We start from the raw sequence: 144,179 nt of genomic DNA, 5'->3' as shown, positions 1-144,179 counted from the left end.
AGGCTGTTATTTGGACTATATAAACAGAGTTTAAAATTATAATGTACATACAGGGAAAAGGAATTGTACATTATGTCTTATTTCTCATATAAAATATGTTTCAGGTCGAGTAGTGAGCGGTGAGTGTCAGGGAGAAATGATGGACTACAGAAGGATGCTGATGGAAGATTTCTCCCTGAGTCCTGAGATCGTGCTTCACTGTCGCAGTGAGATTGAGAATCATTGCTCTGGTTTGCATCGGAAAGGTCGGACGCTTCATTGCCTAATGAGGGTTGGCCGAGAAGACATGGGAACTATTGAGCCCACCTGCCAGAGAGCTGTAAGTTGCATTAGTTTTAGCTTCAGTAGAATTATGAGCACCTGGACATTAGTTAGTTTATTAGTTCTTAGATTTTTGCTCCACAGTTTAAAGAATTTTTAAAGACATAAATTTATTAACATTTTCAGCTTAAATGTAGTTATTACTTTCAAACATTCCCACTGCAGGAGAACTTTTATACCTCAGCTGAAAGGATTTCCTCTGGCTGCCATGCAGGACAAACATGCAGTTTTATCTAACATGACAGTAAAAACAACAAGGTTCAGCCTTGAGCACACTGGATCCAGTTTTGCGTGCGATCTGACAGAAAAGGTTGTGGCCTTTAGTGCTCACTGAGAGTCAATAGGGATGATCACACCCAACATGATTTTCTGCATGGGGGGGCTTGCGTAGCTCCGACTGAGTTAAACTCCAGGTCTGTTTTAGTTGGACTACACAGCAATTTCATGGGTCTGACAGGCAGAAAGATGCAGTTACAAAGTAAAACACATCCGTGTTTGGAAAAATACAAAGTAAAACCTGTCAGACTAACAGGAAAACAGGTTCAGAGTTGCACAGTGCATATAAAGCAGGCGGGGCCGGCTGCCAAACGATCAATGAAACATAAATAAAAAAGAATACTTTACCCATGATAGTTCAGGAGGATACAAAACGTATAATTTAGTGATCCTTTTTGAGCCTCACAAAAACAGAAATGGACCGAAGCTCAGTTTATCAATCTCATCAAAAAAGGGGAAAAAAACCTAATTAGAACAGGAAATGGATATAGTAAAATAGTGATCCTTCTTGAGCCTCACACACGAACAAAATAAGGAGGGGCAGACAGAACAGGTAAGGGCAGCTTATCTCTCCCCTTTTTATAAAAAAAGAAAAACAAAAACTTTGACAGACTTCTTAGATCTTTGGTTAAATGCTCTCACAGCATAGAAACCGTTGCACAGCCTTTATTGCAGCGTTTTCCCTTCCTTTAGATGTGGTTCCCATTATGTTTTTAATGTAATTCTCTTGTTAGAGATGCTGCACAGACTTGTTAAGCGGGGTTTTGTATTGCTGCCCTGGTTGTTTTTATTTATTTATAAATTCTGAAGACCTCATCTGCCCAAGTCAAATATAGGAAATTGTTTCAATTTGTGTCGCACAGAAGTGAAAAATATAAAACCGATCTTATATAATAGAGCCTCCCTATACGCAGTCAGTGTGACCCGGCCTTTAGGCAGCTCTGATGGATAGCCTTATACCTACGTTCGGTTTTAAATGCAATCTGAACCTACATGTTCAACGTGCAGGGAAAAGTAAGCTAAATTACCAAAACCTAAAACTCCATGGGTTAAGGATGGTACAGTAAAAATCTGATTAGTTGATGCAGATATCAGATAAGTTAAAAACACAGTATTTCTGTTAGTTCAGTGTCGGCTCCTCTTAAAATGCAGAAATTATTAAGAACCGTGGTATAAATAACTACTCATCTGTCACAGATACCCAAGCTTACCCAATAGATGAGTTGGCATATATAATGTGTATTTTTACCACATGGGTCCCAGAAAAAAACATGGCAATGAAGCAATAATTATTGATAATAAATATGATTTGTTTCATTTGTCTTTATCAACACACTAATCCCAACCACCACCCCTAGGGGGAAAAAAAAAAAACACATCAGAAATTACACACTTTTCTGCAAAAGAGCTATTTATGCTCTATTCCACAGAGTTCCCTTCACATATCAAACTCTCTTGCAAGGGGGGAGAGGAAAGGGAAGTGGGTGTTAATGGTCATTTGCGCATGGAGAGGGACAGACTGGTAATTTCTCCAGAATGGCTACTCCGTCCAGAAATAACTTTTACTTTTTACAGGGATACAGTAGGGAATTACAAAGCAGCAGTGAATGTGTACGTTCATAAAGCCAAGCAGAGAACATGAGACCGGTTCCAGGTGGAAGCAGACGGACATAACCCAGGCTAAAGGCGTATGTTCCAGTGAATGCAAATGTGCCTCCGGCCCTTCCTCAGACACTCTGCTGCGCCTCTTCAAAATTGTAGGTGACGGCAGACAGGAGGCCTCTGATTGGTCAAATCTACATCCGCTCTACACTATGCGTATTTCCTGTTTGGTACCTTACCGGCTTGTTTTGTTTGTATGACCGCCATTGTGGTAAACTACTCGTAAAGATGGACCAGCTAGAAGAGTGAGGTGCGCAAGAATGCTGGGACCCTTTTTCCACCTGGATCCCCGCTCTTTTTCACCTTCATGCCCCTCTGTTGTCGCACAAACTTGCCCCCACTTCCTCACCGCCTCGGCCATATTTAGACCCTCAGCTTGTTGGTGATTGTCCGTCTTGCATTGTGGCTTGGAATAACATAGTGCAGACCATGTTCAATATTGGGCATAAATCAAAAATATCTGCAACAAGATCACTGCGACACACTGCTGCAGGGAGTGTAACCAGCCCTTAAAGGGGGAGTGGGGGCCTAGGGGTTAGAGCATTGCGCTTGTGTGCCAGAGGTACGAAGTTCAAGCCCCACTCCCACAGACTGTCACTCTGGCTCTCTGAGCAAGACCCTTAACCCCACGCTGCTCCAAGGGTGCTGCACAGTGGCAGCCTTCTGCTCTCCAAGGGGATGGGTTAAATGGAGAGAGTGAATTTCCATGTTGTGGGATACTAGAGGATTTACATTTGGTCTTTTTTAAGCCCATACAGAATCCTAGGCTGAACTGCTCCCTGCAAATGTGTTAGGTGGTTAAGGTGAACAAGAGAAATCATACAAAACTTCCCCATGAGAAACACTTACTACAGCAGAATCTACATTGAGCAAACACCAATACTGTTTGTCCATGCATGTGATGGGAGAGGCAGCTTTGCTGGCTTACATGTGCAAACATTAAGTTTGTTTATTTTCTGTTTTTTTTCTAACACATGGTTCCTTTATAAGTATGTTTCACACCTTGATTTGAATTCCTCTTTAAATAAATACAAACAGTATTTAAAAATTCTAGATTCTTTTTTTAAACCATCCACTTTGGGAATTGCCCAGAGGCTGTCATTTTTTGCAAACAAAGCGGCGTGTGTATGACGTCATCCGCGCATGCGCACTGGAGTCGTAACAGGAAGCCCGGGCCACAGGCGGCTGCGCTCTACCCCTTCTATTCATTCGGCTAGCTAATCTGAATCGTTCAATTCCATTTTGAGAGCGAGATCATCTGTTGTAGTAGCACTAGACATCTTCCAGGCAAGTCGGTAAAACTAGCAGCAGTTCAGCGGACAGGATGAATGAATGGTAGCCGGCGCGGATGACGTCATACACACGCCGCTTGTTTTTAAAAGATATAAATATAAAACATATATCCGCGGATGTCTGGGGGACAGTCATTCGCCTACGTTATGAATGCTAGCATACTATAAAGAATAAATTATGGACAGTTTAGTTTATGCTTCAAGTATTTTGCCCATAGGAAAATCAAGGAGCCAATGTAAAAAAAACGAAATTCCCCTTTAAGTTAAAAACATTTGTTTTTATAGTTATTTTATATACTTCTAACCAAACATTTGCAAAACACTGATCGTCTTAGTCACACACATACCTCATTCCTTTCATACTTGGGTAAGCACTTTAATTCAAGGGCTGTAGCCACCTTCAGCCATCTGTTGTTGATGGTGGCCTTGCGTGCATCTAATTCCTTTTAGAAAGCGGCCTTGAACTTATTTATATCATATAGCCTGGATCCTTATCAGTGGGAGTCATGACGCAGTTGAGATGGCAGTGTGTGTGGAGCAGGAGACTATAAGTGTCCCCTCCTAGCAGCTCTTTCACACATCTGAAGTGGAACAAAAATAAGATAATAAGACTCACTTCATTGTTGACATGTGTGAGTGTGACATAGCTGCAGGCTTTCCAAAACATCCTGCATTCTGTAGTCTAACGCTCTTGGTTAGTTAGTGTAACCAGGTTGTTCTTCTGTTTGGCAAAGGTGGCATAAACCGCCTCATGGTTCCACAGAAACCTAAAGATCAACAAGAATGTCAAATTCCATCTGTCAAGCAAATAAAATAAAAATTACATTAGTCCTGCAGAGAGATAAAGTAGTTGTAGAGAAACATACACAGACCTTCTCATGAAGAGCAATAAAACTTCAGAATCACTCTCACCTTGTGGATCCGTCTTGAACCAGGCTCTATCTGAATGTCCGAGGGGAAGTCAACCCATTGGACACATATGGCTAGGGCTGGGTTTCTTCGCCACCCTCCTGAATCCATTCGATTTTGATTCATACAGTTCTAAATCAATTAATTTCGATCCAATCTGTTTTTACTATAATGAAAGTGGTTCAACTGTGTTTCAAAATACTTATGTATTTTGTTTTTTCCTGTCACATTAAACACAAAGTGCAAACTTTTAAATGGGACAGTTTAAACTCGAGATGTGAACAAAACTGTCTCATAAGTGCAAACTTGTTTGTGAAAAGTGAAAAAGTGAAGCCTCACTTCCGCAAGCAGACGTGACACAGCAGACATTCATGAGCTGCATTATCTTCACTACACAAACCATATTTGCAGCGTTGTCTTTAACTACTACAGGGTGTTTGCTGGTCAGCCCCCATTTGTTAATGTCTTCACTCCACCTATTGGCTATATTTGCAGCTGTCTGGCTTGAAGTCATCTTGAGAGCATCTTTCCTGCTTATTTGAATGTGAACATCACGCGGGTCACTATAAAATGAATTGATTTTGTTCTCATTCCCTAGACATCGATTTTGCAAAAATGTAAAGGAATCTATTAAAAATTGATTAAATCAATTTTTTACCCAGCCCTACATATGGCAAACACTCATCACCATGCTGCATAGATTTGAAACAGTTCAGAATGCCGCCATCTGTTGGATAACTATGAGAACTACAACTGAGTGACTATCCTAATGTTTGCATTTTCCCACGGTTTAACTTTTAAAGTGTTATAATAGTATTCATAATGATAATAAAAATAACTAATAAAAAACCAGATGTCTGACCTGTGAATTGTAATATGATAAACAGCCCTTCTGATACATAACAGCTATGTTACAGTGGGGGCCCGTCACTATATGACTCCGAATTATAATACATCCTGGTTTTTTAGTCATAATTATATCCGATGGCTGATAGGTTAACTTGTTTGCAGCCGAGAGACTGTGGGTTTGAATTCCACCCTGGCTCTATATTTTGTATCTAGTCATGTATATTATTGTTTTTGCTCCTTTATATAAATTGGAACACATCTGCTCCCATGTAGCCTAATATTAGAGGGGGCTGAACCTACAACTAAATAATCTATGTTATTGGAAGCATCCAGGTTATTCAAATTTACAGTGAAGCTCAACACAAAGTGTGATGTAACGAGGCCTCGCTCACAGCGGTCACGACTTGAAACTCTTCTCAGCAACACTTCCGCTGTGTCAGACTGACTGCCTCGAGCTTAACATGACTAGAGGACAGTCCGTCGCTGGTATAGTTCTTCTGTACAGGCAGAGCTCTGCTTGAAGTGTCTTACTACTTTGCCAGGGCAGCACGAAAGGCAGCTGACCTGCTCCTGCGACCATTTTTCTTGCACGATTTGTTCGGATTGTTGTCACTTTACTTTTATTTCGCTTTTTTTTTTGTCACAGCATCGAACTGCTCGGCCAAGCATCGCCGTAATGGGGGCTAACATTTTTCTTATGGTTAAAGCAAAAGTTTCCACTCTCTGTCTAGTGGTCTTAAAGTACAATGATTTCCCCACTATGATTGAGCATTATTTTGTTTTTACTAAATAATAAGGTGTTTAGAGAGAAAAGATTTTGGCTCTGTGATCACCAACCTCTCAATCCCTTTTAAATACTGTGGTCTATATTTAAAAAAGGGCAAATAAAAAAAACATAAAAAGTTAACATCAACACATTGCTCCCTAATTCAGAATTTGGCCAAGAATCTGGTATCCAGACTTAATGGCCACGTTGCAGAAAAACTTTAAAATGTTGTAATTAGGGCGGCTTTGCTTGAACTCAGACATTTCTTTAAAATAACCTTAGCAAATGTTTCTGATCTGACAAGAAGTGACACGTTCTTTGACTTCTTCATACTTCTTGGGCTACTTCAGTAATATAGTTACGGGTTGGGATAACTTAACATGGTTCTAGTGTATTCACCATATACCGAAAGCAAATATAGCAAAGCCGCTCCCTGCCATCGAACACAGGAGCAGCAGAAGCATCAGATGCAGCTGGAAAAACTTAACTGGACCTTAATGTGGACAAGCAGCAAAGATAAAGTACCTTTCCTGCTGCAGTCACGTTCAATATCAATGAACCATAAGCCAAACAGAACCTGCAATGATGGGTATTTATCTATGAACCACGCAGCCCCTTTTAACCAAAGCTTTACTAGAGGTATGATTACCTAAAGTGGAACACTGCTGTGTGTGTTTGCTATAGTTTAAAGTGGTGATTCTACCTTTCCTAGCCCAGTTTCTGCTGTGTCTTATTCTCCTTCTGATCTTTGATCGCGAAATGAACTGGTGATCTCCAATGGAGGATTACCATTGCCATAAACTTGTTTTTATTGGTTATTAATCGGGGTGTTTGAAACGAGTGTCCTTTCTGCGGTCTGTCTGAAAATGTGTTCCACGTTTTTATGGAATGCACATGACTTAAGGTAATTTTTTATTCTTTTTGGGATCATTTTACAAACGCTCTTTTTATAGGAGGATTTTGCCAAAATAGAAGAAAGAAGCTTTTATATTTTTTAATCAGTGAAGCAAAGATGGCCATTTACCTGTCCCGTAAAGACAGACTGCAGGAGGGACCTCACCTTGATGCAGTTGCTTTGTTGGAAGTGCAACGTTAAAGCCAGAATAAGGCTGGAGTTTCTCTTCCACACAGCCACACAGAACATGGGGGATTTTATTCAGCTGTGGGGTTTTAACATCATTTTATGTACTGTGTCAGATGAAGGACAACTACAATTTAACAAGCTCCTCATTTAACGGTTTTTAGCTGACACTTGTTTTACATCAATCATTGTTTATATGTTTTGAATTGTGTAAATAAAGTGTTGTTAAAAGTCTCTGATCTCTGTCTTTCTCGTATTTAGCTTCAGGCACTGATCCAGGAAGCAGACCCAGGAGCTGATTATCGTATCGACAGGGCGCTTAATGAGGCCTGTGAATCCGTCATCCAGACAGCCTGCAAACATATCCGCAGTGGAGACCCCATGCAAGTCCTTTTACATTGTACCTTAGCATTGATTTTACAATGTTAAAAGTATCCACTTTTCTGATGTTCTTTGCTTAGAATCTGTACAACCAATACATCTCTTTTTATTTCGGTATTGAAACCAAAGGTTTTCTTAACTGTTAACTAAAATAAAGTATAGACAAAGAACATTTTACCTCTTGAAAAGGTGGATCAGCAGTAACTATCAAATTTGTTCTGATGCTGCAGGATATTATCTTGTCTGATGGAACATCTGTACACCGAGAAGATGGTGCAGGACTGTGAGCACAAGCTGCTGGAGCTGCAGTACTTCATTGCCAGAGATTGGAAGTAAGCTGCTGAAAGTGATTCAGTTAAAAACAAAAAGTTTCAAGTTAAACTAGTGTGACAGAAAAAACAAAATGTTAACATTCACAGCTAAAAACAATAATTCTCAAAATAATCTAGTTGTAATTTTCTCCTTGTATGTTAAGGACTTTACCTAGATTGAATAAGTCTAGGTTTGATAACTTTTTAGAGTAAAAGTACTTGATAAATAACTAATTAGACTAAAAATAATTGTGGATATAGCTTGTTTTTAATGTGCTGTTGGTAAAGTGCATTTAGAGGAAGAAATAAAGGCACAAAAAAATAGAATTTCACAGTGATGTGCTCAATCAGAATACAATTGTATTCATGATGCAATGCTGTGTTTTTTTTAGGCTTGATCCAATTTTGTATAAGAAATGTCAAGGCGATGCAGCTCGACTCTGCCACACTCACGGCTGGAATGAGACCACTGAGACGATGCCAGCTGGTGCCATCTTCTCCTGCCTGTATCGCCATGCTTATCGCTCGGTGGAGCAGGGACGGAGGGTGCGTATACCATGCCATCATAGACTCTCCATTTGAATATGCCTTTGTAGGAATCTTTCATCCACACTTAACAGATTACATTTTAGCAAAGTGAGAATATATCTTTAGCAGCTTCTGCATCTAAAGGCTGATTTATACTCAGAAACCAGGTCGTCTGCGTGTGTCGCAGTGAATGCAAATGTGCCTCCGTCCCTTCCTCAGACACTCTGCTGCACCTCTACAAAATTGTAGGTGACTGCAGACAAGGAGGCTTCTGATTGGTCAAATCTACATCTGCTCTACACTATCTACATGTATTTCCTGTTTGGTACCTTACTGGCTTATTTTGTTTATATGACCACCATTGTGGAAAACAACTCGTGAAGATGGACCAGTTAGAAGAGTGAGGTGCGCGAGAACGCTGGGACCCTTTTTCCACCTGGATCCCCGCTCTTTTGTCGCCCTCATGTCCCCCACTTCCTCACTGCCTCGGCCGTATCTAAACCCACGGCTAGTTCATGATATTCCCTCTTGGGTTGTGGCGTGGAATAACATAGCACAGACCACTCTTCAATATTGGGCATAAATCAAAAATATTTGCGACAAGCTCACAGCGACACACTGCTGCGGGAGGATAACCAGCCCTTAGAGCTGTAACCCGGTATGTATCAAAATGGGGAGCTCGTAAATGCAAACCATGTTTTAATAACTGTTGAGTCAGTTTCTAATATAGGTGCCTATCGATCATAATTGGCCTTATATTATAAAAAAGAAAGTTATCAAAATTCGCAGATCAGTCGATGGCCAAAACCGATCCACAAACTTTGCAGAGGCCCACCCGCATTGCATCTCTCTTTTCCTTCGCACTGTGGAATCCTGGCAGCAAATCCTAAGCACTGTCATTTTATACTTTGAGAGTAATATGAAGTTTGCATCTAGCAAGGGAAAAATTCCTGGAAGGTCAAGCATGTCAAAAAGCATCAATACAACGTGACATTTAAAAACAAGCACTTGGCAGGGTATGAGTTATCGAGGCACAGTGCTGAAAAAAAAAGAGACTGAGTAGATGAATGGACAAATGCCGACACTCTCCTCCATGAGCAGGATAACCTGAAAAATGATTTAATTAATCAGATAAAGCACCAGTATTGGGTTCTACCAACAACTCATGCTACTGGGGCATAAATATTACAAAGACGTAACGTCGTTCATGCTTAACCAGAATGTAGAGACACACAGAGAAAGTCTCCTTAAAGCTGCAGGATGGATCTTAAAAAAAAAAGAGAAGTTTTGTTATGTCCGAACATGATGCATATAATTTGTGGGAATAAAAAATAAACTCCTCTTTTTCTCCTTCCCTGTGTCCAAAGAAATCCAATTATTTTTTTTTCCTCACTCACTCTTCGACAGTGCATGACAGTTTTTGGCAAGCAAACAAACCAAACCGCCAGACTGTCAGGCAGTTTTGATGTAGCAACTTCTGATTGTTTATTTGCATTTGACCTTTATGTTTTATTTTTACTTGACATTATTTTATATCAGCAGTTTTGTGATATTTGTATATGATAATAGTTCTATATGCATACAGTGAGGAAAATAAGTCTTTGATCGCCCCGATACTGCAGCATCAGAACAAATTTGATAGTTACTTTCCAAGTTCTTAGAAATCATGGAGGGGTCTGAAATTTTCATTGCAGCTGCATGTCCACTGTGAGAGACATTATCTAAAAAAAGAAATATATATAATTTTTGTTAACTATTTATTTGTACGATACAGCTGCAAATAAGTATTTGAACACCTGTCTATTGGCTAGAATTCTTAGTGTTAGTCTGCTTTCATAATGTCCACTTCCACTCTATTTATTATCCTAAATTAGAAGATTTCTAAGTGGAAGAACTTTCAAAACAGCACGGTGTTCAAATACTTATTTCCTTACTGTAACTGGTTTGAATCTGAATTAAATTTCATTTGTCTTTTTGACGGAATACTTGCTGTATTAAGCCTGCAAGATTTTTTATGTTTGTTTAAATTGGGTAATTTATAAACCAGTTTTGCCCGATCACATAGCCAATTGTAGCTTTTAAACCCAAATCAAAAGGTTAGCAGCTAATCCATGCGATCGGCAGTGATCAGCCCTCATGGGTGCTGAGGATAGGTGGCAAAAATCACGATTGGAGCATCCCTTGTTTCTAAAAGATTGGTACCTCCATTTTCTTTATTATTTTTAAATACAGGTATGATTATGAGGCTGTAGTGAAAAAAAACAAATAGCGTCTAAACTTCTAACAAATATTTTTGGAGTTCTACATCAAAGCAGGAAATCTTTGCAAAAAAAAAAAAAAATGAATATGCTTTGGTGATACATTAAGTAACATTGATAATAGTATGAAGACCAGACTATGATTATTGAGTTAAGATATTAGAAGACATCTCTTTGTAAAGCAGACAGAGCCAAACAATGCAGACACAACAGTAGTGTGTTATCTGACTGCTGTGTCTGTAAAGTGCTTTGAGATCATATGTGTAGTGAATTTGTTCTATATAGATAAACTAAATTGAATTTAAAACCTATACACATATTTTGTTTTCAAACTCCACTGAAGTTTATTTCACACTTCAGGTTGCAACAAAACAAACTACACCATCTTTACAGTGGAACACTTTTGTGTAACTGTATTTTTTTCATAGAAGATTCTTGCCTCTGTGCAAAATGGAGTGAAAACATTGAACAGCTCCCTGAGAATTTTTTCTTTGTACTTTAATCCTCCCATCTTTTCAGTGGCTGTAGTGAGCCTGTTTGTTGCTGCAGATCTTCTCAATTCTGGGTTGCAGTGTCACAACTGTCCATTATGCTCAGTCAAGCAAGCACTGTTTTTTTTTTTTTTTTTTCTTCATTCATCCATACTGCTTCCCGCGCCCCCCCTGCAATGGCATTGCACCCCCCCTAGGGGGCGCGCCCCACACTTTTGCAACCACCGACTTATGCATTTAAGAGTAAAAATCATACAATAAATATGTTACTTTTTTTTTTTTTTTAAATAAGCTGTCCTCGGTGGGTTTCTGTGCTGGGCATTTCCAAAAACCTGCACTGGAATGTCATTGTTTGGCTTTTTAAAAAAATAAAGGTTGTTATCTCAATGCTGCTGCTCTTTCTTAAACTGATTTCATCCCCAGCTCTCCAGAGACTGTAAGGTGGAGGTGCAGCGGATTCTCCACCAGAGGGCGCTAGATGTAAAGCTTGATCCCGAGCTGCAGAGGCGCTGCATGTCCGACCTGGGGAAGTGGTGTAGTGAGAAGACGGAGTTGGCCGGCCAGGAATTGGAGTGTCTGCAGGATCATTTGGAGGACTTGGTGTCTGATTGCAGGGAAGTGGTGGCAAACCTGACGGAGCTAGAATCAGAGGTACGCGTGTCTCCCTTAACAACAGCAAACTGATGCTTTAATCAAGTTTAAACTTATTAGAGCCATCAAGCTGGAAATTTCAGCAATTTAGTTTGCAAGACCTGCTGCAGTGGCCATGTTGATCAGTAAGATAATATCTGGTTAAACACCCTACTTTCCATCCTCAGGATATTCAGATTGAAGCCCTATTAATACGAGCCTGTGAACCTGTAATTCAAGCGTACTGCCATGTGAGTATACATTTATAAATAGATCTTTGTACTTTCAGAAGGTTTCAGGATTTCCATGTTAAAATATATAATTTTAGAATTTTTGAAATAATTTAAGAACTCATTTCAGGATTTATTTAGTAATTTATTCTTCTTTAGACTAGAATCATTTTCTGTGATTTATTTACACGAACTTCCTTAGTCTTTAACATGGCTTTCAGTAATGCTAATAGAATAAAACTACTTAGAAAATTGTTTATCTCATGAATAAAGATTAGTGCTGAATGTTATTTAAAATGCGAAATCCTTTCATTTTTTCCTATTTCCATTTGTCAGGAGGTGGCTGACAATCAGATCGACTCTGGTGACCTAATGGAGTGTTTGGTTCAGAACAAACATCAGAAAGAGATGAATGATAAGTGTGCAGTGGGAGTCACACACTTTCAGCTGGTAAGAGTTTTGGTAAACCTGCGTCATAAAGCTGCTGTTTATGCGGTTCTCACTTTATTTTGCCTTATTCTTTCATTTAAATCATAGGAATTTATGAAATCCTTGCGTAGGTTCTTAATTCCACCTGATTGAACCGATCACCTGTATAATATCAACTCATCATTTTCATCAGTCTTATTTAGTTTAATCCTTTCTTAAGTTACATGTAGACCTTTTTTTCTACTAAAATCTCTGATTTGTGGGTTCTCTGTGAATTTGATGTGTCCGCTTGGCTGTAGAACTGAAGTTGAAGCTGATTTATCTGCTGAATCTCCAGCTAACAGACCTTTCTTTCTGTAATTTTCTCCAGATTCAGATCAAAGATTTTCGTTTCTCATACAAGTTTAAGACTGCCTGCAAAGAGGATGTCCTCAAGCTTTGCCCCAACATTAAGAAGAAGTGAGTCAAACTTATTCCTCTTCTCTTCATGTCAGCAGCACATGGTTATTGTAGAAAAAAGCTAAGGAGAAAGGTTAGACATTGATACTGGGAAAGGTCTTTTCCTATGCTGAAGATGTTTATTTTTTTATTTACTTTGGAGCTTTTAAGAATCAAATCCATTTCTTTCCTGAAAGTCCCTCCATGTTAGAGAGGTTGGTGAGTTGTGTTTTCAACAATAATTTCCCATTCCTCAGCTGAACATCTAATCTCCAGCTCTTTCTCCTATGGTCCATGAAATTCTTCACATTGTATTCAAATTGCCCAAGCTAGATATCATATTTATTATAATAATCATAAAATTGGTTATATTTACTAATAATCCCAATATTTATTGTTTTTCAGAATTAATAGAAAAATTGCTTCAGTGATGTAACTTTAACAAAGTTAACAAAAAAATGGTTTGAGGAAAAATTTCTTCAGCTTTTTTTTAGATTTTAGATGCAGCCCGATATGTTTGGATATTCACTTTTTGGCTGGTATCTGACTAATTTCTAAGATTAATATCAGCTTAGGACATCCCTAACAACAAAAACGGGAGTAAAAGGTCTAACAAAATAGAAACCGTAAACATAAACATCAAGTCTACATGCACCTCAAACACGGTTTCCCCGTCATGAGGCGTGTATTTACATAGTATCCTCGAGCAAACCACTTGGGCATTGAAGTGAAGCAGCCAGCAGGGAATTTCTCACAGAGAAAGCAGAGCGATGGTAGCAGAAGTTGGAAAATCTGAACATCTCTGTGAAATCATGTCGCAGCAACTAATCAGGGACTGTTTGTGACCTAGGTTGAAAGAGTGCAGCTTTTTAGTCAGAGTACAATACAGAAAAAAATATGTTAACAAAGAATGAAATAAGGAATGCTCTTGAGAGGTTTGAAGGTGGCTTTTAATAAAGCTGTTTTAAATGAGCCCTAGAGGGAGTGGTCGTTTTCCTCCAGCATAGAGCCTAGCCAGCTGCTGCCTCTCCCCGGCACTGGTGCTCTCTGCCCAGCTGGATACAAAGAACTACAGCTGAATCCAACCGTCATTCAGATGCAGTATGGAAACGTTGTTTTTCATCTCCAAACGGGTCCCATCTCTTGAGAATCGGGCGGACCCATAGAGTGGATATAGAAACTCAAGCTCCGCCTATTGTATGATGACTGCTGTAAGGGTGATGTGCATCTGAAATGCACAGTCGTGAACTCCGGGCGCGGCTGGCATAAATAACCAACAACACCATGTTTGGTGTGAATGTACCCCGATTCGCCTGTATTGTAAATCTTCAAAGTGTTTGTAAATTTTAAATCCAATAATAACCTAATAACAATAAAAATATATAGATCAATTTAAAACCTCTTAACATAAAAAAAAAAAACTTTTCTGTTTCATTTTTAAATTGTGGAGCTATATCTGATATTAAACAGATAAGTCTGTTATTATGGATCATTATACAATGTAATTTAGTCATATTATTATTTCTAGGGTTATTGCATCACTTCATATGAATATGAATGTTGTAAAAGTCTGGAAAGTTCCAGTGCAAATGAATGATGGGGAATTTTGTAGGTGTTTGACATGACAGAATCCTTTTACATGTTTTTAGAGTCAGGAAAGTATTAAATGATTTTAGTCATGGTTAAAGCCATACTGACTCCTTTTTAATGGTGTGTATTTTTCTTAGATTTATCTGAAGATGCAGTTACCAAGCAGTGCTACGATTTTCCTGAAAAGTTTTTTTACTAAACAGATCAAATTGTTTGTCGTTTAGGGTGGATGTTGTTATCTGCCTCAGCACCACAGTGAGAAACGACACCCTACAGGATGGCAAGGAGCAGCGAGTTTCTGTCAAATGTCGTAAACAGCTTCGAGTGGAGGAAGTGGAGATGGTATTTTCACTGATGCACTATTGATTAGAACCAATATATCATGTAACCTGACTTACTGAGCATTTTTGAAGTTATAACCAGTTGATTTAGCGAATTTTTGTATGGACTTGTTTATGTTATATTATGTTACCTATTTTTGACCAGAGATGCACCAATCCATTGTGTTCCGATCTGATACTGATACCTGGGCTGAGCGCATTAGCCAATCCAGATCCACTACTGTTGAAGCATACGTTGCCATGAGAGTAAAAGCATTAGGCTCGACATAAATGCTGCTTAAAAAAGATATCAAATAAACACTGCTGTAAATGTTTTATAGCTGCTGTGCCTGCCCTGCATAATGGCATAATTGACGTCGCAAACGTAGCATTGTTTGATAATAATATCAAAAAGCAATGATTGACAAGAATGCTGTATCAGTGTAATTCATCTATCTGATCCAGCAACTTTTCAATATCAGAGTTGATATGATATTAGGGATGCAACTAATGATTATTTTGCAAATTGATTCATTTGTTGATTATTTTTCTCAATTAATCGATTAATAATCAGATAGATTGATTCCTTAAAAAAGATTTTCTATGAAATTAAACCAGGTGAAACTCAAACTTTCGCCCTGTGGAGCTCTGGATAGAGCATATTGACAGACAATTTTTTTTTTTTAATCTTAAATGCAAATGTTACATTTTCTTATTACAATTTTGTTGTAATTAATGCTTTAACTGGGTCTGTCTGTCAGCTAAAAGCATGTTTTAGAGTCTCTATATTCCAGTTAACGATTAATTGATGACTGAATAAGTTGACGATTATTTCAACAGTCGATTAATCACGATTGATCTGATTAATTGTTTAAGCTCTTTATGGCATTGTATTGGATCAGATCGGTGCATCTCTATTTGACATGTTTAGGGTTTGGCTTAGATCTATAATGTGAATTACTTTTTGGAAAATTAATAATGTGAGTCAATGTAAAGTCAGCAAATACACAGAAACGAACAAACGGGTGTGTGTGGGGGGGGGGTGGCGGTCTAGTGGTTAGTTCATTACTCTTGGTATCCAGAGGTTCTGAGTTCAAGCTCCACTCCCACAGACTGTCACTCCGGCACCCTGAGAAAAGACCCTTAACCACCCGAGCACCGCACAATGGCAGCCCACTGCTCCCCAAGGAGATGGGTTAAATGTACAGAGTTAATTTAGTTGCTCTGTACTTTTGACAGTGTGATGACAATAATGCTCTGGAAAATGGAAAGCCAGTGGTTCACCCTCTTAAATCAGTTTTAATTTTGCGTATGTTCTTGTAAATTAGATCTGCTTGTTGACAAATAGGTTTCATTCTGTTGAGTTTGTCTGTGAATCTGTCTTGAATGTTTGCAGTCAGAAGACATTCGCCTGGAGCCTGAGCTGTATGATTCCTGCAAGCAAGATATCAACCGGTTTTGTCAGAATGTGGCCTTTGGTAACGCACAGGTCAGCAGCAAGATGCATACTAATTACTCACTATGAACACAAACAGGACATTTTTTCCACTTTAATTCAGCGTGGATGTAAAACTGTAATGCTGACTAGTCTGCTGATTATTAGAGGTGTGATAATAGATGCAGTTGTCAAATGTGTAAAATGTGTTTAGGAGATTTTAACATTGTTCAGCAAAATGAAGTGAGAAAACAATATTTTTTTATAGGGATGCACGATATAATCGGCCCCCTATCGGTATCGGCCTGTATCGGCCTTAAAACTAAATATCGGACATCGGCCACCCCACCGATATTTAACCCGATATTTGATCAGCTTCTGAGTTTCTAAAGTCTAAAAAAAACTAAAAATAAATACTACTTCTTCTTCTTCCTCAAAAACTTCTTTTTTACAGACTTAAAAACTTCTAAAGACGAGAGAAAAAATATTGATACATTAAAATATCACAATATCTTCATATGCTGATATATTGCCATTTAAAAACACCATATCAATCTCTTTTACTAATGAAATATTGCTATATGTCATCGTTATGCTACGAAATCCCCTGAAAATTTACGAAATTTTGCCATATTTTTATATGTTGATAAATTGACGCGGTTTCTATCTATTTTACTAACAAAATCTCACAAGAATTTGCAAAATATCACGAGAGTTTGTAACAGAACAATGAAATTTCACGAGATTTTGAAAGTAAAATAGATCGATACCGCGTTTTTAAAAATCAATTTGATATCAGCATATGAAAACATATTTGAGTATATTATTTTTCAAAGTGTCAGAAATGGATAACAAAACTGTTATTTTCAATGACTACTTATTTTTGTCCAGCTTTAACATCAGTATCGATATCGGTTATCGGCTGCATCAGTTTTAAAATATCGGCATATCGGATATCGGCCAAAATCCCAATATCGTGCATCCCTATTTTTTTATAATGGGTTTTCTTTTTTTCCTCTTTTTTTTTTTTTTTTTTCTTTTGCTTTGCAATTCTTGCAGTTGTACTATCTTTGTTGTTTAGTTTGGGTCTGAAACGGTTTCTTTTAATATCCAACACTTTGGTTACATTCTGCTGCCATTTTTATCCACCATTTCCTTTTCCTCTATTAAGCAGTCAGTATCTAAACTTTGGCTTAAATCCATCCCTCTGTAGGTGGTTGAGTGTCTGAAAGAGAACAAACGGCAGCTGTATCCACGCTGTCACCAAAGGATCTTCAAGCTTCAGGAGGTGGAGATGGTTGATCCTGAACTGGACTACCAGCTGATGAAAGTCTGCAAGCATATGATCCGGGTAGGCCAACCAGCAACATTAAAAATGGGTCACCACTTTATATGACTTATTTGATGCATTAGAATAAAACAATACTGTTTACCCAGCTATATTTATTAATTTGATAAATGTATGTAGTTATTGCCATTTTTCAAAACTGAATCAACGGACAAGCAAGAGTCTTTTTCCCACAGCTCAGAGTGCAGAGATGGGATTCTAGGGACAGGTCTTAGAAGTTTGAAAATATGAGGGCCCATGTGACAATTTATACTCATTTTATGCTCCTTAGTGTGTTTAGGTACAGCTACACCTGATAAAAAAGAAAACTTTTTAGAAGTTACACTTGAATAAGCCTGTTTTCATAGATAACTTAAAGGAATTCGTATTTTTGGCTTTAAACTTAGATATTTAGATATTTTGCGCTTAAACAGTATAGACTTGGTTTGTTTTTCATTTTAAATGTAAGTAATCTTATTCCTTTGTCACATTGTCTTACTTACCTAAGAATCAGATATGTTGTGCTATAGCTTGAGACTAATTGTGGTTTTAGTTTAAAAGCTCAGGTTTGAACCACAAAAGCTTAAACTTGAAAAAACAAGAAAAAACAAAAAACATTCTGTTAAATGTACCACAAATGAAAAACTATGAAGGACCAACTCTGCCATATTTAAAAATAAATACAGAAATAAATAAATGTTCAATAAATGTATAAGCATACAATTAATTGCCAACAAAAAAGTGAGACATAAATGTATATAACTCTTAATTAGCTTCTTTATTTATTTGCCTTTGTAATATTTACCTTATTTATTTTTCTGTCCTTTATAATCTTCAACTTTATTTTTTAATTACTTATATTTTTAAGTATTTATTTATGTGCATGTTATAATATTTTTGTCTGTTTTATTCTTCCTTTGTATTTTTTTACCTTAGTTATTTCCTCGCCGCTGTTTATTTCTCTCTGCCCTTTTTACATTTCTCTCTGCCCTTTTTACATTTCTCTATGCATTTCTGCCTCATTATGCAAATGAGGAGGGGGTGTGTCCTAGAGAGTCAACTTCTGCTCATTGGTTGGCTTGGCAGTCCATCTTCTTAACTCACAGAGCTCAGAGTACTAAGTTAAATGTTCTCTTTTCTGTTGCTGTTGTTCAATTAAAGTATGTTTTAAGATTATTTGAGATGAGAACCTTATACTTTTAAGCATCACCATATGGCCCATTCACAGATTTAATGCGTAATTTAAAAGAAAATGTGACGAACTTAAGAGGACCGTGGCAACCAGCGGAGCTCCGAAGCTGACGGCAGCCAGACACAGCTATGCCGAGAGAGGGCCGCTGCAACAAAAAATCGCCATCATCACCAGCGATTCTTCACACACGGCTATTCCGAGAGAGGGCCGCTGCAGATGGGCTGTGGTTAGACCTGGCTGCCGTCAGCTTCGGAGCTTTGCTGGTTGCCGCGGTCCTCTCAAGTTCGTCACATTTTCTTTTAAATTACGCATTAAATCTGTGAATGGGCCATATGGTGATGCTTAAAAGTATAAGGTTCTCGCCTCAAATGATCTTAAAACGTACTTTTATTGAACAACAGCAACAGAAAAGAGAACATTTAACTTAGTACTCTGAGCTCTGTGAGTTAAGAAGATGGACCGCCAAGCCAACCAATGAGCAGAAGTTGACTCTCTAGGACACACCCCCTTCTCATTTGCATAATGAGATAGAAATGCATAGAGAAATGTAAAAAGGGCAGAGAAATGTAAAAAGGGCAGAGAGAAATAAACAGCGGCGAAGAAATAACTAAGATAAAAAAATACAAAGGAAGAATAAAACAGACAAAAATATTATAACATGCACATAAATAAATACTTAAAAATATAAGTAATTAAAAAATAAAGTTGAAGATTATAAAGGACAGAAAAATAAATAAGGTAAATATTACAAAGGCAAATAAATAAAGAAGCTAATTAAGAGTTATATACATTTATGTCTCACTTTTTTGTTGGCAATTAATTGTATGCTTATACATTTATTGAGCATTTATTTATTTCTGTATTTATTTTTAAATATGGCAGAGTTGGTCCTTCATAAAAAACCCTGAATAGTTAGAAATTTAATCTGCCTAGGATTTTTTTGCAACAATTTGGCAGAAAATAACAAGCACACAGCAGATCAAATGTTTGTGTGGATTAACAAATATTTTACACAAATAGTTTTTATAAATTCAAACTTATTGATTAAACATTACGTTTTTTGTGTGCATACCCAGTGTGCTTTAGTACTAGTATTTGCATTCAGCATACTATCCAAGCTGGTAACACAGTGATACGTTTTAATGAGGGTTTTTTTGTGTGTGCAATGGCTACTTTGTGCACAAGCAAGGTTTTTTATATGATGCCCAGACAGAGTGAGACTGTCAGGAAAAGATACTGGTATTTCTTTCCCAACTAGGCCCCAAAGCATGTTTTAACTGTTCAGTTGTTTCAGCAGAGTTCCTCTCAGAATATGCAGACAGAATGTACCAAAAACCACCTCAAAGATGACAACCAGTAAGTTTGTAAAGATGTCGGCTAGGGCCGCCAAATTCTACACAAGATAAAGGCCCAACCATAACTGATGGTAGCTGGGAAATGACAACAATACAGAATGGGAGCAGGTTGACCAGATTACTGCTAACTGCCATTAATTTATTCTGTAATAATAAAAAACAATAATATCCATTTTTTTATTCTTGCAGAAATACAGATAAATCAGACTCTACTATCTCAATACAGAGCATGGAACATTTCTTCAAAATTAAATTTTTAAAAATTTGCGCTCCACTTGAAATGCTCAGTACACAGATGAACAACCTTCTGAAGTTTTGCAGGTAGATTTCTTTCAAAGATAAAAGTCTGAAGACTCAGCGGATGGATTTTATCAGATTTTTTATTTTTTTTTTTTGGTTTATACAGATATTAACAGAGCACCTGGTGCTCTAATATTAGCTTTATCTGTCTGTAAGCTCCAGGTCTGTGAAAAGAAAGATGGCGCCTGCTAGTCCGCGGTCTCTGATAGCCATGGTAGTGGCTACTTCCCCTTATAATGTCATAAGGGGATTTGTTTTCAAACATAGCACTTTGAGCACATATTAGCTAAGAGCTGGAGAAAGGCAATGATAGAGGTGAAAGTGTTTTTTTGTTTAACCTCAAACAGAGGCTTCAGGACACATATGACTGTTACAAAATGTTTATAATCTGAATTTAGCATAATATGGGACCTTTACCTCTTAGTCAAGTGAAGCTAGCTTGCTAACAGGAGATGGTAAACCATTACCTTCTTAGCAAGATGAATTGTCGCAAGATTTGTTAATTTACAAACTACTAAAAATGCATCTTGCCAGAACCCAATAGATATATTAGCCTCAATGCGGAAATGTTTCAGACCAATGAAATGCAGTAACGTGTGTGACATCAACACGTCAACCAGAAACAGAAGACTAAATTAGAACAAACATGGCTGTGTTGGTTTTAGCCTGAATAGCTGCCATTTCCTGACCAGATTCTGTAAGAGTTTGATTTACAAATCAAGAATGTGATACATCACAGGAGCTACTGCTGCTGTGATTGGCTAAAAGCTCCACATGGGAGGCAGGTGCGACTTGGTGACTTATGTCCCTCCCTTTTTCAAACACTATCCAGGTTAGGTAAACCATGGCATATGATATAATTCACCAGCTCTTCACGTTGGTAATTTATTTCTGGCATTTTCTAACCAAATTTGTATTTTTGCAATATAAATGAAACTGTGACCACCCAACCTCACTCACTTTGATATATTTTGTTTTTGTTTGTTTTTGTTTAGCGTTTCTGTACAGAATCAGAGGGGAGGAATGTTCTTCAGTGCCTGAAGCAGAACAAGAACAGTGAACTGATGGATCCGAAGTGCAAACAGTTGATCACCAAGAGACAGATTACCCAGAACACAGGTTCTCACACAGCAGCTGTTCTGCCTTTCACCTCTCAATCTGAACCCAGGATGTATCTGCTCAGAAACATGGAAATGTAACAGTTTTTTTATGTGTGTGTATTCAGACTTCAGATTGAACCCGGTGCTAAAGAAGGCGTGCAAGGCTGATATCCCAAAATTCTGCCAGTCCATCATCAACAAGGCCACAGCCGACACGGAGCTAGAGGGTCAGGTCATCTCCTGCCTGAAACTCAAATATGCAGACCAGGTTAGAGTCATGACATGGATGTTTGATTCCCTTTCTCTTGCAGTTATTAGTCTATTTATTTGGCTGGCCCAGAACCAACTTTCAGACAATATATTCGTTTATTTCAAAAGCTGCAAGATTTCTGTTTGTGAATCTTGAAAATTCTTTAACATGACATGCCTGCATCAAATTATAAAAAAATTGTTCTTAGTTATTCATAGCATGCTGTCAATGGCAATATCTCAATGTCTGTTAAATAGTTATATAGGGATTGCTGCTATGCATTTGGCTCTGATTATATACTCTCGTACGGTTAAAAACCACTTGACAGAGTTTGTGACCAAGTTTAATCACAGTTGATCTGATCATAAGAGCGAGTTTTGAAACTGAGTTTAAATTCATTGTATGTTTTCTTTTTCTGTCTCAGAGTTTGCCTTTAGTGGGTGATGCATATGGTACTTGTAGGTGAAAAAATCCTTTAACACAAGTTTGCAGACATTTTCACAGTCATGCATTTTTAATAATCTACTATTTTGATATGTGTGACAGTAAAATAGTACATGTTAAACAAATGTGGTTGATATTTCACCATGGAACAGCTAGGATGGTCGGGAAAAAAAATTTATTACCGTTGTTTGGAAAGATGGCCCAAAACTGTAGAGCCACACACTATTTGTAGTTATTAATGTATCTTTAAAGAAAAAGCAAAGTAGTTCTTTGAAAAATGAAAACTTTAATCTGCAAAGACTGACAAATCTCAAAGGTTTTCCTGTTTCTTGACTTCCTGTTTTGCAGCGTTTGTCTCCTGACTGTGAAGATCAAATTCGAGTAATCTTGCAAGAGTCTGCTCTGGACTACAGACTGGATCCTCAGCTCCAGATCCACTGCACACAGGAGGTCAACAGCTTTCTATTAAAAAAGCCTTATTGCACTACCATGTTTAAACTTGATTACTTCACCTCCTCTAGTGATTTGTTTTCTGTATCAAAAATAATTACATATTGTGAAAAGTAAGGGATTTGCTTTGAGTCATGTAGTTTGCATTGTAGCCATATAACCCTCAGTGGGAGAAAACAGCTTTAATTATAAACTGTTACTAGTTTGATAGTAGGGCTCGGCATGGTTCAGTTCTTGCACAGTTCTGAGATACCAAAAAGCGCATGAGCAGACCGCGTCCTCTCCTTACAGTCAGCCTACATACTCTTGAAATTCAAGACATTCATAAAAATACTAGTTTCCCTACCGTGTGCCACACAATTTCCAATGACGATTCTGCTTAGCAGTGTGATGAACCTCGAAGTCCTTGTTTCCTGCGTCTGTAAGCCCTGATTAGACTATTGTCTGTCGTATCCACTTCCCAAAAGCCGACTCTGTCAAATAAGTTCACCAAAGGCTGCCTTCTTCACCTGGCTCTCTGCAAACAACGAAATATCACAATTATAACCAAACTTCCTGAATGTTACTGGCACCGCTATGTTGATTTGCATATTTACCTCTAGAAAGCGGTAGTACCGTAGATCGTCACTAGGAGGCGAGGAACCGCACTAGCGTGATGTGTAAACGGTCGTAAGGAACCAAGCCCGGCACGGTTAACTCATCCAACGTCAGCACGAATCGGTTTACAGTGTGGAGTGTAAATGGGGCTATAGACGCTGAAAATTAAACCTCATGCACCCCCTCAAATAGCTAGCTGTAAAGCATTAACAGTTGAAGTTAAGGATCAATCATTATCGTCAACTTGTTTAGCGTTTCTGTTGGAAGATAATGATGCCGGTCGTGTGAGATTTGCTGAACAGACAAGAGGTCATGTTTTGTTAATCAGTGTTTTATTGTGTGACTAGATTTCAAGTCTGTGTCCAGAGGAGGCTGCAGCTCAGGAGCAAACTGGGCAGGTGGAGGAGTGCCTTAAACTCAATCTTTTGAGGATCAAGCAGGAAGCATGTAAGAAGGTAAAAACTGCCACACTGACAACGTATAGTGTCTGTCTATATAAGTGTTATGCACGACGTTACACTTCACCGTATCATTTTGTAGTATTGTTTTTGAACTGCTTTTTTTAAATAACGTCCCTCTTGTTTGCAGGAGGTACTGAACATGCTGAAGGAAAGCAAGGCGGACATCTTTGTTGATCCCGTGCTTCACACAGCCTGCGCTCTGGATATCAAGCACCACTGTGCTGCCATCCCACCTGGCAGGGGACGACGTAAGGCTTTGACATCTCTCTTACTAGAAATTCTGAAGATATTAGGGGAGCATTTGCATCATCATAAATTCAATTACTAAAAAGTAATTGCATGAGATTTTAAGACGGGTCTCTTCCTCAGAGATGTCATGTCTGATTGAGACGCTGCAAGACAAACGTGTTCGTCTGCAGCCAGAGTGCAAGAAGAGACTCCAGGATCGCATTGAGATGTGGAGCTTTGCTGCCAAGGTACAGTATATATCATTCTAAAAATGATAATCTTCACTGTCCACAAATTTGGTAATCCTCCTTTGGTTTGACAGCGTAGTTAAAAAGAAAAAAATTATAAAACCCTTTATGGTGGGTTCAGACAGAAGGTGGTGATTTCCATGAGCCCCGCAGGGAGTTCACCGCCCTGCACTTCAGATGCAGTATTTAAACCCTTGACCACCTCATCAAATAGGAGGAGCTTCAGCTGCGTCAAGCTGACACCCCACTGATGTGAAAAACCTCAGCAAATAGACTGAAGGGTTATTGCATCATTAGTGCACGTTTGTGCATTCAAAATCTTAAAAATGAAAAAATAAATAGCAAAAAGATCACATGTGCTGCTGTTTCGGAGATATTAAAGATTCTATTTTAATTATCCCCCCCATTAAGCTCAGAGTTGGATCAAAATGATCTAGCCTACTTTTTCGGTGCTACCTTATTTCTGCAGGTAAAACTATTGTTTGTCTTTATTTGGTTTTTAAGATAGAATAATTATTTTTAATTATGACCCATGACGCCACAATCCCAGCAGACATCAGTGCTGCACTCGTTCCTGATATAAAGTTATTGCATGACATCACATCATTCCTGTGCTGGTAATGAATATAACAGTGGGCATGGTTACCTTATTTAAAGGCTGGAATGATTGTTTGATATTTAGTACATTTCCTGCCTCTCAGACCCTTCATTGGACCTGTCGTTACCCCTGGCAACCCAATGTTATTTCCTGTCTCGTCTGCATTTCACATAAGCACAGGTAAAACTTATCACGGACCGCTGCTAAATTGTTCTCTATGAACAACTTTTGAATCACCTTGGAGAGACCATCATTTTTTGGATAAGCTGAAAAAGCTCTGAAAAAGAGTCTACTTTGGTTCATCCAGACACAGCATCTGGATGACAGTCGGATTCAGCTGGGCTTCCTTGTAAATCTACCCGTATAGAAAAAGCACTGATGCCGTGCAGTGGGCAGTGACACTGTGGGCAGTCTGTGCTGGAGGTGAGGATGAAGAACAGTCGTTCTAGGAATAAATAAAATGGCTTTTTTTTTTAACCAACCTTAAAACCTCTTAAGAGCATTCCTTATTTTTACATTTGTTTACATTATCTGTCTATTTATTCTAGTCCCTTAATGGTTGCTGTGCTGCGATTTCAACTTCAGAGATCACCACTCCACTCTCTCCTTGCGGTGCTGCTGTTATACAACACCTCAGCTCTATCTAGTTAAACATGAGGTGAAGGAGGAGCGGTGAACACCCTCACCGCTTGGGATTCACCACAGTTTGCATAGGGATAATATGTGAATCCACCACCCTCACCACAGAAACCGCTCTCTGTCTGTTTGCACCTTTTCATTGAACGATAAGAAATAACAAAAAAAAAAAGACACAACCAGTAAGGCGTCAGAGAGATCCTGGTACAAGTGTGGAAGCTTTGTACTTTTTTTCACCAGGCAGTGACATCAAACAAAGTTCTTTGCTCAGACCTCAGGGCTCCACTGGATAGATGCTCCCAAACATCCACTGCAGCTCTGCATGCTATGGAACCAGTGGAGAAATGACGCTAAACTCCTCACACTAGAAAGTGAAGACAAACAAGCTCTCAGCTGTTTGCACAGACCTCAGGGTTTTACTGTTACATATTTTAAGTTTGTTCCGGAGGTGTGGCTTTTATGCATAAAGTGGATAGTTCTAGATCAGGCACGTCCAAAGTCGGTCCTCGAGGGCCGCTGTCCTGCAGGTTTTTTTGAGTTTTTTTCTGCTTCAGCACAGCTGATTTTCATTGATAGCTGATTAAGAAAATTTGCTGAACTGCTATAATCAGAATCAGTTGTGTTCAAGCAAAGAAACCTCTAAAAACCTGCAGGACACCAGTGGTCCTTGAGGAGCCACTCTGGACATGCATGTCTAGATGAAACAATGTCGTTCCTTCTACTGAATATTATATATATATGATTAAAGATATTGAGAGAATTAGACTCATTTTTCAGTGTATATGCAACACTAGATTTGTAGATACAATGATGTAAACCTGTTTTTTTGTACAATTAGGTATGTTTATGCTTAAATGCATACAAAAATAAAAACAAATATCGAGTCCAAATAAAATCGCAAACTCACGATTACTTCTGTGCATACAATTTGACCAAAAAAGTCCACAGGTTGCAGGATACACACAAAGATTACTCACTGATACAGTTAATCAGTGAGTAAAAAAATAATGGATTGATAAATTTCTAGATGGAGAGAGATTCTGTTCACATTTAAACATATTTGGACCGTCAGAAATAACTATAGATAAAAATATGAATAAAAGACATGTCTATGGTCAGCACGAAATTAGAATGCAGGCAATCATTATGCATTTAAAGCAAATGTTTTCATGCTTATGATATATAAATAATTTTTTGTCATAACTTTTATCATTAGTACCTCCAATTACATGGCTGTTAGGGTTGGGAATTGATACGATTTTCACGATTCCGATTCCCTTATCGATTCTGTGAGTGGATTCGATTCCTTATCAATTCTCTTATCGATTCTGTTAACAAGGAACTTGGTAAGTGCACAGTGACATTCATCTACCTTTGCCTGAGACATTCTGTTTCTGCCTGCCTCGGCGAAAACATAAGGCAGTGAACGGGAGCTGCCAGCCTCTGAGCCAGCCAAGCTACCCGTCTCGTCTCAGTCATCTAAATCTAATGGAGAAGGCATCCGTTTAATGAAGAAGCATTACTGTACAATTTCAGGAAATAAACTCATCTCCCCTGATTTAAATAAATGAGCGTCACCTTTCTCTTGTTCCCTAAACTGCGGAGCAACTTCGTAGCATGTTTAACAACCCCAAAGAGAGGCAGGACATTCATTTATTTCCAGAAATGGCATATCATTTACTAGGAACCACATTAAGCACAGCCAATGATAGAAAACTAGCTACTTACCACCAGAGCTGGCTTCCATGCTGGTCGTAACTTTAGCTTCTGTCCGGAAGGCATCAAAAACACGGCATTCGTAAAAATGTATGGCATGTTGTGTGGGCAGCTGTTTCTGCATGTTGGATGTATTTCCTCCCATGGATGTAATTACCACTTTACATCCAAACTTTCGATCAGTTTATCTGATGGGACGCCTTTTTTTTGTTTTGCTTTTCTAGACTTATGCCTGGTCACGTCGTACTTGCTTACTGAATGCCGTCTGCGTAACTTGCGTAAAAAAAAAAAAAACAGACTTAACTTGCGTAGAAAACGTGGCGTGAGTCGTGCTGTCCAGCGCTGGGCTGCCTGGAACCGTTAAGAGAGTCATTAAGCGAGCTGCCAATTGATGCCATGGAATTGGAACACACTGAACCGGTTCTGAACAGGAACCGGTTTTCGATTCCCATCCCTGATGGCTGTGAACATTTTTTGTTCTTGTCAGCAGAACACGCAGTCTGCTCATTTTAATAGGCAAAACTGAATCAATTGCACCATAATCTTTGTACAGCACCAAAAACCTGCCCTCTTATTGCATTTACTAAAAAGTTATTGCATGTTAGTAATATGCTGGTATTGAAACGTATTCTGTTGTTAAGACAAGTGCTTTATCTTATTGAAAGGTAATTTAAACTCTTTGTCCAGTCATGCTCACATGGATTAGTTCCATCAGTCTTACTAAACCTTTGGAACAAAGTCTAGCTTTTCTTTAGCACAGCTTATCAATCTCACGTTTTTCAATCAACTTGACTTTCTTTCTCTCACTGCACTATGTTTTGCTTTTCTAGACTTACGCCTGGTCACGTCGTACTTGCTTACTGAATGCCGTCTGCGTAACTTGCGTTTAAAAAAAAAAACAGACTTAACTTGCGTAGAAAACGTGGCATGAGTCGTGCTGTCCAGCGCTAGGGGCGACAGTGGCGTTGGATGTGGGAGTTTGCCCTGTAATCGAAGGGTTGACGGTTCAAGCCCCGACTCCGACTTTCATTGTCGTTGTGTCCTTGGGCAAGACACTTCACCTGCATTGTCTACTGATGGTGGTCAGAGGGCCCGGTGGCGCCAGTGTACGGCAGCCTCGCTTCTGTCAGTGAGCCCCAGGGCAGCTGTGGCTACAATGTAGCTTGCCACCATCAGTGTGTGAGTGTGTGTGTGAATGGGTGAATGAATGTAGTGTAAAGCGCTTTGGTCAAGTCTCCTAACTTGAATAAAGGCGCTATATAAGTACATGCCATTTACCATTTACCTATGAATGTAAACCACAGCTAAGGCCTGTAAAAAAACCAAACAAAAAAACAGCGAGTTTTACCCACAGTGCCATTTTGACATCAAAAGCCCTTTAATAAAACTGTCCTTTCTCTAATTCTCCTCCAGATGCCTCCTGCTGAGGGCCTGTCAGACCTGGCCAAGCAAGTGTTGTCCTCACCATCCAAGAACTATATCCTGACTGTGATGGCTGCAGGTGTGACCCTGCTTTTCCTAATCGGGATGGTTTCTGGCCGATTCACTAAACGAGTCACTCAGGAGCTGAAGAAGAGGTAGACCCCGCCTGGTGATCAGGAAGTGTCCACAGGAGAACTGGCCGCCTCTGAGGAGTTCCTGATGCTCTCACTGAACTCCCATTTTCCCCATAGAAGAGACACTGAACGCCTGCAACATCCAACCTGATTTGTCTTCATCGTTTTTTTGTTTCTGCTTTTTGCTCTTAACTGCTGCTGGGAAATGACATTACGCTCTAACCCTCACAGAAACGTGGCTATGACTTTCCAAGCCTCAAGAGACGGCGCTTTCCTTTCAGTTTATTCTTCAGATTTTTGGTTGGATGAGTGTTGCCTCCTTATGAATTCTATCCGCCCGCCTGGTGTACATGCAGTATTTGTCTCATCTCCTGCTGATTTTTGGGGAGGAGGTGGACATGTCTGAAGATTTGAGGGATAACCTCTCACAACCAGCAGAGAGGTGGAGAATAAAACTTTCCAAAGTGTAAATGTGTAGAAAGTGGGATGGGATAAGACCGACCTATAAAGTGGGTTAATGACTTTAATATTTTGATAATGAAGCTGTGTTCTTTGGCATGAGTGTGTGCTGTCTTTCTGCCCCAATATTCTTTTCAGTTGTATCTTTAACTAGTTTTGGGGGGGCCGGGGGTTATTGTACTTTTTTTTTAAGCCATGGGACTGCAGGGCAGGTGAGGTCAACCAACCAGCCACCTCTTAACTGAGCAACATTTGATTAGAAGAGGAGTGAAGACTTTTCGGTCCACCCTGGTCACCCGTGTCCTCCTCTGTGGCTGCCAGCTGTACTTGCTGGTCCCAGGTACCTATCGCATTCCTTCACATAGCAGCGCAACTTCCCATGTGAGAGCAAAAGAGGCTGTATTTCTCATTTTTACTGTAACTGGTTTGGTGCCAGTTGGTAGAATGGGGGATCCGTCCAGACAGGTTGAGAGCATTTTAGACAAAAAAAAAAAAAAAAGTCAAAGAACTAAAGACAGATCAGATTATTTTAAAGATGTAAACAGTTTGTGTAAAGATGTTACTGGAATCATTGCACAGTTTTTCTTCTTGTTTTTCTAATATCAGTGACTATAAATGTTTTTATACCTTTATTTATTGTTTACTCTGTTTTTTTTTCCTTTGATTTGAATGTTCTCTCTGCGTGCCTTTTTTTTTCTAGCATGACCTTTAGCAGGAAAGAAGAGACAGAGGTCTGAATTCCTGCAGGCATCATCATCATCATCCAGTAGCTTGGCATATTTTGGTAGATTTTGAACAGTCACTGAATTTTGGCATTAAAATTCAGTTTGTGTGCAGGAAGTGGTGGGTTTGGCTCTGTGGCAGCAAAAGTATCTGTATCAAACGTATTTTTGATTTAAAGCATTAACTTGAATCACTCACAACTTAACATCCACATGTTGAAAACAGCTAATCTAGATTTCCATTAATAAAACAAAATTTGAGAAATTCATACACTACACAGGTTTAAGTCAAGGTGGCTTTTTCTGTCTAGTTTATCCTGACTATCAGTAAAATGATCTATAGATGTTTTATTTTAATCTTGCTGCACTTTGATGCCATTCCGTAGATTAACATGGTTGGTGTGCTGATTTCAACTTGGGTGTTTCCTTAAGCTCTCTGGTCTTTCTGGATAAGGTGTGTATGTCTGTCTATGAGAGTGTGAACAGAGCAGCTGAGTGACTACATCTGTAGTGAATGAAGTGCTGTATTAGTTTTGCAGTGGTCATGCTGCTTCTTTTTTCACCTTTCCATTTTTTAAAGCTCCTTCTTAAAGCTTAAAGTTGATAAGTGCTATTCTTGCTGTCTGCAGATCCAAACCTTCTCCATTGAAATGCCTTTTTCAATCTTTTTTTGTTTTGCTTTAATTTTTTTTTCAAAGTTGTGCCTAATCACCATCCAGCTCAGAGACCAAGGGAGCTGAACGTTCTTGCAGCTCCCAAAAAAATGACAGGGTTGAACAGAGATGGACCGTGTCCCCATATGTTAATTGTTACCTTCAGTTTAGACTCTGGGCAGCTGTGTCCTCTCTGTTATATCATCCAGAGTGTTGATGGAACGTTGTTCTTTTTTTAGGTTTATGATGGAATATGTTGTACACACAGAACTCCTGATTGGTTTTCACTGTTTTTTTTTCCTTTTTTTTTTTTTTTGCTCTATAAAGAAAACTATGGACAGTTTCTTATTCATAATAAAGTGTGCAAGGTTTCTACTCTGCTGTCTATTTCTGTCTCAGAACCATCTTCGCAGTGAAAGCTGCGTCTGTAACGTAACTTAAGTTTTAAAGGAGTGATGTGAGGACATTAGGCAGGCAGGTGGTGAGTATGCATACAAGTGTATTTCTTTGTATTGCACACATGTACTAATTCCCCAAATATTCATATGAACTATAAAGTGTTCTGCATGTGAGAAAGTTAAACATCGGATCCAGTAGAGAAGAACACGAAGTTTTTGCTTTGAATAATTAGATTTGAGATTGCTTTAAAATTCTTACAAATACACTTTCCTGACAAAAAAAAAAAAATGCTACCCAAATTTATTTAGCAAAAAAGTATGAGCCTCCTACTTGATAATTGGGCGAATACATTTCAACTGGTAAAAGGGTATTTAACCACAAATGGTGCAATATTTTCCTCGCTTTTCTTAAACAAGCATGTCAACATATAAAACCAAAGGTCATGGAAAAGATATTAGTCTGTTTCAGAAGGGTCAAACTACTGACATGCATCAAGCAGTTAGGCGGGGGTCTCAAGCTTTATACATCTAGGACTGCAATCCTGCAACTTTTAGATTCATCTCTATGGAAGTAAAACATTATCTTTAGAATCAGACATTTATTAGACATTAAATTGATAACACTGAATTTTTAACCTGTGCAATTATGTTTACATTTTTTTTACTTCACCAGTAAAAATTTGCCTCTAAGAATTCCACTGCAGAAATTCACATATTAGAAAAATCAGCTGCAAAAATTCGACAGCAGAAATGCATCTAAAAAAATTAAACGCACTAATTTGGCTTTAAAAATTCACCAGGTAAAATTCGGATGCAAAAACTCGGATGATAAAATGTGTTTACATTTTGATGACAAAACAAATCAATCGAGATAGTCAAGCAGCTTTTAGCCAATCAAATTATTTTGGTCATGTGACACGGCAGTATTAAGTTTGTACTAGCTGTTATAATAATGTACTAGATGATATCATTTGGCAAGAGCGTTATTTTTTTTTCCTTTACTTTTTTGGTGCCTCGTTTCCAAATATAGCTGTGGGAATAGATGTTCCAGGACTAGATGATAGCTTGCCATAATGTTCTTCTTGATGCTTGCATATCAAACTTTATTGAAAATTATTTAGGGAGTAAAATTGTATAAAACAGACACAGAGGTAAGAAAGAAAGAGGGCATAAGAACTAAGGGTAGAAAGAGATACAGAGACAGGAATGAGTGCTTGAAAAGAGAAAATAAAACAGCAAAAATGGGAAATAGTAGCTTCAGAAGCAGTGGATATCCTTTAAATTTATATTGCTTTAGATTTAGGGTGGTAAATAACTGTAGCTGCATTTCAGTATTTAATATTAGTGTGTAGCATTGAACACCTTGAACCAAACTCCCGTTGAGAGATGCATCTGCTTCAGCATTGCTGAATCAAATGATTGCATTTAGCTGCCTCGAAAGGTTGGAGAGTTCTGTTAACTTTTTATTAGTATATTAGGGTTACACTTTTTAGGTATACATTGTTTTACTGTATAATTGAATTATTCTCAAATCTTAATGTTAAACTACGGGTTTGAAGTAAGCTTTTTCTTTACAGTTAAATAAACATTATGACACAAAGATGTCAGAAGTTGGTTTCTTCCTGAAAATGGAAAGGAATCATAAAGAGCTACCAGTTGCATCAATGTTTATTATCAATCAAACTATATAACCATGGATCTACTGAACTGAACAGAACTTTCTCTCTTGGATGGAATAAATAAACCTTTGAGACATAGCCCCAGAATGATCTGCTCCCAGTTATATACCATTTTGGTTTGCTTATTAATAAACAGTATAATGTAAGTAACATGATAAAATATGAAAGTCTCCATATTTGCTTATATTTACTACAACTGACCTTAGATGACCCATATCGTGGGTATTGTTTGGTCTTACCATGATCCTGTGTGTTATAAGTGGGTATGCAGACACTATGAGTAAATTTTTGGGTCTGTTTTCATAACTTTCTCTCAGTGAAAGTCTCTGGCTACCTGACAGATCAGTGTAAAATTCTTCACGCCAACAGACCAGACATTTCACAGTTTTTACAGCACATAGGTACATCTCATCATTTCAAGTCTTACACCATCAAGAGCTTCTCAAAATGTAAAAAGTTGGTTCGTACAAAACTCAAAATTAGCAATTAAATTTGGAATTGAAAGGAACAGAATACATGATTATAAAATATTTATTGTGTCTTCAAAAGAATGGAAGCAGAGTAAAACATGCATACATGAACAGAATAAATACTCCAGGTCATAAAGCTCATAAAACGTGTTTTAGCATGAGACTTCAATGTGTGTGCATTAATGACTATTGATTGATATAATCTATGAGTCATGACCTCCTCCACTGCAGGATTTTCTATATACAGAGAAGGTCATCAGACTGAACTATGCAGGCTTTCTCTGGATGCAGGGTATTGAAACAGTGTCTTAGTGAAGATGTTTTAGTTAATTACCCTTCAATAAAACAATGATACTGCCAGACTTCATAATATATATTCTAATCAGAATCTGAGACTTTCACTCACTAGATCCAGTCACTGAAACAATCTCAAAGCTAAATGTATAGATTTATTTATATCTATTAATACAAATATGTTCAATAAATTATTTTTTAAAAGTTGATTAATAGTAATTTCAGCAGTACTAATTGGTACTATTAGTATTATTTCAGCAACTCATTTGATTAAACTAAACACATTGTTTAAGAATAGTTAGACACAAACATTATTAGAATCTAATATTATCTGTATTGAAAAAATTATTCTAGATCACGGCCTGGCCCAACATTTACCAAACGGATAATACATTTTAAACTGATTACAGACATAAACAGCTACATTAAAAATAAGCAATAAGAAGTTAAGTCAATAATAACATTCCAAGTCTATTCAGATGTGAATGTTATATAATTTTGCCATTATTATTCGCTCACACAACCAATCACATCAGTGACAACAAATGTATAAAAACAAGCACCTGGACTTGCCTCTACAAACATTTATGAAGGAATGGATTACACTGAGGAACTAGAAGAATTTCAATATCAAGAAATTCACATATGTGATCCACTCATGCACACCAGATATACACATGCATACCAGATCCACACATGTACACCAGACCCAGACATTCACACTAGATCCATACATGCACACCAGATATACACACATGCACACCAGATACACACATGCACACCAGATCCACACATGCACACTAGATCCACAAATAAACACTAGATCCACACATGCACACCAGATATACACACATGCACACCAGATACACACATGCACAACAGATCCACATATGCACACCAGACCCAGACATGCAGACCAGATACACACATGCACAACAGATCCACATATGCACACCAGATCCACACATGCACACCAGATTCACACATGCACACCAGATCCACACATGCACACCAGATCCACACATGCACACCAGATACACACATGCACACTAGATCCACACATGCACACCAGTTACACACATGCACACTAGATCCACACATGCACACCGGATACATACATGCACACTAGATACACACATGCACACTAGATACACACATGCACAACAGATCCACATATGCACACCAGATCCAAAAATGCACACTAGATCCACACATTCACACCAGATCCACACATGCACACCAGATACATACATGCACACAGATACAGACATGCACACTAGATCCACACATTCACACCAGATCCACAAATGCACACTAGATCCACACATTCACACCAGATCCACACATGCACAGTAGATCCACACATGCACACTAGATCCACACTAAATCCACACATGAACACCAGATCCACAGATGCACAACCGATCCACATATGCACACCAGACGCAGACCTGCACACTAGATCCACACATTCACACTAGATCCACACATTCACACCAGATCCACACATCCACACTAGATCCACATATGCACATAATAATTTTAACAAGTATATGAAATTTACATTTTCACAAGACAAGATTCATGAAAAAATTGTGATGCATAGACAATTATAACTTGATTTTCGAACTACCAGTTGTCTTTGAACTGCTGCCTGCGCCTGCAGTAGAGTGAGAGGACACACTGGGGAATGCCTGGCGCTTAGGCTCGGGTGGCTGGCATTTTTTAGTTGGCCTAGGGGGGTGGACTGCTCAGGCTGCATTTGTTGATAGATTCCTGATAGAATCAGGGCACCACCAAAAAGACTGGACTTCTGAATTTTTTGTTGTTGTTTTGTTTTGTAGTAACAATGAGTTTTATGGACTATTATGTGTAGCATACATCTGAAGAGGGATGGGTGTAGTGTCTGAATGGTACTATATTTTTCTGCAGATTGCTCCCCTCTGTTTTGTCATGTTATGCCTGCAAATTGTATATGCGTGTCTATGTTAAAGAGAGGGATACAAAAAAGTAAACACAAGTGCAATCTATTCCAGACTCTGAGTGGTTACTTCCTGCAATGTTGTGGTAAAGTCACAACAGTCAGCTGGAATGGGAAATAGTGCCCCCTCTCATTTGTGGAGCACAAAGGTGCCATTTCCAAATATGGTATGAGTCTGCAATGTGGTCAGTCTCCGCCCCTTTCTGTTGCTGTGACATCCTACCCTATAAGAAAATCAATGACCACCTAGTGTATGCTCTTGTGATTGGCTCAAGCTAAAGAGCTAATTATTTATCTAATTAGTAGCAAATCATATCTTGTTAAAAAAAGCATTTGTGTATGGAGTCACATCAGGTGAGTGTCAACAATCCATGCACACATCCAGTAAAGTTCAAAGACAAATGACAGTTTGAGACTTAAGATAAAACTGTTTATGAATCACAAATAGTTATGTGAATCTTGTTTTGTGAATATATACATTTTATGTGCTGAATTTAATCATCAGGTGCGTTCAAGATTAGGTCGACCCACGCAGATCGGATCGGTGTTGGACTGAGTGAGGTGCACGTCAGTTAGATTTCTGTCCAACTTGCTCCCATCTGATGTCTGAAGCTCATGAGCGACTGAAACCTCTAGAGATCAGAAAGAGACCAGCCATTTGAGGCAGCCGCCATAGATGATCTAAAGCAACTGTGTTTGCTGCAATGCAAGATGGGAAAAACCTCTCCTGTCACCAGGGAATGGACAGGTAATTGGATCTAAGTATTGTAAATAAATAAGCCCCTACATGTCCTCCTCACCCCTTTATTTTTTTCAAAATATAAATAAATACAAGCTTGAACTATTAATCTGTGGCATATTTATTCAAATTATTTGTTCTTAATTGGTTGACAGAATTTTTAGATGGAGGCTATTTGTTATAAGTATATAGATGTTATATAAATAAGATGCAAAATAATACTCAAAATAAATATATATGCAGTATTAGGCTATGCTTGGCTGATTGTTTAATTCTTTTGTGTTGTAACATGAAGCCTTATTAACAGGTTAATTTCTGACTGGGGGCACGCTTATAACAATTATTAATTGGATAAATTATATGATATACGGTATAATTTTATCTTTTTAAATTTCTTTTCTGTTCTACAATGTATTGTGGTTGTAAATGGTTTGTTTTTTTGTGGATCTTAAGTCTGAAATTGAATAAAATCAGTCAATCAATACAAGTTAATATTAATGGACATAACAGAACTAACTGTAAGACTCTTCATCAATTCAGTACGTTACTCCAAAGGAAAGTTTATTTTAGGTCTTTTATTATGTTAGTTTTCATCAATAACATGAACACAATGCCGTTTAGTTGCAGACAGCTCTGTCTGTCTTCACAATAAACTTTTAACCTCACCCATCAACATAGCAGTAAACTCTCGTCCACATTCCAGGCGAGGCGCTTTTTTAACTCAAACGTACCTATTATGTGCATGTCTGGATGTTGTCCTGTGCACATGATTATCACATGTGACTTTGTTGAAATTGAGACTCTTATAGATCCATTTTACTCTGAAGAGCAGCCCATGGAATATGTGCAATATATCCAGTCCATAAAAAAAGATGTAAAAAATAAAATCAGTATGACATCTGCACAACCTAATCAATCTGATGTACTGTCAACAGCCGTGGTCTCAAACTGACGTTCTCTCGAGTGTCAAAAAGCGTTTGGATGGGTCTCCACTTTAATATATTTCTTCATAATGAGGCAGAGCCCTCCAGCCTTCTGGTAGTGAGATAATTTAGCCTAGCCATTTGATTCAGGTTTGTAGGGCAAAGGACACTTCTAAAGGTTGCAGGATTCCAGTCCTCAATGGGTCTTAAATTTAAGACCACTGGCCTATCAATTAGAATATGTGTAGAAATCATAACAATATGACTTCACTGGTTCATCACTGGTGACGTGATTCTGATGAAACAAATGAAGAACACAGTTTCTTTGTCAGTCAGTCAAGTATTGATGATTGTCTAAAATTAGAACGCACAAAAACTGAAATAAAGACTAGTTTACTTAATCTTTTAATTTGAGCATTTAATACTTATCATTGTATTCTTTCCAAATAAAAAACAACATAAATATGTTGCCTGAAAGTTTGTGAAGAATCAAAATAAATACAAAAAGTATCCAAATATAAACCTGTATTTATAAAACTGTAGCTCCTCTCAGTAACTCCCCTAAAATCATATTAAACTTAAATTGGGAACAAAATACAGAACAAAAGATATAGTCAGACTGACTTCATTAATTTTATTTGTTTCATAAAGGCACCTGAGCTTGTTTGATGAACTGCAATAGCTCAGTGTGAAAAACGGCAGATACCAGGCTGTTCTCTACATCCAGGATGTTCCTCTGCTTGGTTTTGATGAGTGTCACAGCTGAAACTTAACTCAAAGAAAAACATCCTTTTCTTGTTTAATTTTTCAATTGGGTTCTACCCTATTTTATTTTACTACCTAAGAAAATACTTTCATGTACCCATCGCAATACCCCCACAGACCACTAGGGGTAGCATACCCTCGTTTGGGAAACATGCCTGTACGTAAATAGAACTTTTTCAAGTCAGGGGACTCCACAGTACTTTAGTTTTCCATTGTTTGGAAAGGTAAATGTTAAAATGTGAAAAATGAATATAATATAATGTCTTTGATAATTAAGGTCTTAGTATCACACTAAATCACACTTGGATACTGTAGCATCAAACAGATTGCCTAACCCTGGTTCTGTGGACACTTCTCACTTGTTTTTCCCTCTAAAACATGTAAGGGGACACGAACAGGGTGACCTTGGTAAGATAGCGGCCTAGCAGGGTGTTGCGCTCCAGCTCACTCATTTCTACCTCCGCCTCCAACGTGGCCGGGCCTTTGATAGGTGTTACCAGGAGAAGGGTCCCGGTCTGCCGACCGGAGCGCTGCACGCTGAAGTGACCTTGGCCGTGGCCACCACCTAGGCCAAATCGCAGAGTATCTCCTAGCACACGGGCTGCAGACACCCTGAAGAGGACGCGAGGGGCAGACATGTTTGAAACCACAGCGAGAAAGTGAAAGGAGATGGAGTTTGGAGCTTGGTTGCACGTCCGGTCCCCGAACATACATGGGTTCCTCTCACAGCGCCTGAAAAAAAACATCATCACATCATTAGTCTTCTTTCTGCCCATATTATTATTTCTTAACTGAAATTAACTGGAGTTTTTTGTGCAAGCAAAATAAAACGAATCTCATAAGATTGAAAGAGTATGCAAACAGACAGGTTTAGCATTAGAACAGTCAAATTCAATTCAACAGAAATGTTCTTTGCAAGCAGTTGCATTATCACAAGGTGAAGCTTCTAAGTGCTAAACGTTTACATACTGCCTGGGCAAAATCTTGTTGGTTCACTTAGCCAGCATGCAAGTATTTTTCAGGACCCCTCCACTTTGCACATTGGAGTTTGATTTGATGATGCCGTCACACACCTAATTCACACAAACTCAATGTCTATTGGACAAGGGAGATTGCACTGTGGATTGTGTTCTTGATTTTTCCAGTGCATCTAACACAATTAAATTAAATTCTGTTTATTTCTATAGCACCAATCCACAACACATGTCATCTCAGGGCACTTTACAGTTCACCAGACCATACAATCAAATTGATTAAAAGTTTTCTATCTAAGGAAAACAAGTTGATTGCATGGACTCATTGACTGGAATGCAATACCTCACACCAGGCATGCTTGTACCGACAGTGGAGAGTAAAAACTCCCTTTTAACAGGAAGAAACCTCCAGCAGAACCAGGCTCAGTGTGAGCGGCCATCTGCTGAGGCCGACTGGGGTTCAAGGAGACAGAAGCAGAGATACAAAAAGCAGCTGTAAAAGGCGACCCCGTCCAGGAAACACACAGCCAGGCAGACAAGCTCTAAGCCAACTCCATGTCAGAGGATGAAGAGAGTACATCCAGCCAGTCACAGTCAGAGAAACAGGACTACACTGAAAAACAAGGCGATATCCAACATCTATAAACAAGGGTTGTGATGGCAGCAGCAATTCAGTCTGATTTTGTCAAAAACGGAAAGAGACTCGGGTGGAAACATCATCCAAGACTACCTTACATACACATCCCAGTTTGAGAGACTGAAGGGTCAGTTGCTAATCAGGTAGTCAATAAAAAGGAGCAACACGGGCTGCAGTACTCTCACCATCCATTTTTACTCTGTACACCTCAAATTTCACTACAAGACAGAATTGTGCCCTTTGCAGAAATACTCGGATGACTCTGTAGGCGTTGGGTGCGTTTTTTTTGTACCTCAACAAGAAAATATGTTAAATATATAAGTATTCACTTTATAAAAAGTTAATGTTTTCAAAGTAATTACTTTTAAAAGTGATTATTTTATCTTAAAAAAAAAATCACTTTCAAAAGATAAAGTACAAATATGAGTGCTGAAACTGGTAAAGCCAGACGTTGGATTACAATGATGGACCATTCTACACTGTAGAATGTTTGATCATTCTGCGGCCCATTGACCAGATTAAGGTTGGTAATCTTACACACATTTTTTTTAGGAAACAAAGATGGACAAAATACAACCTTACACAAAGTCTTGCTGATCCACATTAGGCTTGAGCTCTCTTGTATCTTGATGCGGGAGCCAATATGTTCTATATCATCTGAATATACCAGAACAAGTTTCTTTTTTCCGCTGCTTACAATGAAAGTATAAACGACCCCAGCACTGATAATCTTTTTATTTCTCCTGCCTTTAATAGATTAAAAATGTTAATGTTTAATTAAAATTTTTATTGATTCATATAGTTGACTACTGCGTGCATGCTTTTGCCACATATGAAACTACCTAGGGAATTTTAAAGAAAGAGATGAAAGTAGGAATTATAATAACAGCTCCTTTGTCCTTCCAGAGGGTAAGATGTGGTAAAATGTGCTTGTGTTGTGATTAAACTGTAGAAATAAATCAAACTTTGAAAGTGTAAACATCCTTTCTGCAGTACATGTTTGGCCAAACCTCAGTCTATGTCTAGTATGGGTTGGAGAGTAGCAAAATGAAGGGTGTAGAGGGGAAGTGGCGGACATGCAGATTGGGCTCATTGTTTTCAAAATGACTGTCTTCTGAGTTAAGAGGCTTGAGGTTTTCTTTGTCTATTTCTAATCCCTCATTTGAATTCCTTTTTCTGCTGATGGTTGTCTCTTTGTTTTCCTTCAGATATTTTTTTATCTAAAGGCATGTTGTTAACTTCTCATTAGAAGTCAAGCCTTGTCTTGCACATAATGGTGTATAATATATACTACCAAATTATGTGGGTATAGAACATTCATAAACAGAAAAAGGCTTAATGTTGGCTTAAAGTTGCTCCCCTTTTGACTATTTAAATATATTATTAAAAAATATTCCTATGAGTAGTTTTACCATGCCGTAAATTGTTCTCCAACTTGAGAAAGGTTCTGTGGTTTTACTAGGCATATCTCAGTTGGATACATCTTACCTTATTTATATTAACTCATTCTTTATTTTATCCATTTGACTCAACTTTTCACATAACTTCAAGATATTTGTTTGTCCTATTGTATGATATTGGGGAAATTGAGTCAGCTGTTATGATTACACAAGTACTGTGTTATTCCTATTGGGAAATTCTTTTACTTTCAATTACTCCACCAAACTTTAATTATTACAGTCATGGAATTATTATCCGTATTAGTCCAACATTGTTTTTTGTTCAAAATGTATAATACCCCAAAGAATACAATAAAAACAAGGAAATAGAAAACAATAGCGATCAAATATTTTTTCTATGACTGTGATTTAGCACAAAAGCTAAAACATACATGTTGGAGCCTGTCTTGTTCAGTGGAAATAACATAAAGTAAACACATATAAAGTAGTTTAAGGGAAAGTAGATGACTGTAAGTTGTATGGTATGTAAGTAGGCTCTTACATTGGAGACGTCTTGACGTAACTGGCATTTTTCGTCTTTGGACATTCCACTGTCACGCACTGGAAACCCCCAAAGGTGTTAACGCACAGTTGGTCAGCTGTACAGTTGTGTGAATGGTTTTCACATTCATCAATATCTGAAAGTGAGAGCCCAGAGAAGAGACAGACAGCCATGTTTTTCAGTCATAAAATCACTGGTTCCCAGGCAGGACACTTAGTCCCAACGTTCTATTTGTTTCAGATATATACCCAACTCCAGTCCTTGAGGGCCGCTATTTTTCAACTTTTTGATGCATCTGTTCTCTGACACACCAGAATCGAGTAGTGGCCACTGACTGAGACCTTTGCAGAGCTGAACAACATGCAGATGTTTTGACTGCTGTATTTTATATAGCTTCTATAAGTTGCAGTATAGTAATTCTCAAGCAGTTGCAATTTATACCCCTAATAGCTGGTGAAGATTCTAAGTGATCTAGGTCATACCGGTAGTCATTTAAAAAAAAGCTAGAAAAGAAACCACTGGACTTTGTTTTCCAAGTTTGAAGACATTTCGCTTCCCATCCAGAAAGCTTTCTCAATCCAGATTGTCTGGGGTAGCGGTGAGTTCCAGGCTTTATAGAGTAGCCCAGCAAAAGCCTTGTTATGGCTTAGCATGTTTTCTAAAACAAAGTCCAATGGTTTGTTATGAACTTTTTTTTTGTATACTCCTAATCAAGGGCCGAATTCCCCTTAGGTGATCCCACCTTCAATAACCCCTTAATGTTTGACATTGGGTTTAGCTTCCAACATGCAAGATCGTGTACCACAAAGACAAATATATGATTCTTCTGCCAGCATATTTTATGTCTATGAAGTCTTACCTGTGCAGCTGCGCCCATCTCTGGCCAAGCTGTAGCCGCTAGGGCAAACACAGTGAAAACTTCCAGGTGTGTTTATGCACTGATGAATGCAGAGACGACCAGGTTGTGCGAGGGGAAAGAGATGACACTCATCGATATCTGAAACAAAAAGATGGATAGCAGCCTGTATAAGGACATTCATCAGAGTATGAGATTGATTCCATTTGAGGGATTTTCAAGGAGAAAATCTACCTGTGCAGATGTTATTGTCGCGGCCTGATATGGTGAAACCAACATCACAGGTACAGTGAGTTGAGCCCAGGAAATGTGTGCAATTAGAAGGTCTTATAGAGGAAGAGGGAGAGGAGGATGTTGGGGAGGAGGCCAGAAAAGGGGAGGATGTCGAAGAGGAGGCAGATAAGGCAGCAGAGGTAGCAAAGGAGGACACGGCTGAAGAGAAGGAAGCCAGGGAGTTGGTGGTTCTGTTGAGTTCTAGAAGAGATAAATGGAAGAAAACTAACACAAAACTGATCCAGTCTATAAGTTTTCCTTTCATCTTGTGTGTGTGATTTACCTCTGCACATAGGCTGTTGGCCACTCCACTTCAGAGTCTCTAGACACACTCGAGTTCGGGGGCCTATCAGCTCATAACCGGGTCTGCATAGGAAGTGGACCTCATGTCCCACACCGAACACTCTGCCCAGCCTACGGCCGTTTGATGGGGGGTCAGGCTTAGGACAAGATGCTTAAAACAAACAGGTTGAAATTGGTTTACATAAGCTTGGACAACAATGCATATGTTCTATTTTCTCCATATAAACCTGCTGCCAAGGTTAACATTTTTAATTTTTTAAATTGCTGCTATGTAGCATCACTCTGGTATTCACAGACTTCTTATTCATACATCTTTTGAATAGGTGCTCCTTGTGAACAGCAAGGCGCAAAAAATGCCAAAGCCACAAATCTTAAAGGGTGCCTGCCTGCTGTCAATGTGTCTTATGTAAACCATTGAAAGTGGGTTTGTCAAAAATAAAGAGTGGTTATCCAAATCAAATCCATAAAAAATAAAATAAAAAAACACACACAGAAAGAAGCTGACTGTATTTCAGACCAGGATAAGAAATGCAGATAATGCAGAAGATGATTTAGTTCAGAGGGTAGTTTAACTGCTTGGTAAGAGGCTGCACGTTGATGAGGAAATCTTCCCTTATTTGTGAAATGTGAAAAAGCTGAAAGCTATACAAGAAAAAAAAAATCAGAAGCTGTACTCTGTAAAAAATCAAAATCTTGATAAATAATTTTTTTCTTAAAATAAGTGTATTTGTTCTTGGATTGTGGAGGTAAAAGAGACACTTTGCCAACGGAACAAGATAATTTTTATTTAAGATAAGAAACAATTGCATTGTCTTATTTCAAATGCATTTTATCTAATTATCTTATTTTAAGAGTAAAAATACTAATTCCATTGGCAAACTATTTCCTTTACCTATTCAAATTAAGGTTAAATACACTTAATTTAGGAAGTTGTGACTTATTTCTAGATTGTTTTTGCAATGTACTTGAGAAAATACATATTAGAAAAGACAAAAAAAAAAAGAAGTTTTTTTTCATAGCGACACAGTTTCATTTGATTGCACTGATTATTTGTTAGAGCCAAATTAAATAACCAAAAAAGGTTCAACCTCCCTACTCTGGAATAGCCTGATCAGTCTTGAATCATAATAAAAATGTACAAACTGGTGGAGGAAAAATTTTTTTTTTTTACATCGCCTAGGTGATTTGTGTTAAAGAAATCAACAAATAATGCCAATGGTCCCTTGCTCCTCTGCAGCAGGAAGCATCTCCCCTCACCATTTTTACCCATTTTAAAGATGGCCATGGTGCTGTTGTGCAGCGCACTAATCTTCTTCCTCAGGGAACGTACACCTTGCTGGTATGATGTCTCATGTACGGCTAACATCTTCTCTACTTGGCGCAGTGAGTTCAGCAGATCATGAGTGGATGGACACTCCTATAGCAAGATAAAAACACTTCAGATCAGAAATTATACAGCTCTTTCGCTAATAAGCAAAATAGCTACAGGAAAACCATTGTCATTCATTTCTATCTATTCTAAATGGCATGTACTTCACACAGCATTCAGGCATTCACACACACACTGATGGTGGTAACCCAACAGAGATGGGAAATGTGGAATCATTAAGTCATCTCAATACCCTGTATTTGTTCTGCCCGGCCAGCACAATTTAGATGGGTTGTAGGTTTTATAAATATAATAACCAATTCACTTAATCTTAAATCTTTTTTAATGATACTGCCACCTGTGGCCAAAACGCAGAACGGCAGTGCTCTTCTGTTCGTTCTTTTAGTGAACACTCTAACTTCATCCATCAATTTTCAGACACGCTTAATCCCAAGTGGGGTTGTGAGAGGTGCTGGTGTCTATTTCCAGCTGTCTACAGGCGAGAGGTGGGGTACACCCTGGACAGGTTGCCAGTCCATCGCAGAGCAATACAGAGACAAACAGGACAAACAGCCATTCACGCACACACTCACACTTAAGGAGAATTTAGAGAAGCCAATTACCTTAACAGTCATGTTTTTGGGCTGTGGGAGGAAACTGGAGTACCCTGATAAAACCCACCCATGCTCAAGGAGAACATGCAAAGACCCCGGGCAGGGGTCTTACATGGAGTTGCCATTGGTGTCTGGGTTGAGTTGGATGCCAATAGCTCCCGAGTATCCGCAAAATGCATCTTATATATAATGCTTCAATTGTCTGCTAGATTGAAACTATTATACATGAACGCACTTGATTTCCACATCTGTGTCACACATTTGTGTGACGATTTTTTCTATAATGTTATTGCTGTTGTAACACCAGAATCCCCCCATTATGGGGCAAAAAAGGGATCTTCTTTTCTATTCTATTCTATTCTATTCTATTATATTCTATTCTATTCTATTCTATTCTATTCTATTCTATTCTATTCTATTCTATTCTATTCTATCTGCAGACAGCTGAGGAACTTCCTAACCAAAACAAATTCAGGGAAAATCGGCTACAGGCTTTGATAGATGCATCGGCTCTGAAATACTGATTTACTGATTTACTGATACTGAAAGATTTTTTTTCATGAAAAACTTATGAAAATTCTTAAAAGTAGATTTTTAAAGTTTTGAAAAAGTCCATCTTTACTCAAGCACCCCTTTTTCTAAAACATCAAATCTTAATCAAGAATATCATAATTCAAGTTCTAAAAACATACATATACAGGAAAAAAAAAAGTGTCTCAGACTGCTGGTTTTCATCTCCAACATGATTTATGTATGAGGTTGTTACATAAAGGTGGGGTTTTCCGGGCTGCAGTAACACCTGGGTGTAAATTTTAGCAGACCTCATCCTGACAGCTGAAACACAGCTGCTCTGCTATGAACTTCTGGGTCTGATGTTTTTTCCTGAAATGTATCTCTGCTCTGGTTCGGCCACTTAGAATTATTAAGAGAAAAGCCACGCTGTGCTTGATAGTCTATTATTTTTAATTATTTCCTGCTACGTTCAGGTTAACTTAGTTAAATGTGAATAAGAATGAAGCTTGTCAATATGAATATGTTTTACTCTTGGTTTATGTTATATTGTGTAGGTAAAAATGTTGTCATAAAATATTCTGAGCCCAAAATGAATTCCATTGCACTTTTCTTATAATACTAGACCTGTCCAAGAACTTTACAATAGAGACCAATTCCCAATCGCACTCAGATTCATACACTGATGCACACTCTTTATAGATATATGAAGCCAGACCCGAACGCTTAGTTTACAACTTTACTTCTCTCTCCACTGATCCACAATTTGTGTCCTTGATAGAAAGAGAAATGCCAGACCTTTGTCATAAAAACCAACACTTTGCTATTTGCAAACATTTTTGAAAAAAAAAAGGAAAAGAAAACATCAGAATGCATGAATCCATTTGGCTTCAGTTCAATTTATGCAGAAATAGGAATGAATTCTTTTTGCAAAAGGTTTTAGCATGTAAGTGACCATAAGGGCATTTTGTTAATTTTGCCTCCTATAAGTTTTAACATGGTTAAATATCTCTCAAGAAGATTAAATATAAATTCAAAAATGAAGATGTCTGTATGAAAGTCTTAGTTACTTACCTGAGTGGAAACTAGCGCAAACTGATGAAGAGTCATCATTAACACAATAACCCTAATAGCTTTCATATTTAGCATAAATTCCATTATAATCATAAACCAGGTTCTGATAAACTCAGTGAGAGGAAGATCAGCTTGTATGTCCAGCTCCTACTGGGCTTCTCCCAAACTTCCAATCTTTGTTCTAGCTATAATGTCAAATATCTCCTCCCTGGACTGAAAACCCTCCTCTACATCCACCCACCTCGCTGTCACACATTTTAAAGCTGATAGAAGAAAAAGGACAGAGGCGCCCACATCTGGAACATGCTTGACTACTGTTTCAGATCCATTATTGTCCCAACATTTAGACTCCTAAATTAGAAGGAAAAGTCAGCTGCTTGTAGCGCTCTTTAACTATTGCCATCCAGACAAAGCAATTAGATTTAGCTGACTATTTCAGTTTCCTTTTCCAGCTCAGGAATTTGTGTGGCACTCTAATCACAGCAGCTATAAAGCTTTGCTTTGATTCTGAAATCTGCTGCCCAGTAATGTAACTATATATAGTAATAGCCTCCTAATGACAGGCCAGAAACTGTAAAGTCTCAGGCAGAGGTTACTCCCCCTGCAACCCAACTCAATCCCCCAATGGGTGCAATTTATGCTGATGTTAGGATGCAGTCCCAGAAATGTAGATCAACAGATCTATTACAGACAAAAATACATTGCTATTGAGAAATCCAACAATATCCACAGAAGGCTGAAGTAAAGAGCACTGGCTAAGTGGCACAAAAGAACAGAAACCAACTAAATGCAGGCCCTGAAACACTGCAGCATGCACCGAAATATCATAAAGGATAAAAGTGTTTTCAATTCTTTCACATTTACCGGACATGCAAAGGAATTGAAATTAAGTGCAAATTTCTGTCAGTCTACATGGTGCTCACAAGACATTTCTTACATTTAGTTAATCAAGACAAAAACAGACAGATATTGAACATTCACACATGGTAATAGTAACAGAGTAAAAACACAGTGTATCCATTGCCAGTGCAAAGATAGGCACATACTGGCAGTGAGGTATTCCTTGTATAACTATTGTGCAAGTGGCATAGTAGTAGATATGTGGTACACAGTGTAGCAGCATGATAATAGTGCAAGTAGTCTTTTTTTATTGGGGTCATCTAATAGGCTGTAGCAGCATCAGTGTGGCTAAAACAGGACACAGAAAATCTGTGCTGCAACAAACAGAAAAAGTATGAAAGGGATGTTAGATGAACATGGAATCTGAACCGGGTTTAGACTGCTTTGATCCAGTTGAACTCTCTGAATTAGCAAAATTATTGTCTTCATCTAAGCCTTCAACTTGTATGTTAGATCCAGTTCCAACCAGGTTATTTAAGGAGGTATTCCCTTTGATCTCCTCCTCCATTTTAGATGTGATTAATCTATCTCTGTTACAGGGATATGTACCTAAAGCTTTTAAGATTGCTGTAATTAAACCTCTGCTTAAGAAACCGTCTCTTGACCCAGATGACTTGGTCAATTATAGACCTATATCCAATCTTCCTTTCTTATCCAAAATTCTTGAGAAAGTAGTTGCCAAACAAGTTTGCGATCACTTCCACCATAATGAACTTTTTGAAGAGTTTCAGTCTGGCTTTAGAGCTCATCATAGCACTGAAACAGCTCTGGTGAAAGTCACTAATGATATTCTCATGGCCTCAGATAATGGACTTGTATCTGTGCTCGTCCTGTTGGATCTTAGTGCTGCATTTGATACAGTTGACCATAATATTCTTTTAGAAAGACTTGAACATTTTGTTGGAATTAAAGGAACAGCACTAGACTGGTTTAAATCTTATCTATCTGATCGAATTCAGTTTGTTCCTGTTAATGATAGATCTTCAACACGCTCAAAGGTTACCTGTGGAGTACCACAGGGATCAGTGCTAGGACCAATTCTCTTTACTTTATACATGCTCCCAATTGGTAGAATTATTAGACAGCATGGGATTAATTTCCACTGTTATGCTGATGATACCCAGCTATATCTGTCTATAAACCCAGATGAAGCTAACCCATTACATAGATTACAGGCATGTCTTGAAGACATAAAAACCTGGATGACTCTTAATTTTCTGCTTCTGAATGCAGACAAAACAGAAGTTATAGTCTTTGGACCAGAGTCTCTGAAAAAGAAACTGATTAGCCAGTCACTTCATTTGGATGGGATTAAACTGATTTCAGATAATAAAGTAAAAAATCTTGGTGTTATTTTTGATCAGGACCTGCCATTTAAATCCCATATCAAAGAGGTTTCTAGAATTTCCTTCTTTCATCTGAGGAACATTGCAAAAATTAGAAATATCCTGTCCAGGGGTGATGCTGAGAAACTAGTCCATGCATTTGTTACTTCAAGGCTGGACTATTGTAATTCTTTACTATCAGGAAGTCCACAAACTGTAGTTAAAAGCCTTCAGCTGATCCAAAATGCTGCAGCCAGAGTTCTAATGAAAATGAAAAAGAGAGATCATATCTCTCCTATCCTGGCTTCTCTTCATTGGCTTCCTGTTAAATCAAGAATAGAATTTAAAATCCTCCTTCTCACATATAAAGCCTTAAATGGCCAAGCTCCATCTTATATCAGAGATCTGATTGTTCCTTATGTTCCTAACAGAGCACTTCGCTCTCAATCTGCAGGTTTACTAGTGGTTCCTAGAATTTCTAAAAGTAGAATGGGAGGCAGATCTTTTAGTTATCAGGCTCCTCTCCTGTGGAACCAACTACCAGTTTTAGTCCGTGAGGCAGACACCCTGTCTACTTTTAAGGCTAGGCTTAAAACTTTCATTTTTGATAAAGCTTATAGTTAGGGTGGCTCAGGTTATCCTGAGCTATCTCTATAGTTATGCTGCTATAGGCTTAGACTTTTGGAGGACATAGGGACCCCCATTTCATCATTCTGCTTCATTCTCTCTCTGTTCTCCTATTCTGCAGAATCTGTTAGTTCAATCTCTAACCTTCTGCTCTCTCTGCTTTTCCTCAGAGTAGCTTTGCCTCGTCTGTTCCTGTTTGGCTGTGACGTCATCCTGGAAAAAAACATCAGCTGTGCTGCTTCTATCAACACCCTTGTTAATAGATGTTGGAGATCGGCCTGTTTTCCAGTGTGGTCCTGTTTCTCTGACCGTGACTGAGTGGATGTGCTCTCTTCGTCCTCTGGCATGGGAGCTGCCTTGGAGCTCGTCTGCCTGGCTGTGTGTTTCCTGGACGGGGCCGCCTTTTACAGCTGCTTTTTGTATCTCTGCTTCTGTCTCCTTGAACCCCAGTCGGCCTCGGCAGATGGCCGCTCACACTGAGCCTGGTTCTGCTGGAGGTTTCTTCCTGTTAAAAGGGAGTTTTTCCTCTCCACTGTCGCTACAAGCATGCTTAGTGTGGGGGATTGTATTTGAGTCAATGAGTCAATGCAATCAACTGGTTTTCCTTAGATAGAAAACTTTGTATCAATTTGACTGTATGATCTGGTTGAACTGTAAAGTGCCTTGAGATGACATGTGTTGTGAATTTGGCGCTATATAAATAAACTGAATTGAAATTGAATTGAACACCCTGCTAGGGGAAGGAGAGACTTAACCCTCACAAAAAACAGAACACAAAGCAGAAGGCAGAAAATTGGTTTTGTGCTTCTAAGAAATTTGTTTTAGAAATAAACAAGTTGGTAAAAAGAATCTTAATCTATGTGATGTTATTTATATATAATTTCATTAATTTATTCATCAGATGTCAATATCAGAAGGCCCTTACAACTTCAACCCCAACACTGCTGCAACTGCCAAAAAAACACAAGAAACGCAAGAACGGACAAAATCAACGGATGTTGTTCTCGTCCCACCCTCTTTATCAAGCACGCATTAAAACAGACTTGTGTGTTCTTTAGACTGACTGCTGTCCCAGCATGCACCCACTGGAGCAGCTGAGTTCCTGGAGAGTGCTCACAGAGATCAGAGTTTTAAATTAAATATTCACTTTTCTGCTGCCCTTGCCCTGCAAAAGCATGATTGGTAGAAGTAAGCACTTTATACTTTTACAAAAATGAGCAGAGATACAAAAGCCAACTGTCAACCAGCTCTGCAGGCGTCTCCGTCCAGGAAACACACAGACAGGCAGACTAGCTCTGAGACAGCTCCCATGTCAGAGGATGAAAGAGAGCACATCTAGTTAGTCACAGTAAGAGAAACAGGACTACATTGAAAAACAGACCAAGCTCCAACATTTATAAATAAAGGTGTTGATGGCAGCAGCACAGCTGATATTTCTCTCCAGGATGGTGTCACAGCCAAATAACACAGAACAGATGAAGCTACTATGATTATGAAAAAAAATAGAGAGAGCACAAAGCTTGATGTTGGAATAATAAATACTGCTGAGTGGGAGACTAGAGATAGAATGACGCAGAGTGATGAAAAGGGGTCCCTATGTCTTTTAGCAGTCTAAGCCTATAGCAGCATAACTATAGAGAAAGCTCAGGATAATCTGAGCCACTCTAACTACACATTTTATCAAAAAGGAACGTTTTAAGCCTACCCTTAAAAATAGACAGGGTGTCTGCCTCATGTACTAAAACTGGTAGTTGGTTCCACAGGAGAGGAGCCTGATAACTAAAAGATCTGCCTCCCATTCTACTTTTAGAAATTCCTTATCTGCTCTTTTCATGACAGTCTGAACGATCCATTTTTTTCCAGTGCAACCCAGGTCACTTGGCTATGTGGTCCTGAATCTGATACGTATACCTGATCTTTTCTAATGCAGTCTGTCTCTGAACATCTATGTCCCATTTATCCGACCCCTTAGCCATTAATACTCAACCAAGGTCACTATTTTGTGACTTCCAACGCAGAAGCGGAAAGAAAAAAAAAAACCATGGGGAAAGATAATGCAGAGAGCAGTCATTATTCTTAACCTTCTTGAAAGGATTGCACTGTTAATGCACTGGCCGAGGTTGGGAAAGAAATGAAAGATTGAAAGATGCACTCCAGCTCGCTTGTGATGTCATACCTCTACTGTGCATGCGGGACACTTAATTTGTGCAAATGCAGTTCACACAGGAGATCACATACAAGTTGCATATATTTGGAAATGTCAACAACCACGCAAAGAATCGGATGAGGTTGTGGAGTTTAGATCTATTTTAGTAGGACTATGCAGCAATTTCATGGGTCTGACAGGAAGAGAGACACAGTTACAATGTAAAACACGTCCGCTTTGTGGAAAATTACAAAATAAAATCTATTAATCTCACAGGTAAAGAGTCAAATTTTTGAGTCGCACATCATGTATACAGTAAGCAGAAGTAGTGATCCTGTTTGAGCCTCACAGAAACAGCAAGGGACAGAAATAGCAGTTTATCAATCTCTTCGAAAAAAGAAAAAAACTTTAGGGAGAGAAAAAAATGGATATAGTAATATAGTGATCCTCTTTGACTCACACTAAAAACAAAATAATGAGGGGCAGATAGAGCAGGTTTGCACGGTGTATTTATCTCACCTCTTTATGAAAAAAAACATAAAAACTTAGATCAACTTTACAGATCTATCTCTGATAATCACCTCTCACTGCCTCAGTCAGCATATAATCTGCACCACAGAGTTTATTGCTGTGTTTTTCTTTAGACATAGATCTCATCATGTTTTTAATATGGGCATAGGAACATTCTCTATCTGTTCTGGTTTGAGATGCTGCAGAGACTCGTTAAGTAAGGCTTTCCTTTATAGGATGCCCCATTAGTTTTTAATTTTTTCATATAATCTGTCCAAGTTAAATGTGGGAAATTGTTTTAATTTGTATAACACAGAGACAGAAGTAAAAAAAAAAAAATCTGTGCATATCTGCCCACCCTGCCAAGTCGGGGCTTCTCTGTACACAGTCAGTGTGACATGGAAAAAAAATGGATCGGGAATTAAAAATCCGTACACAACTGGTGGCCTTAACAGCAAAACCTTGTGTCGGTGCGTGTGTAGTTTCAAGAGAATCACATGACCGATACTAGTGTTGTGCCGATACCATTTTTGCCCCCAATACTGATACCTGATACCTGGCTGTGCAGTATTGGCTGATACTATCTGTTTAAAATTGATGGTGTGTGTGTGTGTATATATATATATATATATATATATATATATATATATATATATATATATATATATATATATATATATATATATATATATATATATATATATATATATATATATATATATATATATATATATATGAAGAACTGCATACTACTTGGATGTAAAATAATTGCCATCATGGCTTCGTCAAGGTGCTCCCTACCTTTGTGAAGCAGGAAAAACAAGACTAATACAAAATGACTCCAGTAGAACTTTTTATTGCCCACCTGGAGTGGGTGACAATAGTTGAATAAACTTTTGGCTCTCAATGTGGTGTCGGTGCCCTATTTGTTGGTACTCACCGATACTGATACCACCATTTTAGTGCTTGATTGTGGCTCTGCCCAATACTGGTTGACTAAATCAAAAAATATATTAAAATAAAAATGTTTTGTTTGTTTTAATATGGTGTGCAGGAGGTCAAACATTTATTATCTTTTCCAATGCTGTAAAAATGTGTATAACAGATCAATTTAATTAATAAATGTAAATATTTCAGTCAACATTTGCTTGATAGACTGCAACACACGTTTCAGCGCTACACGGTGCCAGGCAGGAGGCTGTTGTAAACAAACCAGCACGTGTGCCTCAGGCGATTGATCCCAAAGGAAAAAAAAAAAGAGATAACTGATAAGAACAGAGGATTCAAAGAAGAATGGATTGAATTGTTTTCTTTCATTACCAATGCGGTGAGATTTCCTGCATGTTTGCTTTGCAACGAGAAGTTGTCAAGTAATAAAAAGAGCAATTTGGAAGAGCATTTCCAGCGAAGGCATGCTAAATGCTGACCACCAAGATGGGAGTGAAAAGAAAATTGTGATTGCAGAACTTCTGGATAAAGTACAGGAGAGCAAAGATAGATTTAAGAAGTGGAATACATCTCCAAACTCCACTACTGCTGCTGGTTTTGTTGCGAGCATGAAAAACCGTTCACAGTGTGAACAGGTACGCTCTTATGCAGGTATGTGAATTTTCTTTCATTCCCCTCTCCGTAATCCTCAAAATGAAAATAACCCCAAAAATTAGATTTCTTTATGATGTTTCTATTATTTTATCAATACAGAAAAAACTAATACATAAATATTGTAATGGTATTTAAACTGAAAGCACCAAATATTTTTTTAATTTAATGTATGATTATTATATAATTAATCCCATTTAGTCATTTTTTATAGTGGGCTAATACACTTGGAGCCCATGTTGCCATATGAGACTTATATAAGACCTTTTGCAGCTCCAGACGGATTTGTTTTTGTTTTTTGGTCCAATATGGCTTTTTGAACAGTTTGGGTTACTGACCACTGCATTAAACTGTGTTTATTTGCACCTGTCAGTGCAACACATCTGCCAAAAATCATCTTTGATTTTTTGTGGTTTATTATCAAAACAATCAAGAAATATGGAGATAAAGAGGCAAAAGAGATGCTTCAGGCATGTGGGATCATTTTGATCTCATATTTGTTTTAATTTTCTTGTTGTGTCATCCTATTCCTCTCATTCATAACCCTATGGATCTGAATTCAAATTAATTTCAAATTGAATCTTAGTTTGTTCTTCTTACTTTGTAAAAATAATAATAAATCCTAGTCCACAAACATTCTTTTTCATATTGTATTCACATTGTATGTTCACATATATGGATACCATCTAAGAATATCAAACATATTTTAAATTTAAACGATAGACACCAAATAACATATTATTGCAAATATTGGCATAAATCATATTATAGGTCCTCAAAGTTTAGTCTGTCAAAGACGCTCCCTGTATTAATTTTGATGTCCAGCAGGTGTCACTATTTAGTAACAGTATCAATACAGTTTCGAAATTTTTGTTCTGTGCTTTGTTCAAATGTGATTATAAGGGAGTTACTCAGAGGACTTCCAGTTTTATTAATAGAGGTTAATAGTAGGATTTTTTTTTATTTTTATTCTTTACTAACTTCGATGCAGGCAACATATCTATGCTTTTTTTTTTTGTTTAGATGGAAATAATACAATGCCTAAGAATTAAAATGTTCAAAATAAAAGATTAAATAAAATTGTCTTTATTTTATAATTAGTTATTTTATGTATTTTATGTATCAATACTTTAGACTGAGAAGGGTGCTCATGATAAGAAGAAATAACTCTTTCATTAAATAATTTACTAAAAGCTTGCCTTATTTAAAAAAAGGCATTCCAGAAAAACATTTCTTTCTAACGTTTTAGTTATGTAGCCCCGTCTTCTGCATACTTGTCTTGCAAAGCACTCAAAAACCTACTTGCGTAATGTAAGGATTTGCAGCCACCTTTACTGCTGCCTGTATTTAACGATTTGCTCATTATAATAATAATAAAAACTTGACACCAAATAATTTATCAAACGTTTTACACTTTAAAGATAGCTTAATTCTGTTGATACATAAATATATTTATATATTTTTAAGTAAATAATAACTATAAACTTCCGAATATTTAGACAGGCATTTGAAAAGGACACCTCATAGGGCTTTCGAATATCCTCCCGTTGACATTTCTTACCAAATGTTTGTTGTTAGCACAACATGTTGGAGTTGGGGCATTTGAGGTAATAGAGCAAAACGTAAAACTTATTTAAGTCCGAAACTTGGCTGAGGCCAAGATGTCTCGGATGTTGAGACTTCTCTCAGCGGCTGTTGTGCCTTTTTGTCGAACTGGGGGAGTCCGAGCTCGCACATTCGGTTCTGGAAACCTCTTAGTACTGGTGAGTAACTGCTGACCTGTTTCCCCCGTCTGGTCTTTAAACTTAGTCTTGACTGAAGTAAAACACATTTTACCGCAACTCCTTTCATTGAAATTATATGTAAGACGTTTCTGCTTAGTAAAATATCATATTTCCTAATTAACATTGGGGTGGGATTTTGTTTGCAACATAGCATTTGTTTTAATTGCACTAGCTCCGCTGCATATTCTTCGTTCAAGTTTCATTTCATGTCTCTAATCATTATCCTGGGTGATAATTCGCCTAGAAGTCGTATATCGGGTCATGTTACCAAAACAAAAAGTATATTTCGTTCTTAATTATACGGCTGTTTTATCTGCTTCTGACCCCCAGATTTTCACACCCTCCGTCATCGCTCCTCCCCGCTCACGTGTTTCTTGCGGAATAGTTGCGCAGTCATGTTAATCAATGAGAACAGTTCCACATCTTCCGCTACTCATCCGCACATCACCGTCCACATACATCTTCTTCTTGTAAGGTTTAATGGCGGTTTGCAAACTAGTTAAAAGTGCATTACCGCCACCAAACAGATAAGGAGTTAAACAAGAAAACAGGAAACAAGACTCACCCCAGAAAAAATAAATAAAAAATAATAAAAAAAATTCTATATATATTTTTTCCTGAACTGTTAAACTTAACACAACATAAGAAATACTTAGTCACATTCTTCCTCATAATTTGTAATTTATCTTTAAATTATCGTCACTCTGCCAGTTTCTGATGGTCGTATTGGTTTTCCCATCATGCTTTTAACCATCTCCCAGTTTAAATTTCTTAACTTCAAGATACTTTTCTGCAACTTTCACTGTTATTTTGATTTTTTTTTTTTCGGTTTTCCTTGTCGTCTGTGCACTACAAATAATCACTTTTACAATCTAAAGAACAAAATCTTTCTTTTTTACAATATACGAATCTGCTTAAATTTTGGGACACTGCTCCAGAGGTTTTGAAGTTGTCATTTGCTTAACTGTTGGTTTGGATTTTTCTGACTGGGATGGGATCCTTTTTGCAGCTTCAGCATACTGTATGTTATTCCAAGCTGTCATGTTAATCAATGAGAACTGTTCCACATCTACTGCTAATCCTCCACACATCACCTTCCATGTACGTCTTTTCCGTCCGTCACCATCATTCAGAGTAGAGCTGATTTTTTTGCTCCGCTCTGGTCCCTTCCAGGTCAAGATCCGCAATTGCAATTGCACAAAACAGGAAAAAGAACGTGAAGAAGATCCGGTTTGTCAAATTGCATCAACGTCCTTCAGAGCTAAATTATTTTCTGGAAAGGAAAAAGATTGTTGTGATATTCTGGATTGTGAAAGTAAAATAGGATAACGACAGATCAGTAACTACTAATCAGAGTAAATTTTTTTTATACATTTCCAAAAAAGAAGACAGTTTTATTTGATGCAAACTATTGGTACTTCAACATATCAGAAAACAGATTTTTCACCTTAATCAAAATAGTGGTTTTTGAAACTGAAACCGGTAATGAGCCGGTGGATAAATGCGACAGTAAATTAGTTCTGTAATCAAAGAAAAAGCAAGACCCACACTTCTCTGGTATAGATGTATTATAAGCCTTCCTCAAGCAGTATAAACTCCTGATGTGCTTTTAGTGGAACCTGTGATAACTGTTGGTAGAATATTATTTCTGCTGTATCGTTCACTATTGTCCTATGTTCTTCTTCTAGGATCATGGATTTTTAGGTCAACATAAAACAAATATCCTTTCTCGTCAGAGATATCGGTTAGCTCAGCGTCGGCTCTATTCCACCGAACCAAAAGGTGAGAGTTGTTGTGTGTGATCGCTCGCAATTGACTCTTTATTTGTGTTTTGTTTTACATGTTTAAAGATGGGGTGAAGAGTTAACTAAGAAGAGAAATCGGGTTATTATTTTCACAGCGAGGACTGGACAGTTGTTGATTTTTTCATATCAGTCAAATCTGATTGTTGCTGTCTTTCTTCTCCTTAAAATGAAGCCAAACATTCAATCGCTTTACCCGATGGGGCGCCGTTTTTTTAGTTTTACTTTTCTAGACTTATGCCTGGTCACGTGATACTTGCTTACTGAATGCCGTGTGTGTAACTTGCGTAACAAATGTGGCGTAAGTCATGTTGCCCAGAGCTCCAGGCTCTGGTGCTGCCTGGAATCAATAAGAGAATTGTTTAGCGAGTTGCCAAACGGTGCCAGGGAGTTGGAACAATTGGAACCGGTTCTGAACAGGAACTGGTTTTCAATTCCCATCCCTAATGGAGGATGTTCTTTTTTGCGGGTAGATCATCAAGTGTTCCTCCTAATTGTAAGTCATTCTGTTGATATTTTTACATAAGGCCATCCTATGTGCTCGTCCACATTTTCACTTACCGGTGGCGAGTCTGACATAGTTGAAAGATTGCTAATCTTCTTTTGGAAAGTAAGCTTTTATGAGTGATGCAAACAGCAACTTTTAAACTCGCATGTGTTAAATAAGCATTCCCTCTCGGGAGCAGGTACGGGGTTGTGCATGTGCTTTTTTTTTTAAGTGGAGATGGTGGGACTTTTCAAAAATTCATGAAAGTCTTCCACTATACCTTTAATTACATTATCCAACACTCCAAAGAGAGTTATTTTTATTCATTAGCATCTGAACATTTCAAGACTCTAGTATTGACAGTAATTAACGATGGGGACCACTTTCAGATAAAGGTTTCACCCCATCTTTAAATTTTTAAGATTTATTTTTTTAAGTGCTTTGATTTGTTGTATGTGTAATAAACCTGATTTACTTACTGGAGTTACCTTTTTTATGCCTTAAAACGAAATCCTATTTTACACCTTCTTTCTTATCTTGGTAGTTCTCTTGATCTAATGGTTAGGAAAAAAAAAGTATAGATGAAGAGATTCATTTAATGCAAATGGCATTAAATGAATCTCTTCCGTCAAGATTCTAAAGATTTTGAAAGGGAAAAGCTTTTTTTTTTTTTGCATAATGGCCCTATATCACACACAGACTCATAGAAGATGTGAGTATCGGTTTTAACACCAGGGATGGTTTGTATGCCATATTTTTAAGCGCTTATATTTCAAGAATGCCAATAAGCATTCAACCTATTGGATTCTTGATGTTCAATAAATCTTATTGGCTGTATTTCAGATGGAAAAGGAGGCGGAGCAGGAGGAGGACGACCAGGTGGTGGAAAGAGAGGCGGGGGAGGGAAGGACTGGTGGAGTCGGATGCAGAAGGTTTGTCATTAAAAAGCTACACCAAGGCAAAGTTAAAAAAATTTTAAACTACAAATAATTTTAAAACTTTGGTAATCTTAGTTAGACTGTTCTTACCTTACCTTTAGAATGTTTTACATTATAGGGGCCCTAGTTATGTACTATGCCTATATTAAATACCGGAAACTCTTGTCCTTCCTAAAATAAAAGATGCATAATATAAAAACTATTAATTCCAAAGTGAATTAAATACTTCTTATATATTATAAACAATGTTTGCCAAGCGTCAGCCTTGATAGTGTTTACTTTGCCCTATTTGAGCCTGAAAATAATTTTCCCGTTGGGCTCAATCAGCAGACCTAAGGCTGTGACACAATGTGAAGCCATAGCTGTATCTTTATCCATGAAAACTTGGGGTGATTGGACAGATATCAAAAGGACTGTTCCGACTCTTGCTTGTTTTCATGTGTAAATATCATTTCCGCTTTCCCAACCATTCACTAAGCAGTGCTAGGGTCCTCTGAAATGTGAGCACCCTAAATATTACACTGATCATTGGCAATAATGTTTTGGTTTACAAGCTCATTCATTTAGTGCTCCATGTTTCTGTTCTCAGGGCGACTTTCCCTGGGACGAGAAGGATTTCCGATACGTGGTGATAGGTGCTGCTGGAGTCACCTCAGTACTGCTCTACCTTTACTTCAGAGACAGCGGCCGAGAGATCAGCTGGAAGGACTTTGTTCACCGTTACCTGGGAAGAGGCCTAGTTGATCGATTGGAAGTTGTTAACAAACAGTTTGTCAGAGTTATCCTTGTACCAGGAGCTGATACTGAATGGGTAAGGATAGGCTGAGCTCTATAAATGTTTGTTTTACCAAGAAATATAATGAACCTAAAGACAATTACAGAAACTGCCCTTTAGTTTGGCACTAAACTTCTCTTGCGTACAGTTATAGTATAGGGAAACTAATGTCCCTTCGATTATACAAATTATGCCTAAAAGAGCAATCCTATTGTTTGATCTGCTTCTTTTTTTAAACTGGGAATTTTTCTAATTTTTTCTTATGTTTCTCAGAGTTATGTTTGGTTCAACATTGGGAGTGTTGATACTTTTGAGAGGAACCTTGAGGCTGCACATATGAAGCTTGGGCTGGAGCCATCTCACCGGGCTGCTGTCATCTACAGCTCTGAGAGTGATGGGTGAGATTAACTTTTCATTACCCAAAGAAGTCAGTTGTAAATGACTGCAGTATGGGAGCTTGATTATAACCACCAGGAAAAAAAAAAATCTGTTTATTTTGGTACTGTTGAAGGGTTCTTGCTTGTTAAAGTTGCAGCATGCTGTATATAAGCAGAATGGGAGAATAGAGATAGAATGAGACAGAATGATGAAAAACGGGTCTCTATGTTCTCCAGCAGTCTAAGCCTATAGCAGCATAACTATAGAGATAGCTCAGGATAACCTGAGCCACTCTAACTATATGCTTTATCAAAAAGGAAAGCTTAAAGCCTACTCCTAAAAGTAGACAGGGTGTCTGCCTCACAGACTAAAACTGGTAGTTGATTCCATTGGAGAGGAGCCTGATAACTAAAAGATCTGCCTCCCATTCTACTTTTAGAAATTCTAGGAACCACTAGTAAATCTGCAGATAGAGATTTAAGTGCTCTGTTAGGGACATAAGGAACAATCAGATCTCTGTAAGATGGAGCTTGGCCATTTAAGGCTTTATATGTGAGATGGAGGGCTTTAAATTCCATTCTGGATTTATCAGGAAGCTAATGAAGAGCAGCCAGGGTAGGAGAGACATGATCTCTCTTTTTAATTTTCATCAAAACTGTGGCTGCACTGGAGCTTCTCTTTCAGACTCTGGTCCAAAGACAATAACTTCTTTTTTGTCTGCATTCAGCAGCAGAAAGTTAAGAGTCATTCAGGTTTTTATGTCTTTAAGACAGTCTGTAATCTGTAATGGATGGGCTTCATAGACTCGATTTTGTTTACACAAGTGTAAAACAAAAATTAATTTCATTTGGAACAGCTCCCTGGACATTTAATCTTTTTTTGAAAGTGCAGCCTTGAAAAATAGTAAAAAATATTCACCTGGATCAGTCACTGGTTTATGATACTGACTTTATTTTCCCATCACTGCTTTGAAACATTGGAGAATAGTTGATTGATGTTATATTTTTCATTTTTATAGGTCTTTTCTGATGAACATGATTCCTACTCTGTTGCTGATTGGATTTCTGCTGTTCACATTACGACGTGGTCCAATGGGAGGAGGCGTTGGTGGTGGAAGGAGCCCCTTTAGCATGAGTGAATCAACAGCCAAGATGATGAAAGACAACATAGATGTTAAATTCAAGGATGTGGCGGGCTGTGAGGAAGCAAAGCTTGAGATCCTGGAGTTTGTAAACTTCCTGAAAAACCCACAGCAGTACCAGGACCTTGGAGCCAAGATCCCTAAGGTGAAAGCACATGGGCCTCTTGGGGTGAATTTTCCTGTCTTCATTCTCCGTTTCCTGACAGTAGTTGATTGACGCATGTGTTATTGTAGGGTGCAGTGTTGTCTGGCCCCCCTGGGACGGGAAAGACTCTGCTTGCCAAAGCCACAGCAGGAGAGGCCAATGTCCCCTTCATCACAGTCAATGGCTCAGAATTCCTAGAGATGTTTGTGGGAGTCGGTCCAGCCAGGGTAAGGAAAATAATCTTGCCAATGTAAAAGGGAGTTTCTCTCAAATGGTAAATGTTTAACAAACATTACTTGTGTAAAGGTGAGGGACATGTTTGCCATGGCAAGGAAGAATGCACCGTGCATCCTTTTCATTGATGAGATTGATGCTGTGGGAAGAAAGAGAGGCGGAGGGAACTTTGGGGGTCAGAGTGAACAGGAGAACACGCTAAACCAGCTGCTAGTGGAAATGGATGGTAGGCGTCACAATTCCTCCATTCTGATGTAAAGGTTGTTTCGTTTCTTGAGCTTTATTTTATCTCCTTTATTGTCTTGTTCCCTAGGTTTTAACACAGCTACTAATGTGGTGGTACTTGCTGGAACCAACAGGCCTGACATCCTGGACCCTGCTCTGATGAGACCGGGACGCTTTGACAGACAAATTTACATCGGTACTGTCACTCATTATGCTTTAACACAAACTGCAGGACACGGTTTTAAAAAGTATTTAGTTAAAGAATTAAACTGAATAATGTTAAAATCAGATTTCTGTAGAAAACTGACATATGTAACTAGATGATGAAAAACAGTCGCTGTAGATTACAGCTTGTCTTTTTAGAAGTGCATATTTTAACCAACCAGGGGGTTCATGAACAAAGAATTGCGTCAACCTGCTTGGTGTACACTCGAATCAAGAAACTGGAATACATGGGGAAAAAATATATATAACTGAAGGTACTTTATGGTTCTAGTATGCTTCCTTTGCACAACCCAGTCAATAGTCCTCTTTCAACAACATTATCATATTCTTGACGTACATTTCTCTTACTATTTCTCCTACTCTGGGAAGCTTAAAAAAAGATCTTGTAAACGATAGATAACTTTGTAATATAGAGATTTTTCTGCCGATGCCTGAATAAGATATTGGCTCATATATAGACTAAATAGCTGGATCGGATATCTTCGATTTGATATCGGATATCTGAGACCCAATACAGTGCGCACTCTACCTGGAACTGCATTTCTTTCTTTTTGCTAAATATTTTTTTAATAAATAATCTAAAGTAAATTTATATCTGTGTTAATTGTTAACTTTTTTTTTAACAATGTTTATGTTGAGCCTAGCACCTTGACTCAGGTTTCAAATGATATGGCTCATTCCTTTAACAACTGCATCGATATCGCCCGATCCACTGGGGAATGAATCAAAAGATCTGTAAATGACCTGATTGCACTGTTACAGAAGCAAAAATAAAAGAAAAAGAAAAATCATTTGATCAGATAATTGTGTTTTTAATAAGAAAAAAAAAATCAGGAAAAAAAGGGTGTTTAGATGGAGGCAAGAGGTGCAACATAGGATGTTAATGCTTAATTTGAAGTGGCCACCAACCAACATGACACAACATCCAGCTACAGGTTTCTAAACTTCCTTTTTCAACTTTCTATCCATTTTCTGTTCGAGAATTTTCAATGGTAGATTGATTACCATAGAGCTCACTGACAGTTCTTTCTTTTGAGGAAATGACAAACCTTTGTGCCATAGATACTGACATGCCATCTGCAAGTGTAGTGACCGATAGTTCATCAATGAATAGATCATCAGCAGATAAAAATGTAAAATAAATGTAAAATAGCAGAGTTGCATAATAAATAATGATATAGCCTAATAGAATGGACAGTTTCTTCTAAGTAACAACAAATTTAGTGAAAAACTTGGTTTTGATAACAGCTGACTGATTGTTCAAGACTCCTATCTCAAGTCTGGTTCACTGTTAAAATCTGTCATTGCCTGAGAGAAGATTAGAAACAGGTGAAAAAAAGTGAATTCAACATTTTCTCCTAAATCACTTGTATGAAGGGATTTGTTTGTACAAACACCTCTTGCTTAAGGCTCATTGTTCCAAAGCATTCATGCTCAGGATACTGAAATGGCTCGCACCACTTCTACATGTTACAGCTTGTATGTAAACCAGAAAAATGTAAATTGTTGAGCTTCAGATGGGTTAATGTGGATGAATGATGAGTTTTTTTTGTGCCTCCCTTTAGGTCCTCCGGACATTAAAGGCAGGGCTTCCATCTTCAAAGTGCACCTGCGACCCATCAAACTCGATCCCAGTTTGGATAAAGATGCTCTTGCCAGAAAAATGGCAGCTGCTACACCAGGATTTACTGGTAGGTAACCTATTCTTAATGTAATTGAAACTTCAATGTTTGTTTAAGTTTTCAATTATATGAAATCAAAAAACCCAAGTAGTTGATTTATTCCACCAAAAAAAAAACAACAACAAATTTTTACAATAAACGTTTAAAAGCGAAACGATGTTTGAAAAAAAAAAAAAAAAGAGTTCAATAACAGAATTTGTCAGGAATGATTACGTCGTTTTAGATTATTCTATCTAGACTGAGATGTGCTATGGTTTTTTTTTTTTACTTACTAAACTTTACTTTTCTAATTTTAGGTGCTGACATTGCTAACGTGTGCAATGAAGCAGCTCTGATTGCTGCCAGGTACCTGAGCCCAGCTGTCACCCCAAAGCACTTTGAGCAGGCCATCGACCGAGTCATCGGAGGTCAGTGACCATGATTTCTTCTTTAAGAATCTGCCAAGTTTGCAGATGAGCTCTGGCTCTGTATCTTAGTATGGGGTAGAGATATCTATATCTATGTCTATGAGAGAGGCATGTAAACCATTGCTACAGAGGTAAAACATAAGGGAAAGATGTGAAGTAGTTAGAGGGGACAGAACTGAGGAAAACCATTTGACTGAGCTTCCATCAGTCAGGTAAGATAGGTAAGAGAAAAAGTGTTGATGAAAGGGAAAAAGAAGTATTGTGAACTATAGGGAAAATTAAACTTCCTAAAGTTGATATTATTTATGTTACATTTTGAGGTTTGCAAACGGTAGGAAAACCTAAGTGGCTTTTTGAAACGATGATAAAAACAGATTTATTGTCATTAACATGTTTGGTAGGCCTATAGAAGCTACACACATAACTCGGGATAATCTGAGCCTCAAAGGAAAAAGGTTGACACCTGGCCTTAATTGTAGACTGGGTGTCTGCCTCATGGGTTGAAACTGGTAGTTGGTTCCACTGGAGAGGAGCCAGAAAACTAGAAGACCTGCCTCATATTCTACTTTTAGTAATTCCAGCAACCACCAGTAAACCTGCTGTCTGAGTGCTCTGTTAAAAAAAAAAAAAAAAAAAAAGAAATTAGATATCTGATATAAGAGGGAGCTCAATTATATGTGAGAAGGGCAAATTTAAAGTGTTTTAATTTAACAGGAAGAAAACCAAAAAAATCTTGAACAGGAGAAATATTATTTATTTTTTTCATAGAAACTTTGAGGTGTTTTTTGGATCATCGGAAGGCATTTAACTGATGTATAACTTTCCAATAGTAACGAACCAGTATAGTCCAGCTTAAAAGAACCAAAGGCATGAATCAGTTTTTCAGCGTAACTCATGGAAAAAATTAGCCTGACGTAGTCCTACTCAATTCTAGTCAGAATATGAGTCTGATACTGCTCCATAGAGCTGTGATTATGGGGCGTGTTTTGAACGAACCAGGAAAAAAAAAATGCCTCTGCACTCAATTGGATAGATCTACAACCAATAAGAGCAACGGAGTGCGTGACGTATGTTAAGCAACGCATAGTTGTTGTCAACAAAAATCAAAGCGTGCAGTTTCACGCTTAGAATAAGAAGATGAGCCTTGATCGCGTTTCTCTGTTCCTCTTTTAAAATTAATTTGCTGTCGATATCTTCTAGAACAGACCTAATAGCAGAATCTAACTCACCTCAACTCTCCGGCGGCAGCCATTGTTGTTGTCACCCAAGCGCGCTTTGGTCACGTGGTTGATTACGTTACTGTTGGTCATCTGTCCATCATAGTATAAAGCCCGCCCTGACAATTTGATTGGATCGCCTGACAGTGGGCGATAATACTCGCGCTACTATGGAGCAGAGCCAGACCGAACTTCCCGACCTCAAACCTTGTGGGCGGGACTAAGTTTGGAATGGCACCCAGGCTAGGAAAAAATTTTACAAATTTTTTTATTCCACAATAAGAAAAGAGGAATTCCTCAAAACTTTTTTGATATGGGAATTAATGATCAGTCCTCAAAAAAAATATTACCAGGGTTTTATTTAAATGATCGAAGTTCAGTTTAAAACCGTTCAGAAGAAGTTATGTAGTTTCTTTTGAAAGGACTCCATCTGTGATCTAATGTCATCTAAAGAGGGTCATTTTTGTTTTGCATTAATTTAAAAGTAGAAATTTAAAAGTAATATTGTTTTGTGCTCTTCGAGACATGGCTGTAGTCTGTCCAAATATTAAAATTAAATGGGATTAATTTACAAATATAGCAGAATATCATCAGCATAAGAAAGGAACTTAGTCCCATGTTGTCAGGTTATATACCAATTAGGAAGCATAAGAGAAGCGGCCCAGGCACTGAACCCTGCGATACACTTCATATTATGCTTGCGTTTGAGAAATATGTATTACCGGTATTAACATGATTATTATTATTATTAACAAATGATGAGCTTGATATTTGCATAAAATAAGTGTTTTCTATGTTTGAGCAGTTGGCAACTGTCAGAACATTGTAAGTGAAGCAGAGTGAGAAGTAATTAGTTTTTATACTGAGTTCTAATATACATTTGGACAGTTTAAAAACATTTTTTTTTAATAACTTTTTAACATTATGTTAAAAGTATTACATCAGTAAAATCCTTGCGTGATGTAGACTATAAACAACTATGATACAGGCAGGGCAACTGAGTTAAGACCTTGTATACTTCATAGTGATGTTTCAGATGATCTGTTTGTGTCTAGGCCTGGAGAAGAAGACCCAGGTCCTGCAGCCTGCTGAGAAGAAGACTGTAGCTTATCATGAAGCCGGCCATGCCATTGTGGGCTGGTTCCTGCAACATGCTGACCCCTTGCTAAAGGTATGTCGTGTGTACACAGCACAATTACATCATGGAAACAAAATAAATACCAGAATCTATAATGCTATAAAATGAATACTCTCCAGTTTATCATATTTTCTTAGAAATGTACTATTTAAATGTGTTCAGAGCAGGGTAAGAACAATCAAAACAAAAATTAAAATTTGAACAATAAAAGTAGTGACTCATCCAGCTGCTGTAAATGAAGGGATTATGTTTCGCGTTTATCAGATGAGATGGTGATATGCTCCATAAGGCATACATTCGTTCAGGGCTGAAACATTTAATGGGATAGTCGTACTCATGGTCTTCCACTTATCGGGGATCCAGTCTTGGGGACAGTGGTCTCCGCAGAGACTCCCAGACTTCCCTCTCCCGATCTACCCTGTGGTTCTTCCACCACTACAGCAACTAGGTTTTCCACAAGGTTTAGCCGGATTTGGCTTTCTCAGAGTGTAGCGTCCCGGTTGAAAAGATGGATCACAATTTTTTTTTTTTTATTGAATAGCCTTGCTTGTAAACACACCGTAAAAGCTACGAAATACACAAATAAAATCTATATTAGTAACTCAGACAGTACGTTGACTTTAACCTTTTTTACGCCATCAATTTACCATGAATCAACCTTTTTAATCTGGGCAATCCTTACCTTTAGTTCTATCACCATATTTTGCCATGTATATTTATTAAATCATTTAGTATAGGATTTTATAATGCCTTGTACCATGAAATAAAAGAAAATGCATAATAATGTAACCATCTTTGACTTCACATAGTATAAATTGTTGCTATTCACAAACATTTGTATTGCTGAATAAGCATGGCAAACTTAAGAGAGAGACCATTAGCACTGTCTAGTGGACATAAAAACGTAATTATGACAAATATAACTTAACAGCAACCTGTAAGCTCCGTGAAATATGACTAAATATGCATTCAAAAAACAAACACTGATACAAACCTTGTTCCCTCATCAACCAGGTGCTAAGGATCCTTTGCAAATAAAAAGTACTGCAGGACAATATGCTTTATCCCTTTATAACTTTAGAACACAGCTTCTCTCTGCACACCAGTGTTTGCACCACTGCTGTACACACTGCAACAATCTATTCGCGTCATTTTCCTGCTCTGGGCCTTTCACAATAAAAGTATGGTCATAAGTAGGGATGCACGATATAATCGCCCCCTTATCGGTATCGGCCTGTATCAGCCTTAAAACTGAATATCGGACATCGGCCACCCCACCGATATTTAACCCGATATTTGATCAGCTTGTGAGTTTCTAAAGTCAAAAAAAAAAAAAAAAATACTTCTTCTTCTTCCTCAAAAACTTATTTTTTACAGAATTAAAAACTTCTAAAGACGAGGGAAAAAATATTGATACATTAAAATACCACAATATCTTCATATGCTGATATATTGCCATTTAAAAACACCATATCAATCTCTTTTACTAATGAAATATTGCTATATGTCATCGTTATGCTACGAAATCCCCCAAAAATTCACGAAATTTTGCCATATTTTTATATGTTGATATATTGACGCGGTATCGATCTATTTTACTAACAAAATCTCACATGAATTTGCAAAATATCACAAGAGTTTGTAACTGTAAGTAAGTTTGTAGATTTTGAAAGTAAAATAGATCGATACTGCGTTTTTAAAAATAAATTTGATATCAGCATATGAAAATACCGTATATTTGAGTATATTATTTTTCAAAGTGTCAGAAATGGATAACAAAACTGCTATTTTCAATGACTACTTATTTTTGTCCAGCTCTAACATCGGTATCGATATCGGTTATCGGCTACATGAGTTTTAAAATATCGGCATATCGGATATCTGCCAAAATCCCAATATCGTGCATCCCTAGTCATAAGATTATTACGGCTGCAGTAAAATAAGGTCTTTGGATTAATTTAAGACACAGAAATGTTTATAAGGACATTTAAACTGAGCTCTATATATATCACTGCTGACAGTGCAGCTCACTGGCCAGTAGTGAACCTTAACAACAAACTAAATAATTTTTCAATCATCCTCCTCCTCATCTTTATTTTGATCAGTTGGAGTTTGTGGCCTGTTCACGCCAGCTATATGTTGCTAAATAATAAGAATAAAACTTTTCCCTGGTGAAGCAAATTGAAAACAAGTGTGAGAACTTCTACATCTTTCTTTTTTTTCCCTGCATATGAAGGAAGTGGTCCTGAAATTTACATCAAAATGCATTTTCATGGTATAAAGGCACAGTGGTATATCTGTATTCTTGTAATTTTGCTAACTTTTGGTGTTAAATACCTGTTATAGTTGTACATAGACGGTTTACTTCAATTCAAACAATTCAGAGATTAAATGGTTGATATCGGCCAGCATAACTCGGACCAAGACAGCTACTGCATGATGTTTATAGAGCTTTGCCTTAATTTCAGGTGTCAATCATTCCACGGGGGAAGGGTCTCGGTTATGCTCAGTACCTCCCAAGAGAGCAGTACCTTTACACCAAAGAACAGCTGTTTGATAGGATGTGCATGATGCTGGGTGGCCGCGTGGCTGAGGAGGTCTTCTTTGGCCGGATAACGACGGGGGCTCAGGATGACTTGAAGAAGATCACACAGTCTGCCTACGCTCAGGTACACTTGCTGAGTCCGAATGTGAGTAATACTGACACAGCTTTACACTTAGCTTTACTTTGTTTACTGACATTTAGGTGGTGCAATTCGGGATGAGTGACAAGGTGGGCCAGGTTTCGTTTGACCTCCCCCGGCAGGGTGAGATGGTCCTGGAGAAACCGTACAGTGAGGCTACAGCTGAACTCATTGATCAGGAAGTCAGAAAACTGGTGGATGAAGCATATGAGCGCACCCTGCAGCTCATCATGGACAAAAAGGATGAAGTGGATAAGGTGAGACTTTTTAGCAGAGCATATTTACTTGTAGCACAGGTAATGCATCTTGAATTGTTTTTTAAATGGTTATTGTATTTGTTGTATTCAACCTTTCCATCAGTGTCTCCAATGCTAAGCCTAGGTTGGTTCCAACATATAATGATCAGTTAAGAACTTGCTGCAAAAAATAAGAATTAGTCCCTTATTTTAGGAAAATGCTATTTATATTTGATGTGAGATCAATTGAATACGTTTTTGCTCTTAAAATAAGAAATAAAACTTATCGATGATATTATTTCAAGTGCAGTATATATAATTATCTTTCAGAGTCCAAAACACTTCTTTCACTGGCAGTTCATTTTACTTACCAGCTCAAATTCTTTTAAATTAAAAAACACAAATTTAATGTTATAGTTTTTCAATAAGATGTTATAGATGTTGAAAGCTCTCCACAGCAGACTTATAGAAGATGTGCAGCATATTGCTGCAAATGCTGAAGGAACTAAGCTTCCTTAAGAAGTACATTCTACTCTATACCTTTTTGTAGACAGCTTCACTGTAGCATCTCTTGTCAAGTTTGTTGTCAGATATTTTTATTTTCCTCCATATATTTTCCCATGAAATTAGGATTATCCTAATAACCTATTTCCTCTGAAATCTACAATAATCTTGATTCATTGACATTCAGGATTAGATGAACGTTTCCACACCATGCTTCAAAGCGGTTCACCAGCTTCCTGTACTTATCTATCTTTGATGCACCTAGTGGCTGCAGAGCCCTGCCTTGGAACAGACCAGCCATATTATTTAATGGCATTTAATGCAGCCAATGTCAGATTTTTGTTGATTTGGCGGACGTTATGTTGTAATTCATGGAGTTGCATGTCTGAATCAAATACATTACGCCGACTCAGTCATGTTTATCTATTATTCCGTCCTCAGGTGGGGAAGCGGTTGCTTGAGAAAGAGGTTCTAGACAAAGCCGACATGGTGGAGCTGCTCGGTCCTCGGCCATTCCAAGAGAAGTCAACCTACGAGGAGTTTGTAGAAGGAACAGGAACCTTTGAAGAAGACACAAGCCTTCCAGAGGGCCTCAGGGACTGGAACCAGGAGAGAGGAGGGGAGGCTGAAGAGACAGGCCCAGCCCAGGACAAACAGCAGGCAATGTAGGACCTGGGAAACTTGGAGAAAACATCTTATCTGGACAAAAAGTAGTTTAGTTCTTCTCTGTCTGGGAGGATGACAAAACCATTGGGTACAAAACATCATTCACTCATGCCTTGTTCCCAACTTACAAGATTTGGACTAAAGTCAGGACACATCCTTATTATTCATATATTTATAGAAATTAAACTCAGTGGTTTATCTTTAGTCAAAGATGAGCTTCGAAGCGTCTCAGAGTCGCAGGCTCCAGTTTCTGCCACATTTATACCAGAACTGCAGATTCAAACTGTGTGGACGCACTGCTTTCTTTATTTATGTTTTTAAAAAATACCAGTCTCTCTGACGGGAAAAAAACTCTGGACTTGATGAATGTTTCTGTGGATAAAGAAGCTTGAACTGTTTTAAAAAATTACATCAAAAATGCATTTTTTTATGTATATGTAAAAAAACAAACCATGAACTGCTCTGTTTCATGATACCACAGCAACCTTCATTTGGATTTTACTTGTTTTACTGCTGTAAAATTAAATATACATAACCTGTGTGTGATCCTGAAGTTTTTCTTTCATGATAAAAAAAAAAAAAAAATATCCCATCAGTTAAATTATAGACGGTAGGGGACTTATATTGATATTGAAAAATCTTTGAAGGGAAAATTGATTCACCGAAAAGGTCTTCCTGGTGTTTTATTTTTTCATTGTCATTTTTGATCTAATTTACAATCTTTAAATGTAATGATTTATTGCAGAAATTGTTGATTGTGTTTGTAAACCTAAAAGTTATTTGCTTTAGGGACATATAGCTGATTTGTTCTCTAATTCACCCATTTTTTTTAGATGTAAATATCTTTTAGCTTCCTGGTTAAGTTGCAGGATGATGAAGTAGATCTTCCCGACATTAGAGAATCAAATTTTTTTTCAGATTTCCTGTTGACTGAAGACACTCTAAAAATCTTCTTAAGAGGATGCTCAATTTTGGAGAAACCTGGGCTGTTGCAGAGAGATGGAATCCATCTCATGGTGCAGCTCTTCTTTCAAGGAATCTAGTCAAATTTATCAGTCCCCCTAAAACCCTGACAGCCGGGGTCCAGGGTCGCTATAGCTACACCATTCAGAAGTGATTACCCGTGACAGTAATGGCATAAATTCTAAAATAATCCAAAGGAGAAAATATTGTGAATTTAAAATGAGTCCAACTACGAAAAAAAGATAAAGCAATGTGTTAATTGAAAATAGGATCACCCTCCTAAAATAGATTTAATAACTTGATTTGTGATAATCTGATCAATATTGTCTAACAGAAATCTGCCTGTAGCAGGAGGATTATTTTGGCATAAATCAGTCAAATCCATGTTATTTACCTTTTAAATGTAGAGAGCTACTGGGCAAGGAGGAGGGGTTGCAACAACAAACATTCAATCTTGCTTATTGATTAATCAGTTAACAATTATAATTGTTTTGAGCATTTAACCCTTAATTTACTCTATCTAAATTGTAAAGCACTAAAACCACTTTTTTATTTTTTTATTTATTTTCAGACTTTCTATGTTATTTACTGTTTAAAAACATGACAAGGTCATAACAGGTGGGGGATTTTAAACCTAATAGTGATGTTGAAAGGGACAGCTTAAATGCTGTGGTTCAATTCACATAACAAATTAGCCATAAGAAATGAGATTTGGACTCCCATATATACTCCTCCTCTGCAGCTCATCAGTGCTGGTTTCTCTTCTTTGCTTTGCTCCGTGTGTGTGTGTTTCTCCCTGGCATCTCCTGGTTTTTGATTTCTTTATTTTGTTCCTGGATTTTTGCCTCTGTTGCCTTTGGAACCTTAATTAAATCTGCAAGATCTCATCTCTGCCTCCTCATCTCTGCAATTGGGTCCTCAAACAACCTCCACCAAACCTTGACACTTAAATTATAAAAGTAAAAGTAATACATCTAAAAATGTTAAGGACAGATGTTTTAAAGCTTACACTAGTTACTGCGCAACTGTATTAAAGAAACATTTTTCTACAATTCTGCATAATCACTTACTTAGAATTTATTTTATTGGTTTTGTAACTAATGATAAAACTGTCAATTTTAAATCTGAATCATCATGAACAACTACTTATTTTGATGGGGTACCGAGTCCAACCAGGAAGAAATTGTCTGCATGAAGCTAATTATATTGATGGATTTTATTTTTTAAATGCCAACAGGCCATAAAGAAAACTAGCTTAAAAGAAACAAAACTAATGAGTATATTTTTAAAATGTATGGAGAAGTAAGAAGTTGTCTAAAGAATAATTACTCCAGTAAAGTATAGATAGCCAAAATTTCTACTTCAGTAAGGTAATGAAGTATTTGTACTTTATTAGTTGACACCTCTTAACTTTAAGCAGCAAAATTCTAGAATAAAAGCAGCAATTCGTGAATAAATCATGCCTCATACTGTCAGATGTAAAAGCAAAACAATTTATTTAGTCATTTATGTTGTATTTACTGAATAAGTATAAACTTTTACTATATAGGCTATGGTAAATACTTATATTTGTGATTTCATATGCTCTGTCCATGTGACTAAAATAATCACTGCTGCTGTGAGAAATCTAGTCAGGTGTCCTGATTACTTAAACTGAATGTAGAAAAGAAATAATACTATTAAAGACTTTCAAAAAAAACTTAAGAGTGGGAGATATTTAAAGAGTATAAGGGAATTGGTAGCTTGGAAGATTAACCAGATGAAACGAATCATGAAGCACTATGACACTATTTCTCTTGAACTTTTGAAAACATTGGGTTTAAAAATGCAACTCTATTATCTACTGTGACACATTTTTGAAAATGTAAAACTCATCTCATAAACAACATTTCTGAGTGAAAGAACTCCCAGAATGCAGCATATCCAAGTACAATGGTAATGTGCCTGCACACTGAAGCTGCACTTTTTATACCTGACCAGCGGGAGGCAGCTACCTTTCCTCAGAGTCAGGTTAGGAGACTTGGGTGCTGTTCTTTTTAATCTTTTTAATCAGTTTTTACCTATTACAAAAACATTCTAAACTGAGTAAAAAATGGATTAAAAATGAAATAGACATTTATCCCTGTAATACAGAGACTCATTGCTTAAGGTCTACATAAAACATAAACTGATTATAACTAACTAGTGAAGAATTTTCATATCTTCTGGTAGTTTAATGGGTTTATCCTGGTTTGTGTTCACCGAAGGAGGACCGGTGAAAACAGCAGAGAGGCAGAGAAGAGAGGAAGGGACAAGGAGATGGCAGATGCCCCACCACATTCCTTAGCGTCCTCCTAGTGGATCAGACATTTTCATAGTTAAAAAAAATAATAATTTCACAAAACATCCAAAAATAGTATCCCACTTAGTTTCTTTATACGTAGAACATGACGCTATTTTCACATTGTTTAATCAGAATAAAACTAACATCTGACCTTTGGGTGGTAGGCATGGCAGGATTCTGGACGCCTTCGCACCTTCTGAGACTTCATCCTGTTGCACTTCACAGTTGCATTATGTTTCCAAATGTTAAGAAAAGCTACTGTATGGGTGTGCTAATAACTTAGGAGTAAGGCTCTGACAATGTAATTAAAATGAGCTGTAGGCTCTGTGTTAATTAATCTTTAGCTTAACAATATGTGGAAACTAATGAAGAGACGATATCAATGCTCTTTTTTATGTTTTCCAACACCAGATACATGTGCTGAACTAAATCCTGTATTGGTCTTGTTGGTGGGTTGTCTTTTTGAGAGAAAGAAGGATATATTTAATTTCCTTTGGCTGCAGCAGGATGGGTCCGAACTGACGGGAGCAATCGCAGGTAGCTTGGGTCACAACCAAAACCATATTACTGTCTGGAATCTGCTGCACCACAAACATCCTGAAAAAGAAAAAAAATGCCAAAGAATTTTCTTAATTTATTTGGATTTTCTATTAGAAAAGATTTAAACTTCTAAGAAAATAATAAAATGAATGCATATATTTCTCTGTACGTAAATACATTTTACTTAATTAAAGTATAATTAATGATACAAATACTTTCATTGCAATTAAAAAAATCTTTGTACAATGTAAGCTGTAATGTTAGAAACAAAACATATCAGGTCATGTTTGATATAGAATCATTATCCAGGTGGACAGTATTAGTGGAGCATTCCAATCTCCAAACTGGCTACATTTATTTTCTATAAATTATAAATGAAGGCATTAAAACAGTTTTCCTCATACGCCACTAAAAAACACAAACTTCTTAGATCACTCAAAAAATGGATCCGTAAATTAAGCATCTGCACACATTTACTGATCCACGTTTATCTTTTGTAATAACAAGAGATTTTTGAGAAAACCAGACCAGTATTATGTCTTCACCTTTGCAAAAATAATGCAATATAATAAATGCCTTTGTGATGACGCACTTGATGACGCATACACTGGTAGCAAAAATAAAAACTTTTGTTCATGGTTGAAATTATTCACCCAACTTTAACCACTAGTGGCAAACACAGAAGATAATTTTTAGAATACAGATTTGCAAAGCTGGTTGCTTCACAAAACCATGCAGAAATCAGTATCTAAAATAAAAGTTTGAAATGTTTGGTTAGACAGGAGAATCGGAAAAGAAATGTAGAGGCAGGTGTTTGTGAAGATGAAGAGGTGGGAAGAGAAAGGTGAGAAAGAGAAAATGCTTGATGATAGTAAAGCAGGTGAGATTTGAATAATAGAATTAAAAACATTTCCAGGGGAGCATGTCGCCAAGCAAGCCTAGAAGTTCTGACTCTTGACCTCAAAGTTTTTTAGCCCTGGTACGGCACTGAATCTATGGCTGTCTCTGATCATAAGCCCCAATCCCTAAGTAGATGACTATACAGTGTTTAAACCATTTTAGATGAGCGTCTGAACGTCTAGTACAAGAAAAAAGTTGAGGACTTGGAATTCCCAGAAGGCGCCTTGAAAAATAGTGTAAATCCAAGGTCACTAGACATGCAGATATAAGCAAGAAGGCTTCATGGGATTTGTTGTGGCGGCGGGAAAGAACAAAGATGGCGCAGGCAGCTTGCGGGGAGGTGGATTTATGTAACTAATGGGGTGGGAAAAGTAGTGATGCTGATCATTTGTGCTGATTTGGTTTTTAAGATAGATTTTTAATTTGGGTCAATGATGTTGCCATTCTAGTGGACGCTAGTGCTTCGCACGTTTCTGGATATAAAGTTACTGCATAACATCACATGTCATTTCTGTGCTGGTAATGAATATAACAGTTGGAATGTTCACCTTATTTAGACGCTATTGTTACGGCTGCAGTGGGTCTCTGCTTTTTCTTTCAGGGTCCTGGAGGCAGGCCTTCTGCAGGTGTTATGTTTTTTTCCCTGATTGGTGCTCTGCTGCTTTAAAAGCTGTCATGCTGCAGCAGTCAGGAGGCTTTTTTCCTCCTCTCCCTCTTCAGAACTCCAGTTGGTTTGGTTTGGACTTTATGATTGAGTTTTGTTAGGTTTGTTTTGCGCTTGTTTATTTCTAATTGGTTATGGGTTTTGTACTAATCTGTTTTGGCTTCTTATTTCAGGTAATCCTTTTTTAGGTTTTACTTAATATAATTTAATAAATTTCCTTTTTCATCAACTCTAAAAATCCTTGTGTGGTCTCCATGAATGTTACCCCACCCAACAAGCCAGGTGGACGTAACACTATAATTATTGTTTTAATATTTAGTCAATCACTGCCTCCCAGATTCTTATGTTTGGACCAGCTGTGACCCCTGGAAACCCCGTGGCATTTCCTGTCTGTTGGCATTTCACAATAAAAACACAGGTGAAACCTAACATCACTTTTTTTTTTTCTTTTCCAGTTTTTTATTGACATTAGACTGTCACAAGTACAGAGTGGACTCACAGTGGACACTCCTTGAGAGTGGGGCTTTAATTCAAAACCTCTAGATCAGTGTTTTTCAACCCTGGTCCTCAAGGCACCCTGCTCTCCATGTTTTGGATTTTTCTGAGCTTCAGCACACCTGATTCAGATAATTGCAGTTCAGCAAAGCCTGATAATCTGCTATCAATTGATAACAGGTGTGTTAAAGCTGGGAAACATCTAAAACATGCAGGGCAGGGTGCCTTGAGGACCAGGATTGAAAAACATTGCTCTAGATCAGGCATCCCCAAACTCGATCCTCGAGGCCCACTGTCCTGCAGGTTTTAGAGGTTTCCTTGCTCCAGCACAGCTGTTTTTATTTGAAAGCTGATTAACAGGCTTTTGGTCTACTGCAATCATTATAATCAGCTGTGCTAAAGCAGGGAAACCTCTAAAACCTGCAGGACAGGGAGCCTCGAGGACCAAGGTTGGGGATGCCTGCTCTAGATTACAAGCACAAATGCCCCAACCTGTAGGCTGCCACTCCTTTTCCCTATGAACAACATGTTTGGGTGCCTGGAGGATTAGTGAAGCTTGCCCAGGCAGAAACCAGTGGAGCCAGGTAAAGAAAGCATTATCTATGCTGCAGGAAATACATCAGGTCCTTATTGGGCTAAATTTATATGTTTTTTTTTTTAAAGCCACCTTATAATCTCTGAAAAGCATTCCCACTTCATTCTTTGTCAACATTATTTTCTATATCTACCATTCTTAATAATAAAGCTCGTCTTTGCTGCGCTTCTTCACTGTAGCACACTGCTCACATCTATTCCCTGACAAGATTTTCACAAGCGAATGAAAACCTTTTTTTTTAGATTTTTTAACTTCATTCGCAGGCAATCAGATGTCGAAAATTTGCCGTTCTCCTCCCTATATTGCTCAACTTCGCTCCAATTTTCTTTGCTTCAGATCCACCGTTCTACATAGAAATAACGTGGGAATCCTTCTGCTCCACCTGGTGTGAGTGTACCTAAAGGGTTTACACTCACCGGCCACTTTATTAGGTACACCTGTCCACCTGCTCATTAACACTTAATTTCTAAGCAGCCAATCACATGGCGGCAACTCAGTGCATTTAGGCATGTAGACATGGTCAATACAATCTCCTGCAGTTCAAACCGAGCATCAGTATGGGGAAGAAAGGTGATTTGAGTGACTTTGAACGTGGCATGATTGTTGGTGCCAGAAGGGCTGGTCTGAGTATTTCAGAAACTGCTGATCTACTGGGATTTTCACGCACAACCATCTCTAGGGTTTACAGAGAATGGTCCGAAAAAGAAAAAACATCCAGTGAGCGGCAGTTCTGTGGGCGGAAATGCCTTGTTGATGCCAGAGGTCAGAGGAGAATGGCCAGACTGGTTCGAGCTGATAGAAGGGCAACAGTGACTCAAATAACCACCCGTTACAACCAAGGTGGGCAGAAGAGCATCTCTGAACGCACAGTACGTCAAACTTTGAGGCAGATGGGCTACAGCAGCAGAAGACCACACCGGGTGCCACTCCTTTCAGCTAAGAACAGGAAACTGAGGCTACAATTTGCACAAGCTCATCGAAATTGGACAATAGAAGATTGGAAAAACGTTGCCTGGTCTGATGAGTCTCGATTTCTGCTGCCACATTCGGATGGTAGGGTCAGAATTTGGCGTCTACAACATGAAAGCATGGATCCATCCTGCCTTGTATCAACGGTTCAGGATGGTGGTGGTGGTGTCATGGTGTGGGGAATATTTTCTTGGCACTCTTTGGGCCCCTTGGTACCAATTGAGCATCGTTGCAATGCCACAGCCTACCTGAGTATTGTTGCTGACCATATCCATGCCTTTATGACCACAATGTACCCAACTTCTGATGGCTACTTTCAGCAGGACAATGCGCCATGTCATAAGGCTGGAATCATCTCAGACTGGTTTCTTGAACATGACAATGAGTTCACTGTACTCAAATGGCCTCCACAGTCACCAGATCTCAATCCAATAGAGCATCTTTGGGATGTGGTGGAACGGGAGATTCGCATCATGGATGTGCAGCCGACAAATCTGCGGCAACTGTGCGATGCCATCATGTCAATATGGACCAAACTCCCTGAGGAATGCTTCCAGCACCTTGTTGAATCTATGCCACCAAGAATTGAGGCAGTTCTGAAGGCAAAAGGGGGTCCAACCCGTTACTAGCATGGGTTACCTAATAAAGTGGCCGGTGAGTGTATATATTTGCATTAAAATTATCAGGTATAGCCTTGTCTGTTTGCCACATGTACCAAACAAATACCTGAACACATACAGAAGATTAATGTACGTAACCAAGAGTAAAATGCAGTCCAATGCTGTAGTGCAACTTAAACTCTGCTATATGGAAACACATTAGGAAATCCTTTTTGTTTCTGACCTGGAGAAGATGCTCTGTGTTAACCTGACTATTTTTTTAACAGTGATATCTGTTTGAATAAAGACTGATAGGGTTTTCATTAAGCATTATCATTATATCAGTATGTTCAATGCATTATGACTGTTGTCTAAATGATCTAAAAATAAGAATTAACGGTAATGTGTACAAGTTAGTACTCATACTTCTGGCAGCGTCCACACTTGATGAGACTGTTGGCTTCCCTGATAGAGGAGTCATACATAAAGCCAGGATATGCAGTGTCACAGGGCTGCAGCGCCTCCACCTTCTTTTGCTTATGAGCTGAAAATACACAAAATTAGATGTAATATTTTATATTTTTTGCTTCATTCAGGTGGCATAAAATTGGAACAGGATCAACTCGGTAGTTGTCCAGAGCATCATCATAGATTCAGTCATGTTGTACTCACATGTGTGATAACCAGCTTTGGCTGAATGCATGGAGGATGGCAGTGACCACACAGAGTGATGGAATAGCATTGAATGGGATGATGAAGGGATGACATGAAAATGAGGCAGAGGTAGATGAGTTGCATTTGAAAATAAAAGACATCAATGTTGTTTGATGATGAAACAGAGTGAAAATCATAAATTTTTCAACATCATGAACATTATCTGAAATCTAAACTCCTTAATCCAAGAGAAGAAACTTTTATCAACTGGATTGAGTTTTGGATTGAGCATTAGTTACTGAAGGACCAGTACTTCCCCATGTTTTCCCATGCTCTTTGCATCAGGTAGTGACAGATGACCACTCATGTGGCCCCTGTTTGTGATGGTTTCTTCATTTTAAAATGGAGTGTTTCCTTACCTATGCTGCATGCTGCCTAAAGAGAAGTGATTACTGCAAAATAAATGGCTGAGATAGTTACTGCTAACTGAATTTAAACTGAATGAAACTGTATTATTTATAATTTCTCTCAGTATCCCCATACAAAATGTATATTTCTAATCATAGATTTTTAGATTAGATTAGATTTAACTTTTTTGTCATTACACAGGTACAGGTACAAGGCAACGAAATGCAGTTTAGGTCTAACCAGAAGTGCAATAGCAGCAAGTGCAGGATAAATAATGATTCCATAAATACAGGACATGGGTTTCTACTGAATAAATATAGAGCTGAAGACCATTATAAACAGAATTTTACTAATAGATTTGTCCTATGAACGTAATATATAGATAACTAGTGTTACGAACAAAATTTACAGCTGGATATGTACCGAATAAAAAATACAGGTGGATATTACTATAAATAGGGTTTTTACAGATCTGTACAATAGCATAATATACAGATGACTGTCATTATAACAGAGTTTGCAAAAGAATATGTACTATGAATATTGTACAGATGGCTATTACTATAGGCAGAATTATGAGCATAATATACAGATGGCTTTTACTATAAAATTAATAAATAAAGTTTGGACAGAAGCTATCTAAATTCAAGTGCAGTGGAAGGTAACTGCATATTAATTGCATATTACAGTTAAAGTACGGTATTGCAAATTTATATAAAGTAATATACATATAACATATGTATATTACTTTACCCATTGGTTTATATTTTTTCTTGCCCCCATATAAAAGTATTCTAGTTTTTAAAATGTGTAATATAAAACGGTTACACTTTACAAAATCCATCTTAACCATCATTTATAAATGGTCAACAGAACATTTATTGATGATTAATATTTTTGATGTTATATTGTTTTTGGTAATCATTTATAAACTGCATCTAAACCATTTATAACCGGTAAATAGATCATTTATGAAGGCATTAGACCAACTGATGTTGGGTAAGTCCATCACGACAGGGCAAGTTGAAAAAAAAAAAAAAAGTTAGGTTCAGGTCAAATGTCTATGGGTGTTGCACTGTAAAACGTCTCACTGTAAATGTACATGCTGCTGTATTTTAAAGTGCCTTGCTGTAATTTAGACCTACATTAAATTATTGTAAATAATTATAGTTATTTACTTTAAAAGCATAAAAATTATTTTTCTGTAAATTTATGATTGTAGGTTTATGCTAATTTACTGGCAGCAGGTTCTCCAGTAGACTGCTTTATTTTTGCAGTGCTGTTTTCCAGAGAAACAGTACTTTTAATAATTCTATACAGTTCATTATTGTAATACTGCAAATATTTCTAAAGTTACTACAACTACAATTAGAAATGTTAATAATAAAAACATAAATATAACAAACTAGTTAAAAAAATACTCAGTTTCTTTTCAAACTTCTTTTTTATTTAACAAAATATTGCAACACAAAAATGACATCAATAAGCATGAGCTTTTTTTCCCCCCCCTGTTGTGTGTCTGTGTGTGCGTAAAGATCAGACACTGATCCTCTTGATGAGGATGGTGACGTGCAGATTCATATGTTTGCATCTTCTGGACTATTGTGCCACTTTTCTTTCTCTCTTGCCCCTCTCTGATTTGATGTCAGCGTAGCTACTGCAAAACAATATAAAGACGAAGCAATACTTTTTTCTTTGAGGATATCTATCTATGAATGCATCATATCAAATAATGTTCAGTATAATGTAGTGATCCAGTTGCTGTAGCGCTGTTAGAAACAGCAGAAAACACGACCAGAGAAAGGTGAATATTGAGTAATGTGCCTCCACCTTGTTACTCTCTGGTCTCTGTTTATTCACTGGATTACAGATTGGCCGTTGGTAATACAAGGTGCTGAGAAATCACCAGCCGCCCTATTGGTACTCCCTAGTTACACCAGTCAGAATGTAAAAAGTACGTGCGCTACAGCATCGAACAACAATGATGTTCTCATTTTCAGGGGGTCCTAAAACTTTGGAAACAAAGATAAAGTCAACACTTTGACACACACTTTCTGTTTCATACCATTAGTAGACTATTGTAATTTATGGTATAAAATAGGCACATCACATTGCATTTTTAGTATGAAGTCCATGAATTCTATAAATCATGCAATATAACATATTATACAAATCCATCACAACAAAATGAGTGTGTCAATGGAGCATAATAATACTGTAGTCATATATTAAGAATATTACACTCACACACACACACTATCTGATGATGTGCCACAAGTGTTAAAAGGATGATGTACAGATAATATACATGTATTGATAACATTTTTATGGTAATTAGATTACAGCCTAACCCTGACCCTAAAAGCCTCAAACCCACTTGCTGATTTTAGCGAAGTTTAGCACATTGCTTTTTTTGTGGTTCTTTTGATATGGAAATCGACACCTAAATTACTAACCTACACTCACCATGTTACTTATCCAACCACTTTTTTTTTTATGTTGGTAAAACATTAAACTAAGACCAAATACTAAGACATTCTAATTTTAGCTTATAGCTTGCAACAAAAACATTTTTTAACAAATTTGTTGTAGCACAAATGGTGTAAAAATCTTAAGAAAAAAATCCCCTCTCTAAATAAGGAAAAATGTAAATTTTGTTACCTTACTCTGTGGGCAGTGTGGAGAAAGTCACGCATCTCCAAATATCCATAAAGTTGTCTTATCACATTTTCCTGTGAGTGATGGCCTAGAGTTGCCAGTTGTCCGGCACTTTTCTTTCACCTTCCCATCATGCTTAGCTGTATACAGTAAAATTTACAGTATTCTTGTAGACCAAAAAAATAAATAAATTTTGCCGAAATCATGTTATTTTTCTTCCAAAATGCATTGCAGGTTACAGTATGACACTGTATGGCAGCAATACAGTAAAATACTCTTAAGATTTAAGTGTAAATTTATATTAAAGGTTTACAGTGAAGTTTTAGGGCAATATGATTACTTTTTATAAATCGTTTAGATGCAGTTTATAAATGATAATCAAAGATTATTCATTGATAAATATTCTCTTTAACATTTATAAAGGATGATTTTTGTAAAGTGTCACCAAATGAAATTAACTTTTAGGATGCAAGAGACAAGAAAACAGCAGTACTGTTGGGAGCTGGAGAAGTTCCACCTTTCTCCAGCAGAGTCCGCCGTGGATCCTCCTGAGTGAGCCTTCTGCACAGCTGCAGCCCATCAGATCATCAGAGGATCCACTACTTAAGCTGTCTTCAGACCTTGCCTCAACGCCGCAGCGTTGATTCAGTTGGTCAGCGCCTAAGCCAAGACTCTCTGAGAATCTTTGTTGACTTTTGAATCCAGCCTGGATTCTAACCCTTGTCTCTGTCTTCCAGGAAACCAGTTTTTTCCCCTGTGGAGCTCAGGAAGAGCTGACCTGCCAAGCCTACCCTCTCAGCCAAACCTGATGTCCCACGGTGAACTTCCATGCAGCTCAGGACTAAGAGCTGGAAAACTCAAAGCCAAGGTCAGCTCATTAATAGAAGTAAGACGCTGAAGCGGCTTGCGGACTCTGCTGATCAACTCCTCTTCAGATCCAACAGTAGCCCTCTCAAAGCTATCTGCAAGAACCCTCAAGGTACAATCAGTAACAATCAAGAAATCAAACTCCGAAGTGCAACGCTAACTGAACTGTCTCTCACGCAGACTCCGGTGAACCAGTTTCCAGGCCCAAACCAGAACCTGTCATAACAGTGTGCTTGTGCAAAATAAACTTGTTAACTTTTACTCCAGTGTCCGTCTAGTGGTGTTCTGCATATTTGGGTCACTCTCCGTGCACCCATCATGACAGAACACTGCGGCCAAATTCAAGGCCCAGCAGAACATCTCCGTCAAATATTGGAGGAGCGGGATGCCCAAATCCATAGGCATGTTCAATCTCTCAGTGAGTTAAACACCCGCATTGAATTTCAAAATCATGTTGCCCAAGACTTTGCTAACCGTTTGAACCGCGCTAATGCTGCACCGGCACCTCAACCATTTCCGGGTCCAGTTCCCCCTCCGAGGTCACCGGCAGTGACGTCATCCGAGTTCCGCCCAAGTCTACCAGAAAGATTTTCTGGTAATAGGAAGGACTGCAAAGGATTTTTGTTTCAGTGTCGTTTAATTTTTCAGAACTCTCCTGGCAGTTTTTCCACGGATTATAAAAAGATAACTTTCATTCTTTCTCAGTTAACAGGAAGAGCCTTGGAGTGGGCTCAGGCGAGATTTGCCTCCGATGAAAGTCTCAATTGCCATTATTCAGATTTCATTTCTGAATTCACCCAGGTATTCAATCAAGAAACAGATCAAACTATTGACTCTCGAGCTCTTTTCAATCTAAGGCAGGGAAATTCTTCTGTGGCAGAATTCTCCATCAACTTCCGGGTTAAAGCGGCAGCTTCCGGATGGAACCAAAGCGCTCTGAAAGGAGCTTATTTTATGGCATTAAACGAGCACATTAAGGATGAGCTCGCAACCCTCGACGAACCAGCTACCCTCGAAGAATTAATTTGTTTGACGATCAGATTGGATAATAGAATTCGTGCTAGAAGCAGTTCCAAATCAAGAAGCCAGGGGACACCTTCCTCTGCCTCACATAACGCGACTGTTTTTTCTTCTCCCACAGAACAGTTGCCCATGCAGAGACCTAAGACCCAGTCTCTCCTTCTGCCTATTCAGGTCTCTCATTCTGGTGAAAGAAATGTCGAACCCATGCAGGTGGGACACACCAGGCTCACCCCAGAGGAAAGACAAAAACGTTTTTTGAGTAAATTATGCATCTACTGTGGTGAGAGTGGACACTTCATCGCTTCCTGCCCGGCTAAATCAAGAAACCTGGGTCCGCCAGAGGATCTGAGGAATCTGGCGGGCTTAACAAACTCAAAGAAATCTCCTCGTCTGATGTTACCTGCCACTTTGTTTTGTGCTAATCAAAGCCTCTCTTTTTCTGCATTTATCGATTCAGGCTGTGAACGAAACTTAATTGATTCAAACCTCGTCCAACAACTACAAATTGAGACTATTCCTCTGACCCAATCTCTTTGTGTTTCTGCTATTGATGGGAAAAGACTCCACCAAGTTACCCATCAAACTCAACCCCTCGAGCTACTTCTTTCAGGTAACCACCGAGAAACTATAACATTTTTTGTTTTTCCCTCCGCATGCTCTCCCCTGGTGCTTGGTTTCTAATGGTTGGAGAAGCATAATCCACATATTAACTGGACTGATCGTCACCTAGAGTCATGGTCTACTTCATGCCATGAGACATGCCTCCGTTCGGCTGCCCCCTTGGTGGGGCCTCCTAGAGGTGGGGGGGAGATGGACTCTCCTGACCTTTCTTCTGTTCCTTCCGAGTACCATGACTTGGCTCCTGTCTTCAGTAAGGTCAGTGCTACGTCCCTACCTCCACACAGACCATATGACTGTGCTATTGAGCTATTACCTGGAGCACCACTACCTAGCAGCAGATTATACAACATTTCCAAATCTGAACGAGAAACCATGGAGAAGTACATTAACGAGTCCTTAGCTGCTGGAATAATTCGCCCATCTTCCTCTCCGTTGGGCGCTGGGTTCTTCTTTGTTGGCAAAAAGGACGGTTCCCTGAGACCATGTATCGATTACAGAGGTTTGAACCAAATTACAATCAAAAATAAGTACCCACTCCCTCTACTCGCCTCAGCATTCGAACCTGTACAAGGGGCAACTGTTTTCACAAAACTGGATTTGAGGAATGCATATCATCTTCTTAGGATCCGAGATGGAGATGAGTGGAAAACAGCCTTCAAAACCCCCTTGGGTCAATTCGAATATTTGGTTATGCCTTTTGGTTTAACTAACGCCCCAGCCTGTTTTCAAGCCCTCGTGAACGATGTTCTCAGAGACTTTTTAAATGTGTTCGTGTTCGTCTATATTGACGACATACTCATTTACTCGAAGAACCTTTCTGATCATAAGAGACATGTCCGCCTTGTGTTGCAGAGACTACTGGAGAACAAGCTGTTCGTAAAAGCAGAGAAGTGCGAATTTCATCAGTCTTCAGTCTCCTTTTTGGGGTTTGTGCTCGAGGGCGGCCAGGTTAAACCATCTGAGGACAAAATAAAAGCCGTGTTAGAATGGCCAGTTCCAGAGAACCGCAAACAGCTACAGAGATTCCTGGGCTTTGCAAACTTTTATTGTCGGTTCATCAGGAACTATAGCCAGACAGCTCTTCCCTTAACCTCACTGACCTCTGTCAAACGTACTTTTCAATGGACACCTGAGGCACAAACTGCATTTGAGAAATTGAAGTCTTTGTTTTCCAGAGCACCAGTGTTAATACAGCCTGACCCATCTAAACAATTTATCCTCGAAGTGGACGCTTCAGATTCTGGAGTTGGAGCAGTCCTATCTCAGAGACTAGACACCGATCAAAGGATCCATCCATGCGCCTTTTTCTCTCGTAGACTTTCATCCGCAGAACAGAACTACGATGTGGGAGACCGTGAGCTGTTGGCCATCAAATTGGCGCTGGAAGAATGGAGACACTGGCTGGAGGGAGCTGAGCACCCGGTTCTAGTATGGACGGATCACAAGAACCTGGCTTACATCCAGTCAGCCAAACAAGCCAATCCCCGTCAATCCAGGTGGTCCATTTTCTTCTCACGGTTCAATCTCATTATCTCCTACAGACCCGGATCCAAGAATGTCAAACCCGATTTTCTCTCTCGTCTTTACTCCGTCGATCAACCTGAGACGCCTGAACCAGTCCTTCCTGCTTCCTGTACAGTAGGAGTGGTTACCTGGGAGATCACTGACCTAATCAACTCCGCCCTGGCTACAGAACCCGATCCAGGTAACGGTCCAGCTAACCGAACCTATGTGCCATCTTCTGTCAGATCTCGTCTCATCCAATGGATGCATGCTGCCAAGTTTTCCGCCCATCCGGGGGTCAGTAGAACCGTCGCCTTGATTTCAAGACGCTTCTGGTGGCCAACCCTTCACAGTGACGTCAAGGAGTATGTGTTGGCTTGCTCCACATGTGCCAGAAATAAAGCCTCACATCAGCCTCCTTCAGGCCTGCTACAGCCTCTTCCGGTTCCCTCGCGTCCATGGTCCCATATAGCAATTGACTTCGTCACCGGCCTCCCTGTTTCTCGAGGTATGTCCACAATCTTCACCATTGTTGATCGCTTTTCGAAATCCTGTCATCTCATCCCTCTAAGGAAACTTCCCACGGCCTTCCAGACCGCCCAGCTCTTAGTGAAACACGTCTTCCGCTTACATGGCATTCCCCAGGAGATCCTTTCGGATCGAGGCCCCCAGTTCATATCCCAAGTTTGGAAGGCATTCTGTTCCGCACTCGGCTGTAAATCCTCTCTGACATCCGGCTATCATCCTCAGTCTAACGGACAAACAGAGAGGATGAACTAGCAGCTGGAATCAACCCTTCGTTGCCTCACCTCCAACAATCCCACCGACTGGAGCCAATATCTAACCTGGATCGAATATGCACACAACTCCCTCAAATCTGCTTCCACCGGCTAATCACCCTTTCAGGTCAGTCTCGGTTACCAACCTCCACTTTTTCCCGCAGACGAGAGAGAGATTTCGGTCCAGTCAGTCAACCATCACATCAGACGTTGTCAGAGAATTTGGAGAGAAACCATCACAACCCTCAACCGATCATCAGAGACAACCAAACGCTTCGCGGATTCCAGGAGACGTCCCGCCCCCGAGTACTCAGAAGGCCAAGAGGTATGGCTGTCCACTCGAGACATTCCCCTCAAGGGAATGTCTCGAAAACTTTCACCCAAGTTCATTGGTCCTTACAAGATTTCCCAGGTCATCAATCCATCTGCCGTCCGTCTTCAACTGCCTCAGTCTCTCCGCATCCACCCAACCTTCCATGTCTCCCAAGTTCTGCAAGTGTTCTGCATATTTGGGTCACTCTCCGTGCACCCATCATGACAAGTACAGTTCATGAAAAGCATATATATGCCAGCAGTTAAATGTTGCTTCCCATAATGAACCAAGGGATGTGATTTGTCCTGTATGTTCATAAATTTCCAACACACCTCCGTCACACACACTTAATCTAACAGAAATTAAGACATTATAATGCAAGAACTATAAGAGCCAACTAAATTGTCGTGGAACTAAGGAGGACTTCCTCAGCTCTGCATCAGCTACTGTCATAGTTATCTCGAAGTGGGCTTCCCACGCCTACACTGCTGTTTGCCACCAGTATTGCACCCAATTCACCATGATTTCATCAGAAGAAAAAGGTTTTAAAAAACTGATCTGAGAGAGATGGGTTTTATCCGTGCCTTAACGGGGTCAGTGGGAGGAGTAGGAGGAAAATTATAACATTTATTGGCTGTCTGTGAGTGTTTACAGTGGTGTACAGCAGGCTGTTCATGGTTCAGGAGTCAGCAGGACAGAAATAAAAGAGACCTATTAGAACGCAGAATCTCCAGCATTAGTCCCTCACACCCCGACCATATCCTTGAATTGATATGGTATGGGATATTGTGATTATTGTGGTTCTACTGATGCTTTATGCAGAGTTTATCATCATTTATTTAACAATCTGTATATTAGCCAATATAAATGGCCATTCAAAGGGTAAAGTATCTTAAGAGTAAGAAAATAGTATAAGCAAAATATTTTTTTAACATTTACTAATTTTCAAAAGTGTTTTTAGCAGCTTCTTTGTATTTCATTTTTAGCCTTAGTCTGCCCAATATTCAGGCCATGGGTTTCCATTATTGTTATTTATTAAAGGTATGGTGGAGGATTTTTGCAAATATTTAAATAGACACGCCCCCTTCACTTTGAAAAAAAATGCACATGCACAATCCTGTACCTGCTCCCAAGATGGAACAGCTAATAAGCGCGTGTGAGAGCTTACTTTCCAAAAGTAGATTTACAATTTTTCCACTATGTCAATCGCACCACCGGTAAGTGAAAATTAGAGGAGCACATAGGATGGCCTTGCGTCAACATATCACCACAATGATTGACAATTAGGAGGACCACTTATTTTGATGATCCACCCAGAAAAAAGAACACCCTCCACTATACTTTTAAAGGTGGCAACCCTAGTCTACTGGTGGCAAAAAAGTAGCTACTCCTTAATTTTGTCGATATCTAGAGTCATAGCTATAACTAATGTTTAAGAAACAAATAGAACTTTGACAAGAAATGCTGGGCGAGGACCAAAATTTAACTTGCCACCATGGAAAGTTTACAGGAGCTTTTTTACCTCTTTTTTTTTTAACCTTCCTAGGTAAAAACTCTAAAACTTAATCATGGAGAAATGCAGCAAATATTGCCAATTTGGGACTAAATCTAAAGAGGATACAAACCCCTGCTGTTCTTGCAATCTGAAATACAGAGCGTGGACCCTTAGCATGGCAGTTTAGAGACCGAGCCATAGGGTTCTACTCCACTACAGATAAAAACCATCAGCTCCGATTTTCTGTGCAGTCTTTTTCATAATGCTTTCTGCAAACAATTATTGATCTCTTAACTTTCATCTATAAATATTTTTCTAATATAAATATTCTATTCTTATTCTAGTTTGATCATTTTTTATAGGTGCTTCAAAGAAAATAATGAGAGATTTAAAATCCTCTAAAATTCCTCTTACCATCCACAAAATAATCCGAATGCCAAAGACCACAGAGGTTAAAGTCGAGCAGAAACCTAAATGGAAAAGCAAAGATATGCCTTAAAAAGACACTTTGGTTACACAAAGAAACAAAAAACGAAGAAATAATCGCCTTTCTGAGCCAAAAAGTTCTAAATTTCTTTAGTAGCAATATTTCTGTAATTAGCCATAAAATACGCTTTACCATTCTTAATTACTTACATCACAGCATTGGAGAAAAGCCATCTCATCAGAGCCAAAATCGTGTAGAATGGCTACAGAAAGGAAAAAATTTGCTTTAATTTGCTAGAATTCAAAGAAAATGCTTCAAGTAAACAATGACAAAATGTTATATTATGCGTTTCAGTGATGTTTAAGCAGCATTTGTTAACAGTGAGTAGGTGCTGAGAGGCAACGATGAGACTTACACTTAGCAGAGGTCGAGCACTGCTTGTATGATGGTGGCTGCTTTTGCACATAGCCTGATAGTCAAACAAAGACACTCTGAAAAAAATATATAAATAAACAATTAATATTCTGTTTGGATGCAGGAGAAGACAGAATAATTCAACTAAAGTGTGTATGAGGAAGTCCTACTTTTTAAACATTCCCATTTTAATCAATGAAGCCATGACAGACCCATCCACTTCACCAAAGAAACGTCCAACCTGCAAAGATCATGGTGTGGTATTACACTTCCGCACAGGAGACTTAAGGCACAGTTCTGTTCAAATGTAAATATTTATATGACATTACAAACAAGGAAGCTGATTGATTTCTTTTTTGTGTGCAAAATAAGCAATATGACTTTGGTTCTTACCAGGGCACTTAATTGCACTCCCAATTAGAATTTTACAAAAAGCAATATTTAACTCAAAGACGCCCTCAGTTTTGACCACATAACGTTTAACAGATGTGAGACCCTGGCTTTCTCATTCCAGCCCTTTTGGTGGCAATAATATGCTTTAAACAGGTTTCCCACCACACAAAAGGGAAGAGAGAGTTGCAGCTAGGCATCAGATCCATGCATGCGAGTAGAGTTAAACACTTTTCCACACAATATTATCATTGACGTCCTGCCACAAAGGACTCTGTTAGTTTTCCAGGTGATGAGAAAAATGAAACCCTGCAGTGAAACATATAAATCTTTGTTGCTAGTGCAAATGAAAGTAAAAAAAAAATCACAATATTTGTTGAAAATAAAAATCCATCTTGATCTTTTGGTTAAATCCTTTAGCCCTAGTTTTTACATTGCTCATATGTAATCAGCAGTCTAAACAGCAATTGTTGCATAAAAAACATGCTAAGAAAGACACGATAAAACAAGAAAAAAAACAGTTTGTGCAAGTCTGCAAGTAGACCAATTTTTTAAAGAGGGAAGGCAGGTTGTAATTGTGAAAAGGTCCCATAAGTCCATAAGTTTCCAGCAAATTAACCTCTCTACACACCATTTTTTGTTCTTATTGCAGATTTCATTAGTGATGTTTTGTAGATGAATTGGAAGGAAGGGTGGGTGCGTGGGGGGATATGCAGAAAATGCAAATGGATATATACTGTCTAGAAAATGCAAATGCAGTTCTTGTGGAAAGTTGTACTTAAGATTTCTTTCCTACGAACCAGAATTGGTCCACATTCGTCACAGGATTGTTAGGGATGGTAATGCTAAGCAGTGTGGAATGCAATCCTCTGAAGTCCACCCCATCTTCAAAACTTTTTGTGGGTTTACCTCCCTGTAGTTCTGAGCTCCCCCATGATGCTGGCATATCTTGTGTTTGTGTTCAGATTCATTAAGTTTCACTGTTCAGACCAATGACAGTTGTGTTATCTGCAAACTTCAGGAATTTCCCACATGTGTTCACCTTGGTACAGCCATTTGTGTACAGGGAGAAGAGTGGTGAAGCTGGAAGCAACCACTAGGATCCTCCATTGTTGATGGTTCTTGAGCGACAAGATGCTGCTCAGCCTCCCTTACTGCTCATGATCAGTCAGAAGACTGAGGATTCACCGACAGATAGAAACTAATGTGAGCTCAGTGACATTTTAGTGACAATGTCACTAAAAAAACCCTCATATATCCTTTCTGGGTCAGATTATACACAAAGATCATACATTCTCACGTCAGGGTTAATTTTTTAAGGATCACATTTGGTGAAAATGTCCAGTTTCAATCTCGGTATTACAGACCGTTTATAAATGTGATTCTGTGACTATATTGCCATTGTATTTTCTGCATGGATCATTTTGTATCAGTTTTGTGAATAAATTATTCTAGAGTTTAGACTTCTTACTACACTGAAAAAGTGACCTTTTTGTGCAGTAAACCTTTTTTTTTTAAGGCTGCACTTTAAAAAATGAAATTGTCTAGAGCTGTTTTAAACAAAATTTCTTTTTGTATACACGCGCGTATACAAAATGAAAAAAATAAATCTGTCTAAATCTAAGTCCATTAGAGTATTCGTCATAATCTCTGCTTTGTATTTTGAAGCTCCAGTGAGAACTAGAGTTTCTGAAGTAAAATGAAACCTTTTTTGTGTAATACATGCATTTTGGGGAAAGAGTAAGTTTTACTTAGATTTCCTTATACTACGGTATTTAAATGTTTAATAGTAGTATGTACATAAACCTAGAAATGCTACATAAACTTTACTCTAAATATACAGTATTTACAGAAAATACACAGGTGTATCTCATATCTGAATATTAAATAAAAGTTTATTTCATGAATTCAATTCATTAAATTATGTTATATAGGTTAAGAGATACTTATACCAATAATGCCTAATAGATCTTCATATTTATTATGACAACTGTCTGCTTGCACTTAAAGACACTTTTTTTCTTAAAATATTTGAATATTATATTAGACCAGTAAAAAATTATATACAGGTGCTGGTCATAAAATTAGAATATCATGAAAAAGTAGATTGATTTCAGTAATTCCATTTAAAAAGTGAAACTTGTATATTATATTCATACATTACATACAAACTCATATATTTCAGATGTTTATTTTGTTTAATTTTGATGATTACAAATGACAACAAATGAAAATCTCAAATTCATCATATCAGAAAATTAGAATATTACTGAAGACCAATAAAAACAAAGGATTTATAGAAATGTTGGCCAACTGAAAAGTATGAACATGAAAAGTATGAGCATGTACAGCACTCAGTATTTAGTTGGGCCTCCTTTGGCCTGTATTACTGCAGCAATGCGGCGTGGCATGGAGTCGATCAGTCTGTGGCACTGCTCAGGTGTTATGATAGCCCAGGTTGCTCTAATAGTGGCTTTTAGCTCTTCTGAATTGTTGGGTCTGGTGTATTGCATCTTCTTCTTCACAATACCCCATAGATTTTCTATGGGGTTAAGGTCAGGAGAGTTTGCTGGCCAATTAAGAACAGGGATACCATGGTCCTTCAACCAGGTACTGGTAGCTTTGGCACTGTGTGCAGGTGCCAAGTCCTGTTGGAAAATGAAATCTGCATCTCCAAAAAGTTGGTCAGCTGCAGGAAGCATGAAGTGCTCTAAAACTTCCTGGTATGTGGCTGCATTGACCCTGGACCTCAGAAAACACAATGGACCAACACCAGCAGATGACATGGCACCCCAAACCATCACTGACTGTGGAAACTTTACACTGGACTTCAAGCAACGTGGATGAAGTGCCTCTCTTCTTTTCCTCCAGACTCTGGGACCTTGATTTCCAAAGGAAATGCAAAATTTACTTTCATCAGAGAACATGACTTTGGACCACTCACCAGCAGTCCAGTCCTGTTTCTCTTTAGCCCAGGCAAGACGCTTCTGACGCTGTCTGTGGTTCAAGAGTGGCTTGACACAAGGAATGCGACAGCAGAAACCCATGTCTTTCATACGTCTGTGTGTGGTGGTTCTTGAAGCACTCACTCCAGCTGCAGTCCACTCTTTGTGAATCTCCCCCACATTTTTGAATGGGTTTTGTTTCACAATCCTCTCCAGGGTGCGGTTATCTCTCTTGCTTGTACACTTTTTTCGACCACATCTTTTCCTTCCCTTCGCCTCTCTATTAATGTGCTTGGACACTGAGCTCTGTGAACAGCCAGCCTCTTTAGCGATGACCTTTTGTGTCTTGCCCTCCTTGTGCAAGGTGTCGATGGTCGTCTTTTGGACAACTGTCAAGTCAGCAGTCTTCCCCATGATTGTGTAGCCTATAGAACTAGACTGAAAGACCATTTAAAGGCTTTTGCAGGTGGTTTGAGTTAATTAGCTGATTAGAGTGTGGCACCAGGGGCCATCAATTTTGAACCTTTTCACAATATTCTAATTTTCTGATATGATGAATTTGAGATTTTCATTTGTTGTCATTTGTAATCATCAAAATTAAACAAAATAAACATCTGAAATATATGAGTTTGTATGTAATGTATGAATATAATATACAAGTTTCACTTTTTAAATGGAATTACTGAAATCAATCTACTTTTTCATGATATTCTAATTTTATGACCAGCACCTGTATCCTAATACCTGTTTAGGTAAAGTTTTTAGAAAATTATCCTGTCAACATGTGTGTTTAAAATGTTCTACCTTATGTATAATTTTACTGTGGCCCTTCAGAAAAAACAGTTTTAAGACACAATATTTAATATTTTTGCTGCACAAACCCATAACTATCGACAATAAATTTTTTTTGCTGGGTCACCATCCAACTACATTTGTCTCTGCCTTCATTTATTCATTGTACAAGCTGCACCTTCTCACATCAGTGGTGTAACCCTTTGATGTTTCCACAAGTGACGGCATAACCTGGAGCACAGCAAACTTTTAAAATCATATTTGCTTCCTAATGTCGGAGGGAATGCAATATTTTCACAAGAAAATAATCCTTTTCTGCAAAAGATTCTCAATGAATTTTCAGATCAGATCATTTAGGTTATTATTATTTTAAACATTACTACAAGGATAGGTTTTCCACACATAACAATTAGTACACTTAAAAAGTAATATTTATCAACCTTTACCGTATAGCTGTCCTGCTGAGTGTGTGTCAAAGAGCTGAAAGATTAAGCAACGCCCTGGGTTAAGGATTAATCCTTGTTTTATGGCTCTTAACAGTTAAATGCAGATGTAAAATGGTGCTTCTGCTTTAAAATGTGCTTATCTCTAGAGATGCTGCACTTTTGCAACACTGCAGTAGAACATACCAGTTTAAAAGACTTAAGAAAATTTAAATTGTGCTAAATTAGCTGATAAAACACTCTATGGATGATATTCATTCAATTTCAAAGTAACAGTACTAACTAATATGTAAAAGAAAGGTATAAATTGCAGATTGGACCTGAATTCCGTAAGCTCAAGAGTTTGCATAATCAGCAAATTCATTGACCTTGATAATAATCTCAAGCAAATGTAGATATTTTCACTTAGAATGTCTTTAGTAGTCCCATGCCTTTATGACTTTACTTTAGTCTCCTTTTTTTAATTTTTAGAGTTTTTAGTAAGCAGAGTTGGGTAATCTAGTCCTGGATCTATTACACTTTAAGGGTTTCTGCAAAGTGGCACATCCCCTTAATGCTCTACCAAGGTCAGCTGAAACTAGGAGGTGCAACAGCTGCTGTAATCACTTTAATGCAGCACAAACGCGTGGGTTAAATCCTAATCTGCTCTTAAATCCTATGAGCCATACAGATGTTTTTTTTTTTTTTGAGATTATGAATTGATCCAAAGGGTCAAATAACACGGAAATATCCTTTTCATACAAACACAAGTCTGACAAACGGTTAAGATCAAGTAAAAAAGTCAATTTCTTGTGATTGGTAAGAAAACATAGAAATTCAGGTAGGCAAGAGGAATAAACTTGCTTGAAAACAGATTTGGACAACTGATTTTATATCATTGGTGATTTCTCATTGAATATCAGGAAGGTTAAATTTCTACTGTAAATTTTGTAAAATTATTGGTAGAATATGCATTGTCAAACTTTATAAATGTAGTTATTAAACTGCATTAAATGTGCCCTATAACGCATCTGAGTATGTTGCACATTATTCAGCTGCTGGCCCCCCCTCCACTCTGCAGCAGCAGGGTGCCGCCTGTCTGTCTTTATGAGAAATCTCTGTTGAGGTTTTAAGTCTTGCTCTATGCTGATGTAAAAGTATTTGGCCCTCTGGAACTTTCCAACTTTTTGCCACATTTCAGACTTCAAACATATAGATATAAAATTTTAATTCTTTGTAAAGAATCAAAAACAAGTGGAACCACTTGAAGTAAAAATACATTTATGGGATATAAAAATATAAAAAATAAAGAAAACTGCAAAATTACTCAGCCCTCCTCAGTTAGCACTTTTTAGCGCCACCTTTTGCTGCGATTACATGTTCAAGTTGCTTGGGGTATGGGTCTATCTATTTTGCACATCGAGAGACTGACATTTTTGCCTATTGTTCCTTTTAAAACCACTGGAACTCAGAGAGGTTGGATGGGGAACATTTTTGAACAGCAGTTTTCAGTTATTTCCATAGATCCTCGATTAGATTCAGGTCTGGACTATGACTTGGCCATTCTAACACCTGGATATGTTTATTTATGAACCATTCCATTGTGGATTTATCTTTTATGTTTTGGATTATTGTCTTGTTGGAAGATAAATCCCTGCCCAGTCTCAGGTCATTTGCAGACTAAAAGGTTTCCTTCCAGAATGGTCCGGTATTTGGCTACACCCATCTTCTAATCAATTTTAACCATCTTCCCTGTCCCTCCTGAAGAAAAGCAGACCATGATGCTGCCACCACCATGTTTTACATTGGGGATGGTGTGTTCAGAGTGATGAGCTGTGTTGCTTTTACGGCAAACATAATGTTTTGCATTATTACAAAAGTTCGATTTTGGTTTCATCTGAGCAGAGCACCTTCTTCCACCTGTTTACTGGGTCTCCCAATTGGCTTGTGATAAACTTTAAACAAGACTTTTTATGGATTTCTTTAAGAAACGTCTTTCTTCCATAAAGGCCAGATTTGTGCAGTATACGACTGATTGTTGTTCTATGGACAGAGTCTATCACCTCAGCTGTAGATCTTGCTGCACCGAAAGTAAAGGGGCCGATTCATTTTGCATGCTCCATTTCATGCCCCACTTGTTTTTAAAATATTGAAAAATTACAATTTTATATCTTTGTTTGAAGCCTGGAATGTAGCAGGAGGTCAAAAACTTCAAGGGGGCTGAAAACTTTTGTAAGGCACTGCATGTCAGTACTGAGCTGGGTAAAAAGGCCTTTGCTTACTCTGCCCCTTTTACATGGAATTTGCTGCAAAATAACTTGAAACTTAGTAAATTGGTTCCTTTGAATACTTTTAAGCTGAGAATTAGATGTTTTGAGTTAGACTCCCTCACATGTCAATGTTTTAATTTAACTTTTAATGTAAGTGCATATTTGGCTTTTATGTGTGTGTCTTTGTACATATGTAATGATGTGATGTGATGTAATTTTGATGCCTATCTTGGCCAGGTCTCCCTTGCAAAAGAGATTTTTAATCTCAATGGGTATTACCTGGTTAAATAAAGGATAAAAAAAAAAATAATAATAATAAAATGTCACTTCCAGTGAGGCTAAACCTCTTAGGGTGTCAATGGAGCAGGGTAGGGTCATTAAGCTGGGTGCTTGATGCTGATGGGAGACATACCTAAGGATTTGTGACTGACAGTGGCCAGACATTGAGGAGGTTTTACTTATGAGCTGAGAGCGAAAAGTAATCACTCAGTCAGAACAGTGATCTTGTGCTGAATTCTTGCCATTTATAATTACAGAGTGCCTCATAGCCTTTTTACCCTGTTGTAGTAATGTATTTTATCTGTTTCAACATTTGCTATGCAATCAACACCATTGAGCCTTCCGTTTCAGAGAGCAAGTGTTGCAACTGGTTTATGTACTGAGCCATTAGTGGAGTAATAAGAAACAAACCAGAAGAGATAATCGGGCGAAATAAAGAGAACAGCCGAATGAGAAGAAATATCTCACAGTATAGCAATGGTACTTCCTGAACTCTTAGGAGAACTCTGGAAAAACACACAGAACATGTTTGGAAACCATAGTAGAGATTAAGGTCCCCTCTTCCTGCCAGTGGTGGTAAACTCTTTTCTGTAGACCATTACATGCTGCTCCTTCACCCAGTAGACAGTTGATAGACATTAGTTGAGTGGAGAGTCTGGAACTGTGTTGAAAATGTGAGGCAATGCAAACCTTCTGGGTAACTACGGAAGCTGAGAGTGATCTTGTCCCTCTGAATCTTTTCCCTGTGGTTTTCTCGAGAAAACAAGTTCATTTTCTCAATTTCTCATGATAACCAGATGATCAGAGATGGGAAGTAACGAAGTACAAATACTTCGTTACTGTACTCAAGTAGATTTTTTTGATATTTTTACTTTACTTTACTACATATTTTCATGGCGACTTTTTACTTCTACTCCTTACATTTTTACACAAATATCTGTACTTTCTACTCCTTACATTTAAAAAAATTGGCTCGTTACTTTAGTTTTGAATCATTTCAATGGAGTTACCGTTATTTTTAACGTCATCAATATCAAATTCAATCTAATTGGATGGGAATCTACGTTGCATTTGACGCACCACTACAAGATGAATCGACAGATTCGGCGGTATTCATTCGCGGGAAATCATTGCAGCTTGGTGACGGTTGGTGTTAGCATAGTAGTATGGACGACGAGATGATTGAAAATGAACACAACGGAGATCTAGTCCTATTGGCAGATATCCATGTAAAATGTAGACAAAAGTGGTTTGTACTTTTACTTTTATACTTTAGTAAATTTATAAGCCTGTACTTTGTTACTTTTACTTGAGTAAAGAAGTTTAATCAGTACTTCCACTTTTACCAGAGTATTTTTTAACACAAGTATCTGTACTTTCACTCAAGTACGGAAAGTGAGTACTTTTGCCATCTCTGCAGATGATTAATGTGGTAAAACTGATTACATCCTTCAATACCACAACAGCGGGAGAGGATTTATAAGTGTAAATCATGGCAGCCTATGTGTAATTCTTTAAATAGTCCTGTGTTTAACATTTAGGTAATGGTACAGCGTTGGTTTGATGATTTGCCTCCACTTCTGATTCATAAGCAATTAGACCTATGCATCCAGGGCCTTAGTGCCAGGTGTTTTCTGAACAGCCCCAATGTTACGGCTGTAACAGATATGAGATGTATTAACATCCAAAATAAGTCCAGATCAAAGATTTTCATTATAAAACAGTCAGAATTGTTTCTTCTGTATTACATGCCATCCAATCATCCACCACGACCCGATAATGAGTGAAAAGAAAAAGGAAACAAAAAAATGGATTATTTGCACACACACGCACACATTTGCATATATAAAATTAGGGGGTCCCCGCTCCATCTCACCATCAGTTTGGGGGTCCTTGGCTTGACCCCTCCTCTAGGGTTACTTATGGAATACCACAGAAATTATTGCGAAGGTTATTCTCTTCAATATATATGCTTTTAATTGTTAAAATATTCAGACATCATGGAAGTTATTTCAATTTTTAGACCTAAAATACTTATATTTACAATTTCTCAATGACCTAAAATCCTGCATGACTTTGAACTTTCTGCTTTGAATTCAGAGAAGACAGAAGGTATTGTGTTTGGACCAGAGTATTTGAAAAACAAGCTGCTTGTTCATTCGCTGCATCTGGATGACATCATAGTGGCCTCCGATAACAACGTAAAACTCTGTTGTGATACTTTTTTAATAAGGGTATGTCATTTAAATCGCAAATTTAAACGGTTTCTAAAGTTTCTTACCTTTATCCCTGAAATATTGCAAAAAATTGATATATATCTCAATCAGGTATGACACTAAAAAAGGCCTATGCAGCTGTTATTTGATGGTTGGTCCTAGAATTTTTAAAAGTAGACTAGGAAGCAGATCTGTTCTTTCCTGTGGAGTGTTATTCTATGATGCAGACACCCTGTTGACTAGGTTGAAAATAGCTTTGATAATGCTTATATATTTACATTATTTTTTAGTTCTACTTCTAACTCTATGTTCTGTATTTTTCCTTGTTGTAGTTACTACTGTACATCAGGCCTAGAGTTGTGTTTAGCTGTATAACCAACTGAGATAATATTGGGCCTGTTTTGCAGTGTTTGTCCCTGTTTCTGTTATAATAATGGCTAAGGGCTTAGCTTTTACTTTGACTAATTATATGTACTTTATTTTATCCTTTTAACATAAAAAACAGCTCAGAGCTAATCTGTTCAACTGTTTATTTTCTAGACAGAGCCACCTATGGGGCTAGTTTAGTATTGTCCTTTTCCAAAATAGAAAGTATTTATAGATCAGTGCTTCTGTGTTCCGTTTGTATCTCCTTCTGTCCTCTTGAACCCCTAGTCTGTCTAAGCAGAAGGGATTGCTGCAGGGTTGACAACACAATACAATCGTCAGCTGTTGCTGCATACAGTACACATCAAGGAGGAGTGGCTCCAGTACATTCAATGGCTCAGTGCAATCAGCAGGGCTTCCTTTGACAGAAAACCGCTAAGAAAAATGTCTGCATGTTTCGTTAAATTTTTGCTGTAAATTTCCTTGGGATGATGTGTTGTGAATTGGCCTTTTATAAGTCAACTGATTTATTTGCAATTGAGTCATACTTTAAATAGTTATTTTATTATGTTTCAAAATTAATCCCATTACATAGAAAAATAGATGCACACCTTTCCTTTATTTTTCACTCTTACTTAGAAAATTTATATTAGATGTTTTTACTTTGCTGTAGGTTATTTTCTTACCATGGTTTTTATAGAAATACTTTACAACTTCCTTTGTATTGCCCAAAGATAGACTGGGATTTCAAAAAGGTCATAATAGTTGAAGAAACTTACATCATTCCTCTCTTTGGACAGTAGGATGAAGCCATTGTTGTCGACTAGGAAACAACTTAGGTCCTATTAAGTAATAAGCAAAATCAATTAATATACTTATTTGTTTTTAAAGCCAAAATGATGAGCTTTGCAAAGAGAAACACTTTCAATTATATACTTACATTACTTTCACAACTCAGAGGACACACACCCTCGACATTTGAGCACTAAAAGGATAAGAAAATAAGTTACCGGGAACTATATTTGAAATGGAAAAAAATATATAAATTCAAAATAAATAAATTTTTTCACTCACATCTGTGTCGCTGGGCTAGAATAATCAGACAGGAAAGTGATACACAGAAAAGAATAGTTAATAGCAGTTATGACTCAAAAAGGAAACAGGACAGTTAGGGAGAAAATGGAAAAAATATAGATTTTAATAAATTAAGATGGCAGCATGAACAATTATGATTCAATTGATTGATTATCTTCATGTTAGTTTATAACCTACATGTGAGGAATGCAGGAGGCTGAAATCCAAAACTCCAGAAAGGAGACATCCCACAGTTTATGTCAATCATAAATAGTCTTATCTACAAGCTTAGTTCTTTTGGTATTTGTGACCAAAAATAGGTTGGCCAATCACGCTACAATAGTTTAAGGTTGGACATATACCTGTGATGAAAGCAAAAGCTGCCACCAGCAGAACCAACATAAACATGGCAGTTCAGGAGGACATATGCATAGCTGCTGCTACCACATGTGGCTTCTAATAGCATCTTCTGCCATCTCACTTGTTACTGTGGTTAACTTTCGGAGGCAGGTAATATGTATCTGTTAGAAATATTTTATTTATACTCCGTTTGTGTTTCATAGGTTGTGTACTAATGAACTATTATGTTGTATAATGTGTGATTCATCGCTTATCAACTCTTGCTAAAGATTGTTCCAGATAAAGGCCATGCAACGGACGGGTTGTAAAAGAGGCCTGAACATCCTCTATCACATGTTTATTCTAAACATGTGTTCTTGGAACAAATTTAATTGTAAAAAAAAAAAAAAACACATGCTTTATTTTCACATACAGGTGCTGGTCATAAAATTAGAATATCATGAAAAAATAGATTGATTTCAGTAATTCCATTTAAAAAGTGAAACTTGTATATTATATTCATACATTACATACAAACTCATATATTTCAGATGTTTATTTTGTTTAATTTTGATGATTACAAATGACAACAAATGAAAATCTCAAATTCATCATATCAGAAAATTAGAATATTGTGAAAAGGTTCAAAATTGATGGCCCCTGGTGCCACACTCTAATCAGCTAATTAACTCAAACCACCTGCAAAAGCCTTTAAATGGTCTTTCAGTCTAGTTCTATAGGCTACACAATCATGGGGAAGACTGCTGACTTGACAGTTGTCCAAAAGACGACCATCGACACCTTGCACAAGGAGGGCAAGACACAAAAGGTCATCGCTAAAGAGGCTGGCTGTTCACAGAGCTCAGTGTCCAAGCACATTAATAGAGAGGCGAAGGGAAGGAAAAGATGTGGTCGAAAAAAGTGTACAAGCAAGAGAGATAACCGCACCCTGGAGAGGATTGTGAAACAAAACCCATTCAAAAATGTGGGGGAGATTCACAAAGAGTGGACTGCAGCTGGAGTGAGTGCTTCAAGAACCACCACACACAGACGTATGAAAGACATGGGTTTCTGCTGTCGCATTCCTTGTGTCAAGCCACTCTTGAACCACAGACAGCGTCAGAAGCGTCTTGCCTGGGCTAAAGAGAAACAGGACTGGACTGCTGGTGAGTGGTCCAAAGTCATGTTCTCTGATGAAAGTAAATTTTGCATTTCCTTTGGAAATCAAGGTCCCAGAGTCTGGAGGAAAAGAAGAGAGGCACTTCATCCACGTTGCTTGAAGTCCAGTGTAAAGTTTCCACAGTCAGTGATGGTTTGGGGTGCCATGTCATCTGCTGGTGTTGGTCCATTGTGTTTTCTGAGGTCCAGGGTCAACGCAGCCACATACCAGGAAGTTTTAGAGCACTTCATGCTTCCTGCAGCTGACCAACTTTTTGGAGATGCAGATTTCATTTTCCAACAGGACTTGGCACCTGCACACAGTGCCAAAGCTACCAGTACCTGGTTGAAGGACCATGGTATCCCTGTTCTTAATTGGCCAGCAAACTCTCCTGACCTTAACCCCATAGAAAATCTATGGGGTATTGTGAAGAAGAAGATGCAATACACCAGACCCAACAATTCAGAAGAGCTAAAAGCCACTATTAGAGCAACCTGGGCTATCATAACACCTGAGCAGTGCCACAGACTGATCGACTCCATGCCACGCCGCATTGCTGCAGTAATACAGGCCAAAGGAGGCCCAACTAAATACTGAGTGCTGTACATGCTCATACTTTTCATGTTCATACTTTTCAGTTGGCCAACATTTCTATAAATCCTTTGTTTTTATTGGTCTTCAGTAATATTCTAATTTTCTGATATGATGAATTTGAGATTTTCATTTGTTGTCATTTGTAATCAAAATTAAACAAAATAAACATCTGAAATATATGAGTTTGTATGTAATGTATGAATATAATATACAAGTTTCACTTTTTAAATGGAATTACTGAAATCAATCTATTTTTTCATGATATTCTAATTTTATGACCAGCACCTGTATGTGCTGAGGTTCAAAGTAAGACCATTTTGTTCCCTTTCCCTTAGTACAACCTCAGCTTGTGTATTTGGGACATCTCCTGACTTTAATATCGAAGAGAAAGCAGAAGACGGGCAGAGTGGGGTGGAGACCTGTACTGTGCAGTCCCTTCCTACTCTCCTTGCGAGTAAAACTAAACTAATTGTCTATGTGCCTTTTTCTTTCCCAGTATGTATGTATGTATGTATGATGTTTTAGGTGCTTAGACCTGACAGTATCGCTTTGGCCAATTACTTTTGAATGTTCCAAAACAGATGAAATCAGGAAAAGGACTTGTGATTAAATGTATGAGGTAGGGAGCAGAAATTGGTTGTTTAATGGGTACAAAATACAATTAGACAAATGTTATTGACAATAAAATTGATGGTGTCTGAGTCTTTGGCACGCAGACCTTGGTGGGAAACATTGGCACTGAGCTTTGCTTTGGTTGGCAAGAACAGGAGTACAGAACAGGGATGTTTCCCCCCAGGCCTGTAACTGGTTGTGGAGTGGAGATGGATGAAGTCCGTCAGTCCATCACTGCTGTATGGAGAGATCCAGAGGAAGCTGATACTAGTGCTTTACTAGGGGACCTGAAGATGGAAGTCCAGCTTGGATAACACAGGTTGCATGAACCTGTCCAGGATGAGCATGCATGAAGCGACAGTGTAGAGGAAGAACTCCCCTTTGGGAAGAAACCTCTGGCAGAACCAGGCTCAATATGGCGGCCTTCTGCCGGACGGGTTTAGATGGGACAGGTAATGAAGTAAGATACCAGGAGGAATGACAACCTTGATGAAGCTTTAGTTAAGATGGTGGAGAAGGGGATGGAGGTGGGTTGAATCAGGGTAGTCTGAGTCAAAGTCTGACATAGTGCAACAACTGCATGCGCTTCAGTAGCAGACTGAGATGCTTATTTGGTGAACCTTTTAAGAGAAACTCTGGATGCTGATTGGCTTCAGTGGAAGCCTGGTTCAAAGCTGATTGGCCTATTATGGTAGGTAATGATTAATGAGTTTCTTCAATTGAACTTCCACCTAGGCTCCATTAATCACAACGGCTTTCTTGTAGAGCAAAATCTACTTATCTGCCACAAAACCATGTCGAAATTAACAGTCTTTAGATTGTTTTGCACTGAGCCAAAGGATCAGAAACCGAAAAGTTATTTTGGAAATGTTATTTATTAACAAATAGTATTGCTGTAGCTGCACAGTGAAATACAGTAGTGAGTAAGACTAAGACTGCTGCCTTGTAGAAAAAGGTTCCAGGTTTGATTCCCGACCCTGCATGGAGTTTGCATGTTCTCCCTGTGCATGCGTGGGTTCTCTCCAGGTACTCCGGCTTCTTCCCGCAGTCCAAAAACATGACTGATGGGTTCATTGGCTTCTCTAAAATTCTCCTTAGGTGTGAGTGTGTCCGTGAATGGTTGTTTGTCTCTGTGTTGCCCTGCGATGGACTGCCAACCTGTCTGGCGACCTGTTCATGGTGTACCCCACTTTCACCCATTGACAGGTGATAGGCACCAGCACCCCTGGCGACCCCACCGGCGATAAGTGTGACAGAAAATGGCTGAATGAATGGATTACTTGCTGTGTCATTAAATGTAACATAATAGTTATACGTTGTACAACAACCTTATTATTTAAGAATATGTTTTTTAGTGTATATTTACATAATGAAAATCTTCCTTTCCTTTCAAATGACTGTGGACGATGAAACAATATTTTAAACAAAGCAAGCAGGCTCAAAGGTGGTGTGAAATATAGATGCACTTTGGAAAAATATGGCCTCTAATAAAAAGAACAGATCTATACATTGGCTTCGAAATGAATAAATACTCCACAAAGTCAGTAGATGCATTACCTCTTTGGCGATGCTCCAAAACCTGTTTTCCAACCAATCCAGGGACATCTGTACTCCGATCGCTAAAAGTAGGAGACACAAATATGTACACAGTATAAAAACAAATGCAGGATAAAACTGAATCTGGTTAGGTAACATGGCCTTGTAAACAATCACTTGGGTCTGACCTAGAATGTGTTTAGGAGGATGGAGCTTCATGCTGATTAAATACATACATAAGGGTTCAAACTAAAGATTACTCTTATGCGAGCCAAGATAATTAACAGACTCCTTGAAAGGGGACAAAATGCCCTCAGAAAGCTTCCAACTTAAGCCTGTTTTGTGGTTGCATAAGTAACACTGAACGAGTGTTATTATCAACGTATGAGAGACGCAATTAAATGTAACTGTTTAAAAAAATAATATAAATAAGAAAGCTTACTGTTTATTTTAAATATGATGTAAATGTTTCCTTGTATTGTCATTACAATGTTTTCTCTGTTTTGTTAACAAAATACTTCATTAATTTATTAACATATTCATTAAATTTAGGTCTGAATCGGCATGGCATTACAAGGCAATTAAAACCCTGTGAATTTAGATCTACTGTGATGATAAAGAGGCAAATTTAAGAAATAAAGCCAAAATTGCCATAGTGGAAAGAATAATGTTTTTGTTTTTTGCTTTTTTGGAGCAATGAATATTTTATTGATCTGTGTGTAATGCATAAAGCATGGTAGATCAGGAAGTGTGCTTTCTCTGAACCCGTTTTTTTTTTTTTTTTTGCCTTCTCTTCCAGTCCTCTCTTCTATAATCTGACAGGGCAGATGTTAGAGTATGAGGTCTTAACTATCCCAGGAAACTGAGTGAGCTAGTGATAATCATGAAGATGAGGTAATGATTAGTGGTGGCTGATTCGGACTGCAATCAAAGTCCAGCATTGGATTTCTGCTTCAAGCCTTTTTTGAGGCAATGCTCTTTCATTGCCCCGAAGATTTTTTAAGACCAAAACACTTTTCCTAAGAGCTGCTCCTTCTGGGAAAGGCACAGATGAAAAGGAAAGTTTATCTCACACTGCGACTCTTTGGAACTGTGGTGAGTTATTTCTGTGTTTGCGTGGATAATATATTTATAGTTGCCCAACTAGAAAAAATAAAATAATGCTGATTCATATAGCTCCAAACCACCGTTGATATTAATAAATGTTGCAGCCCTGTGACAAATGCTATTATTTTAAATTTAATTATCTACTAAAGTTAAGCATATTCATTTGTTTGGAGTGCAGAGGGAAAACTTAAGAGGTTGTGCAGAAGACCTTTGTGTCAGGAATAAGGATATGCATGGATATGCTAAACTTTTTCCACTTTTAATGGTCTATAACAGAGCAGCAAAATGAACCTCAGAAAACACACATAACAGACATTTATAAACATCCTCGTCTAGTAATCCTTGTGATATCCCTGATATTAATTTTGGTGATTCATTTAAAGACAGGCACAGTAATAATACTGTGTATGTGAGTATATCTGTGTAAATGCATTTGCATACATTTCTCTTTGCCTCAGTCTGAGTACTGCAGTATGGTAAAACTGCAGACCTTTTATTTTGTTATGTTATTCTAAAGCTGTTTGTTTGAAAAGAAATTTTACCTACAGGCGGTGGGGTTGCTCTGGTTAGAGTGGGCTGCTTTTCAGTGACCAGGGACCCTTATGTATAAATAAGTGTTTAGTGGTAGTGAGAAATTCTAAAATTTGGCGTGCACAAGCAGTTAAGGGACATAGTGACAGGATCACACTTTCACAAATGTAAGAACATGAACATTTATAACCATACTTCTAATCATAGAATACATGAAGTTCTATTAATGTTTAAAATGATTCAAAGGTAACAACAAATACAAATCAACTAGAATCCATCTATTGTGCACATTAAGCAGCAACCTGTTTGTAAACTGTTATCAATGCACTTATGAAATACTTTAAAAACTGATAAGTGAAATTTGCATACAACAAGGCTAAAAAAATACTGCAAGTCCAAAGATTCTTCAGGATGAGTGCACAAATTGTATTCTTTGAATCACTTATCAAAAAAAATATTTCAAGGTTTTTCTCCAATTGAATTGAAATAACAAATTGTACATATAAAAAAATATCACAATATATTTCTCTGTCAGACATACAAATCCCTGTTATATTATCAAAACTGAATATGCTGCTGTGATCGCAAAAGATTTTTGAAAGACCTTTATTGGTCTTTAACTTTTCTCCAAATGCAAATCAGTTTTTGATCTGAAGGTAAGCTGCATGTCCTCACAGCATACTAAATGTCATTGCCTTAAGCAGACTTAGTATGCACTGTAAACCCTGTATAAACTAAATTGAAGTATGTATTCAGTTTATTCTTCATATACTTTTTTGGTCTTTTTGTCAACTTGGTGTTTTAATTTTTGTTTCTTCTTTATAAAGTAAAAACAAAAAAAGATACGAGATTTTCATTCTGATTTTCCATGTTTGGTGATTGCTTTCTTATCATCACTGCCTGCTTGACTTAAGGCAGTGCAGTTACCTTTACAACTTCAACAAACTGTTATATAGAAATATTTGAGAGCCTTTAAAAACCAATTAAAGTAAAAGGAACACAAATTCTCCAAGTCTTCTGTTACCCAGTTGACTGCACCTTCTTTGTCTGGTAAGCAGGTTTCAGGGGGCCCAGCAGAGGGGGCTGTAATGCCCTTAAAATGCTTCAGCACCAGATGTCCAAACTAGGATTTAATGAACACAGATGCCAGAGGTACAGGCATACATTCATTTAATCCTGTGAGGGTGTGTACTTTAGAAAGCGGGATCACAGTGACCTATTCTCAAAATTCTAATTTGCTATAATATTACCTTCAGTTAACATTGGGTTATTTAGTTAGGAAAATCACAGAAGACATTATTCCAGATGTGGCATCTTTTCCACCACCACCCTTAAATATATTGAGCTCATACTGTGACTGATGTTTTTAGAAATAGTCTTTATGCTGGATTTTATACACTTGAAGCCATGGATTATGTGACCGGGGGGACTAAATGCAATAATGTTTGTTGTCCCGCAAATAACTGCTTTTTTTTTTTTAAACTTTTGTTTATACTTAAAACCCACTACTGCCCATCTTTCATCTCCATAATGTTTTAGCAAAATAACTCTTTTTAAATACTTCTGTTTTCTCTTTTTGAGGTCGATCAATGAAACGGATTGTCAGCACAAAGGAAAATTCTTCCAAATGTAAACTTGCACTTATTGGAAGGGTTGATATTGAAGACATGGGGTATGAAGGGAATTGCAGTGGCAGTTTAGGTAAGTATCAAAAAAGAAATACTTTACCCTTTAAAAATACAACCACTTAGGCTGTACAATTCTAGACAATGAGCTTGTAAATATCTTTGTACTAAGGAGTGTTTCTAAAAATGCTATTCTTTTCATTTTCATGTCATGTAGTGCATAAATCTTCCACCCGAGGAGTGCTGGTTCTGCTAGGGCTTCTGAGCACTGTTGGCGGTTGTCCTATCTGCAGATGCTACAGTAATGCAACTGACTGTTCCGCTGTAGGCCTTGTCTCTTTGAGGCCCATCCAAGAGCAGCTGGGTCTGGGCTCACTTGTGCTCAATCTTTCTCAGAACAACCTGTCCTCCTTTGGAAGTTGTGACATGTTAAATCTAAGCAATGTGGAGTTCCTAGATCTGTCCCATAATCATTTTTACAGCTTGAAAACTAGAGCTTTCCAAGGCCTTAGCAGCCTGCAATGGTTAAATCTCTCTTCCAACTACCTTGGAATTGGTGAAGCCAGCCAGGATCTCCCCAACAACACGGTGACTCGCAAAGACCTGAATGGAAGTCTTGGAACAGTCGGTTTATGGAAGGAGGTCTTCCAGGGATTGTGGCAGCTGCATGGGCTTGATCTGTCCTCTAATGGCCTCCTATTGCTGCACAAGGGCTTGTTGGATGGGCTTCAGAAGCTCACATGGCTGTCCTTAGCTTACAACCGGCTAGTGACCCTGGACCGAGCCACATTTGACCCCCTAATGAACCTCCAGAAGCTCCAGCTGGCCGGAAACCCCTGGGAATGTGACTGCAAACTGATGGATTTCAAACACTGGGTGGAGTGGTTAATTTACAGGGGTAAGCAGGCCTGTTAAAATATGTCAAAAACATATGTTTAGTTTAATACACACGCTTGAAAAGACTGTATTGTGTTTGGTTCTAATTTTGTTTTACAGAAGGACAGATAGATCGGATGGAGTGCAGTTTCCCCAGGAACCTGAAAGGCAGGGAGATCCGCAGCATCCCAGCTGAGATGTTCAGCTACTGTCAGAGTTCAACGAAGGAAGATCCATTGAATCGTGCCACTAAGCCTCTCTGCCCACTTGGGCGGGTCAGTAGCATTGATAACTGTGTGCGGCAGCGACATAGGTCAGTCAGTGTACGCAGGGCACATGGCACACAAATAGTTGCAGCAGTGGTGTGTGGCACAGTGTACATCATGATGGTTGTTGCTGCAACTTATGGCTGTGTCTATGCCTCATTTATGGTAAGGCATCATAGAAAGAGGAAGAGCTGTGGGCAGTCTCTGATAGCCAAGTATGGAGCTGAGACAGAGCAGGATGATCAACAAGCTTCCTCTCTTATCAAATCAGAGGAGGGAACTAAAGAAGGCGATGACTTTGAGCACGGCTATCGAATCAGCAGCTTCTGAAAAACACCACAGTTCACCCACCGTGCTAAAAATCTGGCTACGGACTAATCGTGAATTTGCAGTTTAGACTGGATGAGTCTGAAAAGCTGTGGCATATTTAAACTGCATAGGTGCTCTGTATATTTTTTGTGAAAACTCTTTATCTTATAAGTTTGAGGATAAGAAGCACAAATTTTTAATTAATGTAGATTAATGTAGAGTAATTTTATTTTTTCCAGAGCACAGCCATTTTGTTCAGAAAAACTGCATCTTAACAGTCCTGTACAGGAGAAGATCCCAACTACAAAACAATCCATCCAGGTATATATATCTTTTATCAGAGCATTTCAAATAATAATTCTAAATATAAACAGACAATAAAAACATGTGAGGATTTATATCTAAATTGTAGAGCAATTTTTTTTTTCCCGTTTTCTATTTTCAGAGGTAAATTGCTTGTGAATATCACATAACTTAAAGGGTTAAAAATAGAGGTTACATTGGTTGACTTAAAACAATCATATTAAAATGTCTGAAGCTTATTTCAGTTTCACTGGATCTCTGTGATTAACATTCAATGTGAAGTCCTGATGATTGAATGTTAAAATCAAACAAAAACAAGGTACTGGTTCAAAAATATGCAAACTTTTGCTACCAGATTATTGCCCTTTTTAACGTGTTTCGTAAATAATTCATTTTTCATTTGAATCGTACCGAAAACGTGCCAAATAAGGATTTTTTTTAAGATGTCTTTTTTTCAAATATCCTTAAAAAAATATGGAAATTGGACACCGATACCTGGATAGGACATTGGCTCCGATATTGACGAAGTAGCTGGATTGGATATTGGTGGTTTGTTATCAGATATCGGAGATCCAATCCAATGAATTGTTATTTCTTTTTGCTCTTTGTTTCTTTGATAAAAAAATATAAAGTACATTTATATCTGGCTTAATTTTTTAGCTTTTATAATAATAATAATAATATTCATATCAAGGCTAAAGCCCTCACTCACATGGCAAGATATATGTTTCATTCAATTGTTAATATATGGTTAATTTGATTGTTGAATCGGATATCAGCCGATACACTCAGCCCAGGTATCGGATTGTATCGGTGCATTTCTACTTATCCCATCTGGACAGAGGGGGTTTATATTGTAATCCACTATCAACAAAATCCTTTAAATCCCACCAGTTAATACACTGTTGTTGCATTAAGATGTGTCGGAATTTGTTGTGTGTAAACAAGAACACAATAGGATCATCTGGAGATTTCAGTGGCATCCTGATAATTTTAAATTATGTCTCTAAACAGAACAACCTCGGAAAAGAGCTACCTTTAAAATAATTGAGCATGGACACAATATCTAAATGTAGTTTTAGATTTTTTTTCAAACCTTATGATCCTGAACCCCTTTTGGGTGTCGACACATGAAACATTCAACAGGCAAACACCAGGAAAGGGGCGACTGTTTTAAAAGATACCAAACTACAGCATTGAAACTGACCTCCAGCCATTGCCGTTCTTTCTCCAGATGATACCGTAACCGCTGTTGTTGCTATGACGTACTTCACTCCTGTTAGGGGAACAATTATTTTCAATAAACTGTCATATGTACTCAATGATTCTTTTCAAATTATAAAGACTCCAAATACTTTTGGATAAAGAAAATATGAGCACAGACCTTTGTCATTAACAGGGTAGTAGTAAAACCTGCCGGGAGTGTTTTCCACGGCTAAGCGGTACCAGAGAGGGAAATGATCAATAGTAAACAGGTTATCTTTGTCTGATGGAGTCAGGAACTTCCTGTAAGAGACAATTTCAACCTTTGATCAGATTTATTTAAAATTTTCATTTTGAAAAAAATCAACTTAGGGAGCAGTAATGAGCTGTGATACAGCTCACCCAATCTACAGATATATTTTATTTCCCTTTTTTTCCTTCTACAGGGACATCTTAGGAAATTGGAATTTGTTTGTTGATCAGATTAAAAGCATCTTCAAAAAATACTTAGACCGTGTATTAATAAGAATATTGATTAAATCCCTAATCCTTCAATTTGTATTGGGCTGATGTTTCATTCTAATCTTCATTAAAAAAAATCGGCATTACATTTTTATGAGCTTTAAATGTATTTTCAAGAATTAAAGATGGGCTTGAAAGCAGTCTGTGTGTAGTTAATCTATAAAATGTTACTGAAAGAAGAAAGAATCTTAGAGGTTATTCTTATTTATATAGATGCAACCATATGATGGATTATCTCCAGCCCCCCTTGTTATGTAGACGGGATTCATTTTCTTCTTAAATTAGTCAGTTGTGGGTACGAGTCTGGAAGGACAGACAATAACTTGATGTTATCGTATGTGTTCTCATTCTTACTTTGCCACTCTGTTTTCAGTTCCTGCATATCTCATTAACCTCATTAGGCCTGAACGAGTCCCAAGAAACGCAGTCTCAACCCCTGGCTCCAGCCTGCATATGACATGAAAACATGGATTAGAAAAACATAGCACAGACTAACAATTATTTCTACAAACAACATACTTCAGTTTGTTATTTGCCTCTACAATTGGTCTCTTTGTTTGCTAGCTCTCCGAGAAATTTACTTGTATTCCATTAGTGAAGGTCAAATGCAACAACACATAGCTCTTTAACAGTGAACATGCAGAGTACACACTGTTGATGTGTCAGTGATCTCACCTGTCATTAAGCATTAATGTGTTCCAGTAAGCCTCTAACGGGGCAGTGACCACAGCATCAAATAATGTCTGCTGGAGCAATAACTCGTCACCTACATGCAACACAGGTGGAATAAAAAATAAATACATGTACCAGAAGCTTAAAACAAAGATTATTTGTGAGTAGGTAAAACCTACACTCTAGGTCAGGCTCCTTCCCCTGCAGGTATCGGATGACTGCTTGATACTGGGTATATTTTCGATGATCAGGGTCAATGTCTGTCTCACAGTAGGTCCTGTGAATAAAGGATTTTGCCAGTTCTTAGATAGAGGAACCCAGATTCTGTTGCAAGTCTGATTTGTTAAACAGAAAATTGATAATTTTTGGCACTAGGGCATGATATTCTAAAATCCCACATCAGGATGCTGTGTTGTTTAGTCTATGGTTGGTGTGGACTTGTCTTACAGCATAGGACATCAAGCTGTGACAAACGGTTTTAGTGCAATAATTGTAAAATCATGTTTCGTATTAATAAGCATAGGTAATGCTTTAATTGGGGGTTAGATTACAGAATCTAATTGTGTAAAAGTACCAGAGGCCATACAAACTTGTATTTGCTCTTTAAATGAGGCAGATAAACTATATAACAATGTCACAAAAGTAAAAAGGATAATGTATTGCACAAATTAAAAAAGAACTACACTTGGTATTCTTTAGCATAATAGCATTTTCAGTTTAGCTTGTGTGACATACATGTCCTTTAATTATTTAATAATTATGTTGACTAGTCTTGTAATAAAGATTAGTGGACCTATCAGAGTTATTTTTGCATACATGTATAATTTGGGGGCTTTGTGTTTAACAATGCGAAACCTTTGAGTTATAGTCACTGTGACATTATGTTGTGCCTGCATAAGAACAATATAGCACTTGTAGGATGACAGCAGTGATAAACTTTTGTACAGTTGTTTTTATCTCAGTCTCATTTCTATGGGCTTACCTAATCCTGTTTGATATTAGATCAATAATTAGGGTAACATCTGTTAACTGTAGGCTGCTATAATATAGAAATTTAGCTGGATTTTAAATTGTGTATATGGGGGAATTTAAGAGTAGGCTTAGTACACAGCCCTGTGGTACTCCAGCGCCATTGGATGTCACAAGGGAGGAAAGCTTACCTCATTCTTCAAAACTATATCCTTCTGAAAAGAAAGTCCAGAATCTCAAAGGTGGGTGTTAAGTGCCACTTCTGTCAGTTTTGTTGCCAGATTGTTTGGATACATTTTTAATTAATATAAAAAACAAACAAAAAAAACAATGGAGTTTAGCTGTTAAAATTAAAAAAATATTCATACTAAATTGCAAGACAATACTTTGCTTGTGATGTGATACATGCTACAGTGGTTATTTCATTTTGTTTTACTTCAAATTTGAAGTGACTCGAAAAAGAAAATACCACCAGCTAACCTGCACAGTGGTTTAAAACCCACCCAGGAAACCTCTAACTGAACCAACCATAGTTGGGCCTCAGCTCATTTAACTGAAGGGAAAGAGCTGTGGGTGAGAATATTATTGGGTGTATTAATAGGTTTATTATTGTGTCTGAATAAACAGAGACACGATTTTGCTTACTTATGCGAAAGCAGCAGGTTTACTTTACAACTGGAGCCTGAGATGTTTAAGTCTTCATCAATCAACATTTTGGAGGTTATCGACCTGGTTGATTCTTAGGTCGGATGCAAATATTTTGTAGCCTACCGAGTCTTATATTACAATTACAAAACATTTTAACAATTCTTTATCAGTCTAATGCTCAGAATTGCTTTCTTAGTAAGAATGAAATGCCCTACAGATTAGTAATCGCAAGTGGAGCATTGTGTTTATAATGCTCTGGCAATGTTTGTAAAATTGGCAGAGCATAACACATTATGCATAATGTAAGACATTATTCCACACCAAGAAGATGGAAATTAAAAAGAAAATATTCATACAAAGTTTGATAAAGATAATCTCAAAATTCCTCGTCCCTGAACAAGCCCTACATGTTCTTTCAAAACAGTGTTGTGGCATAACAGAGGCTATAGCAGTCCAAACTATGATCATCTATCCTATTTTTGTCATAGTTAAGTATGAGGCCCCTGAGCGATGGGTAGAGGAAAATACCTTTTCAGTTGTAACCATGTAAAAATATAAAACGTCCAAAATGTTTTTCCACTGTTTGCAAAATGATGTTGTACAGCTAAAATACTTATATTATGCAGATGAGAATGTGTAGTCCATTTAAATGTCTGTCAGAATTTGGTTGAGGTTAGAGGACCCAAATGTAGAGGCAGGGAGGGAGGGCTGAGTTTCTTAAAACATTTAATGAATTAAACACAGGTAACAGAGGGAGGATTCCAAAAATCCAACATGAAAAATATAAAACAAACCTGAACCATGGAGACATCTGGTGAAAACAATCACGAGGAGCCAGGATAAGACGAGGTACGTCAAAGTAAGACGAGGAAAGACAGGGTAAGACGGGGAACCAGCACAGAGGAACTGCACAAGGAGAGTATTTGTGGTAGACTTAACAAGGAGAGGGCTAACGAGCAGATTGGGAGCAGGTGTGAGGAGAGAAGTCAAGGAAGGAGCTAGGGAAAGGGAGACCAACACAAGAGGCCAACAGAGGGCAACAAATAAAAACCTTAGAATTCAAATATATCCAGAAAAAACAACAAAATAGGAATTAAACCAATAAAACTAGAAAACATGGAGCAAAGTAAAACATAACAGAACCAAGACAATATCATGCATTCTTGCGAGGCGCAGCCTTGAAAATTCTATGAAAACTAAATTTGTTGACAGAGAGCTTAGCATTTTATCATAAAATATCATAAACCCAATGTCCACAGAACGGTTTGACTGTGCATTAAAGCATAGCATTATTCAATTCGATTACGTTAAGCTTATCTAAACACTGGATTTCACAACACATAATGAAAATTAGCTGGTATTTGAATTGTGAATTAGTTTCAGCAAATTCCAGTTATTATTAAAGCTGTTTTAACCTTATTTAATCTTCAAGATACACTTAGATTTTCTAACATAATAGCAATGTTGAACTGTGATACATTGCATAACATTATTGATAACAGTTTTCAACTATTTTCATTTGTCTTTTCTGATGTGTAAATAGCAGCTTTTAATTTCTGTGTAGTTTTGCTAGCTTACCTAAAAATGTTTAACTGAAGTATGTTTAACTTGTAGTTTAATTTTTTTCAAATAAATGTATGTTTGGATGTGGTTGTGAATTGATTCCATATGTATGCTTGACCATGATCGCATTAATCACTGTTTTATCTGATGTCCTACACACAGCCATTTGGTGGATGTTCACAGGGAAACATATGAAAGATAACAAGTTCTTTGATTGAATATTAAACAACATCACAGGATTTAAGTGGAACACAATTCACCCAAGCCCACAGCAGATTGTCACCAATTCTAAATAAAGCTTTGTATAACCAGCATGCTCATGGAGTTAGTTTTTTCTGCATACTTTGATGGCATGGCTGATAGGAAACTATCCCATGTTGAACAAACCTCTTTGGGTTACATGGCACATTTACATTAGAAAATATCCAGATGTGCAAACTTATTTTTTCTTAGGAAATTGATTTTTTAAATATACAGTTGTGCCTGAAAGTTTCCATACCCTTCCATTAAAGAAAATAATAAATTTACACTAGTTATTCAAATAACAGAAAACTGAATAAAGTCATTCTATAATGAGCATGTACAAACATAGATATAGATTATATTGCTCTATATTTGAAAAAGAAAATTGGAAATGCAATAAATCTACTTCAATCTAATTCACTCCGTTACAGATTTACTCTGAATGTTAAAGTTATTAACCTACCACTCAGAGGCAATGCTGAGGTCAGGGGAGGTCAGATCATGCAGTCCTGTATTAGAAGGTAAAAACATGCCAATCACTAAAAAACAAATTACAACAAAACATTCTGGTGTTAAAGATGCAGTTTTATCTGATTTATCTAATTCACCTTGTACACATACACAATGTGTTGGAAAAATGTTTGCTTTTTTGTAAAAAAAATAAATAATAGTTGTGCAGAACATTCTACACTAAACACAAGGTTTTTATTAGGAAAAATAATCTAGATGTTTACCTTCTTCCACTGACACATTTCCTGTAAACATTAGACTGCCATGGCCCTTGGTAAGCACCATGCCAAAGCTGAAGAGGGCAGAAATAGCAGGGGAATGTTTACTGGAGAGTGACTGACTGTTAGTCTCTGTTTATAGCCATTATATCTACATTGTTAAAATGACGGCAGTATGTTGAAGTAAAAAGTATGCTATACCTGAAAGGCGTTTCAGCAATGTTGGTGTAGAAATAGTTGTTGATCAGGTACAATGGTCTCTTCTATAGGATAAAGAGATATGCTGGTCAAGCATTATTCACAACAGCAATGTTCATCAAACTGGCCTTTGTGTATTGAAATACGATACAGTATACACACACACACACACCCATATATATATATATATATATATATATATATATATATATATATATATATATATATATATATATATATATATATATATATATATATATATATATATATATATATATATATATATATATATATATATATATTTATATATGCGCTGATTTCAAAACAGCTCGGTGGATGGATGAGAAGTCACTGAGCTGGAAATTGCTAGTTCAGCAACGGGTTCATATGCAAGGAACTGCAACCAGACCATATTGATCAGCTGAAGCCATACCAGTCACATACATGTTTTAACAGTAATGTTCTATTTGTGATATTTGTACGCTGAAAAACAGTAGTAAAAAGAGCAGGTAAATCTACATGTGATTCATCCTGTTACTTTTATATTAAAGCTGTAATCTGTTACGTAAAAGGCAAAAAAGCAGTTGAAACAGCAGGTTAACCTACTGTTCAAATATTTATTAAATTTAGTGCACTTTACTTTAAAAATGCTTAGTTGTAAAAAAAATAATACAACAAAGGCTAACCTCATATTGATTTAATTGAGTGTTGGATGAATGTATTTGAAATGACCTTTTTTCCACATATTTGTTTATGCCCATATTCATTATTGCTCTAAGTTCCCTTGAAAAATAAATTTAAAATCTAGGAGATTTATAGGTATTTATTTCACAGTCACAGAGGTAATTTTTTTAGCTAAAGATTAACTGGATCAATTTCAAGTCACTGAATCCCATCGGATCGTTTTAATCATGAATTGTGATATAAATTGAATTGTTGTAAAAATTTACTATTTCCCCCTATTGGAGCTTTAATGGGGGAAAATTACTTTATCCACTTAAGGAAGCAGCATTTTTCTTTAATGAAGTAGAAATGCACAGGTGGCACCATGGGTACTAACTACAGCACTTTGAGAGCCATCTGGTGGGTTATGTTGTCGCACAGTGCAGTTATACAACCCATTCAGAGTTGAGCAAACACAAAATGGACGCAAAAGTCACCATTAACTTAATGTGTTATGTTGATTCCATTTAGAATATATGCAAACGTAGTTTGCAGTAGACAAAAAAAGGCTTATATAGTATTTTCAAAAGTGAGTCTCTGTATGATGAAATATGGTGCTATTGTCATCTAAATGAAAAAATAAATGAATAACTTTCTTACCCCTTTATCCACAGAGGCTCTGATGTTCAGGGTTATACTCCCAGTTTCACCTTTTACCATGGGTGTCCTAAGCTGTAAAAATACAAGTGCATATTTAGCTGAACAGAAGGAAAAAAAGAGGCAGTGCAAAAATCACTATTACATTTAGTATCTGTCCACCAGTGGCAATTTCTCATTGAATAGGATAGGGAGGCCAAACCTCCCCTGTAAATTCCTGCATTGTCGAACTTCATAAATACAGTCTTTAAACTTCATTACATATACACTAAAATGCACCTAAGTATGTTGTGCATAAATGTTGAGCCCACTCTAGGACTGAGCCTTCCCTGTTTCATAGAGCATCAACCGCCACTGGTGTCCACCTAAGTAATATTTATTTCAGCCAATGACAGTGAAAAAAGTCTTTAATTACCGTACATCAGATCAAGTTACATACACTTACTGAAGATCATCCAGCCAAATACATCCTGATTTGATTTTAAAATATTTAAATCCTAATTCTTTAGGCATGTTTACCATCTCATCTGTATCCTCCCACTCCACCTCTGAAAGATCCACACTGTTGTAGTTCGGCTTTGGTTTCAGTTTCTTGCCGTCTTTAAACTGTAGGACAGAGAGGCACAGTTACTGAGAATGAATCCCTATTAAAATGTTAAACTGGTGACAAGCTGTGTGATTGTTTTAAGGAAATATTGATAACAAAACAGGGTTTTGGATAGCCATATATAATGCACATCCATGGCATAATTACATTGTGTGTGAAAATTTACTGTAAAGAATCATTTTTACAAAGAAGACTGAAGGTTCAAACAGAAATTACTCAAATGTGGGTGCTAAGTTTATATATGAAATAATGGACATTTTTTATTCAGTAGTTGAGACATTTGCTAATGTCTTAAACCATAAATATATATATCTGAACTACCTTGGAGGCAACATTAAGTTACACTGACTTTTGTTTCCTTTTTCGTACCTTTGCTTTGCCTCAGTAGGTCATAATGATAATGAAAGAGAATATACAGAAAACCTTCTTCTCCATGAGATGGCACTGTCACACCAGCTTTATCCTAAAATCACCACAATGTAAAGAAGCTTCGGTGAGACTGATATTCAGTTTACACAAATCCCACGACAAATTGAATTAGCGAGCCTTGAGAGTATCACCAATCAATTTTTAGGGTTTGTTCTCATTATTTAAAAAAAGCTAGAGATTTGAAGGAAAAACTAAGTGCAGGTAGAAATTTACTAGTTTTTAATGGAATTTGAAGATGATAACTCAAATGTTCTGCTCTTAACCCTTTACCTGGGAAGGAGAGAAATTTAAGGTTGGCTTAAAGTCTACAGTGTTGATAAACAGTCAATGACTGTTGGGGAAACTCTTCTTCTACATTTTATTAGATCAGTTTATACCAAAGTGTTCAAAATATTTGAATTGAATAAATAATAAACGTATATTAAATATGGCAATGTAATTTTGAATTAACTGAATACAAGTAAAATTCTCAGCTAATTATTATGAAGTATACCTAAGAATATTGAAATTTCATGATAAAAATAATGATTTACTCTGACAATTTATCCCAATAATCAAAAATAATTCTTGAGGCATTTTTATTTAATTCCAAAAGTTTTCATTTAAAAATGTTACCTTTAAAAAGCCAGCTTTTGTTTTATAATGATGTTTTTACCCATCGCCTTCTTATTTTGTAATGACATTGTTCAACTAAATGACTTATTCGGCCAATCCACATCAGCAGGTTGGACCTGCACCCACATTAGCTGATACCAAACAGTGTCTACTCTTCTTTTCAGTTACTGTAGCAGTGACTATCTTGGTGGGGTTTCATGAACAGAAACTCATCATTGCATTGATCTATATATTTGAAAAAGCTATTTCAATTCAATCTAATTCAGTTCAATTAAGTTTATTTATATAGCACAAATTCACAACACATGTCATCTCAAGGCACTTTACAGTACAATTGATTTCTAAGTTTTCTTTCTAAGGAAAAGCAGTTGATTGCATCGACTCATTGACTCGAAGGCAATCCCTCACACTAAGCATGCTTGTAGCGACAGTGGAGAGAAAAAAACTCCCTTTTAACAGGAAGAAACCTCCAGCAGAACCAGGCTCAGTGTGAGCGGCCATCTGCCGAGGCCGACTGGGGTTCAAGGAGACAGAAGCAGAGATACAAAAGGCAGCTGTAAAAGGCGGCCCCGTCCAGGAAACACACAGCCAGGCAGATGAGCTCCGACCCAGCTCCCATGTCAGAGAATGAAGAGAGCACATCCAGCCAGTCACAGTCAGAGAAACAGGACTACACTGAAAAACAGGCCGATCTCAAACATCTATAAACAAATTGATTGACTAAATGCAATTGATTGGTTTTCCTTTTCCTTAGATAGAACATGTTGAATCAATTGGACAGGTTGAAATGTAAAGTGCCTTGAGATGACCTGTTGTGAATTGGCGCTGTATAAATAAACTGAACTGAATTGTATTTTTTGTATTATTTTCTGTTGCCCCCTTGTCCCAGTCTCTTTTCCCATAGCTCCTTCTAGTTACTTTTGTCTACACCTGCCAGATCCTTGTCGTTCTTTTGGTTTATTCCTCCCTAGTGTCTCTTAGTTTTTGGGTTCTTGAGTTTCCTTGTAGATCAGTTCTGGACTTTGTATTTTTACATGTTTCATAGAATTTTGCAAGCAATCTTCCCTGCCTCCTACTCTGTATTTGGGTCCACTACTACATTCACTAACCCTGACAGTCACATTAGTTCCACTTAAAGATTTGCATGTTATAATTTAATTCCAATGCACTAACTGGATGCCCTTTCCAATGTGTTAAAGCTATATCGGATCAAATATCTTATTGATATTATGCTGGAATGTATAAAGCAAAAATGTACATAAAAAGAATGCTAAAAATACCTAAACAATAATTCTCATTATAGGTGTAAATTGCCATATTATATCTTTTTTTCTTTTTTTTTTTTTAATGAAATATATTTCATAATAGTGAGTTTTCATTTGTTTAGCTGAAAATATTACCTGCATTCGGTTATTCCACAATTTAATTGTCATATGTCAGAATTTCAATGCCCATGTCTTTTATTCATCCAGCTAGTTATTTAAGAATGATTTGATTATTTAATTTCGAACACTTTGGTGTTAAGAAAAACAAGCTTAAATAAGAAGCAACCGGACTTTCAATCAGTTTTTCTGAAGATATTTCAAAACCTATGTTGGAGTCTGCTTATTCTGTTGGCACGCACTAGAGTGAGACTAATCTGTAGTTGGAGCAATAAAGTTTTAAGCAACACATAGGTCATCCTCCTAAGCAATTCAAATCTAACACTTACCTGTCATCCTGGGCTGTTGAAGTCTTTTGTTCTATATTGGTTATGTGTTCAGCATTTGACTCATGATGAGCATTCTTGTGTAACCTTTTTTGATTGGGTTCCACTACAGCATTGTAGTTGCATGTAAGCTGAAACCATGATCCTCCCTTTATGTTCAGTGATGGCTGCTCCCTTTAAAAAAGATGGCTTCCTTCACCCTCTTTCAAAACATCTGTCCTCTCAGATTGCTGAACTGCGAGCTGACAAAATTGACAAGGATGTTGAAACATCTTTATTAAAACTGAGAGAAAGTCTGGTTGCCCAAAACATAAGGTTGCTTGTAGTTGCAATGACCCTGATGACTGAGAATTTACATGTTCAGAAGTTTAACTTACGAGAGGTCGGAGGTCAGGATGAGCCAGGATGTAACCGTTGTTGTTAAGAAGAAAGGCATAGCCATGTGGTCCAAGCTAAAACGAAACACAACCCTGTTTTCAGCTTTATTTGCAAATATGCAGTCTAGTTTTGAAAACAGGTGTAGCCAAAAGTTGCTCTCACAATGTATCTGGGTGCTAGCTTCATCACCTCCATTAGTGGAACATCAGTGCCAACCACACCAAGCAGGATTCCATGTGACAGCTGAAAACAGTAATATTAAAGGTCAAACAGTTACACACAACTTATCTAAAAATATGTGACCATAAAGTGATTCAGTAATTTCGCTTTCTGCTCTTTTCAGTGTATAAATGCTTTTTTACTTTTATTTTATTCATTTATGATTATCTCCGGTGTGAAAAGTACAGGAAATAATCAATGCAGATTGTTTGTTGCGAAGACTGCAAAAATCTATGCAGTCTTTTTTTATTTAGTGTTGTGTTTTTTTTCCAGATTGGGTTGGAATCTGGTTTACATCAACCAAGCTGTTTGCAAAATGAATCTGTGCTTATTTTACTATCAGGAAAATCATTATATAAATAATTTGTGATATAAGTAAGATCGAAATGAGACACTTTTCTATGGAATACATAAAACCAGCCAGTTGTCAACTTTAGCTTGTAGAGAATATGATGAGATTTCTATTGTGAGATGTACTGACCGTTTCCTTCTTTTTGCTGAAAACTGGCATAGCCACAGAAGTCATCAGCAGCAGACTCTGAGCTTTGGTATAGAAAAGCTTAAAGACAGCATAGCACAATTTGTTACAGATTATTAAAATACACATATAACAAAAGCCCACAAAAAACTAAGCAAACTGCTAGGATAATGCATCCGAAACTTGTGTATACAAAAAGCACCTAATGAGGATTTGCAACTGTGAAACAGTAAAATTCCTGCTTTTGTGAGTTTTAAACAATTTTTTGACTCACTTTTAACTCATATCAATTGTGTCGGAAAAAATGCTGTATTAAATGCTGATATTTCAGTTCTGTTTTTGCGTATAATGATGGAATTAAGTTATGATTTCCTTTTTTGCAAGGTCATGACATTTAATGCTCATGTTAAAGAATAAGAACCCAGTTATGAAGATTTAAGACATAATGCTTTACCCTACCCTCACGGTAGCATTTAAAGATTTGAATTACACTTCACACTCTTCCATAGGAGCTATTTTAGCTGTCATATGTGCTCTGATTCCTGGTATTAAAAAACGTTGCACAAATAACTTGTCCCTTTCCTTTTTCAGTTGATGGAGGAAAATAACCATATTGCAATGTTTTCTATACTTAAGATTTTGCTAGAACTGGGTGAAAATTCTTATGAAATATACCTGAAATAATATAAGGCAAATGGTTAATATTTATCACAAACAATTATTTATTTGTTTACCTCCTTTGTGTTGGGAAGCTGCCGGAGGGGAAAGATAGGTCCAGATGTTCATGAGAGAATAATTCGATTTATGAATTAAAAACAGGTGAGCATGAAGTCACAAACACAAGGATGGTGATAAAATGTGGAAAAAATTATAGAGTGGGCAGCTCTGCTCACCACTGTGTCCATGTAGGCTTCTGTCCAGATAATGTCGTGGTCATGGTTGATGACCATTGGTCGACTGAGCACATGGAGATACTCATTGACATTCTCCTGAACATCAGCCAGTGTAGAGATGTGTGTGTAGTAGCCTGAAAAATTCACAATATCAGATTTTATAAGACTGCTCGTACACAAAATGGTAAGAACTTTCATGCACTTATCTAAACATAGACACTGGACTGACCCTTGTTGTTGCAAGCTATCCACTTGGTGTTTTGAGCAAATGTCATCTCTCTGCCAATCAAGTAGGTGAACACTCGCACCTAAACAGAGAGCCATGTTAAAAATTGACATATTGATCAATTATTGTATACTTTGTAATAGCCCATGACCAACAAACTTCCTAGCAGACATGATGCTGAATCTGATGCAATTGCAAACCTTCTTTCTTTTTTTCTTCATTTTCTTCATTTATTTATTTGCTTTTAATCATTCTATGACCCCTTTAACCAAACCAGCCCAGAATTTGCATATCCAGCAGCTTTACTTCTAAGAAGTTTGAAAGCAGCCATCCCGACAGCTTAAGTTCTTTTGAAAAGAATAAAACCAGGAAAAAAAACTATCTCAGTTACTACAGCATACATGAGCAATACAATTCAGGCTTAAACTGTGATATTTAAAGCAGGAATCTCGATGATTTTGAACATTCTTATTCCAACATTCTTAACATTACTTAAGAACTAGATGTAAACCTTGATCCATAATCTGTATACTGAAAAAAGTTTTAATGTCCCTTCCAATTGCTTACCCTGCGCTCTGGCCAGTTAAATTCTTCAAAGACAGACTCAAAGTCTTCCATGGCCCCATCTGTGATTAGCATAATTGCTTGATTACACATGCTGCCCTGGCCATTGATCCTTGCCTGCACACAAAAATATATTGATAAAGATACTGATCATCACATCTCTCTCCCAGCTTTATGTTTTTCTTTAATGAATTATGATATTGCCCCAAATATTACTGTTATATATACTGTTACTATATATACTGATAGACTTTCAACAATGAGGCAAAGACTAACTTGCCTCATTTAAGATCTTAAAGGACTCCTTCATCGCATTCTTTATTTTTGCTTCTCCTTTAACGTGCAACTCCTCCACCAACAGCTTAAAGTGCTGAAAGACAAACAAAGAACAAGATTATTTCACTAGCAGCTACATGTACATCCGTGGTTTCAACCTTTTTTGACCTGTGTTTTTTTGAGCCATTTTGTCATACCATGAGGACCCTTTCAGAGAAACCTGTTGATTTTAAAAATCCACAAGTGATTATAAAAGGAAAAAAATATTTAACATTTAATTATCAGGCATTTTCTTATTTAGTCAATGAAATTAAAACATACCTTAAATATGTTGCCTAGAAAGTGAATAAGTTTAAAAAAAAAATCCAAAATCAAAAGATAAATGTACATTTAAAAAACAAAACAAAAGTCCTATATTCATTATATCAGTTTTACTTTGTTTTCATCATTCAAATTAGCTTTATTTAGCTGAGCTTGTTTTTCTTTGATAAGCTCTGATAGATCTGGGGGAAATTTGGAAACAGCTCTTAGTAGGCTGTTTTCCACATCTAGTCTTTTCCTCGGCTTGGTTATGATGTTGGTCTAAGCTGAGTAGGTAACCTCACACATGTAAGCAGAACCAAAAGGCAAAAGTTCAAACATTGCATTTTTCTCCAGTTAAAGGTATTCTCTCTTTTCACATCACAGAAAAACTCTGTCAATGTCTTTTCAGCTAATCTCATTTTCAGCCACGATCGGCCGACAAATCCATCAGATGCTCTTGCAGCCTTGTGGGAAGGTTGTTGCTACTCTCACACACAGTGAAGTCTCTCTGACATTTTCTTCATGGTACTTAAAATACTGACTGAAATCATTGCAGAGGCCAGACATTTGTGCTTGCACAAGTTTGACCACTGGAGTCCGGAAAACATCAGTGGTAGCAAGAACTCACATCTCCCTCATCGCATTTTCTCTCCCATAGTTTGAGCTTTTTTAAGAATCCTTTAATTTTGTCATATATTTTAAGGATGTGTGATTCCCTCCCCTGAAGTGATGGGTTGAGCTCATTCAGTTTGACAATTTTATGTCAAGTTGGGTGGAGGATTTGAGGACCCAAAAGCAGAGAGGAGTAGGCACGGATGAGTTTGGATGAGGGAAAAAGAGGCAAAAATCCAAAAATACTGAAAACCAAACAAAACCAATAAATGTCATGAAAAATACTCGAGGGAAGCAACAAAACAACATCTACAACACACAAGAAACCAGCCCTGAATGAAGGCTCTGGTGCTCTTTTAAGCCCAGCACTATGATTATAAAGATTTCTTTCACCTGTGTAGGCTACCCAAGTTCTCCACAAAGATCCTCTATAATAGAGATGCACAACTCACACTAACCCACACGGGAACCCTGACAATATATATTTACACGTGATATCTGCTAGGCGTGCCACCCACTTTGCATCCTCAAACACCACAGCGAGAATGTAGTTGTTCCTTCAAAAACCCAAACACTTCACTGCGTCGTTCATAAAGTTTCAGTTGAGTCTTCCAGATGCTTTTTTGTTCATCATAATTTCAGTTATAACAGTTGCTGCTGGGAGAAGCAGGTCTTCAACAATAGAGTGAGGATGTTATGATTCAGCCACAAGCAGGGATACGGTGTAAGAATCCTCCTTTGCTTGAGACAGTCCAGGCCTTCATCACTATTGAATGCTTTGATGTAAATTCTTACAGCTTTATTAAGATATTTGCCAGGATTTCTCTGCAAAAAGAGGAACTGTGGCTGCGGGGAGTCTGCAGAAGCACAAGTGAATCTATAAAAAATATAGGTCTTCCCTTTACCCCCGAGGTTAAGGTATGGTCTCTTTTTTTTCCCCCTTTCTTGGACTCAACTGAAACCTCTCTCTTTCCCGAGGAAAGGGACGTTTAAGCTATTTATCCATGAATACAGCTGCTTGACCGTTTAAAAATATGATAACAAATAAGATTGCTTTGACCTTTTTTGTCACTGATGTATTCTCATTCCGTATTAGAACAGGATGGTTTCATTAACATACATAACTCAATGTAAAACCCTATAGCCGTAGCGGCAATTAGGGGATGCCAAAAAAAAAAAAAAAAGGTGCTTTCAACCTCACTTACTAAGACTTAGAAGCTATTCTATTCAATGCTGTAAATTTTACTGCTCAAAAATTTGTCAGAAATACAGAAAAGGTCTATTTTTTATGGGGTAAAAACAAAACAGTCAGCTTCTGTAAACTAGGCATGGGAAAAGGTAAATACATCTGGTAAATTTGAAAACAGGAGGCAGAATTTTCTCAATGCATGAGCATATCCTTCAAGCATTGAGTGTGGATTGGCACACAGTACATTTAACAAAGAATGACACACAATTTGAAAAATATTTAAAGACAATTCTTCAAGCAATAATGCATTGGTAATTGTCAAAGTTAGGGTCAATAATAGAAAATAACTCAAAATGAATGAAAACCCATACGAATTCCTTGTTATAACAGAAAAACCTAATGTGAGCCAACATTTCTGCCTGTGAAATGCCAGATGAGAAGCCTTCATGAAGATAATGATCTTACCTCTCTGTTGTCCAAGTCAGCCTGCACCAGTGTTCCTCTAAAGCATGGCTCCACATAGCGTACGTAGTCAGTGTACTACAGACAGACAAAAGAAAAATGAATAATCATGAAGCATCACAGGAGTGTCATGCTGTTTCCTATGTTGTTATTTATGCAAATATATTGAAAAGCCAATGCTGAGTGATTGTTAGGAAACTAAAAAATCTAATCAAATGCTTGCATGAGTGCAAAATATCTATTCCAAATAAAAAATGTGCGTGTTTGCAAAGAAGAAGACGACTCACAGCAATGACATTGACAAAATCATTCTCTCCCAGCGTATCCAGGATGGTGTTGATAGTGTGCTTTGCTATGGTCATCTTTAACCCCTTCATGCTGCCACTGATGTCCACCATTATGATAATATCCTTGGGAGATGTGGCTGCCTGAATATACCTATAAGATAGCAGAGTAAAGGCAATATTTTTTTATGGAAGTCAGGCATACAGTTTAATTTGCTGAAGTCAAAAAAAAATGTTCTTCAGATTTTATTTATATATGATCATATTTAGCTTTTTGTCTCAGTTAAAACCCCATTAGCAGTATTGATTTGTAGCTAAATGTTTAGGCACATACAGCTCTCTGGTAATGTTTAGAATGAGCAGTTATATACTCTATGGTGCCATATGGGTGGCAGTGACCTGGCTGAGGAACAGCTTAACGTCTTTTAGAGAGGATCAGAGTTTCAATGTTGCTACTCAGGCGACCCACATTCATGGGGACAATGGTCTCTGACTGAATCTCTACTGTGCAGCGAGTCCCCCTGCTTTTTGGACACCATTAGTTTATTGTTTTGCATGTTATTGTTAAGTATTTAGAGGGTAAACAAAACTAAAATATTCAACACCATGCTCTTGTACCGAAGTTGGAAAACAGGGCTTGGTTTATGCTTAAAAGAAACAAAGCCTCAAACCCCTTTATCTTATTCTTTAATAGTTTAATTACTAATAATAAATGAAAACAAGCAAAAACCTCTTAGATAATAAAGGTCTGTTAATTAACAGAATAGAAAAAAATACCACGTTTTGACCTTCATATCTACTTCAAAAAGAAAAGAAAACATGGTAATTAGAATTTGTTTTTAATGCACTCTTCTAAAAGAAAAAAATATATAAGAAATTAAATATTGGCTTAAGTGTGCTATGAAAACTTGATGAAACTCACCAGTTCCTGTTCCTGCAGTCAAAGGCAACTACACCATTGGTGTCTGGAGTCCATTTAATACCTTACAGACAGCACAGAGGGTTCTCAGTATAGAAGTAGTTTTCAGTAGAAAAATATATTAACAGTATAATGAATAATACAATACAATGATTACAAATTAAAGCTCACAAGACCAGACTTGTAAACCAGTTAAGTCATAAAAAACAATAAAAGGTTAAAATTCTCCTTAGGTTAGGATGGTAGTGTTGAATGTTTAAGATATTTACGTCATTCTTAGAAATTTTATGTATTTTTTGTTGTCTGTTTTGGAACTAACTTATGATTGTTAAAATCAATCGAAGTTATTGTGTGAGTATTTGCATGCATTGTTAAATGTCTCTGTATTTTCTTGCAAAGGACTTGTTACCCAGTGGTGTCAAAAGTACACACATTTGTAGTAGAAGTAGAAGTAGAAGTATAGATACTGCAGTTTAAAAACACTCTGGTAAAAGTTGAAGTATCAACTTGACCTCTTTACTCAAGTAAAAGTGAAAAAGTATGTGCTCCAAAAACGACTTAAAGTATAAAAGTAAAAATTAACCTTTAAAAAAACAGCCAAATGTCACTATATGAACTGAAAGCTCAATTTTTCGACTATTTCGAAAAATTCTTTGAGATAGGACCAAGGATGAGGGAGGTCTTGTTGGTCTCCGGCTCCGTCTCCCGATACACTTTTTCTGAATCCGACATTGTAGCATGGCATAGACAATTCGTGTTTACAGTTTGAAGAACACCTGCTTGCTTCTGATGATGTCCTTTAGCTGACCAATGAGTGTTTGCGTTATATGACTCATCTAATCACACTAGTTTTCACTAGATGTGGATGGCGCCAATGATCTGCATTGGATGGAGCACATGACGTGAAATAAATATTTATAAACATTAAACAAGAGGTAACCACTTAAAAATCAGAGGGGTCCGAATAAAGAAAATCATCAACCAGTAAAGGTCCGGAGACATTTTTAATGATCTCTTACTTTAAACAGAATTGTACATATACAAACAAATAAAATAAAATGAGGTAATTATGCATTCATGGTATACAGTGAATTTTGAAAAAAAAAAAAAAGAAAGAAATTGCTAAAAATGGCATCGCGTGCTTTCTCAGAGGAGTTAACAATTGTATGACTGTATTCCTGTGACCTAAAGAGTTGATGCATAGAAGTTCTTTTAAATTATTCCTCAGGCCAATTTATAGCGCTTGAAAGTATCAATGCCACATACTTCTACACATTAACTAAGTAAGTAATATTTATTTTGTCAAAAGCTTTTTTGAGATCAGTAATACACCAACTGCAGATTTCTTATTATCTAAGGCACTGGTGACTTCTTCCATCCATTGAATGAGTTGATTTTATCTAAATGAATTTGTGATCTAAATCCACACTGACTCAGAAAGCAGTTTATGTTTATTAATGAATGTATCTAATCTATCCACAAATAATTTCTCAAAAATTTTGGAAAACTGTGCAAGTAGAGAAACAGGCCTATAATTTGTGAAATGGTATAAAGGGAAATAACTTTGGAAATTTTCATCTTTTCTGGAAATGTACCCGACTGAAATCACAGATTGCAGGTGTAAGTCAGAGGCTGAATAATTTCCTCAATTACCTCCTTAATTATTTTCATATCAATGGCATCACAGTCAGTTGACCTCTTGTTTTTACATTTAATGACAATACCTATAATTTAGCTTTCTCCTTAAATAAGAATTCCTGTTAATTGTTTCATTCAGAGCTCCAGTTGTTGTAGGATCTGGATTTTTTTCTGCCAGTTTGGGTCCCAAACTCACAAAATATCCATGTTCTTATTGTTTCTGGCCATCATCTTTATCTTTTTGATCATGAAGCAATGTATTTCAGATATCATAAATACATATTTGTCAAGCAAATAAATGTCAAAAAGGTCACTTAAAATGCGTAAACATTTCTAGGTATATACAACTTAGTTTTTACTTGTATAATTTTGTTTTTTACTTTCTAAAAGTCAGTTTCTGCAGCAAAAATGTAATTAAAAAATCTGTTATTACAGTTCTGACTATAGGAATGTGATTTTGACTAGGAAATGGAACAACAGCACTTTAATAAATGTCAAAATGCCCTGCCACAATAGACTTCATATAAACGTACGCTTTAACTCGAGCAGCAAACTTCTCCTTTTCCATCATCCTCTCTTTTGCTGCTGTAGCGCTGTTTCTCTGTCTTTCAAACACACTCTCCAGCTGTTTTATCTCACTGGGTGAAATAGGCACTTTCTGTTGCCTGTCGTCATAGTGACTCATCGAATCGGTGCTCCACTGATAATGGCTTTTCATACTTGTTACGCACGTGCTTAACTCTGAGTGGATCTACTCAGAATTGAATAAACTCACTCACAGCAGCTTTCGTGAAGCCTGAAACTCTGAGTTTTCAACCCTAGACTAGATCAGTTCAGAGTTGAGAATTTGAGTCTGATTTAGTTAAACCTTCTTTATGAAATGAACCCAGAACACAGAGCCACATCAAGGGGAAAAAAAACGAGGCAGCCACCTTTTCTGTCCTCCGATATCACAGGTCATTTGATGCAGACCTCCACCCAGTTAATTCTCATATTGGATTTTTGTTTGTTTTATATGTGTGGGGATGGGGTTGATGTTAAATAGGGTCTATTTACACTTAATTTAATACCTTTGAAAATGATAAATGGTCTACCCCTATCCTATGCATGGGATTTTCTTATGATGATCACACACCTTTGTGAGGACTTAACTGTGGTAATTTTGTCCTTGATGTTCAGGATTAAAATTATAATAAAGAAATAATTTAACATTTACTTTTGGCACTCAAAATTTGTGAAACACCTTATATTTGCATTGCGTATAGTATATGAACGGTTACATGTTTCTTAAACCTGTGATCTTTTATTTTCCTTTACTTTCCTTTCCTTTATTAACTCAGTACAAGACACTAAATAGTTGTTGGAGGTCTTAACTCTATTAAACCTCATTCTAAATACGTTGTACTTTTAGTAATAGGTGTTGGTTAATTTTGAAGCAAGTGTTGTTGTTTTAAATTGTCATATAAATACATTTGACACTGAAATTAACATTTAGATAATAATCTTAAAAAATATATTTCTCTCCCTGTATACATAGACGTAAAGAAAGAAGTAGTATTTTAAAACTTACAATAAACAATGAAAGAAAGATAAACTTACCAGGGTATATTCTAAAAAAGCCCAATGAACTGCCAAAGTACTGCCAAGTAAGTGTGGGATCTCTCTGAAAATTGCTGATAAAGACATCGTTTATAGCTTCAGAGTTGTAGATGGCATTAAGAAGCTTGGGATCTGTTTGGGTAGAGAAGAGATTGTGAATAAATTTTGGAACACCTCAACAAGCAGTTGTCTAATGTGAACTGCCACTAACCTTTGTTATAAACATTTGTGGGAACCTGGATGGTGCTCAGCTGAGTGTTGACAGGCATTTTGTTAAAATGTTCATTTTCTTCAAGTGGAAATTCTCCACCTAGTTCAACAGAGTTCCCATCTTCATCTAGTGTGTTAATAAACATGGAGTTGTAGTAATCAAACTGAAAGAGAGGGAGAGAGCAGAGAGGAATCAAACTTTCCTTCAAATAGTACTGTGAATGTATGCTTTGTTAATGTTAAATCACCAGAAATTGTGACTGATAATAAAAAGTACCCACCAGGAAGAAAAGCTATGCATTTTGTTTTTCCTATCTATCTATCTATCTATCTATCTATCTATCTATCTATCTATCTATCTATCTATCTATCTATCTATCTATCTATCTATCTATCTATCTATCTATCTATCTATCTATCTATCTATCTATCTATCTATCTATCTATCTATCTATCTATCTATCTATCTATCTATCTATCTATCTATCTATCTATCTATCTATCTATCTATCTATCTATCTATCTATCTATCTATCTATCTATCTATCTATCTATCTATCTATCTATCTATCTATCTATCTATATCCATCCATCCATCCATCCATCCATCCATCCATCCATCCATCCATCCATCCATCCATCCATCGCTCTCATATAACTGACCTGAAGTGAAGAGTTGAATTCATGGTACAGGTCCGCATCTTCTGCAGACTCTGCTAACCTCTGGTAAAATACAGGTCAGATAATAGAATATAACATTTAAACTGGACATAGGACATACAACAGCAAAGACTAGAGAGTCTACACTTTGCAGTTTACTTTTGAAACAACAACAAAACTGGGTTTTATTCCCACAAAGTCTCAGTGCTAGTCAGGTTTTTCCTCTCACTTTAGTACATTTTTGACATCACTATCAACATTTGACTAGGCTTTAAAATTTTTTAAAAAGCTGTGTTTTCAGTGTACTTGAGTTAATTTAGAGTTAGTGGTTCAACCCAAACATTTTTCATTGATATTAGGGTCAACTGATGTCTTGTTTTCAAGAAAAGATAACCTAGATAAATTATTTTTTTCACTTGTGGTCTTTAGCCTATTTTGTGCCAATATAGCAAAAATCTGTAGTCTTTAGGAAAGAAATTCCATGCGAGCCTCTGTGTTTTCCAATACTTTGATAGCTATGACCTTTTGGGTGATGCATACATTTCACTTTATTTAGTTGGTTAAATTATACCAAAGCAAAACACACCTTTCTAAAGGTTCAATAGTTCAAATGATAATAGTTCAAAGCTGCTTTTCTCTTTTTATTTTAGAGTTAGCTTACTGAGATTTTTGGCCAAAAAAACAATATGTAAAAGGTAAATGTCTTGACATTTTTAACAGATGTTATGTTAAAGAACTGAAAATGTAGCAGGTATTATCTCTACAGCAATAGAACCTCCTGCACACATCTACACACAGTGATGAATCTGAGCCCAAAAACATTGACTGATTGATTGATTCATTTAGTATCTCATTAATTCATTAAGTACTTATTTATACATTCATTGATTAGAGGGGATTTACCTTTACAGACTTCATCTTACTCCCCAACATTTGTTCAATGTCCCCAGAGTAGTCCCTCAGTAATTCACTTCCATCCAAATCAATAATCCTAACAATAGACCCCACATCCTGTAGTTTCTGAAATAAAAAGGAGGAGTTAGTTTAAAGTTACATAGTTTGCAGTTACATTAGTTTAATCATAAGGTCAGCAAAGATAGATTCGTTAGTACAACAGCAGATATTTTCAAAAAAAGTAAACTATTGATATTACACATTTCAAAGATAAAATAACCTAGTACATTTAGGTTTCAATAATAATAATAATAATAATAATAAAAACATTCATCAATCAGAAAACAAGCAAGCGAGTTCTTGGCTTTCAGTTTTTGCAATTTTTTTCTTAAATCGTCCTGACTACCACTAGTTCAAATTTGTCCTCTGTGGAGGACATTTATAAACCTGAATATCTCCTATCCACTGAATATTTCTCAGTTAACTCATTTTGATTTCTACAAAGGAGATTTAGGGCTTTTCAATGATACCAAATGTGAAGGGGTGGGCCTTTGGTACATAACTCTTCCTCACTCAGAAAGATGGCGTCCATCAGTTCAAGCACATTTTATGTAAAGAGGAAAAGTTTATATAGGGCCACTTAACAAAACACGTCAATTCAAGGCACATTATAGTTCAACAGAAAGTATTTGCCAGATATATATACTTTTTAGCAAATTTAGGCTTTAAAGTGTCTTAACAACACATTGAAACATATTTTGAATAACTTTAAATGTCTTTTAACATAGTATTTCAAAAAAATTTCCTCCGTATTGGACATTTGAAGTTATTTCTGCCATTGTGTGTGTTTCTTATAAAATTATAAGAAAGGGTGTCATTCTCAGAAGCAGAGTGAATTTTTTTGCTGCAGATTGTAGATGATACTGAGTTGTCTGATGAAGAAGCTCAAGATCCAATGTTTGAGGGAGAACCAGAGGAAGATGAGTCAGAGAGTTCTGAGGATGAAATTCAGACAGAGCAAGCAGATGCCCTGTCTGAATCTCCCGAACTTGCTGTTATAAAGTGGTTGGACAACAAACCAGTTGTCACGGCATCCTCTGCCTATGGCATTGAATCTCAGGAGACATGCAGAAGATGGTCCAAGAAGCAAAAAGCATTTGTCCAGGTGTCAGTGCCGCTGGTAGGGGCTCAGTACAACAAAAACATGGGTGGTGAGGACTTGGTTGACCGATTGAGGAGTTTCTACAGGCTGGCATCTCACACTCGAAAATGGAAAATGAGTGCAATTTTCCATTTTTTTGACCTGGCGATCGCCGATTCACGGCTTCAGTGTAAGAGTGACTGCCATGTTCTGAGGAAGAAACCAAAGAAGTTCCTTGACTTCAAACTACTCCTCGGTGAAGAGATGATTACTCAGGCCCAAACTGGAATCACAATAACAAGTGAAAGGGAAGATGAATATACTCTTCCTAACAAAAGTGGAAACCAGCAAATGTGGCTCTGAGACACTAGGGTGCCATTCATCTTCCGGAAATGGTGAATGAAACACATGCAACAAGGTGTTACACATCCTGCTGCACAGCAAAACATATGTGATGTGCAAGAAGTACACAGTATTCCTGTGTGTTTTAATGAAGGGAAATAACTTTTTGAAGTATCATACTAAATAAACTCAGCAAAATTAAACTAAAATGATGATGGAGAGTTATGGAGAGGGATGATGTTAAATTCACTGCTGTGTTGAATTTTCAAAGTTATTCTTTCTGAGTAACTCGTTGCAATCGAGGCTCAGTTCGGAGTGTGGAGTTCCGATGTCCACTGTATTAAACATGTGATATTGAAATATCTAATAACGTTTTCAGCTTTCTAAGTGACTCACAAAGACAGCAGATTTTAAAAAAATTAAAAATATATGTATTTGGACAATATTTTTTTTCCTGGTAGCACATTTTCCTCTCTAGATGTAACCTACACATCTTGACACTACAAATGTTTAGTTTTTGTGTGTTGTTTTAATATAGCTCTAGGAAGAGGTGTTCCAGGGCTGAACAGATTTGCTTTCACAAGCACACCATTATGATATTTTTGTGGTGAAGTTCCACTTAGTACTTATATATAAAGCTCTATTTAAACATATTTAGGGAGTGAAATCATATATAATGGAAGATGTACAATAACTCCTAGAAGTCTGCTTTCACACATGTATGAGATGAGAGGAACATAAAACATAACAGCAAAAAGAAGACAACTGACAACCAAAGTGAACATCAAAAATAGCTTAACGAGCAGCGGGCATCCCATAGATATCCATGTAAGCGGAAGAAAACACCTGTGCTGATATATAGAAACCTCAATATTACTGAGATTTCTATATATCTGTAGCTGCAGCTTAGTATTTAGGATTAATTTGTATCCGGGAACACCTGGATTGTGTATGTTTGATTGGTATGGCATTGTCCATAACTTTACAAGCACCAAAAGACTTTTCAAAGTATAAAAAATTGAGGGTTAAAAGTGACAAAATGAAATAAGGACATATATACTGACTTTATTATTAAATAAATGTACCATTAAGGTTTACGATAATATATGAATACACTACTTGTTTATTATGATACATAATTAAATAAATAAATGTACCATGAAATGAACACTCAATACTAAAGTCTAGCATTAAAAGCTTAAACATATTTGAATTAATTTAATTATTTTAATTAATATAAAATACATATAATTATTTGCCTCTGTTTTTATTTAGTATGTCTTTAGTGTAGTAGACCTATAATGAAACAAACAAAACTGTCATGGAGTGGGATTGGTGCCTTGATGTCAGATTGGCTGTTTTACAGAGGATCACAAGACAACTTTTCCCTAACTTACTGTGCCTCTTAGGTGAGTTTTTAATACTTTTATTTACTCTAGGTAAGCAAGCCTAATTTCTTTTTTTTTTCTTCTTCTTCTAAATATTTCTAACATCACTAGAGAGCATGAGCCAGTGTCAGTTAACAGGCAGTCTGCTTCCCATTAACAAAGATAATGTTTTAAAGCTCCAATAGCCCACAATTGATTAAAGGCACACTGTGAAACGTTTGGCCAGTAGGGGTGTTAGAACTGTAACTTTCACATCTAGTGGCCAGCACCACAGCACTGTTGCAAAAGTCAACAAACAGTCAGCCAGCCAGCCAGCCAGCCTCCTGTGTCTTTTGATTGGGGATGCTAGGCATCTAGGCTCAGCTCAAAGGGTGTGAGAAATGCTGATGCTCTCTGGAGAGCACTGACGGGGCAGGCCGGACCGCACTGTGTGGCGCTCAGGACCAGAGGTGGGGCTCGACCGAAGAGCCACTGGGTCGGACGGGGTCCTCAGTTTGCTTGTGTTTGCAGCTTTCTCTGCCTGTATTTTGCTTCTACTAAACATCGAAAATAATAGCAAGGATATATGACTATATACTAGGAGCAAAGTGTTATCTTACCAGTCTAATAATAAAGTTGTTTAAAGAGAATCAGTTTTACATACGGCTTCTTCTTTCAGCCTGCTACAACAAACTCCTTTCCAAGATCAAGTATTGTTTTTCCTGGCACACATTTTTTCTCTCTTTAGTTTCCTGATAAGGACTTTTTCCTTGCCTCAGCCATGACCAAGAGTCGAGCAGGCGGAAAAATAGTAGAGCAAAAGCCTTAGCTCCATGACTATATAAGAACCTGTGGCCATAAAGTTTTTCCAGGTCACATTAACTGGCCAACGACGGTACGTCTTCGCCCAACTTAATAGTCTGCATTTCAAGAGGGGAGCCCTGCTTGTAGCATTGATAGTGTCAAGCGCTGTTTATTGACCTGAGGAGTCATTTAAAATAAATCATATGCATAAACTCTTTAGGTCACAAAGTTTGCGGTGGTCCTTTACGGAACCATTAGATAGCTTTGACCCTTTTCTAGCCCCAAACCCTCAACAATAATACTCTAGCACTGCCACTGGGGACTGCTAGAATATCTCAAGAATCTACTCTGAAGGTCTCATGACAACATATACCCTACAGTTATAATGAAAGGTGACATTTCTTACCTTCACAATGAACTTAACTGAACTGCCCTCTGTAGTTGTGTCATCTTTAGTACCTTGAGAAATCTAGCTACGTATAACCTTTTTTTTTCACACCAGATTTTGCATCTCAATCACAAAAGTTTCAAAATTTGTCTGTGATTTAGATGCTTTTTTTGCATTACTTCTACAATCTGATTTGAATAGTGCATATTTAAGCAATTTGAAAAAAACAAAAGAAAACTGCAAATAAAAAGTAAAATTTGTGTTGAATTATTTTTATAATCAATTCTTATCTTTGTTTAAATGGTTTCCTCTCATTAACAATTCCTGGAGGAAAGGTCTGTAATCTTTCCATAAGGGCTAAAACCTGATAGAAATAGATCAATATAAACTGTTATATTTTACCTTCTGAAGTAACATAGAGCCAGAGTATTTGGTTGTAAACTCTCGGAGCTGAACAGAGAACACTGATGCCCACTGCTGCACCCTGGGAAAAAACAGACATGCAGTGAGAAAGTTAACATCATTAAATAGTTATTTTGTGTGGAATTAATTCTGTTGATGCTTTCTGTTAACCCAAGTTAATACGACGTCATCTTAAGGGAGTCATCTCAACCAGATGGGTTTAAAAGTTATCTCCATAATCAACTTCATACAGATTGCATTGAGTCATGCAGAATTTACTTCTCCTACTGTAGATCAGCATGTAGCCAAGTGGACTGTGTTTTTTTATTGCCTCATTCACTTTGCAATAGTCTCTCATACAGAGCTTGCGTGTAATGGATAGGAATACTCACTCTAAACCGGAATAATCCTTCAGCATCATCATAATACCCATCAGGCAAATTTTTTGAATTGTATTTACATGCAACCTATTGCAACTTTTTTGAAAAAAAAAAAAATATATGTTTGAGTAAATATGTAAATTCTCAGGGAGTATGGAATATGGAAGTAAATACAATAATTATTCTTTGAAATTAAAGTACACGATTGCCTTTAAATAATTCAGTATATACTTTGTAGAAAGGACTGCCAAATATTAAGAGAAAGGAAAAGAACACATTTACCATCACAACTACTAATTCATTTCATTACTAAATCATTTATTTTACTTTATTTATATAATTCCAATTCACAATTTGTTCTAAATACACTTTACAGTAGAAGTTAATTTAATTGTTGAATGATTCTAAGTATTTATCCCTCCTGGTTTGTAACAACAATAAATAGACGCTGAATTATGCTGCTTGTTTTGCACCACTATCCTACACAGCTTAATCCTTTATAGGGCAAGATACTGTTTTTGATCACTTGCATACCCATTAAAAATGGAGTCCCCCTGTCTGTCAGTCAGGTCTAGAAGCACAAGATCTATATCAGCCATTCAGCAAAAATACTGCTACATGGCTGTACATCTTATTTTGGTGTTTGACCAATTAGATGAGCCCTTGAATGATATATTACCTACTAAAAAAGTTAACAAGTCAAGAAAAAAAGATTAAAAGCTAATTAAAAAGTTAAAAAGTTAATAAGCATACTTAACAATTATATTTAGGTTTATAAACTAAAAATGTGTTTCTTTCACTCTCAGAGTGTTTTTTTTAATGAATTTCTTATAGAAGTACTTTTGTTATTTTTCTTAATACAGTCGTAGAAGTTGGCATTTCTTGTAATTACATTGACATTAATTTTTCCCGTATTTTTTTAATGTTATAAAGGCTTTGGATTCCAATAACACTATTGGCTTGAAATGTCATCTATTTTAAATGCATTTCACTGAGTGCCCTACAAAGGGTTAAACCTCTAACAACAGTAAACAGAGAAATTTAGAAACATTTAGGAAGCTGCAGTTTAGCCTATGGCCATCTGTCATGGCTTCCTTAAGTTTGAACAGAAAGAGCATATACAAGAAAACAGAAAACCAATAATACAGAAGGAATACCAATGTAAAAAAAAAAAAAAGAATTTCCCTGACATGCAAAGAAATTACTGTCTACTAATTTAGAATGTTTTTATTTATTTATTGTAGTAACAAAGTTTACCCTGACCTCAACAATAAGATAATGTTACAGAGGTACCCTTACTTGACAGAAAAAAAATCTCTAATTTCTTAATTTTTATTAGGTTTTCATAAAAAGATTAAAAACCCTTCTAAATAGTCAGTTGAAAAGTCTTAAATTGCATGACATTTATCAAACCCTTTCTAAAATTGCTGACAAGCTTTTCATGTCTTTTGGACCATTCATCTTTTGCAATAAGTAACAGGTCTTCAAGGCTTACTATGATATTCATCTTTACCTACCTCAGCAGATTAGATATCAGTAATATTACTTCTAGACAAAGAAACATGTTTTACAAATGGCAGTTGTCTAAATTTCCAGGGTTATACTGTTCCTAATCTAGATCCTAATTTTGACCCTAGCAAATCCTTTATGTATTGTTGTCTTCTTATTGTGACCATAAGAGGAAACGAGCACCTTGGATGACAAAGGCAAAGAGGTACTTACGTCTCTGGTGGGATCTTCATTTGAGCTTCAACCATAATCCACAAGCAGAAATATCCCAGAATCTTCAATAGGTTCTTCATTCCCAATGTTCTTGAATTGGTGTTTTCCCAAAGTTATTCTTCGTTCAGGGCAGTTTTGTTAAATGTGTGCAGGGGTTTAAAGTTTGAACGGATGGCCATATGCTCTAAAGTAATGGCTTTCTCATACTTGCAACACAAAGAAGATGCCAATTTTTCTCTTGGTTAACTTTTGACCCTTTACCATTCCGTAGAGTCTTGGTAAATTTGTTCTTTAAGTGGCATCTTCTCAAGCCTTTGATCCTTCTCAGGAATCCTCCCACCAGTCCGTTAAGATTTCATAGACATTTGCACAGAAATTAATGGAAAGGAAAATCCTTTCCCAACTAGTTAAATACACAATCAATAATGTGGAGAAATGCAGATTTGTATTTGTAAATAGCTCCTTTAGTTTTATTCCTAATCATAGTGGCTTCTGCTCCTATCCAAAGATGCCCAGTTTGAAAGATAGCTCATTTGGATCAAACTATGCTCCAATATGCAAGAGACGGGTAGAGAAAGAGAGAGAAGGAGATTGAGAAATAAAGGTGGGAAGGGGAGGGGATTGGTGTAGGGGATTGGAAGAAGGCTATGTTTTATCTAAGAGGATTAGAGAGATTGCCAGGGATAGACTCTCAGGCAGCCAATCAGAGCTGTAAGAAAAGAGCTGCAAGACAGTGTGCTAACACACTGACACACTCAGGCAATTATTTAATTATTAGCAGAAACACCGCTTGATTTCCTGTGTCTTGCTAGGCTGTTGAATGCTTAGAAGGATGTTTGACACCTAGGCAATTAAGTGTTATATTAAACAGGAACTCACTTTAAAATATGTCGCTATATACTGATGTGAAATGAAACAAAAGTGCACCTCTGTCATTACTCAACAAATATTTGTCTGGTTGTGTCAATTTTAAAATATTCAAATGATTGATGAATTTGTGTAGAATTCGCTTTATTGCAATTTAAATATTCCATTTTACATCAAAACAAAGCAATGTATTTTATTCATATGTATTTATATATCTATCTAAAAGAAAAGTCAGCCAAAAGTTCTCAATGACTACAGTCCTGTTGGCCTGACATCCCACACCATGAATGTCCTAGATGGACATCTTTTGGTTCACCTGAGCTAGAAAACAAGAGGCAATCAGGACCCCTGCAGTTTACTTATTACTGTGTAGTTGAAATTGAAAATGCCATCATACCCTTAGTTGAACCAACCAAATGTCTCTGTGAAAAAACTTATGGATAATTAGGCATATTCATATTTGCCTAAATCAAAATCTACCTGGCAAACACCCCAGTTTGTTAGTCTGAAGGGTCACTCTTGTAGTCGGAAAAGGGACAGTGCCCTAATTTATATATAGTTTTTATTGCTCAATTTGGTGGTGGTGGAAGCAATAAAAATATGCATAAGTTTAAATAACTATTAAAATTACATTATTTATTTAGGATATAAAATGTTTATTTATTTAATGTATGCATCGCAAGTAACATTTTATTTTTTAGATTTACAATTACAAATTTTCCACTGTGCAACTTTTTACGGGATATGCAGCAGTTGTGATTTTCCATACCTGCACCAGTTGTAATTGGTCACATTTATAGACTTCTGCTACTGTTGTCAGAACAACTTCAGCAGAAGTCTGAGGGGAACTCTATGGGCAGAAGCTGCAGGAAAGAAGCTGAGCCGGCTGATGAGCAGATGAAGAGGAACAGAAGTATTTGTAGGGAGAATCCAGAACCAGAGTCGTAGTAGGAGCAGTTTTCCAGGCCAGAGGGATATCCAAGCTGGGGTCAGAAGACAGGTCCAAGGTAGTTAGCAGGCAGAATCCTGGTAACAGTCCGACAACAGAAGCGGCAGAACAGGGGCAACCAAAACTCAGAAGTGAAGGGACAGAAACTAGTCAGAATCAGGATCTCAGAAACTCATAGATTCCTAGAAAACACTCACACTCAGTTTGAATAATCTGGCACTGATGGTTGGAAAACAGGCAGCATAAATAAGAGCTGGAACAGATGGTTCAGATGAGCAGTAATGAGGAACCGGGCAGATTTAGACAGGTGAATGGAATGAGCAATTAAGCCATCCATCAGCATCAAGATCATGACAACTGTGACATGCCTAGACTTGAGTAAAAATATCATTGTCAAAATCTTCCTTAAACAGTTGAGACTGTACAGTAGGATTGTCTATTTGTTTAGCTACACCCATCTGATCCTGATGTTGGAGTTGAGGACACACCAGGTGGTCATGTCTAGCCTGGGTGCCATTCCAAACTTAGTCCCGCCCACAACGTTTGAGGTCGGGAAGTTCGGTCTGGCATTGCTTAATAGTAGCGTGAGTATGCTCGCACAATATCTGGCGGGCCAATCAAATCGTCAGGGCGGGCTTTATACGATGATGGACAGATGATCAAAAGTAACGTAATCAACCACGTCACCAAAGCGCGCTTGGGTGACAACAATAATGGCTGCCTCTGTAGAGTTGAGGTGTGTAGATTCTGCTATTAGGTCTGTTCTAGAAGATATCGACAGCAAATTAATTTTAAAAGAGGAACAGAGAAACGGGATCAAGGCTCATCTTCTTATTCTAGGCGTGAAACTGCACGCTTTGATTTTTGTTGACAACAACTATGCGTTGCTTAACATACGTCACGCACTCCGTTTTTCCTGGTTCGTTCGAAACACGCCCCATAATCACAGCTCTATGGAGCAGTATCAGACTCATATTCTGACTAGAATTGAGTAGGACTACGTCAGGCTAGGTCATGTCAGCAAGACAGAAACAAATTTAACGATACATATGGTAAAGGTCTTAAATATTACTTCATCTTGCAAAGATAGACAACAAATCCCTGACAGAAAATGCTGAGTTTTTTGTGCCATTAGAGCTATGACTGCCTTAACAGAGAGCAGACATTTTGCAGGTCAGAGCGATCCAATGTTGTGTTCCTCAGATGAAGCTGCCTTACTCTTTATTCATAAAAGTCACGGAGCCGCTTTTTTAACCCAGGAAGGAGCACTTTTTAAGCACTTTCTACCTGCAGAGCAGCAAGCAGTCTGATAAACTTTAAAGATGCAGCTAACCCTATCTCACCAGAGATTTAGGAGAAAAAGGTTAATGAGTATGTTTTCAGCACGACATGAGATGTCTTTTCCGTAACCACAAGGTTCCAGTCAGGGTGTTTCTGCCAACCATTCCACAGGAGAGTTTCAGAGAGGAGGGACTGGGAGCTGTTGGACCTAGTTCACGTTTATTTGGTCACCTTCCAGTACCTGTCAGACCAATCCAATCTTATCCAATCTTATTTGTTAAGCAATTATACAACAACCACAGCCGATCAAAGTGCTGCACAGAAATTTAAATAAAACATAAAAAGACAGTAAAAGACAAAACAGCTCATGCCTTCTTCTTTCTGGTTTTATTGATATACAACAGATGTCACATAAAGTGGTGTGCTTTTCACACATTTTCAAAACATTTTTGTAATCCATGGTGTCGTATGAAGTAAGGTTCTCTGGAGGCTCTGTGCTGGAGCCACTGGTAATGTTTATTATGTAAAATGCAATTCACAGTGTGCATATGTAATGTTTAACTTTGAAACTTCAGTGGATACACCTTTCTCTTTAGGCACTGACTTCCTGCTTGAACAATTCACTGTACTCCATATTGACGTGGAGTTTAAGCATCAAGTGTGAAAAATAGACCAGCCGCAGAATTTTGAGATGCATGAAAGGGCCGATGTTTCAGAAACACTCTGCGGCATGTCGGGTAAAACCACTCTGACTAACTGGAGCGGCTGTGATTGTTGATATCAAATGTCAGTGATTTAACAGGAGTGATTCCCACCTGAAGTCACACACCTGCAACAGAGTTTATTTAGGGAAGTGGCTCCTATTTAACTTGCCATTGCCAGTAGAAGACAATCACATAAAGCTAGACACATCATTTCTCAGCTATCTAAGGAAAACCAGTTGATTGCATTGACTCGAAGGCAATCCCTCCCAGGTCTTTAATGTGGACCCTGCGCAGGAACGCGTAAACAGAGGATTAATGCTTGGGGGAAGTGTTCAGGGGCCGGATTTTTGTCTTGAAGTACATCAGCTCCTCCTCTGTCACCACCTCGTAGCTGCTGTCACACTCCAGGAACCAGGGCAGATGATTGGCTCTGCATAGATGAATGGCTGTCATTTTTCTTCTATTAAAGAACTGTTTAGCAGTTCAGCAGCTAAAATCACATCTCCACTACTCCAATGAACACAAACTGTTTCAGATTTTCCCATAGGGAAGAAAGCTGCATAAAGTGGTCATTTTCACAAAGCTAGTTTAAAGCTGAAGTCTGTAAGTTTTTAAAAATCACTTTTTTGTCATATTGGCTAAACTGTCCCTATGCCCAGACAGCAGTACATGTGATATGTAACCTGTGAAAAAAACTGCTTCAATTGGTACCGCCTACTGCCTGTATTTCAATCTGGAAAGAATAATTTGGGACGAGTCAAAACAACCAATCACAGCCAGAGGAGCGTCTGATGGAGTGTCAATCACAGCTCACACACGCTGAATCCCCCCCCCCTTCTGGTCGCATGCGGTAGCCGCGCAGATGCTGTGAGAGGGGTGGAGCTTGGAGGTGGGGCATGAGTGAAGCAGAGAGGGTGGGGGAGTGGCGTGAAACCTGTTTTTCTTCAACTTTTCAGTCGAAGTCTGCTCTCTCCTCAATGTTACAGACTGCAGCTTTAACAACCTAGTAATAATTCATCTAGCTTGATCTAGCTTAAAGTAGGGAACTTTGAGTTTTTGGTTTCATAACAACCAGGTCATATCCATTTTGAATGGATATGACCTGAATCTTCACCAGCATGTTCAGTAAAACTATTACATATTAAAACTGCTTCCATGGCCTGATTTGACCATGACAACAATACAGGTTTATCGCTTAAATGTTAGTGGCTCAGTGTATCTATTTAGGGTGAAATTATTTGACAGCAGGGGGAAATTAGGGTCTAAAAACTTTGTTCTAATTGATATAACCTGTGCACCTTTTAATGGGGTTCATACT

At 37.5% G+C, this 144,179-nt stretch overlaps 5 protein-coding genes across 6 annotated transcripts in view; 3 read left to right on the top strand and 2 right to left on the bottom strand.

The window, feature by feature from the left end:
• Positions 1-29,745, top strand: part of LOC119780456 (Golgi apparatus protein 1-like) — a 49,005-nt gene extending 19,260 nt beyond the window's left edge. The window contains exons 8-25 of the mRNA XM_038280521.1: positions 105-319; positions 7,418-7,539; positions 7,768-7,869; positions 8,241-8,394; positions 11,549-11,776; positions 11,944-12,006; positions 12,322-12,435; positions 12,785-12,873; positions 14,667-14,784; positions 16,159-16,251; positions 17,411-17,548; positions 21,367-21,490; positions 21,597-21,739; positions 22,514-22,615; positions 23,560-23,667; positions 23,801-23,921; positions 24,043-24,149; positions 28,513-29,745. Coding sequence (XP_038136449.1) covers positions 105-319; positions 7,418-7,539; positions 7,768-7,869; positions 8,241-8,394; positions 11,549-11,776; positions 11,944-12,006; positions 12,322-12,435; positions 12,785-12,873; positions 14,667-14,784; positions 16,159-16,251; positions 17,411-17,548; positions 21,367-21,490; positions 21,597-21,739; positions 22,514-22,615; positions 23,560-23,667; positions 23,801-23,921; positions 24,043-24,149; positions 28,513-28,680 — 2,309 coding nt within the window. The 3' untranslated portion in view covers positions 28,681-29,745. The remainder of the gene's footprint in view (positions 1-104; positions 320-7,417; positions 7,540-7,767; positions 7,870-8,240; positions 8,395-11,548; positions 11,777-11,943; positions 12,007-12,321; positions 12,436-12,784; positions 12,874-14,666; positions 14,785-16,158; positions 16,252-17,410; positions 17,549-21,366; positions 21,491-21,596; positions 21,740-22,513; positions 22,616-23,559; positions 23,668-23,800; positions 23,922-24,042; positions 24,150-28,512) is intronic.
• Positions 29,746-37,585: 7,840 nt separating this feature from the next.
• On the bottom strand, positions 37,586-46,480 carry LOC119780434 (fibulin-7-like). 2 transcript variants are annotated; one of them, XM_038280469.1, is made up of 7 exons: positions 46,290-46,480; positions 43,980-44,139; positions 42,703-42,873; positions 42,381-42,620; positions 42,150-42,287; positions 41,291-41,426; positions 37,586-38,470 (listed from the first exon to the last, which is right to left on the bottom strand). In XM_038280469.1, the coding sequence occupies exons 1-7, from the start codon at positions 46,380-46,382 to the stop codon at positions 38,110-38,112; spliced, it is 1,299 nt and encodes a 432-aa protein (XP_038136397.1). In that variant the 5' UTR covers positions 46,383-46,480; the 3' UTR covers positions 37,586-38,109. The 2 variants fall into 2 exon arrangements, with proteins under 2 accessions (XP_038136397.1, XP_038136399.1); XM_038280471.1 differs by having other exon boundaries at positions 43,989-44,139.
• Positions 46,481-54,923: 8,443 nt separating this feature from the next.
• si:ch1073-174d20.2 (AFG3-like protein 1) lies at positions 54,924-70,405 on the top strand. The gene is made up of 15 exons (XM_038280519.1): positions 54,924-55,159; positions 56,869-56,962; positions 58,313-58,401; positions 58,997-59,218; positions 59,456-59,580; positions 60,579-60,846; positions 60,936-61,073; positions 61,153-61,306; positions 61,394-61,501; positions 63,096-63,221; positions 63,509-63,619; positions 65,892-66,007; positions 68,443-68,643; positions 68,721-68,915; positions 69,840-70,405. The coding sequence occupies exons 1-15, from the start codon at positions 55,058-55,060 to the stop codon at positions 70,065-70,067; spliced, it is 2,277 nt and encodes a 758-aa protein (XP_038136447.1). The 5' UTR covers positions 54,924-55,057; the 3' UTR covers positions 70,068-70,405.
• A 2,142-nt stretch (positions 70,406-72,547) lies between these two features.
• LOC119780467 (voltage-dependent calcium channel subunit alpha-2/delta-4-like) lies at positions 72,548-139,673 on the bottom strand. The gene is made up of 40 exons (XM_038280537.1): positions 139,061-139,673; positions 136,959-137,040; positions 132,524-132,640; positions 131,624-131,683; positions 130,962-131,124; positions 130,751-130,882; positions 127,517-127,577; positions 126,598-126,748; positions 126,314-126,388; positions 123,749-123,838; positions 123,472-123,585; positions 122,908-122,986; positions 122,679-122,812; positions 122,520-122,537; positions 121,789-121,866; positions 121,251-121,331; positions 121,088-121,162; positions 117,871-117,957; positions 117,355-117,426; positions 116,035-116,096; positions 115,840-115,907; positions 115,569-115,614; positions 111,862-111,959; positions 111,686-111,776; positions 111,365-111,457; positions 110,670-110,791; positions 110,493-110,561; positions 104,290-104,351; positions 100,029-100,043; positions 99,895-99,939; positions 99,734-99,796; positions 89,445-89,515; positions 89,276-89,351; positions 89,070-89,122; positions 88,848-88,903; positions 78,785-78,805; positions 78,539-78,656; positions 73,832-73,947; positions 73,502-73,584; positions 72,548-73,360 (listed from the first exon to the last, which is right to left on the bottom strand). Exons 1-40 carry the CDS (start codon positions 139,138-139,140, stop codon positions 73,265-73,267), a joined length of 3,273 nt encoding a protein of 1,090 aa, XP_038136465.1. The 5' UTR covers positions 139,141-139,673; the 3' UTR covers positions 72,548-73,264.
• LOC119780466 (leucine-rich repeat and transmembrane domain-containing protein 2-like) lies at positions 107,490-109,120 on the top strand. Its single transcript, XM_038280536.1, has 3 exons — positions 107,490-107,607; positions 107,749-108,429; positions 108,528-109,120. Exons 1-3 carry the CDS (start codon positions 107,496-107,498, stop codon positions 109,001-109,003), a joined length of 1,269 nt encoding a protein of 422 aa, XP_038136464.1. The 5' UTR covers positions 107,490-107,495; the 3' UTR covers positions 109,004-109,120.
• Positions 139,674-144,179: the final 4,506 nt, after the last annotated feature.

Source organism: Cyprinodon tularosa, unplaced genomic scaffold, assembly GCF_016077235.1.
Source record: "Cyprinodon tularosa strain WSP-4 unplaced genomic scaffold, ASM1607723v1 ctg160, whole genome shotgun sequence".
NCBI lineage: Eukaryota > Metazoa > Chordata > Actinopteri > Cyprinodontiformes > Cyprinodontidae > Cyprinodon > Cyprinodon tularosa.
This window is presented reverse-complemented; position numbering and strand designations above follow the sequence as displayed.

What these genes read in the sequence shown, in the direction of transcription:
- LOC119780434 (XM_038280469.1), bottom strand. Translation starts at nt 46,382, where the DNA reads ATGATTATAATGGAATTTATGCTAAATATGAAAGCTATTAGGGTTATT. An exon ending in AGATGGGCGCAGCTGCACAG is followed by an intron (nt 41,427 to 42,149) that starts GTAAGACTTCAT and finishes TCTCACTTTCAG; the next exon opens with ATATTGATGAATGTGAAAAC. An exon ending in TACGTCAAGACGTCTCCAAT is followed by an intron (nt 38,471 to 41,290) that starts GTAAGAGCCTAC and finishes GTTTTTTTTCAG; the next exon opens with GCGCTGTGAGAGGAACCCAT.
- si:ch1073-174d20.2 (XM_038280519.1), top strand. Translation starts at nt 55,058, where the DNA reads ATGTCTCGGATGTTGAGACTTCTCTCAGCGGCTGTTGTGCCTTTTTGT. An exon ending in ATGCTGACCCCTTGCTAAAG is followed by an intron (nt 66,008 to 68,442) that starts GTATGTCGTGTG and finishes CCTTAATTTCAG; the next exon opens with GTGTCAATCATTCCACGGGG. An exon ending in AAAAGGATGAAGTGGATAAG is followed by an intron (nt 68,916 to 69,839) that starts GTGAGACTTTTT and finishes TTCCGTCCTCAG; the next exon opens with GTGGGGAAGCGGTTGCTTGA.
- LOC119780466 (XM_038280536.1), top strand. Translation starts at nt 107,496, where the DNA reads ATGAAACGGATTGTCAGCACAAAGGAAAATTCTTCCAAATGTAAACTT. An exon ending in GAATTGCAGTGGCAGTTTAG is followed by an intron (nt 107,608 to 107,748) that starts GTAAGTATCAAA and finishes CATGTCATGTAG; the next exon opens with TGCATAAATCTTCCACCCGA. An exon ending in GGAGTGGTTAATTTACAGGG is followed by an intron (nt 108,430 to 108,527) that starts GTAAGCAGGCCT and finishes TTTGTTTTACAG; the next exon opens with AAGGACAGATAGATCGGATG.
- LOC119780467 (XM_038280537.1), bottom strand. Translation starts at nt 139,140, where the DNA reads ATGAAGAACCTATTGAAGATTCTGGGATATTTCTGCTTGTGGATTATG. An exon ending in TCAGCAAAAAGAAGGAAACG is followed by an intron (nt 121,332 to 121,788) that starts GTCAGTACATCT and finishes TACTGTTTTCAG; the next exon opens with CTGTCACATGGAATCCTGCT. An exon ending in CTCTGAGTTGTGAAAGTAAT is followed by an intron (nt 99,797 to 99,894) that starts GTAAGTATATAA and finishes ATTACTTAATAG; the next exon opens with GACCTAAGTTGTTTCCTAGT.